Here is a 144,179-nt window from a genome sequence, read left to right on the forward strand (position 1 = left end):
GGTCTGAATGACAACATTCCACGGGGTCTGTCCTAAAAAATAGAGACTGCACTACACCATTCTGAGATACCGTATCTCAGTGGCACCTATCACCAACTAGGTCATTGCCACGATATCGGGAGCCCTCTGTAATCTCATCAAACACCACATTTTTCTACACCTCTATAACATGGGCGTTCCATTACTTTCTATGACCAGGCTCAACGGCTTAATGGCAATCCTGCAGCTGTGGTGACACTACATCATCTGTGGAGAAGTGTGGCTCAATGATTAGAGCGGCAGACCCTGATGCAGAGGTCTAGCCCGGGACCAGGGTTCAATTCCCCGCCTCGGCGGGTCTTGGGCTCAAAAAATTCCACGGACCTGATAATTCTCGCCTCGGTGCCTATTCCAATCATGGAGTCCCACTCTGCAACTCTGGGCAATAGCTTGCTTAATCTCCACAGCCGCTCCCACAACGCTAAGGATGCCTGGCCTACACCTTGGGCGTGCCCAGGAGTGGACGCCTTACAGGGAAAGCCAGGATGGGTTCCACAGCGGTATTCGTACAAGCGCCTTGAGACCCTTGCGGGTGAGTAGTGCGCTATACAAGTATCAATTTACATCATAAGACCGGGGCCACCTCTCTTTATTAACACTCTGCTGCAGAACTAACTCTTTGTTTTGGAATTTAGAACCAGCTTCACACTACATGTATATCACTAATGAGGCATACAAGTGGCAGCATGTCTGTGCCTGTACATTTTGTCCTCTTTTTTAACCAAATATGACTGTGTCACAAAACAAACTGTGCCACATTTTGCACTTTAGGATGCACTCTATGTATCTTAATCTGTGCTTTCCCATAAAGAGTTTGTTAAAATACCCCATACACATTTACCACTGTACGTGGAATGAGAAATACAGGTGGAAGCATGTCTGTACCCTTCTGTCGCATACAAAACTGTGCCGCTTTTAGTCACACCCTCTGTATCTCATTCAGCGCCTGTCCATAAAGTTTTTGTTCAAAGAATGACAGGAAACACAAGGGTTAGCATTTTACTCTTGCTATGAACAACAATCCAATGACTGACCAGACGCGTACACACGTACGCGATGACGTCACTGCCCTGCAACCGAGAGGATTTGCGGGCCGATCCAGCACTCTCCGGCTGTGGCTCACTTTGTATAACCCCTTCGACGCTTATGACAAGCTCAGCTCGTCATGAAGCACACTGGAGCTGTGCTAATGACAAGGTGAGCTCGTCATGCATGATGGGGATTTCGAATTTCCAGCACAGGACGGAAAAAGCCTTAGCAGCCAAGGTGTTAAACACGCCGTCCTGGACTCCTTTATCCTCGGGGTCCTGGATTACGGGAATCACCAGGTGCCAAACGGGTGCCTGGCTTTGGTGTAGTAAGTAATGGGGAGAATCTCTGCTAATATAAGGTAACGAATTTTCGTTAACACTATTGTAATTGTTGTATTCAATCTCCTAGTGTGTGACTGCAAGCCACCGCCCCGCTAGGATCCATGGTGTAAGAACTTTCTAGATCTCATGTAAGCCTAAAATCCTCTCCCTGCCGGATGCCTCCAGCTTTGGGATTTTGTATCACTCTTTTACTAGTTATGTTCATCTCTTTTAATTTGTTAATGTATATTACACATACCTGGCATTCCGAAATGGCGTACAGATATTAGTGCATAATTGCACCTTGATCTGGCATACTATGACCGACAACAGGAGCAATACTTAGTCCACCTGATATACCATCACGTGATTGAGTGCTAAAAACCCACGCACTTTACCACTATCACCATAGGTTCATGAATTAAACTTATCGACACAACCTGAGGAGCACGCATGGCATCATGATCTATGTCACACACACCGTGCTATCGCGCTTCTGTGCAAAACCTACAAAAATGGCATGTTTGTCTTTATTTATGTTTTGTCTTTCAGAATTGTTTCACTTTCAGACACTGCTGAAGGCCCACTGTAACCATAAGTTTTGCATTATTTATGTGTCACAGGTGAGGATGCACCATAGCGTGTGCATACCCCGTGGCATTCTGGTCCTGAAGAAAGCCTCGCTACTCGCAAACCGTAGGCTGATACATGTAGACCGATAATTGCACTTCCACATTAGGAAATGACTAGCCAATATAACCAGTTTTTTACATCCATTTTCGCCACGTTTTAATCTTGCCTTACTTCTCCACCAATAAAAATAGTTGGGATAAGTAAAGGCAATTTTAACTTTTCACTTTCACTGACTGCACTTTCCAAAAAACCCGCTCCGCTGTATCCAGGCATCGTAGCACACCCGAGAGGCATTCGGCCCCTTGGGTGGGATCCCAATGATGAAGCATGTCACCAACTCAATCAATCAATACATTTATAGAGCGCGCTACTCACCCGTGAGGGTCTCAAGGCGCTGAAGGGAGGGGGGGTGCTGCTACTGCTCGAATAGCCAGGTCTTGAGGTGTTTCCTGAAGGTGAGATGGTCCTGGGTCAGTCGTAGGTGTGCGAGGAGGGAATTCCATGTCTTGGTGGCCAGGTAGGAGAACGATCTTCCACCGGTGTTGGTTCTGCGAATCCGTGGGACGGTGGCGAGGGCGAGGCTGGCGGAGCGGAGCTGGCGTGTAGGAGTGTAGAACGAGAGGTGGTTGTTGAGGTATTCCGGGCCCATGTCGTGGAGCGCTTTGTGTGCGTGGGTGAGTAGCCTGAACGTGATCCTCTTGCTGACGGGGAGCCAGTGCAGGTTTCTCAGGTGGGCAGATATGTGGCTGTGGCGAGGGATGTCGAGGATGAGTCAAGAGTGTTCAAGTGTTTCGCCACAGTTGGCGCAGATAGTGCTGATCTCTAGACACGTTTTTCTGGTTCTTTAACCATCATCAGTAGAGATTACAGTCTTTGAAATTTTGGGTTTGCTGAGTAGGCTGCCAACATATTTCTCGGGTCAGGTACGTCTAGTTATAGTTAGGACCTATTTTCCATAGGAAATCCGCAACATTCTATAAGGAAACTTTTCTGCTGAAAACCACACAATGGATTCCTTTTCAGGGTCAGTGCTGGGCTAAAAGATGCAGCACCGGGTTCTCTCCTGATAACAGGTGAGAAAATCAGATTTCATAGTTGGCCTTATTTTAGAGGAATATTTGTACGTTCCAAATATCGACACTTAGAAGCTTTTCTGCTGAAAACCACACAATGGATTCCAATGGAAGGAAATACAAGTTACTGGTAAGTACGCTTAGAATTACTTTTCAGGGTCAGTGCTGGGCTAAAAGAAGCAGTACTGGGTTCTCTCCTGATAACAGGTGAGTAAATCGGAATTCGTAGTTCGGCTGATTTTAGAGGAATATTTGTACGTTCCAAAACTCCACACTTAGAAACTTTTGCACAATGGTGAAGGAAGGGGGAGGGGCCTGAGGTGACATGTGTGCAAACTAGCCCTGTGACGCGTTTTAAGTTGGGAAATGAATTCCTCTTCAATCCTGAGGTCCGCTGGGGGCCAACTAGTCCACCAGGTACCTCCAGTATGGGTTAGTAGGCTGCGTTGCAGAGAGGTGTTCAGAGGCCACGCCCCTTTTTACAAAACTCTGCAACACAGCTCTGTGACACTTACAGGAGGTACCTGGTGGGCTTGTTGGCCCCCAGGGACACTAAGAAGTGACAAGGAATTAATTCCCCAACTTAAACCGCGCCGCAGGGTGTTTATGCACACACGTGAACTCAAGCCCGCCCCCTCCCTTCACCACTGTGCAAACGCGCCCATGGTACATTTTAAGGTGGGGGATTAACTCCCCTTGAATACTGAGGGTCCCTGGAGTCCAACTAGCCCACCAGGTACCTCCACTAAGCGCCACGGAGCTGCATTGCAGAGGTGTAAAAAGGGGCGTGGCCTCATGACACCTCTCTGCAACGCAGCCCCCTGGTGCATACTGGAGGTTCCTGGTGGGCCAGTTGGCCCCCAGTATTCAAGGGGACTTAGTTCCACCTCTGCAAACGCACGTTTGCAGAGTGGTGCAATGAGGGGGCGTGGCCTCCTCCCGATACCGTATATAAAATGTGTAGCCCCCCTTTTTCTTATTTTTTGGCCCTGGGGACCCCATCCCCCAGGGCCTGTCCCCTAATTTTTTTAAACCTATCAATTAGGATGGGGGCCACGTGGCCCCATCCCCCGGGGCATGGCCAAACTTTTAAAAACATTTTATGGAGGGGGGCTGTGTAGCCCCTCTCCTCAGGCCAGTTAAGGCCCCGGGAACCCCATCCCACGGGGCCGGCCATTAATGTTGGAAATTACATTTTTAATTGGGGAGGGGGGCCGCGTGGACCCCTCCCGGGCCTCTTATGGCCCCGGGTACCCCATCCCCCGGGGCCTGGCCTGTAGTTGGGGACCGTGGGGGGGGTCCCCAATCCCCTGACGGTCCCACCGGGTCCCCGCCTCCTGTGGGAGACGGCATTGCTTTTCCATATGGGGAGCAGCTAACATGCTGCTCCCCATATGGAAAAGCAATCTGCTTTGCTTCATTGAAGCAAAGCAGTTTGCAATGGCAGGGTGGGAGCCGCGAGGCTCCCGCCCTGCCATTGCAAACAGCAGTATCACCGGGACACTGCAGGAGCCGGCCCCACCCAATTTATATAAGCCCCAGGGGTGGCGGTCCCCGGGGCGGGGGGGCACTGAAAGACCCGTGCATAAATTAAAAAAACGTGGGGGGCCCCTCTGGGCCCCCCTTTACATAAAGACCATTGCCCCCTGGATTTGGCAGCGCATCCTCCCATTTTTTAAAAAAAAACAATTGGGCCTTGGGGGTCCTTGTGGGACACCCTGAACAGGCCTAGGGGTTCAGGGTGTGTCTACCCTGCCACCATTGCGTGTTTTGCACATTTGTTTTCTGCTTTCTTGTGCCTCGATTCTACCGACGCACAAAATGGCTGCCAACACTTCCTGGTTTGTAGTGTTGACAGCCAATTAGCATAAACCTTGTGCAAGGGAGGATCCATGTCCCTAAATATATATATGTACTTTTAAATGTCATTTTCTCAGGAACTACTGAACAGATTTACACCATTTAAACAAAAGACACCAGTCTGAACTAAGGACTACCTCTTTGCCAAATTTGGTGTAATTCCGGAAAGCAGTTCGGGCTGTAGCTTCGACTAAAGTTTTTTCTCGGCCCCTGTTTGACGAATCACCGTGAAACGTTTAGGATAGGAGCGGACCGGAGCTGGACAAAAGTTTTGGAAATTTCGCGAAGATTCGTCAACCGGCACCAAAGTTATTCCCAATAGATTGTTGCAGATTTCCTATGAAAAATAGGTCCTAACTATATATATATATATATATATACACACACACCAGATTCCCGTATTGTAGCCAGTACCCGCTCACAAAAGGGTCGTTGTCAGGGTCTCGGAAACCCAATATTTCAAACCAAAGAGTTCCTCGGTAGAAGAAAACGTGCAACGACACACCAGGAATTGCTGTGCTGTAAAGGTTTATTCGGCAGCAAAAAACAACAAACAACGCGTTTCACCTCTCGGCTTGTTCACGTTTGCCGTGGACCCAAAACAATAGTCCTTTTACGTTCTCAGTGATTTGGTCTAAACATAGACAAAGGACTTTTTTGTGCACACCCTTAAGTGTCATAAGTGTAGCGGACATATTGGAGTGGAGATTTCAGCATATATCACGTACTTCATTAGTTAAATTCATGTCTGATCATGCACTTAGGTTATGGCAACAAATATCAAGGGTATTTGCGGTTTTTGTCTGAAGGATAGCTTTTTCAAAGCCAATCATTGTTTACACATAAATTGTATATAAATGTGCACACCCCTCAACGACATCAGTATAACAAACTTGTTGGAAAAGAAATTTCAATGTATATCATATAGTCCATAAATTAAATCCATGTCTGATCAGACACTAAAATGTGGCAATAGGTTTCTGGAGTATTTACACAGTCTATATTATGATTGGCTTATTCATAGTAAGTCACTATTTGCGTGTATTTACATTAATTGTGTGAAAAATGCATAAGACAACCAAACTTCAAAATAAATTGATATTACTCGATGCTACATTGATGTAATAGCTCTATTAATTCCATAGAGCGTCTTTTAGCTTATGCCCCAGTGGGCAGAGTATCAATAGGCACAAAGAGACTAAGCAGGTCGGTGAAGTATCAAAGTCCAAAGTGGACACATTTCTATCACATAATTAGAGCCCAAGTGGGCATATAAACAATAGGAGATATACATGCCGATATATAGTCATCTACATTTAGTTGTGTCTCTGAAATATTGGTTTAGCCTCATTACGTCCCAAAGTCCATTAAGACTGTAGCATATCCATATTTGTTGGTTGCGTTTAAGTCTATAAAAACCATATCAAACGACAAGTTTCTTCTGTGCCACTCCAAATTAATTTTCTAATGAATTTTCTTGATCTCGTTCTCCAGTGTCCAAAAATTACAAAATCAGTTTCTGTGAATTAAAACATAAATGTACATTTTGTTTAAAAAAGACGACTTCAAGTTATGACAGCTGACAATTTACATACAGATTCTCAATAGTCCCATTCTCAATATCATATGTTATTTGTTAAGATGAACTGACAATTCTTCATGGTTATTCAAGCCCTGAGGGAACGTACAATATGTCCGCTACACTTATGACACTTAAGGGTGTGCACAAAAAAGTCCTTTGTCTATGTTTAGACCAAATCACTGAGAACGTAAAAGGACTATTGTTTTGGGTCCACGGCAAACGTGAACAAGCCGAGAGGTGAAACGCGTTGTTTGTTGTTTTTTGCTGCCGAATAAACCTTTACAGCACAGCAATTCCTGGTGTGTCGTTGCACGTTTTCTTCTACCGAGGAACTCTTTGGTTTGAAATATTGGGTTTCCGAGACCCTGACAACGACCCTTTTGTGAGCGGGTACTGGCTACAATACGGGAATCTGGTGTGTGTTTACTTATGATTGCCGGTCCGCTCTCCTGCTCTCAAGAAGCCTTGTGTGTCGTCCTTTATTGGCGGTGACGAAGAATTTGAAAACCGCAGACCGTCACTTGACAACAGAAACGGAAAATTGTGGCCATCGACGGGACGACGCAAGGTAGGAAGGATTGTGGTCCATGAGGTTCCAAGCCGCTTTGCAAGTTTTTTCGCGGAAGAGCGGGCTGCGGCAGCTGCCTACCTACCGCGAGCTTGTCCAGAACGTGCGAGTGAGAAGGACTGCGGCCCTTTAATCTTACACTGCCTGTGACATCCCGAGCGGGTGGAGGGGCTGCGGCTGCGGCTCGCAAAGTACGTGAAACTCTTGTTTAAGCGAGCGAGTGAGTAACCCATGGCATTGAGAGCAGCGATAGAATCCGACTATTAAAAAGAGGAGGCGTCCTCTGAAGTCGGCAGGAACTGCTTTACAGTGAAAAGTGTAATACATCTACAATGGCAGCAATGGATACAAGACGCAAAGCGACAGCTGACAAATTATTTTTTATGCAAGATATAACTTCAACTGATCCTAAGACCCAAGCAGTCAGTATCAACAAGGAAGTACATGTTCACACTTTACTTTCTAAATTAGAAAAATTGTACAAAAAAGAACTTGGAAAATGGTGGGAAGCAGAATCCCTTCAACGTTACATTGACGTTGGAAGAGTACCGCGAGGTCTTAGAGTATTTACCATCCCCACTTTTGAGGACCCGGATCCTGACATGCTGGATGAGTGGTCAAAAAACAGCGCTGCGTGTTCAGAAATAATGATGCGCATTCTGGTGAAATATGCGCTGAAAGACCGGAAAAAACTTTTGGATCAGATTGAACTATTAATTGCTGAAATAGTCCCAATAATGGGGAAAGATGCCTTTGACGAATATGCAAAAAATCTGGAGGTCAAGATTCTAAAACTGGAAGAGGAGATAACCGCGAAAAAACAGCGTAAATTCTTGCGGGATTACAAAGATTATCAGGCTGGCCGTACCCTAACATTCCACCGCAAATATGATCATCTCTTTGATAAATCAGCTCCAAAACCAACAAAAAACGCAACAAAGCCCGTGCTTTTGGAAATTGAAGAAAGCGATGTTTCTGATGGAAGTCTGCAGGATCTGTCTTCTACTGATCTTAATCAAATTGCGGTAGATGACCAAGAAGAAATAAGGAAGCGTTTTTTGTTACAGTTCCAGGTATTAAATCAGGGAAGGACAGAACAACAACAAGACCAGGGAGGTCAAAGAGGCCGCGGCAGAGGAAATCGGGGAAGACCGAAAGGAACAAGAAAGCCAAAATCAGGCAACAACGCCGCAAAACAACCCGTGGGAATGATGACAAGGGGCAGCAAGACACAACTATGACGGTAATAAATCTATCCACTAGATCTTTAACTGTTCATGAACATGATGTACTCTCCTTGGGTTTATCATTTTGCCCCTCTTATGACCTAAATTACGCCCAAACAAGGATTGACTTGTTTTACTTTTCACGAAAACTTAAACTAAAAAAATGGTTTGAAACCCATCCCCCGAAACCTCCACCTACACGGGGAACCATTCAAGAAAGTAATCTGGATTTGAATGATATTGAACTAATGGAAATTATTTCCTCTGGTACTATTGATGGTAATGAGTATTTAATGGATGATGAGGTTGATACTCACTTGAACCCAGGAAGTAAGTTTAAAGAAAAATCGAGATTTATTCCTCAGGTTGTGTGTGAGGCAGTGGAAGTTTTTGAGAAGGGGGTATTACAGGATCTTAGGAAATTAAGATCAACCCGTATGCCTAACAATAAGAAAAACTTGTCATTTGAACAACATAAAGCTATTAAAAATCTGAAAGAATATAATGACATTGTGATCCGCCATGCGGACAAAGGTGGAAATGTTGTGGTCTTAGACAAAGAGAGATATTTGGCAGAAGGGCGTAGGCAGTTGGGAGATTGCAACTGTTATGAACCAAGCTCCTTTTCCGATCTAAGACTAACTAAAAACACATTTGACACCAAGTTACAGGATTATAGAGACAAAGGCTTACTCACATGGGAGGAATATTTGTTCCTTAAATGTGATCATCCAAAAATCCCTATTTTATACCTTCTCCCCAAAATACACAAGAACGCCACTGATCCACCAGGGAGACCTATAGTGTCCTCTATAGGTGCACTTTTGGAGAAAACTTCACAGTATATCGATTACTATCTGAGACCATTTGTGGTATCTCTGCCTACATATCTAAAAGATACAACACATTTTTTGAAAAGCATAGAGGGTATAGTCTGGGAGCCAACCTACATCTTGGTTACGTTGGACGTCAGCAGCCTCTACACGTGCATTAAACATAACTTGGGTCTACAGGCAGTAAGACACTTCCTCAAATCTAGGTCTATCATGCACCTTGAACACTCTGAGATGTTGTTAGAACTAATCAACTTCTGTCTCGAACACAACTTTTTCATCTTTGATGAATTGGTATACCGACAGTCACAGGGCACGGCGATGGGCACCTGCTTCGCTCCCAGCTATGCCAACCTTTTCATGGGTTGGTGGGAGGAGCAGGTGTCCAACGAGATCGCCGAATTTAACAACCAGGTTGTCCTGTGGCTTAGGTATATCGATGATATCTTCCTAATCTGGGATGGTGATGAGGAATCTGCGAAGCAATTCGTAGATAAGTTGAATGACAACTCACTCAATCTTGGTTTTACTGAACACATACAAAGGTCCAGGATTGAATTTCTAGATGTTGTAATTGAAATAAAAGGGACAGAGATGGTCACCAGCTTACATAGAAAAGCCACAGCTGGCAATAGCCTCCTTAATGCAAGAAGTGCACACCCAAGAAACCTGATAGACAGCATCCCCTATGGGGAACTGCTACGGGCCAAACGCAACTGTAGTACACCTGAGGCGTTTGAAAGTGAGAAAGAAACAATGGTCAAAAGATTTAAACAACGGGGCTATAACAACAAAACCATACAAGGGGCCATTGTGAGAGCTGACACCAAAGAGAGGAAGGATCTATTGAATACTAATTTGGAGAAAGATGCAGAATCCAAAATTAGATTCATTACAACCTTCTCAGGCCAAGCAAGTGATGTAAAGAAGATTTTAAACAAACATTGGCATGTACTGCTGACTGACCAACATTTGAAATCACATTTAAACCATACTCCACAAGTGACATTTAGGAAAAACAGGTCTCTTAGAGATGAACTGAGTCCTAATTCTGTAACAAGCTCTATCAAATCAAAGGATATACCTGGTTTTAGATGCTGTAGGTCTTGTAAGGCATGCCGCAACAGCAGCAACTGCAAAGAAGTAACTGTACCTAGTACAGGAAAAGTTTTCACAATAAATAAGACCTTAACATGTAATACCATGTACTGTGTCTATCTACTCATATGCCCCATATGCCCCTGTGATAAGTGGTATGTGGGGAGCACCACTCTGAAGCCAAGGATAGAGTGTTACAACATCTTCGAGCAATCAAAAACAATAACACTCAATACCCTGTGGCTAGACATTTCTTTGAACAGCATTTCCAAAATGAAAATTTGTTGAGAATGGTGGTGCTAGATAAAATAGACATGGGAATACGTGGAGGCGATAGAACATCATGCCTCCGCAAATTAGAATCTAGATTTATCATTGACTTTGAATGTACGTTCCCTCAGGGCTTTATAGACTTAAACGCAACCAACAAATATGGATATGCTACAGTCTTAATGGACTTTGGGACGTAATGAGGCTAAACCAATATTTCAGAGACACAACTAAATGTAGATGACTATATATCGGCATGTATATCTCCTATTGTTTATATGCCCACTTGGGCTCTAATTATGTGATAGAAATGTGTCCACTTTGGACTTTGATACTTCACCGACCTGCTTAGTCTCTTTGTGCCTATTGATACTCTGCCCACTGGGGCATAAGCTAAAAGACGCTCTATGGAATTAATAGAGCTATTACATCAATGTAGCATCGAGTAATATCAATTTATTTTGAAGTTTGGTTGTCTTATGCATTTTTCACACAATTAATGTAAATACACGCAAATAGTGACTTACTATGAATAAGCCAATCATAATATAGACTGTGTAAATACTCCAGAAACCTATTGCCACATTTTAGTGTCTGATCAGACATGGATTTAATTTATGGACTATATGATATACATTGAAATTTCTTTTCCAACAAGTTTGTTATACTGATGTCGTTGAGGGGTGTGCACATTTATATACAATTTATGTGTAAACAATGATTGGCTTTGAAAAAGCTATCCTTCAGACAAAAACCGCAAATACCCTTGATATTTGTTGCCATAACCTAAGTGCATGATCAGACATGAATTTAACTAATGAAGTACGTGATATATGCTGAAATCTCCACTCCAATATGTCCGCTACACTTATGACACTTAAGGGTGTGCACAAAAAAGTCCTTTGTCTATGTTTAGACCAAATCACTGAGAACGTAAAAGGACTATTGTTTTGGGTCCACGGCAAACGTGAACAAGCCGAGAGGTGAAACGCGTTGTTTGTTGTTTTTTGCTGCCGAATAAACCTTTACAGCACAGCAATTCCTGGTGTGTCGTTGCACGTTTTCTTCTACCGAGGAACTCTTTGGTTTGATATATATATATATATATATATTACCTACTGGCGGTCGCCAGTAGGTAGTTTTAGTTAGGACCTAGTTTCCATAGGAAATCCGCAACATTCTATTGAGAATAACTTTGGCGCCGGTGGACGAATCTTTGCGAATTTCTCAAAGAAGATGGCCTGCTCCGCTCCGCTCCTTCCCTGAAAGTTTGGGGGGATTCGTCAAGTGGGGGCTGAGATAAAAGGGGGGTCCCAAAACGTGTTTTCCCCATGTTATTTTCCATAGGACGTTTAGACACGGCTACAGCTCGAACGGCTGAATGGATTTATAGGAAATTTGGTAGAAAGGTAGAGTCCGGCTCGCAGATTACGCTTTTCTTTGAATGGTGTAAATCTGTTCTGTAGTTGCTTAGAAAATTAACTTTGAAAAAATATATATTGGGCTACATTGGGCTATATATATGTTAGAGCCCAAATGTAGCCCAATGTAGCCCAATGTAGCCCAATGTAGCCCAAAGATGGCCACCAGAGACAAAAAAAAACAAATGTAGCCCAAATATCAGCCAGATGTAGCCCAACTATAGCCCAATGACAGAATGTCCCAGAGTGTTCTAAAGAACAACTAGAGCACTAACAGTCTTACTTATGACAAAAGTATGGCACACCTGAAGTCATCTTGATTGGAATAAAGTGTTAACACTTAAAACATTTAGTTTGCAAAGGAACAAAATGAGGGGGTTCATTTTGCCATAGAAATTATGATTAGTGCTGAAGAAAGAAAAATTAGGGCACATTTTAGTGACTTCTCAAATCCTCTTATATTTCATTAAAAAAATTCTGATATGCAGTCTCCCAAGATGGCCACCAGAGAAAAAAGAGCCCAAATGTAGCCCAAATATCAGCCAGATGTAGCCCAACTATAGCCCAATGACAGTAGTTAGGACCTAGTTTCCATAGGAAATCCGCAACATTCTATTGAGAATAACTTTGGCGCCGGTGGACGAATATTTGCGACTTTCTCAAAGAAGATGGCCTGCTCCGCTCCGCTCCTTTCCTGACAGTTTGGGGGGGATTCGTCAAGTGGGGGCTGAGATAAAAGGGGGGTCCCAAAACGTGTTTTCCCCATGTTATTTTCCATAGGACGTTTAGACACGGCTCCAGCTCGAACGGCTGAATGGATTTATAAGAAATTTGGTAGAAAGGTAGAGTCCGGCTCGCAGATTACGCTTTTCTTTGAATGGTGTAAATCTGTTCAGTAGTTGCTGAGAAAATTAACTTTGAAAAAATATATATTGGGCCACATTGGGCTATATAGATGTTAGTGCCCAAATGTAGCCCAATGTAGCCCAATGTAGCCCAATGTAGCCCAAAGATGGCCACCAGAGACAAAAAAAAAACAAATGTAGTCCAAATATCAGCCAGATGTAGCCCAACTATAGCCCAATGACAGAATGTCCCAGAGTGTTCTAAAGAACAACTAGAGCGCTAACAGTCTTACTTATGACAAAAGTATGGCACACCTGAAGTCATCTTGATTGGAATAAAGTGTTAACACTTAAAACATTTAATTTGCAAAGGAACAAAATGAGGGGGTTCACTTTGCCATAGAAATTATGATTAGTGCTGAAGAAAAAAAAATTAGGGCACATTTTGAGTGACTTCTCAAATCCTCTTATATTTCATTGAAAAAATTCTGATATGCAGTCTCCCAAGATGGCCACCAGAGACAAAAGAGCCCAAATGTAGCCCAAATATCAGCCAGATGTAGCCCAACTATAGCCCAATGACAGAATGTCCCAGAGTGTTCTAAAGAACAACTAGAACGCTAACAGTCTTACTTATGACAAAAGTATGGCACACCTGAAGTCATCTTGATTGGAATAAAGTGGTAACACTTAATACATTTAATTTGAAAAGGAACAAAATGAGGGGTTTCATTTTGCCATAGAAATTTTATATATATATATATATATATCTTTACCCTTCCCCACAACACCAGCCTGGAGTGCATTGACATGTTGCATTCTGGGGGTTGTGGTGCGCATACATGAGTCGTACCGCAACAGGTGAGCGAAATCGCATGAGGGAGGAGCGGAATGGCGCCTTTAACAACGAGCGGTTGGCTGGCTGTTCGAGACTTTGTCAGGTGTTGGGCGCTGAGGAAGGCAAATGCGCCGAAATGCATTCGCCGCCACCAGACTGCTGTTTTCTTTTCCAATTAAGCCCCTCCTCACATTTCCCCTCGTGGTTGCTGCTTCTCTTTTGGGGAGAGACTTACCTGGATATATATATATATATATATATATATATATATATATATATATATATATATATATATATATATATATATATATATATATATATATATATATATATATATATATATATATATATATATTGTCCACAGCTCCCTCACAGGAAACAAATGGGTCGCACTCCACGGGTATTCTTTTTGCAGTTTTTTTATTTTATCGTTTTTAAGTTACATTTCCACAGGCAGATGTTCCGATCTACGCGTTTCGGTATTACAAATACCTTGCTCACGATCAACCGTTCTCTGGGCTACCCCTTCATGATATACCACAATACAATGTGTTTCATACATCACTTCCTGTTCGGGGTGTGTCAGAGCCTCTAAGCTTTATGGGACATGTAGTTTTTTTATCAAAGTGTCGATATTGCTTCATATCGCCCAATTTTTACATTTTATATTTCATTAGATGCGAATAAAGATATTGTGACATGATAGTGATATTAAGTTCCCTCTAGTGGGATTAGGAAACAGTATGGTAACAATTTTGACTCCGTTTGTTTCTGAGCAGCTGCATTATTTTGTTTCAAATATTTTCCCTCTGGTGGGATGACATTATATATGTAGGAATCATATAATTAAACTCAGCATTATCGGTATCACTGATTTATAAGTATAAATTGATTCTCACATAGTGTGAGGCTTTCTTAATATCACAGATTCCCCATAATGCTTAATTCCACCTTCATTATTCTAACAACCGCTTGGGTGATTTCACTATTATAGTATCACATTTTCGTCATTACTTATTTCTTTTGCACCTGTTAACATCAGTCAACATGGAATAAATATATATTGGGCATCACAAAAGTTAAGAAAAGAGAAGTTTTCATAAATGTATATACAGTTCTTCAGATTGATTCAGCCCATAGGGCGTTAAGGTTCGTAGGTTTAGGATATGGCGGGATTCCTTTTGTCTTAAGAGTCTTTCTCTGTCTCCTCCTCGATCTTTCTTGGGGACACTTTCCAGACCAAAGAATTTCAGTTGGCTCCAGTCACTCTGATGATACAGTTCCATGTGCTTGGCTATTGCGTTAGCCTTGTCTTTGTGGATAGTGGCACGCACATGTTCCAGTATGCGTTTTTTAAGTTCACATATTGTGCTGCCCACATACCTCATGGGGCATGGGCATTCCACGACATAGACCACATGGGTTGTTTTGCATGTGATCAGCTCCTTTATCTCCCAGGTCTTTTTGTTGGACATTTGTACCTGTTTAATGGGTTTGGCGATCTGACACACCTTGCAGGCGTAGCACTTCACGAACCCCGTTGTTTTTAGCCACTCATCCTTTTTTGTTTTTTTAAAATGGCTATGGATCAGATGATCCTTGAGGTTCTTTGCCCTTCTGTAGGTGATCGTTGGATGTGGTCCCACCATGTCTTTCACAGTTTCGTCCAGTTGAAGTATTTTCCAATTACGCTTAAGGATATCAGCAATTCTTTTGCTCTCGTTAGAGTAATCCATTATCATGCGTATGGGTTCCGCTTCCTCTGTTGATTTTTTAGGTTTTCTCTGGAGACATTCCTCTCTTGTTTTTTTATCTGTTCTTTCCCAGCATTTTTTCACAATGCCTTTGTTGTATTTGCGTTTTTCGAATCTCTTCGAGGTTGCAGTGCTATGTTTTTCCCACTCTTCATTTTCGCTGCAGATCCTCCGGATTCTCAAGAATTCCCCATATGGGATACTACTGATCAGGGAATGTTGGTGGAAGCTGGTTGCTTCTAGTGTGGAGTTGGTGGCAGTGACTTTACGATGCAATGTTGTTTGAATTTGGTTCCCTCGGATATAGATCTCAGTGTCCAGAAATACAATCCTCTCATTGCTTATAACATAGCTAAATTTGAGATTTGGTATGCTGTTATTCATGATGTTAAAGTATCTCTGGAAATCCTCTTTGCTGCCATCCCAGATGATGAGTAAATCATCTATATAGCGGGTCCAGCTTATTACTTTATTCAGTGCTGTTTTGTTGCTGTTGCTCCACGCTATTTCCTTCTCCCACCATCCCATCGCCAGACAGGCATAGCTGGGACTGAAGGAAAATCCCATCGCCGTCCCGCTGTTTTGGGAATATAGTTCGTCCCCAAACATGAATATGTTTCTGGTTAAACAGATCTGGATCATATCCAATATCATCTGGTTGTGGTGTGAAAATTCCATTTTTCGTTCTTTCAGGAAATAGTTGCACGCTGTAAGGCCCATGTCATTCCCTATGTTGGTATAAAGGGAGATGACATCCATGGATACCAATTGGTACGTGTCCTGCCATGGAGTATTTTCAAGTTTCCTGAGCAGATCACTCGTGTCTTGTACATAGGAGTCCAGGTCTAGTACAAACGGATTCAGAAAGTGATCGATGTAGTTGGCAATGGGTTCCAGGAGTGAACCTTTGGCAGAAAGGATCGGGCGTCCCGGGGGCATCTTTGCGTGCTTGTGCAGTTTAGGTAGAAAATATATGGTTGCGGTAACTGGGTGCGCTACCGTTAGATATTTCCTTTCTTCTTCGTCAATTAGACCTTTTTCTGACCACTCAAACAGTCTTGCATCCACCATTTCCTTTATTTCCATGGTGGGATTTTTTCTCAGTTTGTCATAATACTTTGTGTCTCTTAATTGACGGTGCGCTTCCTTGATATATGCCGTTTTTTCCAGTATTACCACATTTCCGCCTTTATCGGCCATTTTTATTTCAATTTGTTGGTCTGCCACAAGTTCCTCGAGCGCCTTTCTCTCCAATTCTGTTAGATTGTCTTTGTACTTGATGTTTTTCAGTTTATATAAGTCTTGGGTTACAGCCTCCTGAAAGAGATCAATTTTATTTCCAGGTGCCAATTGGGGATAAAACTTGGATTTAGGTTTCATCCCACTCAATCCTGCACCTGTTTGTTCGCAAGCTTCTTCCAGGGTGATGTCGCGATTCACATCATCATTTAAGTTTATCAGGGTCATCAGGGCTTCCGAGTCTTTGACTGATAAGGCTATGACCCCTTCCTGTATAGGGACTTTCTTGGTCCTTTCAGTTTTGTGCTTTTCCGCGAAGTATTTGGCTAGCTTGATTTTTCTGATATAGAGGTAAAAGTCTATCCGGACTTGGGCTAAGTTCATTTTTATCTTTGGACAGAAGTTAATTCCCTTCTTCAGAAGTTGTTCTTCTGTTGTCGATATTGCCCTTTTGGATAGGTTGACCACCTGTAGTTCGTCCTCTATGGGTTCATCTTCCTGCGCATACTGCGCGTTTCTGTTCCCACCTTTGTTCCTTCTTGGCTTTTTGCACCTTTTTCCTCTCCTTTTTGGTCTTTTTGGGGCCATCTGCGTCCTCTCCCTCTCCCTCTTTGTTGTTGACGGGGGGGTAGATTCTGCTCCCACTGTTTTTGGTGCAGTACCAGTCTCATGTCCCCTAAAAAAGGCTGCTGTACTGTGGCGGCCGACATTCCAGGTTCTCCTTCATTATTCTCTGATATCAGGGAAGATGCGCTGCTCGATAGACTTATAGAGCTGGTGCTCAATACTTGTTGTCTCATTTGATCAAACTTTTTTGAGAATGAGAATATTCGACCTTCTGCGTAATCTGTTGCATCCCTGATAAATTTCTGATGCTTGCGTTCTCTCACAGTGTCCTCATGCTTTTCAATTTGCAGTTCTAGTTCTTCCTTGAACTTTGTCATGTCGGCATTTAGCTTTAAAGTTGCTAGCTCTTTCTCCATTTCATACAATTGTTCTTTTACTTTTTGTAAGCCGATTTCAATGTGTTTGACTAGAATTGCTACTAGTCCCAAAGATGACTGTAAGATGAATTCTCCCCATTCTTGTAATAAATCATTAGAGCTGTCTTGGTGACTCGGCATGAGCATGATCCTTAATCCTCTAGGTACACGTTTCACCTCTAAGTATTCCTTTAGGGTAATTAATTCCCAAGACTTATTTATTTCCTTCCTGCTTAGTTTCTCCCAGTTTTTGAGTTTCGATTTGGTATCCGTTTTAGCTTGTATACTTGCTCCGCCAATTTCCTTTTCCACAGAACCTTTTTCGAACATTTGACGTAATAAATCGTTACGCTTCGCTTCTCTTTTTTCCATCTTACTGCCTGTCCAATTTTAATATGTGTTTCGTTATAGATATTTTATACTGCGCACCCGTGTACTCCCTTGGCAACAAACACAATGCGTTTAGCTTACGCCGCTTACTTCAACAATGAACCTCTATTGCGGCAATTAGACTTGCGTGTTGTTGGTAATGGGAGTCCGAAAAGCTGACTTTGGACTTTCAGGAGGCTGTAACCCAAGACTTATATAAACTGAAAAACATCAAGTACAAAGACAATCTAACAGAATTGGAGAGAAAGGCGCTCGAGGAACTTGTGGCAGACCAACAAATTGAAATAAAAATGGCCGATAAAGGCGGAAATGTGGTAATACTGGAAAAAACGGCATATATCACGGAAGCGCACCGTCAATTAAGAGACACAAAGTATTATGACAAACTGAGAAAAAATCCCACCATGGAAATAAAGGAAATGGTGGATGCAAGACTGTTTGAGTGGTCAGAAAAAGGTCTAATTGACGAAGAAGAAAGGAAATATCTAACGGTAGCGCACCCAGTTACCGCAACCATATATTTTCTACCTAAACTGCACAAGCACGCAAAGATGCCCCCGGGACGCCCGATCCTTTCTGCCAAAGGTTCACTCCTGGAACCCATTGCCAACTACATCGATCACTTTCTGAATCCGTTTGTACTAGACCTGGACTCCTATGTACAAGACACGAGTGATCTGCTCAGGAAACTTGAAAATACTCCATGGCAGGACACGTACCAATTGGTATCCATGGATGTCATCTCCCTTTATACCAACATAGGGAATGACATGGGCCTTACAGCGTGCAACTATTTCCTGAAAGAACGAAAAATGGAATTTTCACACCACAACCAGATGATATTGGATATGATCCAGATCTGTTTAACCAGAAACATATTCATGTTTGGGGACGAACTATATTCCCAAAACAGCGGGACGGCGATGGGATTTTCCTTCAGTCCCAGCTATGCCTGTCTGGCGATGGGATGGTGGGAGAAGGAAATAGCGTGGAGCAACAGCAACGAAACAGCACTGAATAAAGTAATAAGCTGGACCCGCTATATAGATGATTTACTCATCATCTGGGATGGCAGCAAAGAGGATTTCCAGAGATACTTTAACATCATGAATAACAGCATACCAAATCTCAAATTTAGCTATGTTATAAGCAATGAGAGGATTGTATTTCTGGACACTGAGATCTATATCCGAGGGAACCAAATTCAAACAACATTGCATCGTAAAGTCACTGCCACCAACTCCACACTAGAAGCAACCAGCTTCCACCAACATTCCCTGATCAGTAGTATCCCATATGGGGAATTCTTGAGAATCCGGAGGATCTGCAGCGAAAATGAAGAGTGGGAAAAACATAGCACTGCAACCTCGAAGAGATTCGAAAAACGCAAATACAACAAAGGCATTGTGAAAAAATGCTGGGAAAGAACAGATAAAAAAACAAGAGAGGAATGTCTCCAGAGAAAACCTAAAAAATCAACAGAGGAAGCGGAACCCATACGCATGATAATGGATTACTCTAACGAGAGCAAAAGAATTGCTGATATCCTTAAGCGTAATTGGAAAATACTTCAACTGGACGAAACTGTGAAAGACATGGTGGGACCACATCCAACGATCACCTACAGAAGGGCAAAGAACCTCAAGGATCATCTGATCCATAGCCATTTTAAAAAAACAAAAAAGGATGAGTGGCTAAAAACAACGGGGTTCGTGAAGTGCTACGCCTGCAAGGTGTGTCAGATCGCCAAACCCATTAAACAGGTACAAATGTCCAACAAAAAGACCTGGGAGATAAAGGAGCTGATCACATGCAAAACAACCCATGTGGTCTATGTCGTGGAATGCCCATGCCCCATGAGGTATGTGGGCAGCACAATATGTGAACTTAAAAAACGCATACTGGAACATGTGCGTGCCACTATCCACAAAGACAAGGCTAACGCAATAGCCAAGCACATGGAACTGTATCATCAGAGTGACTGGAGCCAACTGAAATTCTTTGGTCTGGAAAGTGTCCCCAAGAAAGATCGAGGAGGAGACAGAGAAAGACTCTTAAGACAAAAGGAATCCCGCCATATCCTAAACCTACGAACCTTAACGCCCTATGGGCTGAATCAATCTGAAGAACTGTATATACATTTATGAAAACTTCTCTTTTCTTAACTTTTGTGATGCCCAATATATATTTATTCCATGTTGACTGATGTTAACAGGTGCAAAAGAAATAAGTAATGACGAAAATGTGATACTATAATAGTGAAATCACCCAAGCGGTTGTTAGAATAATGAAGGTGGAATTAAGCATTATGGGGAATCTGTGATATTAAGAAAGCCTCACACTATGTGAGAATCAATTTATACTTATAAATCAGTGATACCGATAATGCTGAGTTTAATTATATGATTCCTACATATATAATGTCATCCCACCAGAGGAAAAATATTTGAAACAAAATAATGCAGCTGCTCAGAAACAAACGGAGTCAAAATTGTTACCATACTGTTTCCTAATCCCACTAGAGGGAACTTAATATCACTATCATGTCACAATATCTTTATTCGCATCTAATGAAATATAAAATGTAAAAATTGGGCGATATGAAGCAATATCGACACTTTGATAAAAAAACTACATGTCCCATAAAGCTTAGAGGCTCTGACACACCCCGAACAGGAAGTGATGTATGAAACACATTGTATTGTGGTATATCATGAAGGGGTAGCCCAGAGAACGGTTGATCGTGAGCAAGGTATTTGTAATACCGAAACGCGTAGATCGGAACATCTGCCTGTGGAAATGTAACTTAAAAACGATAAAATAAAAAAACTGCAAAAAGAATACCCGTGGAGTGCGACCCATTTGTTTCCTGTGAGGGAGCTGTGGACAAGATATCAGCAGCGTGGTTCAGCTGCAGGGCGCCGCACCCGTACTGAGCGCTGTTGGAGTGGCGAAAGGAACCAACCATGGAGAATATATATATATATATATATATTCACTGAAAAAACCATAGGTTTTAAACACGTTATAGTTAGGAAGTAGCATTTAAAAAACCTATGAAATTCACTGAAAAAACCATAGGTTTGACACCAGTTATAGTTAGCTGGAAATTTTACTTGCATAAAACCAATGAAATTCCCACGTTATAGTTAGTTGGACTCACTATAACTTGCGCGTGCAATGCACTGCTGATGACATCACATATTACATCACTCATGACATGGTCAGTGACATCAGTCATGACAACACTGATGACACCATCCTTGTGCCAGAGTGGCAGACCTCTTTTCACTGTAATGTAACCCTTGAAACACATATTCAAAAATAGAAACTAAAATTTCCAAAAAAATGGAGATACCCATACCAGTTACAACAACCAATTCAATAATTCCACCATCTGTATACACATCCACTCATTGATCAACAGTTCTATATAGTCACTCGTACATATACTCACTCATGATATGTACTGATACACCTATACATCCTGTTACACACCGACAGTCATCCAAAAGATACTCTCACACATATTCACACATGCAAATAAACTATTGAACATCCATTTATTTGCATATACAGCTATACACACACAACCACCTTACTTCTATGGAAACGTACACATACTTACTCTCTTAAACAATCACTTATAGAAACACATAGTTATCTAAACAGGAACTCTTACAATCTCTTTCTCTCTCATATACTCACTTAAATACATCTATATTCACATATATTAGATTAAAACATATGTAGTTACTGATAAAGACACTAGTGAGACAGTCATTCACTCACTAACACACACATATACACACTCTTCCACCCATACAGTCCTGCACATATGCTGTCTTCAAAACACATACAAAGAGAGAGTCAGTCATTCATGCATCTATGTGTTAAGTAATACCCCCACCAAACCATACAAACACTCATACTGATACTATCAAAAACATCTAATAACCCATATACATACACATGTAGCTACTCACCAACCCATGCAACCACTTATACACAAAGTGAAACACTAATACATATATTTAAATATTTAAACATTACTCTCTAATATATGTATTCACTAAGATACACTTAATAAACCAGTAAACCAATCAATTTGGTTTTTTTTAAACATCCAAGTAATCACTTATTTAAACATTTATACTTCCATCAACTTTTACAGATACATATATAACACATATTTATTTTTTAAAAAGACACACATTCACTGGATAGTGTCATCAGTGATGTCATGACTGATATCACTGACCATGTCATGAGTGATGTAATATGTGACGTCATCAGCAGTGCATTGCACGCGCAAGTTATAGTAAGTCCAACTAACTATAACGTGGGAATTTCATTGGTTTTATGCGAGTAAAATTTCCAGCTAACTATAACTGGTGTCAAACCTATGGTTTTTTCAGTGAATTTATATATATATGCATATATATAGATATATATATATATATATATATATATATATATATATATCTATATATATGTATATATATATATATTGTCCAAATCCCTTATCTTAAGGGAAAAAGTCCGCACTCACAAAAGCAATCCTTCACAGTTTTCTTTTATTCGTCAAAGATTCAGCATATTCAGATACAAAAACCAACGCGTTTCGCAACCAACCAGTCGCTTGTTCACGGTAAGTTTCAAACAATGTGCAGGTTCCTCCTATATTTTCGAAAGACCCGCCACACCCTTCCTAGTGCTGATCTCACTTCCTGTGAAACGCAGGAAGTGTGATGGGAATTGTAGTTTTTTGATTTTTTTTATATATGTTACGATCTAATTCATTTGCATCAGTTTATACAGTTCATTTTCGGCCATAAACACTTATATTACATTCAATTAATTCTTCAAAAATTGGTTCAATTAATTTACATTTGTGTTATACGTCTCGTATTTACAAAATTAATAATAAACAAGGAATCGGCAGTTTTCTTCCACCGTTCCACTGATGGGCTCATTCATTGATATCCATTGATCTTTATCCATGAGTGTGTTACCATACGTAGAATAGCACATATATATTTCCCTCATGCCCTCCGGTGGGCTTAACCATAAACATTGGCAAATTACTGGGGAAATCCTGTGTGTTCACATTCATATATGTATATCTCATGAGTCATGTGCCTATATATCGAGCACCAATGAAACAAACAAAAATGTGTGCCCTCCGGTGGGCTATTTGTGATCAATGTTATCTAAAGTTGAATGTCCATAGCCCAAATTATTTTTTTACAATGTCGATCGTATCCCAAATAAGGTTGGCTTGCATCCTAATTGTAACCATTAGTCATCATTAATTTGCATGTTAATTAAGTGTTCTATCATATCTACGTTCAAAGTAGGACCATTTGTACCATTCTGGGTATCTGTATTATTCCTCACATCATAGTAACCTTTTTTCATTTTTCTACAATTAACTCATTCCATTCTCTAAAATACTCAATGTTCTCTCATTTCTCATTCAAAGGACAATTTACATCATTATAGACCCCCCAAAACAGTAAACAAAACAGGAGAGATGGTCATAAATGTACATAGAGTTCTTCACTCTGATTTAAGCCCCATGGGGTCATTGTTCGGAAATTCAGGATTTGTCTCGATTCCCTGCATCTCAGTTGTTTTTCCTGATCTCCACCCCTCTCATGAGGTAAAATGCATTCCAGTGCATATGTCTTTAAGAGTTTCCAATCGCTATTGTGGGCCAACTCCATGTGTTTAGCGACTGCGTTGCTTCGATCCTTATTTGTGGTCGCTCTAATGTGCTCTAGGATGCGTTTCTTAAATTAATTTTTTGTGTTTCCAATGTATTTTAACGAGCACGGGCACTCTATCACATAAACCACATGTGTACTGACGCAGTCAATCAATTGTCTTATCTGCCACATTTTTTTGTTGGGTAACATTACTTCCTTTTTGTTTATTGCGATTTGACATACCTTGCAGTGTTGACATTTCATAAATCCTTTGGTATTAAGCCATTGGATTCCTTTATTCTTTTTCGTATGGTCTTGATAGTGACTCTGTATCAATCTGTCTTTTAGGTTTCTAGCTCTACGAAACGTGATAAGGGGATGGTTCCCCATTATTCTTCCAGTTGTTGGATCTAACTGTAACAATTTCCAGTTTTTTCTCAAGATATTTACAATTTGTTTGGATTCCCTGGTATAGTCCAGGGCCAGTCTCACTTTTCTTTCCTCCAATTTTTCACCTCCCATGTTTTTTCTTTTTGTTTCTCGCTTTGTGGTCAAGGCCTCTTTACGATTCTTCATATTGGCTCTTTGCCATCCTTTCCTTATGATGTGTTTATTATATCCTCTGTTCTTAAATCTTTGGGACATTATCTCACTTTTTGTCATCCATTCTTTCTCCTCAGAGCATATTCTCCTTAGTCTGAGGAATTCCCCATAAGGTATATTTTCCTTCACAGATGATTTATGAAAACTGTCAAAATGTAAGATGGAATTTGTTGCCGTTTCCTTCTTATGTAACGTTGTTTCTACCTTATTGTCTCGAATGTAAATTTCTGTGTCAAGGAAAAATGCTTTGTCTTTACTGATCTTATATGTAAACCTCAGGTTAGAAGTCGAAGAATAATGTGGTCTTCAGTGTAGGCAAAGGTGTCCTTCTCTGCTATAAGGTAAATGGAAAAATGCAAACAAAAATGAAAAGAAGATGTGTGAAAGAGATTTAAAAGGAGTGAGGGAAATGATACTAAGAAGTGAAAGGTGGAGTCTATTTCAACCGATCACCAGAGAAGACAAAAAACATAGTTTTTTTGTCACCCACAGAACCTTGTGGTCTATTCACATGAGGATTCGCGAGACCATTCCCGCTATTACAACTAATACCAAAAAAGAGCTGGCTCTAATCAGTAAGGCTGAGCACTTAGAACAATATAACAAGAGGGAGTGCCTAAACTTATGTAGCAATTTCAAAACATTAAATGGCTTCCAGAGAAGAAAAACTAATTTCAACCAGGGTTTGCTAAATAATAGCTATTTATTCCATCATAATGAAAAAATGCAGCACACGAATACATTTCAAAAAAGTTACATATGTGTAATAAAGATGAATTGGACACAACACAATACAATAACACACAAACTTGCACTAGTCAGACATGTCACAGTGACTCAACTAACATACATGCATTCGTACAAAACTCAACACAAATGTACCAATGTGAGAAAAAGGAAAAAGAGGGAGGGGAACTGCTTTCTTAATCAAACTAGGATTACAAAACGTTTCTAAGAAATAGTACACTCCCCAAATTTAGTCACAATGATAATTATCAAAGAACATTTCATCAAAGATGTGTACTCGGAGTAGAACTCAAATGTGGTATAAATCAACACATGAATTTACAACAGCAGACCATTAGACAGAGGCCTACGCGTTTCGAATCCCTATAGTTGAAAATGGGATTCTCCTCAGGGCCAAGGAAGTTCTGAAAAACAGAAAACATGATCTAGATGTAAACTTATTTCCACCAATTAAAAGAACTAGTGAGCGAACAACACCAGGATCACACACAGCTTACCCTCTTCAGTTATAGGATGAAACTAATGCAGTGTGGAAGACTCCTGCAGAGATAGAACAGAAAAAACAAAAAAATTGGAGCAAAGTAGTTTAGTGTTCCTGCACTAGTTCATGGTAACAAATGTTATAGAGTATGGGGGGCGAATTTAAAATTACCTATCAATGTCAGCAAGGGGTCCACGGCGGGGAAATATATATTGTAGAGTGCGGGCAACCTGCAAAATAGATATAAAAACTATTTTGACGCTCTACACTTACTTAGGCTCTTTTCAACTAGCAATTGTTTTTACAACAGCAAGTTCAGTGCCTTACCGATGTCTCTGTAAGTCGACTTTATAATGAGGACGATAGAGGTACTGGAAGATCAACAGCCGGCCTTTAATCAAGCTGAAAAAATGCAAAATCGAAGAGCTTTTAGTCAAAGTGAACCAAAAAGGAACCCCTTGAGTGGGACTAAAGGCAACCGTGTCGCTTACCGAGGGATTAGTACGCAAAAACTTAGGGCGTGAGCAAGTTGTGTCTGGAGGCTGTGGGTTTACGGGCAGGCGGAGGTTTCCAGACAACACGCTTGATCGACGAATTCCCGATCAAATCACTACACATCTATAAGAATAACAATAAATTTAGCAATGTAGCTACACATGTAGCAAAGAGGCTTCTTTCATAACAAAGTGGTGGTGTACCTGATCGGCGTAGTCCGATGCACTAATCCGACGGGCATGCGCAGTAGCAACGGTTTTAAAGCTCAAAGTATGACTGCACACGAACTCCTGAATTTACTGCTACAAGACATAAAAAGTCGCATTAGAAAGACGAAATGTCAAAAATTAAAAACAACACATTCGTTCTGGGGATCGGCGGTGGAGCGCGCATCTTACCAGGGGGGAAGTCGGTCCATCGAGCAGCGTTAGCAGAGCACTGGTCTCCCGAGCAGGCACCGCAAGTGAATGATAGTAGCCTATGGGGTCCCACGATTTTATGCAACATTGATTCGGTCAGGGCCCGCCCCAAGGCGGGAATAGTTAAAAAGAATACTTAAAGACACAGCGTGTCTTATTTGAAATGTCAAGTGGTGAACAAGGATACATATAACTGGAAGCCTTTACCAAGTAAAGGAAGTGACTAACAGAAATATTCTTTAAAGTTTATAGATTTCGGATAATTCATTAAGACCTATGACGGCCGTGTTAAACTTGACAATGAGGAGTGTCTCCCTTTTGGATAGTTTGGAATCCCAGTCTCTACCACGTGGGTCACGTTCCACTTTTGAGATAATGGTCCATTTTAACTCTCTGATCTGATGATTTAATCTATTCCAGTGGTTTACCAATGGTGCTGTCTCCACTCTATAAAGAATACACCACCAATTTGTTATGAAAGAAGCCTCTTTGCTACATGTGTAGCTACATTGCTAAATTTATTGTTATTCTTATAGATGTGTAGTGATTTGATCGGGAATTCGTCGATCAAGCGTGTTGTCTGGAAACCTTCGCCTGCCCGTAAACCCACAGCCTCCGGACACAACTTGCTCACGCCCTAAGTTTTTGCATACTAATCCCTCGGTAAGCGACACGGTTGCCTTTAGTCCCACTCAAGGGGTTCCTTTTTGGTTCACTTTGACTAAAAGCTCTTCAATTTTCCATTTTTTCAGCTTGATTAAAGGCCGGCTGTTGATCTTCCGGCACCTCTATCGTCCTCATTATAAAGTCGACTTACAGAGACATCGGTAAGGCACTGAACTTGCTGTTGTAAAAACAATTGCTAGTTGAAAAGAGCTTAAGTAAGTGTAGAGCGTCAAAATAGTTTTTATATCTATTTTGCAGGTTGCCCGCACTTTACAATATATATTTCCCCGCCGTGGACCCCTTGCTGACATTGATAGGTAATTTTAAATTCGCCCCCCATACTCTATAACATTTGTTACCATGAACTAGTGCAGGAACACTAAACTACTTTGCTCCAATTTTTTTTTTTTTCTGTTCTATCTCTGCAGGAGTCTTCCACACTGCATTAGTTTCATCCTATAACTGAAGAGGGTAAGCTGTGTGTGATCCTGGTGTTGTTCGCTCACTAGTTCTTTTAATTGGTGGAAATAAGTTTACATCTAGATCATGTTTTCTGTTTTTCAGAACTTCCTTGGCCCAGAGGAGAATCCCATTTTCAACTATAGGGATTCGAAACGCGTAGGCCTCTGTCTAATGGTCTGCTGTTGTAAATTCAAGTGTTGATTTATACCACATTTGAGTTCTACTCCGAGTACACATCTTTGATGAAATGTTCTTTGATAATTATCATTGTGACTAAATTTGTGGAGTGTACTATTTCTTAGAAAAGTTTTGTAATCCTAGTTTGATTAAGAAAGCAGTTCCCCTCCCTCTTTTTCCTTTTTCTCACATTGGTACATTTGTGTTGAGGTTTGTACGAATGCATGTATATTAGTTGAGTGACTGTGACATGTCTGACTAGTGCAAGTTTGTGTGTTATTGTATTATGTTGTGTCCAATTCATCTTTATTACACATATGTAACTTTTTTTAAATGTATTCATGTGCTGCATTTTTTCATTATGATGGAATAAATAGCTATTAATTAGCAAACCCTGGTTGAAATTAGTTTTTCTTCTCTGGAAGCCATTTAATGTTTTGAAATTGCTACATCAGTTTAGGCACTCCCTCTTGTTATATTGACAACACAGAGAGTCATTGTCCAATTGCTCAGGTTCCCTTTGAGTGGGGGGGTCTCTGGTACTCTTCAGGTAGCTGTGAGGCCCACCATGCCTGTTGACTGTTTGTTAGGAAATGATTTGGAGAGCTCCCCCTGGGAAAATATGGAGAAAGCAACTCACTTGAAGATGGTTGGACTGCCTGACTGGGCGTGCGTGACCACCCGGTCAATGTCAGCCAGTAGGGGTTCTCAAGAGGACCTGGAGCCTGAGAGGGAGGCCCAGGAACCTGCCGAAGAGAGAAGTGGTGAGGGGTGCGGGAAACTGGCCCCCGAAGTTCCCACGGCCCTGGAGGAGGTAGACCCTGATGGGGGTGCCCTGGAGCCTACCGGGAAACAGATAGCTGAACTGGGAGACCTGCCTGAGCTGACCCATTGGCAGCAAGAAGGAGGCCCCTCCAGGGGGGAAGTTTGCCAGGAGCAGAGAGAATGCCCTTCTCTTGAGGGCTTGCAGCAACAGGCTGTAAGCCAGGCAGCAGGTGATAAGTCAGGATCACATTGGATCTACTGTGAGAATGGTGTCCTGTATAGTGAGCTTAAGGTTGCTGAACCTGGGTCAGCCCGTGTGCTGGTGGTATCCCAGAAGTTCCGAGCCTTCCTACTGGGGCTGGCTCATGATGTGCTGTTAGCAGGACATTTGGGGCAGGACAAGACCTTTGAAAGGCTTGTCACCCACTTTCTTTGGCCCCAAATGCGCAAGAGTTCAGATACTCATTGCAGGACTTGTCAGACTTGCCAGGCAAGTGGAAAGAGTGGGAGGAAGCAGATGGCTCCTCTCCAGCCATTCCCTGTGGTCAGTACCCCCTTTGAGCGGGTAGGTATTGACATTGTGGGGCCACTAGACCCCAAGACAGCCATGGGCAACAGGTTCATCCTGGCCTTGGTGGACCATGCCACCCGGTACCTTGAAGCCATACCTCTGAGGACAGCGACGGCCCCCGTGGTGGGACGAGCATTGATAGCATTGACATTGTGGGGCCACTAGACCCCAAGATAGCCATGGGCAACAGGTTCATCCTGGTCTTGGTGGACCATGCCACCCGGTACCTGGAAGCCATACCTCTGAGGACAGCGACGGCCCCCGTGGTGGGACGAGCATTGATGGGAATTTTCTCTCGAGTCGGATTCCCTTGTGAGGTAGTGAGTGACCAGAGAATCAACTTCATTTCTAAGTATATGAAGTTCTGTGGCAGGAGTGTGGTGTGACCTACAAGTTCACCACTCCTTACCACCCCCAAGGAAATGGGCTGGTTGAAAGGTTCAACCGGACCCTAAAGGGCATGATAATGGGTCTTGAGGCATAAGTGGGACGTCCTCTTACCATGCCTACTCTTTGCATACCCTGCGGTGCCAAAGAAATCTCTAGGGTTCAGTCCCTTTGAGCTTCTCTATGGACACCCAGTCAGAGGACCTCTGAGTCCGGTCAAGGAAGGCTGGGAGCAATCCCCCAGGAAACCTCCCCAGGATGCATGTAGCTACATGCTGACCTTCAGTAACCAGACTAGGCGCTTCAGCGAACTCACTCAGGTGAATCTGGAGGCCAGCCAGGTGGAGATGAAGCGCTGGTATGACCAGAATGCCACTCTGGTAGAGCTTCAACCTGGACAGAAGGTGTGGGTCATGACCCCAGTGGCGCCCTGTGCACTCCAAGATAAGTGGACCGGACCTTTTGAGGTTGTATAGCGCAAGAGTCCAGTTACCTACTTGGTGGACTTGCGATCTCCTGGGAACCCCTTGAGGGTCCTACGTGTCAACCGCCTTAAGCCCCACTTAGAGAGGTCAGAAGTGGGCATGCTCTTTGCAACCAATGCTGGGATGGAGGAGGAGATTGAGCCTCTTCCTGACCTCCTGTCAGCCTCAGAGCAAGATGGGTCAATGGATGGTGTTAACCTCTCTTCCACCCTGACCCCTGAGCAACAGAATGACTGCCGCCAGTTGCTGGGACAGTTTTCTGATCTGTTCTCCCTGGTTCCTGGTGTCACAGATTGGTGCCTCCATGATGTGGATACAGGAGACAGCTTACCTGTGAAGCACAAGTCTTACCGGGTAACTGACAGGGTGAGGGCTTGCATCAAAGAAGAGGTCTCAAAGATGCTTGCCCTTGGGGTGATTGAGTCATCTAGCAGTCCTTGGGCCAGCCCAGTGGTCTTGGTCCCAAAGGCTGCAGTGCCGGGTGCCACTCCCGAACTCCGGTTCTGTGTGGACTACAGAGGACTCAATTCAGTCACCAAGACTGACACGCACCCCATCCCCAGAGCTGATGAGTTCATTGATCGGCTAGGGGCTGCACGGTACCTCAGCACGTTTGACTTGACGTCTGGGTACTGGCAGATCGCCTTGACTGATGGGGCCAAGCAGAGGTCAGCATTCTCCACACCAGATGGGCATTTCCAGTTCTGTGTTATGCCCTTTGGGATGAAGAATGTCCCTGCCACCTTTCAGAGGTTGGTCAACCAGGTGTTGGTTGGACTGGATGAGTTAAGCGCCGCCTACATGGATGACATCGCAATGTTCAGTGCCAGTTGGGAGAAACATCTGCGCCACCTCTGGGTAGTGTTGATGGCGCTGCGGAAGGCAGACCTCACGATCAAGGCGAGTAAGTGCAATTTCGGGCACGGTTCTGTGGTGTTCTTGGGACATCAAGTTGTGAGCGGCCAGGGGGCGTCCCTACAACCCAAGATTAAAACCATCCTGGCTTGGAAGCCACCCAAAACCAAGACAGAGGTGAGAGCCTTATTAGGTCTCACAGGGTACTACTGGAGGTTTGTCAAGGGATATGGCAACATTGTTGCACCCTTGACAAAGCTGACTTCCAAGAAGCAGCTCAAGAAAGTGATTTGGACTGACACCTGTCAGAAACCCTTTGAGGCCCTGAAAGCTGCCATGTGCACGGCGCCCGTGCTCCAGGCACCCAACTTCTCTAGAGAGGTCATTGTCCAGACAGACGCTTCAGAGCATGGTGTGGGGGCTGTTTTGTCACAGATGAATGAGGAGGGCCTAGATCAACCTGTAGCCTTCATCAGTAGGAGGTTACTTTCACTGGAACAGAGGTGGAGTGCTATTGAGCGTGAGGCATTTGCTGTGGTGTGGGCACTGAAGAAGCTCAGACCATACCTGTTTGGGACTCACTTCCGGGTTCAGACAGACCACAGGCCCGTCAGATGGTTGATGCAAATGAGGGGTGAGAATCCAAAGCTATTGAGGTGGTCCATTTCCCTACAGGGTATGGACTTTACAGAGGAACAGCGCCCTGGTACAGAACACGCCAACGCTGATGGTCTGTCCAGATTTTTCCGCCTTAGTGAAGAGAATTCCCAGGAGTTAGGGTATTTCTCCCCACTTATCAGCTGGAGGGGACACGTGTTAGACTTGGCACCATTGGCGTGGGTCTCCCTTCCATTTTCCGCTGATGCCTCATGTATTTTTGCTGTGTTAGATGCTTTGGGCACTGTGACACTGCTATCCAGTGCCACAGTGCAAGTGCCCCCTACTGTAAATTGATGTATTAATCAGTGGTTCCATGTTTGGCTATTTGGTTTACTTGTCAGACCCTAGTACAGTGCACTGAATGTGCCCAGGGCGTGTAAATCCAAATGCCGCTGGTGGGCCTGCAGCACTGGTTGTGCCACCCACAGAAGCAGGCTTGTAAAATGTGTCTAAGGTCTGCCATTGCAGAACCTGTGTGCAGTCTGGTACTGTCATGCTGAATGGGCAAGTGCACCCACTTGCCAGTCCCTAAACCTTCCCTTTTCTTCATATTAGTCACTCCTATGGTAGGCCCAAGGGCAGGGTGCATTGTAAGTATACGGTAGGACCAGCCCTGGTGTGAGTGGCATGTCCTAATAGTGAATTACAGCCATTTTCGTTTTTCAATATTGCAAGGTTACCTGTTTTCCATAGGCCAGAATGGGCTGTTAGAATTGTTACATTTTATAATCCTAACAGGCTCAGAGAACATGCTAGACATTCGAGTTTAGTATCCCTGGACTCAGAATAATAAAATACATCTGTTAGTGAAGTTGGTTTTAACATTCTGTGTTTGAAAATACCACTTTTAGAAAGTAGGTATTTTCTTGCCTAACCTTTTTAAGCCTGCCTCTGCTAGGTTGTGTATTCCTTTGTCTGGGATTTGTGAGTGACAGGGCTGGGGATTCCAAGAGACAGGATGAGTCAGCCCAGTGGTGAATAGAGAGATCTGTATCTAGATGAGAGGGAGGAGTTGCACCTGAGCCTTGGGTAGGGCTGTGCCTGCCTTCCACAATGCTGGCTCCACCTCCTGGAGTGCAGCTGATGTCTCTGCCCTGCACAGTGAAAGAAGAGACGGAATCCTGTCAACAAAGTGCTCCAAGGCTGTGCTTGCCTTCCACAATGCTGGCTCCACCTCCAGTGGGCCGTCTGATGTTTCTGCCCTGCACTGTGAAAGGTAAGAAGGAGACTTGTAAGCAGAGTGCTCTTGAAATGGTTTGTACTAGGCAAAAACCCCTCTCCCCTCAGAGAACAAATGATTTTGGGGTATAAATATTGGGTCCCTGATCCCAAGAAATTAGATCACTTTTGGACTACAAGAAGAAACCTCTGCTGAGGAGAGGAACCTGAAGAAACTGAGGAGAGACTATTCCTAAGCTGGAGTGCTGCATAGGGGATTGGCCTGCAGTGGTTGCCTGACTGCCAAAGAGAGGAGAAAGAACTTTGTGTACTTTGCTTTCAACTTGTGAAGGATCTCCAAGGGATTGGAAAAGAGCTTGCCTCCTACTGAAGTCTCAGGGACAACAGACTTCACCCCCGAGCTCCCCAGAGTTCTTGTGGAAGTGCCTGCTGCTGATTTGGGCCTTCTGAGGAACTGCGTGTCGCAAGGAGCTGGAAGCGCGACTCAACGAGAGGAAGCGTGTCACCGTCGCTGTGCCAGCCGTCGCAACTCCGGAGAGAGGAGGGTGTCGCTGCTGGAACTGTTGCACTGCACCGCATCGGAGAGAAGCGTGCCACAACGAAGAGGAAGCGTGTCGCCGTTGCTGCTGCTGTCGTCCCAACTCCGAAGAAGGAGGATGTCACCGATGTGGTTGTCGCACTGCACCGCATCAGGAGAAGAATCTCGCAACGAGGTCGGAGCGTGTCGCCGTCGCTGTGCCTGCCGTCGCAACTCCGGAGAAAGAAGAGTGTCACCACTGGAACTGTCGCATTGCACCGCCTCGACCAAGAGCACCTCGCATCCCCCAAGAAACGCGCCACCGTCGGAGCTGCTGCAGTCGCATCTTGGATGTCGCCGCTGTAGTTGTCGCATCGTGTGGAATCTTCACGCATCGTGGGAGAAGAGCGTCACCGCTGGAGCTGCTGCCGTCGCATCTTGGATGTCGCCGCTGTAGTCCACGCATCGAACCGAGAACTTCTCGCATCCCCGAGAAGCGTGCCGCATCTGGAAGATCTTCACGTCTTTATTTCATTGCACCTGGACTTTGCCGCATTCCCATCGCTGCAACATTGCTTGTCATGGAAGCTCAATGCAAAGTGTCGCATCTAAGAAATAAACTGAACTAAGCTTAAATCTACCATCTTAAAGTAATCATAGTGTGTATTTTTGTCGTTTATGATCTTGTGGTAACTATATATAAAGTATACTTATTTTTGATGTATAACCTGTGTGGTGTCCATTTGTAGTGTTGTCACTGGGTTACTGTATGTGGTCACAACTGCTTAACTTACAACGCCTCTGAAATAAGCCTTGACTGTTCGCGCCACGCAACCTAGAGGGTGAGCAGGGGTTATTTTAGGAGTGTAATCCCCCTTGTCCTGACTAGAGGAGAGGGTCCCTGCTTGTCACAAGTACCTACCTGTGCCAACCAGAGACCCCCAAATCTAACAACGGGGCAAACAGATAAATATGAGCTATTGTTTCTGTGTCGGGCAAAATGGACATTCCGTGCAGGAACCTGTACCCCATTTACCAGTGAATGATTTAATAGGAAGGGTACCTATCCTAAATTGGTGGTACCATTTCCTATCACTGGATACCGTAATAAGGTCCCAGCACCCTTCATAGTCAGATACATGTTTGGTCTCTAGAAAGTCTCTTGACAGTGAGGGACTCATCAGAGACATAAATAGTTTCATAGTGACCATGTTCCAGTATAGCCCCCTCAAATCCTTTCGAGATGGAAATGCAATATTTGTGGGATTTTGCTACAGCCAATTAAGGCCCATGTCAGTATAAGTGGCCTTTACCTGCCTCAACCATGAAATGTTGCCCACACTATCGGCGTCCCTGATCTCAAGTAGGGCTTGTGCATACTGGGCGAGCTTGGGGGTAACCCAGAGCCTCCTCCAGTAGGCCACTGGTCTGAAGCGTGCCACATACCCTAAAAACTGGCTTCCCAAATCCTAATAGAGTGGTATTAGTGGCGTAGATTGAGGCAAACCTGTTATACCCCTCATAAATTTATTTTGTGCGAGGTCGTAAGTGCCGCTAGGTTGCTAAAACCCCATAATTCAGCCCCGTATAAAACCGAAGATGCGTTATAGATTTTTAGCACAGGGGCAATCGGCTCCGTAAAGGATAAACAGTGTTCTTTCAGCAGAGCACAGAGTTGTGCGTGTAAGCAACAGCTGATCCAAGTGTGGATTCCAATTGAGCCTAGTGTGATGCCAAGATACTTAAAAACATGGGTCTGCTCAAGTGTAACATCGTTCATGCTGACTCTCCCTCTTACAGTTTTTTGTTTGTGTAGCACCATGAACTTGGTCTTGTCTATGTTAATTTCGAGACCATAATCCTGACAGAACATCTCAAATCTCCCTATCGCCTTCAGCAGGCCTTGTTGGGTTTTTTAAATTAACAGGGTGTCGTCGGCACACATTAAAAGGGGTATCTTCCTGCCATGTATAGTTGGAGCATCAGTAGTATGGTCCATGAAGTACTGGGTCACCCTGTTAATATAAAGAGAAAATTGGTGCCAGTACACACCCCTGTCGAACCCCTCTAGCGATCGGGAATCTATCTGTCACTTGACCTTGCTGACCCCAGCGAACTTGAGCAAAGTTTGCGTCGTGAAGTTTGATTAAAAAAGCCAGCAGGTCCAAGGGCATTCCCTTTTCTGCAAGGACACTCCACAACTTGCCTCGTGGGACTAGATCACAAGCCGACTTTTAGTCTACTAAAGCGGCATATATTCTAACTCCATTAAGAATCACCACACGCCAATAAATTAAAACAAGTCTAAAAACCTGGTCTATTGTGCTCTGATGTGAGCGAAACCCGGCCTGTAAAGGTGAAAGGATGTCAAACTCGTCAATTCAACCCTGGATTCTACTTAACACAAGCCTGGCTGTCACCTTCTGGATGCAGTCGATTAAACTAATAGGCCTGTAGTTACCAGGATCCGATCTGTCCCCCTTTTTAAAAATTGGTATAATCTCCGCACCCATCCATGACTCAGGGATTGGAGAACCCTTTGAAATGGCATTCACTAAGATCTGTATGTATGTTACCCACAGAGCCTTATTATACAAGAACAGGTCAGCAGGAACACAATCGAGCCTGGGCACTCTGCCACTTGGTACAGTATTAACTTCCTGCTTGGTAAAGTGCAGGCAGGATTACCAGCTTGGGTAATCAAAGGACCCTGGGATAATTCACATTCTCGGGCATCATTGGCAAACTGTGTCTTAAAGTGCGAAACCCAGAGTTCGGGAGCGACCTGGTTGTTCGGCGGTTGGCTTGGCTTTCCCTTACCCCACTTAACCAAGTGCCAAAATCCAACCATGTTCCTGTCTTGGCTAGTACAATACAGCTCTTTCCAATGTCCCTCGTCCCATTCCTTTTTCGCTTGGTGTTGCGCTAACTTATACTCCACCCGTGCATCGTGGATCCTGTCCCTGTTCTTGGATCTTATCGCCATAGCTAATACTTTAAATGCCACCCTACATGTTTTCCCATACCATGAGTGAGCCGATGCCTTATGCAGAGTTTTTTGTTTTTCCTATGTTAGATGTAAAAAAGCCCTTGAGCTTATTAAAAAGTTCAATATGAGCAGAAGTAACACTGGACTCATTTTCCTGTTACTCAAGACAATTTTGGAGGTCTGTGGTCGCCTTTGTCACCAAATTATTGATGGCCTCCAACTGATCCTCTTTCTTTAGTAGGTTCGACCATTTTACTCTTCTGGTGTCGTTACTTAGATGTAATTCTACACCCGCAGCAATACCAACTTCTATGCGATTGCCTACTGGTACAAGTGCTAACACCAGGGGATTATGATCACTTTCCACCCTCTCCTGGACAATCATATCTAATAGACTAGGTCAATATCGAATAGTTTATTACCTGTCGGTGTAGTTTTGCAGCTTGAAGATCTTTCTGGATTCACTATGCTGTGCATTATTCCGCGGTCTAGTGGTTGGGTCCGGAATCGTAGTCTTTTTTTTTTTCTTCGTAGCCCAGGTGGGCTTCGACGTCCCACCTTTTGGTGTCCTTCCGTGACGTTGGCATGCTTCCTGCGGAAGCTCCCACCCTTGGGTGCCATCTTCAGATTCTTTTTTTCTCGTTTTGTGTGTTTGAAAATCCTTGGCAATGTTCAAGTAAGTTATTTTTTTTTTTTAACCGCTTTGTCATTAAGGGTATCTTGTTTCAGTATTTTCCTTGTTTTTTCACCACCTTATTCTCCAGCCTCATCTTTCTGGCGGAGGTAGGCGGGTTAGCTAGTGAATCCAGAAAGATGTTCAAGCTGCAAAACTACACCGAGAGGTAAGAAACTATTCGTTTTGCAGCGTGAATCTTTCTGGATTCACTATGCTGTGCATAGACTTTGTAGCGGTTTGTTACTTTTGCGGCGGCTGTGTTGAAGATGAGCGTTGACTGTTGAATATATGTTGAAGCACTTTCTGTCCTACTTGTGCTTCCTTGTTCATTTGTATATCCACACAGTAGTGCTTTGTGAACATGTGCACTGAAGCCCATGTTGCCGCCAGGCATATGTCCTGAATGGGTGTGTTAGCCAGGAAGGCTATTGTGGCTCCCTTTTTCCTAGTTGAGTGGGCCTGTACCCCTTCCGCTAGTTCTTGATCTGCCTGTTTGTGGCAGAACTGAATAGTTTGTGCGATCCATCTTGCGATGGTCCCCTTCGTTACTGGTCTACCCAGGGAACTGTTTGCGAAGGATACAAAGAACTGTTTTGTTTTCCTGTGCTCCTTCGTTCTTTCTATGTAGTGCATTACTGCCCTTCTAGCATCCAGAGTGTGGAGTGCCCTCTCTGCGCTTGTGGTTGGTTTTTGAAAGAAGCTTGGTATTTGAACTGTTTAGTTGATGTGAAACCTAGACACCACCTTTGGCATGAAGTGTGGGTCTGTTCTCATCACCACCCTATCATTGTGAATTTGTAGGTAGGGTTCTTGTAGCGTTAACGCTTGTAGTTCGCCCACCAAGAAGGCTGTTTTAATTGTTAACATTTGTAGTGAAGCCTTATGAATTGGTTCAAAGGGCGTCTTCATGAGTTGCGTTAGGACTAGGTTAAGGTTCCATGCTGGCGGTGGCATCCTCTTAGGAGGTGCGATCCTTTTTGCCCCTTCCATGAATCTCTTTACTATCTGTGACGTAAAGAAGCTTGTCCCAGTCTCTCCTCTTGTGTAGGCCACAATCGCTGCTAGGTGTACTCTCAGCGAGGATGAGCTTAGCTTTGCCTTCAGCAGGTGCGTGAGGTACCTCAGTACTGTTGACTCTTTTGTCATTTACCTGTGCAGTGTTTTCTTGCTGCACCATTGCGTGAACCTCTTCCATTTAGCCAAATAGCACTTTCGTGTGCTAGGCCTCTTTGCCTCTCGCAGTACCCGCAGGGTGCTGTCTGGTAACTTAAGGGGTGCAAACTCTATGTCTTCAGGAGCCATGCTGCTAGGCTGAGGCTCTCTGGTTCTGGGTGAAGTACCTCTCTGTTTTGCATGGACAGTAGGTCTTTTCTTTTCCCGAACTTGTGGGGTGCACCCTGTGCCATCTCCATTATCTGAGAGTACCACGTCTGCCTGGCCCATTGCGGTGCCACCAGGATCAGAGTCATGTTGCTGGTCTTGCACTTGTTGCGTACTCTGTGTATCAAAGGTATCGGGGGAAAAGCGTAAGCTAATGTCCTCGATCAGTCTATCCATAGGGCATTCCCCAGAGACCCCTCCCCTGGTCGTCTGGATGCGAAGCTTTGGCATTTTGCATTCTGGTGTGTTGCAAATAGGTCTATTGTTGGTGTCCCCCACCTTCTGAATAGCTTTAGTGTTTCCTGTGCATTCAGCTCCCACTCGTGGGATGCCGATGTCTGTCTGCTGAGCTAGTCTGCTTCCACATTGTCTTTCCCTGGTAGGTGTATGGCTAGCAGGTCTATATTTAGTGGGATGGCCCATTTCCATATCTCCTGCGTGGGTTCGACAGTGGCGGAGATTGTGTTTCTCCCTGTTTGTTGATGTAGAACATCATCGTTGTATTGTCCGTCTGGATCAACACTCTCCGGTTGTACAGTTTCGTCTGGAAGGCTTTCCGGGTGAGGAACACGGTCTTTAGTTCTAGGTAGTTGATGTGTTTGACCGCATCCGCTGGAGTCCAAAGACCCCTCACTCTGAGCTTGCTCATGTGTGCCCCCATCCTTTCTGGGATGCGTCTGCGGTGATGGTCACTGTTGGGGTCGGTGGTGTTAGAGGCTTCCCTTTTGTTATGTTCTCCAAGTTCCACCACGACATTTCTTCCTGCACCGTTTGTGTTACAACCATTAGATCTTCCCAACTCCCTGTAGCTTGTGACCATTGTTCTTGCAGCCATTCTTGGAATGGTCTCATGTGGAGGCGTACGTTTGGTACCAAATGTATGCATGAGGCCATCATGCCCATGACTTTGCTCGCTGTCCTCACTGTCAGAGCTCGCCCCTTCTGATAGAGGTGCGTCTCCATGATTAGCGCCTGCGTCCTTTTGTCGCTGGGGAACACCTTGCACTGTATGGTGTTGATCTGTGCTCCCAGGAAGATTTTTACTTGCTCTGGTTCCATAGAGGATTTCCTCCAGTGAATGGAGAATCCCAAGTCCGTCAGAGTGTTTGTCACACACTGGGCATGTTCCTTGCATGTCTTGTGAGAACTTGCTTTTATTAGCCAGTCGTCTAGGTAAGGGTATACATGGATCCCTTTCCTTCTTAGGTGCGCTGCCACTGCTGCGAGGCACTTTGTGAACACCCTTGGTGCAGATTTTAGGCCGAACGCTAGGGCTGTGAATTGGTAGTGATGCTTGTTGATGGTAAATCTGAGCAGGTGTTTGTGTCTCCTGTTCATTGGTATGTGCAGGTAGGCGGTCTATGGTGGCTATGAAGTCTCTGAATCCTATTTGTGGAATGACCTCCTGTCGAGATGTCATTTTGAACTTTTGTGTCTTTATGTATTTGTTTAGAAATCTGAGGTCCAAGATGGGTCTTCGTGTTTCGTCCACTTTTGATACTAGGAAGTAAGTGGAGTACACCCCCTTGTTCCTTTCCTGGTATGGTACCGGTTCGATGGCCTCCTTTTGGAGCAGTTCCTGCGCTTCCTTTTGAAGCAGTTCGATTTCTTTTCCTGACTGCGTCCTCTTTTTTGGTCTTCGGTTTGGTGGAGTCCTTTCTAGTTCTATACAGTATCCGAACTGTATGATGTTCAGGATCCACTTGTCTGTTGTTATCTTCTTCCACTCTCTGAAGAAGAGACTTAGCCTACCTCCTACTGGTGTTACATGTTCTGTGATCTTTTGTCTGTGTAACCCATCTTTTGTTTTCTTGTGCTCCACCCCGGGAGGTCTCGTGCGGGTGGGCACCTGCTGTGTGATGGCGTCACTTAGAGGTGGCTTGGTGGCCCCCTCTTTGGTTCTGACCACGTCCGTTTCCTCTTCCGCGAAAGGAGTGGCCTCTTTGCTGGTTGTGGCAGTTTTGTTTTTGGTGTCCCTGCTGCGTCTGGTTGTCACCCTGGCCGGACTGCTGGAAGGTCAGGTGCGACGTTCCCGGCTGGTTTCCCCCTCTGCCGTTCGGTCTCCGTGACGGGGTACCTCTATTCATCCCTCTGAATTGCAGGGCTCCCATGGACCTTGCAGTGTCGTTCTCTTTTTTAAGCTGGGTGAGCTCGTCATCTACCGGTGCTCCAAAAAGTGTCTCTCCATTAAAAGGGGTGCTAAGGATGTTGTGCTGAACTTCCGGCTTGAATACTGAGATTCTGAGCCACGCTTTTCTTCTTTCAGTGATTCCCATCATCATCAGCCTGCTGGATGTGTCTGCTCCATCGAAGGCAGTCTTAAGGCATGCGTTCGCCACATTCTTCCCCTCTTCCACGAGGTGCGTTGCCCTCTGCTGGCACTCCTCTGGAAGGTTCTTCACCAGCTGCCCAATTTGGTGCAGAATTTGGTACTGGTGCCTATTTAGTAGGGCGTTTGAATTTGCCATTCACCAATGCATTGCTGCGGTCTTTTCAATTTCCCCCCCCCCCCGTCAGGTCCATCCTCCTGCTTTCCTTGTCTGGTGGTGGCCCTGATGTTGTCGGCACATTTGCCCTTTCCCTTGCAGTCACAGTGATAATGGAGTCTGCTAGGACAGTCCCCTTGATGTAGGGGGGTTCTTTTGTGGAGTGTTTGGATTTTTTCTCTGTTCTTGGCGTAACGGACCTGCATGTTGCTGGGTGTAGGAAGGTGAATACCCGACTATGGTTACCCCCAACGTTTTGCCTAATGTTTAGCTGGTTTTTGACTTAGTTGGCCTGGGATCCTGCTATTCAGGACCCCAGGCTATCTACTCTCTCTGTAAAATGGACTCCATGTACTGTAGGTACAAACCGAATTGGATATTGGGTCACCCTTGTGAGTCCCTGTATAGTGTACCATAGGTACCCAGGGCATACCAGGGGCTGCAGCATATATTATGCCACCCCTGGCTGGCCACCTAAATTGACACAACTGGCTGATCACTCAGCTGGGGCAAGGTCGTGTAATCACCCCTTGCTTAGGTATAGTATCCCTATACCTACCTTATATAAATGTAAATTGATACTTGTATAGCGCACTACTCACCCGCAAGGGTCTCAAGGCGCTTGTACGAATACCGCTGTGGAACCCATCCTGGCTTTCCCTGTGAGGTGTCCACTCCTGGGCACCCCCAAGGTGAAGGCCAGGCATCCTTAGCGTTGTGGGGGCCGTTGTGGAGATTAAGCAAGCTATTGCACAGAGTTGCAGAGTGGGACTCCATGATTGGAATGGGCACCGAGGCGAGAATTATCAGGTCTGTGGAATTTTGAGCCCAAGACCCGCCGAGGCGGGGAATTGAACCCTGGTCCCGGGCCAGACCTCTGCATCCGGGTCTGCCGCTCTAACCATTGAGCCACACATAGTAACCTATAAGTCACTCCTATGGCAGGCCTTAACAATCCTAGAGGCAGAGTGCTTCGTTACGTGTGAGATGGTGCTCTAGCATGAGCTGAGCCTGCTGCAGCTTTCGGAACCATGTCCTTATAGCTGTTCTATGATATTGCCATACCATATACTTTTAAGTGCATTATAATCCTCGCGGTTAATGCTAACTTTGGTTTGGCTTTATCCAAACATGTCGTGTAAGGTGTCATACGCTTTGGAATACTACCCCCTCACCAATTCTGGTGACGGGGGTAGCATCCCACCCTTCTAGAGGGAGAAGACATGTTGTTGCTGACTATCCCGATTAAAGTTAACCATAGCCCCAGCGTCACAAAATGAATGCTGCTGCCACAGACACAAGTCTGACCTCCTGCTGCTGGGAGTCCCTCCAGTCAGGGAGGCTTGGACAATAGGTTTCCTGCCTGGGGAGGTGCGAGCACCACCCCAGACAGGACTTTGTGTATTAGGACAGGGAGGGCTGAATAGGTTGAGACACTGCCTGAGGCACACTAGGTGCTTCATGCATACCCCAGTTCAAACCGGTTTCTGGGGCACTCCAGCCCCAGCTCTGGCGTGAAACTGGACAAAGGAGAGGGGGTGTAACCACCCCACTTCCTGGTCCCACCCATAGGAGGGACCTAGAAAGTAATCCAGCCCCTTTTAGTTGTATGAAATTAGGAGCTGAGTCCTTAGACTTTAGATTAATCCTGAACTGAAACTTGAAAAGAAACTCTGGACCTTCGACATTCTGCTGAAGCTGAAGACTGAAGAATCTCCCTTGTGTCGTAATATAAACGGAGAGAGTAGGGTCCAAGGGAAATATTTAAAGACCTAAACATAGTTATAGCCCCTTACTAGACACATCATACAAAAATAATAACTGTGGGTCTCAGGAAACTTAAGGCTCTCTGTTCACATTATGTCTTGTCCACTACATGAAACGTTAGGACCCATCACAACGTGGTATGGATACCCATCAGTTACTTTTCCTAGACCACCCTGTTGGTCATCATTTGGGCCAATCTCACCAAGTGGTACGTCCACAACGTGCCATCAGTGCACACAAAAGTAAGTAACTGAAAAGCAGTGCATGAAGAATAATACGTGATAGTGAATGATTAAAAATGGATAGTGGATACAAAAATTACTTCAATCAGACGTAATCCACTTCCAAGATTAAAAAAAATGTGCAAAATATCAGTAGTTTAAACAAATATCTACTGGGTGTATATAGAGGTCGACATGTTTCTGCAGTTACTGACACTACTTGTATCACCTGCTTCCTCAGGACCACAATTGTATTTTGCTACTGCTTACAAAACGTGCATGTGTGCATAATAAAAATAATAAGATATCACCTGAAACGGTATTCTCAATGCTTCTGTTTAGTAGAAGCTGATGAATTCAGGCAGGAAGAATCATGTATAGACGACACATATATAAAGAGAACAGAGAACATGGGAACACATTAATGGGGTTACCCATCATTAGTTTCAACTATTAGTATATGATTATATTTACATTTTCATAATTTTACACTTTTAGAGCCCAACCCTTCTACATTTGAATATATCTCTCACTCACCTAGAGTGTGAGAAACCGGCGCCACACCTCGCCTGGCCACAGCTCAGGAATTAGGGGCACCGCTCTATTCGAAAAAATAATAAATAAATAAATAAACCACAACAGTCAAAAGGGTAAACCTCAAATAGACAGCCAAATCTCAAGCAGTCGACCAACCAGATTGCATAAGGGTCAACACAGACTCACATAGCACAGTAATTTTTCCATAGTGCTTGGTGAGTGTTATTCCGTCATGCGAAAGGAAGAAGGTTTGACCAGGAAGATTAACCAATCATTTTGGGAGGATGTGCCCTGATGATGTCAGCCCAGGCGTCACAAATCACACAGGCGCCCAAGTACACCTCAGCGCGCTATGCCTCAGTGATATCAGCCCAAGCGTCAAAGGTCACACAAATGCCCAAGTACACTAAAGCGCGGTGGCCATGCTTCAGATAAAGGCGAGCCAAATCACTTACATAAACAACCGGCAATCAGTAATAAATCATATCGCCTGCCGTAATGAATACATTACACATTGTGCATCCAGGTTGTTTGAGGACCTACCTATCCGTCGATGCCCCAGTCAGGCATCTGCGCTGTACGGGGAGGCACCGCAACCTTTCTGTTTACTCTATTTCAGAAGGCGGAAGTGCCGGCCCTCCGTTCGCCGTGTCATTGCGCATGCGCCATCTCGCTACTCCCTCGAACTACCAGGTTCATGGGAAATGTAGTATTAGCGCTCGCAAGCGTTAAAAGCAAATTGAGCTCTATTTAATGTGTGCTGCAATTACCTCGGCAATCGCAATTATTTATCCGGGAGTAATTTGCATGAACCTGTCTGCGTTAAAGAAGTTTTAAACGCAGACGGGGACACAGCATTACCTGTATATAGTAGGTTATCTGCCTCAGATTAAATGAGGGGTAACCCACAGTCACTTATCCTAGGATGTTGTATGTACAAGTAACATATCTTTTCATTTCTTACATCATTTTTACATTTTTTGTATATAAAAGTGTAGCCAATTCTTGTAGTAAAGCTCACAATTTGATCAGAAGCGTGCTCGAGTACTAGTGTGGTATAAGCTATGACAAAGATCTTCCTTAGTAATGCTCTTTACCACATAATAATCATATGTTATCACAGGCGTGTGATGATCTAGAGATGAGGCACTTGTGTGGTATTTGCCATCCTGATGTACAGTGTGTGTATGCTCTTTGTTAATACAGTTAGTAATAATTACAGCTCATGATGTGTATTTGATAATACAGGGGGGAACATAGATAGATCCAGAAACACTATATGGCTAGTGATTGTCGGGCAATGGGATGGCATCAAAAAGACCGGTATAACTCAATGTCAAAGTATATTGTCTCATTGCTCTCACCAGTCGTGTATGAGTTCTTAAACAATCTAAAACCACATAGATACTCACACACTATCAGTTTACAATGGAGATATGATACTGGGGGCCAACCTCCCCAGACCATTGTTTGCATACAAGAGAGGACCAAGTTTGAAAGACCGTCTAGTGCATACAAGACCAGGACCTAAGAAAACTCACCAAGTGGGTACCTTATGGGATTTGCCACCAGTTGAAGATCACCACCCGTGTGGAAATTGCGCTGCTTGTACCCAAACAACCCACTCTACCAGCAATGACATAGGAACTTCAAGACGTTGGGAACAGAAACACTTTACTAATTGTAATAGTTCCAATCTCATCTACCTCATTAGATGTCCATGTTCCTTACAATATGTTGGAATGACAACTAGAAAAATAAAAGTTAGGATATCGGAGCATAAAAGCACGATCCGGTGCAAAAAATAATCCACCCGCCTCACGAACCATTTCTTAGAGGTAGGACATGCACCCTCAGATTTTTCTTGGACTGTGTTGGAACAACCTTGGATTCCCCCGCATATCACTGATATCGCGAAACACCTTTTTAAACTAGAGCAAAAATGGGTGTATCGTCTGAACACAGACAAAAATGGTCTCAATGAGGATATTCCTTGGACTACATTATAGGATGTATTTATCACATCATCATCTTTGTCATAGCTTATACCACACTAGTACTCGAGCACGCTTCTGATCAAATTGTGAGCTTTACTACAAGAATTGGCTACACTTTTATATACAAAAAATGTAAAAATGATGTAAGAAATGAAAAGATATGTTACTTGTACATACAACATCCTAGGATAAGTGACTGTGGGTTGCCCCTCATTTAATCTGAGGCAGATAACCTACTATATACAGGTAATGCTGTGTCTCCGTCTGCGTTTAAAACTTCTTTAACGCAGACAGGTTCATGCAAATTACTCCCGGATAAATAATTGCGATTGCCGAGGTAATTGCAGCACACATTAAATAGAGCTCAATTTGCTGTTAACGCTCGCGAGCGCTAATACTACATTTCCCATGAACCTGGTAGTTCGAGGGAGTAGCGAGATGGCGCATGCGCAATGACACGGCGAACGGAGGGCCGGCACTTCCGCCTTCTGAAATAGAGTAAACAGAAAGGTTGCGGTGCCTCCCCGTACAGCGCAGATGCCTGACTGGGGCATCGACGGATAGGTAGGTCCTCAAACAACCTGGATGCACAATGTGTAATGTATTCATTACGGCAGGCGATATGATTTATTACTGATTGCCGGTTGTTTATGTAATTGATTTGGCTCGCCTTTATCCGAAGCATGGCCACCGCGCTTTAGTGTACTTGGGCATTTGTGTGACCTTTGACGCTTGGGCTGATATCACTGAGGCATAGCGCGCTGAGGTGGACTTGGGCGCCTGTGTGATTTGTGACGCCTGGGCTGACATCATCAGGGCACATCCTCCCAAAATGATTGGTTAATCTTCCTGGTCAAACCTTCTTCCTTTCGCATGACGGAATAACACTCACCAAGCACTATGGAAAAATTACTGTGCTATGTGAGTCTGTTTTGACCCTTATGCAATCTGGTTGGTCGACTGCTTGAGATTTGGCTGTCTATTTGAGGTTTACCCTTTTGACTGTTGTGGTTTATTTATTTATTTATTATTTTTTCGAATAGAGCGGTGCCCCTAATTCCTGAGCTGTGGCCAGGCGAGGTGTGGCGCCGGTTTCTCACACTCTAGGTGAGTGAGAGATATATTCAAATGTAGAAGGGTTGGGCTCTAAAAGTGTAAAATTATGAAAATGTAAATATAATCATATACTAATAGTTGAAACTAATGATGGGTAACCCCATTAATGTGTTCCCATGTTCTCTGTTCTCTTTATATATGTGTCGTCTATACATGATTCTTCCTGCCTGAATTCATCAGCTTCTACTAAACAGAAGCATTGAGAATACCGTTTCAGGTGATATCTTATTATTTTTATTATGCACACATGCACGTTTTGTAAGCAGTAGCAAAATACAATTGTGGTCCTGAGGAAGCAGGTGATACAAGTAGTGTCAGTAACTGCAGAAACATGTCGACCTCTATATACACCCAGTAGATATTTGTTTAAACTACTGATATTTTGCAAATTTTTTTTAATCTTGGAAGTGGATTACGTCTGATTAAAGTAATTTTTGTATCCACTATCCATTTTTAATCATTCACTATCACGTATTATTCTTTATGCACTGCTTTTCAGTTACTTACTTTTGTGTGCACTGATGGCACGTTGTGGACGTACCACTTGGTGAGATTGGCCCAAATGATGACCAACAGGGTGGTCTAGGAAAAGTAACTGATGGGTATCCATACCACGTTGTGATGGGTCCTAACGTTTCATGTAGTGGACAAGACATAATGTGAACAGAGAGCCTTAAGTTTCCTGAGATTCACAGTTATTATTTTTGTATGAAGAATCTCCCTTGTGGCCAAGGAGTGACCACCTTGGGCAACCAGGCACCATCCAGCAAATTAACAGCTTGCTTTGTCGACGTTCCCGCCGGAACCCGAGCACAGAGCCTGACAGGACCCAGACTTCCAGACCTCTCTGAGACCTCTCTTCAAGACTGCAGCATAGCTGAGCTCCGTGGAGGCGACAAGACACGTGGGACCGGACATCTTGAAAAGCCTGCAACTTGCTAAAAGCGCAGCTCCTGAGGCATCCTAGAAGCTGTGCACTGGGGATTGAGAAACCCCAAAACCGAGCTCCACCTGCACCAAAGACCAGCCCTCCACACTCCACGAGTTCTGCGTGGGCCCCTTCTGCTTGTGTTCTGCTCGACGCGTTGTCGGTTGCTGGCCCGTTGGCTAGTGACCTCTGTGACGACAATCCTTTTTATCTACATCGCTGGTCTGGTTGCCTCAGACTGGCCCTTGCTTCCCTGCAAAGGTGAAGTACCTCAGACCTTGCTGGTCTGCACCAGAAGCCTTTTGTGTATCCTGGGTGGGTTGCCTTTGCCAAGGCTTGTTGACTCCAATCCGGCAGTCGACACCTCCATCTGCGAGAACCTTCGTGGGACAGCTCCTCTCCAGCACCTGGTCATCCTCGACGCCTCCTGGTCCGCGTGGCTGCAAAGACAAGCTCCAAGACAGCACCTGATTGCTCCTCAACATCGTCTGGTTCCTTTCTGGTTCCACCCGGTCACTGGCTAGTGACCTAGACTCTGTCCCCTCTGCTTTCAGGTCTTCTACATCTTCGATTCACCCTTTGGATCCACCCGGACATCTTCCACCTGGTCGCCTGCAGCATCTTTCTTCAAGGCCCCATAGGAATCAACGACGAAACCCGACACATCTTCACACCTATGCACCCGCCGTCCGTGGGTGAGGTAACGTGAGTACTTCGGTGCTCCCAAGGTTATTGACTATCCAAGTGTCTAGATTTATAGTTGTTTCCTCCTAGCCAGACCGGAAGTGTCCTACATCCTTTTAAATCGAACTTCAAGATTCCCATTGACTTTGTATTGACGCGTGTGTGTAAAGACACTGCACGCGCCATCTGTGGGCCTCCTACTTCTAAACTAAGGTTCAGATAGTGTAGCCCCAGCGATTCCCTAGGCCTTTCCTTTTCTCATGACGTGGTACTTATACCACTTTCTTAATATATGGTTTCATGTGCCCCTAGGGCCTAGCTGTAAATTGTGCTATTTAAAGTATTTCTTCTAAGTAACTTGTTATGTGCTTTGACCTCTGAAGAGTTCAGAGGAGTGTGATAGTAAATAAACACATATATATTTTATATATATCCTGTGTGTTGTCCTTTCATTTGGTATTCAAGGGGTTACATATGGTAAAACAGCTGGCTTTTCATGCCCTCAAGAGTCTTTTAGCCTTAGACTGTTCTGTCCACGCTACCACTAGGATAGCTTGTCTATAAGGTTGACTTACAACCATCACCATAAGGGTTGTTTGGACTGGTGCAAGGTGATCACTAGAATAGTGAACAACATATACCAGGCCAACTTCTCACATTGGCTCCTTGAACGCCTCCTTCCCCTGAGCCATGACACTCTCTAGCATTGGGAGATACTGACACCTGGTCTGTGTGGGGAGTAGGGTCTCTAATAAAAAGTCAGATTTCTGCTTTTCCTCGTCCAGCTTGACCCCAAATGTCGTTGCCGCGTTCTTCACGACTATATTGTATGCCCCAATGTCGTCTGGCGGTGAAGGCCTCGAAGGGTACGTGTCTACGACCTCTTCTGGACTTTCGGTGTCGAGGTCCTGCCATTCCAGGTCCTGTGTCCCCGAAGATGCCGACCCAATGATTGTCGTCGTCACCCTCCTCCTCGTAGTAGAACTCCTCATCCTCCTGGTGTTCTTGAGCTTCGGGGCTTTTCGGCGGCTCTTAGGCCTCGAAATCCTCCTCCTCTTCTCCCTCTTCGACGATTACTGGTGTTTTCGACGGAATCGTGAATTGTTTGAGCCTTTCGTCGAACTCCCTTTTCCTTTGTAGTATGTTTTCCATTTCGGCCTCGAGCCTTCTCTTCTTTCTTTCCAGTTCGGCAGCCTGTTCGGCGTCGGACTGTTCGGCTGTTTTTTTCGTTGAAAATGTTGCCGTCGACGTCGAAATGGGCTTCGGGTCCTGTGTCGACCCCGAGGCGGTCTTCGGGGCCCTTTCTTTCGAAGTCGACGTTTCTTCTCGGGGACGTGCTTCGACGACCTTGGCTTTTCGCTGGTCTTCGCCAACTGGGAGTCCTTCTCGAAGGATCGGCTGGGCTCTTTGTCCTTGGATGCAGCTGCGGCCGTGGAGGTTTAAGGCGCCAGTGCTCCCTTCGAGGATTTTGACTCATTTTTTCGAGAGTCTGATTCAGCCCTTTGATGGTCTGTCGGGGTTTAGGGGTCGACAACTCTCCTACCTCTTTAGAAGTTTTCTTATCGGTCTTTATGACCGTGTAGTCGTCGTCTTCTACGGCAACGTTATCTTCTTCGTCGGTCGATAGTCCCAGGTCTCGAAGGGACGGAGGTTGGCCCTTCCCCTGCATTGTGTAGTTGGCCCTTCTCGGTTGTTCTCTAATGCGGAGGGTATTCGGTGAGAAGGCAGAGCAAGCGTTGCAATCCTTGCTCTCGTGGTCAACCGGTAGGCAGAGGTTGCAAACCGGGTGCTGGTCCTTCTGCGCGTACTTGTGGTGGCAGTTACGGCAGAATTTAAAAGGTGTGTTGTCCATTTCTTGCGTTCAGGGGGCCCCCTGAGTGCACATTCTCCGTTGGACATCGAAGTTTTCGAAGTTCTCCTTCTTCGTCGTCCCGGCTTAAGTTTGTTCTTTCCTTGTCGTCTTCTCAGTCTTTTCCTGCAAGTTCGACTCTTCTCTCGTCTTTTCCCGTCCAAAACTCTGGAGCCTCTCGGGAACGATCCAGACCCAACGGCGGAAAAAAGAATCTGAAGATGGCGCCCAAGGGTGGGAGCTTCCGCAGGAAGCATGCCGACGTCATGGAAGGACACCAAAAGGTGGGACGTCGACGCCCACCTGGGCTACGAAAAAAGAAAAAAACAAAGAAAAGACAACGATTCCGGACCCAACCACTAGACCGCGGAATAATGCACAGCATAGTGAATCCAGAAAGATTCACGCTGCAAAATCCTTGTTAATGAGTATGTAGTCTATGGGACTACACCTCAACCCGCTTCTATAAGTGGGGGAGCCATGCTCGTCAGATTTCACCCTCCCATGGACTGCCCTTAATCCACGCTCCAAGCAGAGCACGGATTCGGACCGAGTAAGGAAGGCATCCAAAGTCCCTGCCACTCCCACCCTCTCTTTGCGTGTGATCTTACTCATTTCCAAACTAAATATGTAGTGCCAATTATATTAAAACAGTCTGCTTGTTTGCAAATATTGATGTTCTTTGACGAGTTATCACTCCCACTTAAGTGCAAACAATCCTTAATAAATGCTTACTTAAAGTCCCGGAGTTTGTTGGAGGGGTGGCCCAGCCCAGCCTCATCCGGTCACGGATGGGCCCACCCTTGGCCCGGGCTTCGCCCGGCCAGCGCCCAGGCACACCCACACGCGTCCCACGCTGCAGGAGGCACGAAGGTCTTTTAAACGCCTCCTGGCACTTTGTAGTGACGCTGGTGGCGTGCGCCACTAAGGGATGCTGGGAGATGTAGTTCTCGGCCGTCTGCGTCTGGGCCAGCGGTACGGCCATCAGGTCCAGGTGATACAGGCAGCAGTACGGGATCATGGGGGGAGTACCAAGTAAGTCAAGACCCAACAGTAATATGGCCAACAAGTGAAAAACACGCCCGCGCTGCGGGAGGCAGGAAGGTCTTTTAAACGCCTCCTGGCGCTTTGTAGTGACGCTGGTGGCGTGCGCCACTGAGGGATGCTGGGAGATGTAGTTCTCGGCCGTCCGCGTCTGGGCCAGCAGGGCCAGCGGTACGGCCATCAGGTCTGGGTGATACAGGCAGCAGTACAGGATCCAGGGGTGAGTACCAAGTAAGTCAAGACCCAAAAGTAATATGGCCAACAAGTAAAAAAACACACCCGCGCTGCGGGAGGCAGGAAGGTCTTTTAAACGCCTCCTGGCACTTTGTAGTGACGCTGGTGGCGTGCGCCACTGAGGGATGCTGGGAGATGTAGTTCTCGGCCGTCCGCGTCTGGGCCAACAGGGCCAGCGGTACGGCCGTCAGGTCTGGGTGATACAGGCAGCAGTACAGGATTCAGGGGTGAGTGCCAAGTAAGTCAAAACCCAACAGTAATATGGCCAACAAGTGAAAAACACGTCCCCATATTTGTATACATACAATATCATATATGTCTGATTTATTATTCCTATTACAGCGCCTTCTACCTTGAGAAGGCCCATCCTAGACCAGTGTGTGGACAAAACCCATGCCGACAAATCAAGGACAAAGGGATTGGAACATGGTCTAGGGACACAAACAACAAATCCTACATCAAACCTCACATTTAACTGATGGAAAGCTATGAGCGACCTGAAGTGTAATACGGAGAAAAAGTAACCTGTAGAATTGCTGCAAATTAAAGTAAATAAAAAAAAAACTAATAAAGAACTACATATCCACCGCTGTGTGACATGGAAGGCCATTATTTCTCAATACAGCCCTTGTTTGTGATTACCTTACAGTGCTCACATTATCATCAGCGCTGGAAGAGATGGGAGCCTGGGATGTCTGGTCACAGAAGTTCATTTACATACAAAGGGGGGTGACAGCCTGTTCACAACGCACAGCACAAGTTGTTTACGTAAAGTGCTTGTACACAGAACAGGGTAAAGTCTTATGTCTCTTTTTTCATTGTCTTTAATATATCCTGCACCTCGCTCTCTTCTTCTCTTTCTCTCATTTCAATTCATCATAAATTAGTCAAATTCACTATTGCTTTATCAGCACGGCACAAGTCGGGGGGTAGCCACAGTTTGAAGGGGTCCCTCCACTGTTATCTAGAAACAGGACTTAGTTCCACCTAGCTCCTTAGCCTGCGACTGATAATTGTTACTTTGTGCCACAGCACTGCAGACACAGGCATCTGAGTGTTTGTTTGTGTGAGTGGTGCAAGAGAGGGACAGAGAACATGACAAAATTAGCCCTTCTATTGCTTAATACATTGTAAATGTGAAACACTTTGGGGCTTAGGGGCTGGATAAAGAATAATGCCAAGAAACAAACGCAAATTAAAAGCATATTTTATTTATTCGCTGAAAACTGTTTAAAAATTAAATTTATAAGTTCCACATATCTATTTAAAAATATTTATACTTTGTCATTTCCGAGTTTGGTTACAAACTAATAGTGGGAAAACACATGATGTATAAAAACTGAAACCAAAAACTTATTTTTACATTATTTTATGTTTCTTGTTTTTAAAACAGGCCCTCAACCTTTCACGTGAAAATTATTATAAGGGCCTGACATCACTTCTTGTGATGTCACTACATGTGACATCACTGTGATTTGCATATGATAATGGGCTCCTTCACTATTTTCCTTACTTGTGCCCTGTTTATTGGCATGACATGGGTCTATAGGTATTAAAAATAAACATATAAATTCATGGGTGTTCAGCCCATTTCTCTGGTGATGTCACACATTGACATGTATTCGGCTGCTTCTTCTATTTTTAGGTGAGTACAAAGAACGTGCCGTTCCCCCTCCTTCCATTTCTCTCTTTTTCTTCCCCTTTCTTTGTCTATCTCGCTCTCTTTATCTCTCCCCCTCTCTATCTCCCACACACTCCTGTTAGCTTTAGCTTCATGAATGTCACTGCCACTTCTGGCATTCATACGACAAATCCTTCAGAAAATTTGAGAACAAGGGACAATCAGTGTGGAAGACGAGTTGCTAGGAGTGCAACTGATTGTCCTGGCACATATATGCTTTTGATGTGGGATTTCACTATTTCACCACATTCTTCAAACAGAGTCTACTGCTTACAATGGCTAAATTCTGGTAAAAAGTAGAGTTTGGCAAGTCACAAAATGAATAGGGATAGCCAAGTCGGGGAGGAGCCACGGGTTACACTTAACTATAAGGCCCGAGGCACGAGCTGATCCAACAACTGATAACAGTGTGTAAAAGATGCAGCAAACGTTACTTAAAAACAAGGTATATGCTCTTTTATATCTAAAAATAGGTTATTTCTTGAACACTTGTGCTTCACTTTAGTTCATTATATATGCTGCTGTGGCATTTGTTAATAGTAATACATGCATTTTACCAATGAAGCTTCCCATCGCCAGAGCCCTGACGACATGTCCACTCTGGGTGTGTTGCGTTTATAGGTTTTATCACTAATCCGACAGGTAGCTGAAAATACCGTTGTTAGTCCCAGTATTGTTCAGTGTTGCTTTTACAGGTAGTGTGGTCAGGTGCGATTGAATGTTTTTCTTTGTATCTCTTCTTTACCACATAAAAATCAACAATGTTTCTTTTCTTTTAATCCACATTGTGCTTGTCTCCCACTGTGTATCCTGGTACATATTGTCACTTTGCTATGTGTACGGAAGTGAACAATCACTGGAAACAAACACTTTTATAACTCTGCAAATACTGTTATCTGTTTTTCTTCTTTACTGCTATTACGGTCTTCTATTCTCTGGCATTTCAATGTCCCACATAGTTTGAATTGTATATTTTTTCCGTAATTCATTCCTCTCACAATAACTGCACTGTTTAGCTCTTGTCTATGTCCTCAGATGGGTCAATATTATTTTTGATGTTCTTAAGTTCTTTCCGGAATCTCTGCATCTCTAGGATTATTTCCATGTGAGTTAAATGAAGGAGTGTATTCACTGAGGGCTGTGTGGGATCGAAAATTGACAAAAGCCTTTCTCACTTTCAGTGCCCTTCTATGTTTTCCCTGTGTGTTCGCTGATGACTTTGTAGCTCTAATCGTCGACTAAAGCTCTTTCCACATTCATTGCACTTGAGTGACTTTCCCTCTGTGTGCGTGTTTGTTGATGTTTTCGTAAGGTTGATAACTGACTAAAGCTCTTCAAACATTCACAGCAATCATATGGTTTTTCCCGTGTGTATTCGCTGATGTCTTTGTAGGTCTGTTAATTGACTAAAGCACTTCCCAGGTTTATTGCACTTGAATGGGTTTTCTCCTGTGTGAGTTTGCTACGATACCTTATTAATGAAGTGAAGCAAAAACTACTGTCACATTCACTACAATGATAGGGGTTTTCCCCCGTGTGTGTTCGCTATGTGTTTGGAGGTTTGATAATCGACTAAAGCTCTTCCCACATTCACTGCACTTGAATGGGTTTTCTCCTGTGTGTGTTCCCTGATGTCTTTGTAGGTCTGATAATTGACTAATGCTCTTCCCACATTCATTGCACTTGAATGGTTTTTCTCCTGTGTGTGTTCCCTGATGTCTTTGTAGGTCTGATAATTGACTAATGCTCTTCCCACATTCACTGCACTTGAATGGTTTTTCTCCTGTGTGAGTTCGCGGATGATAACTTAATGCTGAAGAGCTGCAAAAACTACTGTCACGTTCACTACAATGATAGGGTTTTTCCCCCGTGTGTGTTTGCTGATGACTTTTTAGGTCTGATAAAGATCTGTGGGGCCCCTGCCATTGGCCCCCAGAAATGGGTACAGTTCCCCAGCCTGTTCAATCTGCCCGTAATTTGGGGATAATGATTTATGACCAACTTTCCATGAGGCAACAAGCTACAAAAACCGCTTCCACATGTTTTACCATCCTGAGGTGGATTAGGAAGCTATTATGGATGCTGCCAAGTTCGACTCAGAGGACAGTAATCCAAGCACTGATAGTCTCTATATTGGACTATGGCAACATCCTATATCTGGGAGCCAATAAAGAGGTAATCCGGAGATTACAGATGGTACAGAACGCTGCTGCGAGGTTGCTGTGTCATGTTCCGAAAACACCTTCCATCTCAGGCAAGCTTCGGGACCTTCACTGGCTGAGAATTGAAAACCGAACCAAATTTAAAGCCATGTGCTTTATGCATAAAATTAAACTCGGTACAGATCCTCACTACCTAGGTTCCTTAGTCCAGCCATACCTCCCTGCACGCCCGCTTAGATCATCTTTCCAGTCCAAATACTCAGTTCCAAGATTTAAATCTGTCCGCATGGGGGGCCACTCTTTCTCTTATCTGGCACCCGTACTGTGGAACTCCCTCCCTATCTCTCTTCGTCATGAAACTAATCATGTTAGCGTCCGTAAAAGCCTTAAGACCTCGCTACTTAATCGGTAATTCGGACTGTTGACGCATCTGTCCTTGGCGCCGGGAAACCTCCGGGTAGCTGTGCGCCTTACAAATCTATTTTAATAATAATAATAATAACTGCACTTGAATGGTTTTTCCCCTGTGTGTGTTTGTTGATGTTTTTGGAGATTTGATAAGTGACTGAAGCACTTTGCACATTCACTGCACTTGAATGGCTTTTCTCCTGTGTGTGTTCGCTGCTGTCTTTGTAGTTCTGATAACCTACTAAAACTCTTGACACATTCAGTGCACTTGAATGTTTTTTCTCCTGTGCGAGTTTGCTGATGACTTTTTAGTTCTGATAACCTACTAAAGCTCTTGACACATTCACTGCACTTGAATGGTTTTTCCCCTGTGTGTGTTCGCTGATGTCTTTGAAGGTGTGATAACCGACTAAAGCCTTTTGCACATTCACTGCACTTGAATGGTTTTCCTCCTGTGTGTGTTCCCTGATGATAACTTAATGCTGAAGAGTCGCGAAAACTACTGTCACATTCACTACAATGATAAGGTTTTTCCCCCGTGTGTGTTCGCTGATGACTTCTTAGGTTTGATAACCGACTATAGCTCTTCCCACATTCATTGCACTTGAATGGCTTTTCCCCAGTGTGTGTTCGCTGATGACCTCTTAGGTTTGATACCTGACTAAAGCTCTTTTCACATTCACTGCACTTGAATGGTTTTTCCCCCGTGTGTGTTCGCTGATGACCTCTTAGGTTTGATAAGTCACTAAAGCTCTTTTCACATTCACTGCATTTTAATGGTTTTTCTCCTGTGTGTGTTCGCTGATGACTTTTTAGGTGTGATAACTGACTAAAGCTCTTTACACATTCACTGCACTTGAATGGTTTTTCTCCTGTGTGTGTTCGCTGATGTCTTCGAAGGCTTGATAACTCACTAAAGCACTTTGCACATTCAGTGCACTTGAATGGTTTTTCCCCTGAGTGTATTCGCTTATGTTTTTGGAGGTTTGAAAAGTGACTAAAGCACTTTGCACATTCAATGCAATGATACAGCTTTTCCCCTGTGTGTGTTCGCTGATGGCTTTGAAGGCTTGATAAGTGACTAAAGCTCTTTACACATTCACTGCACTTGAATGGTTTTTGTCCTGTGTACGTGTGCTGATGAAGCTTGAGTAGTGATGACAAACTAAAGCTCTCGCTGCATGTGTATGATTCTTCTTTCTTGGTTAGTGTCTGTGGGTCGGGTATATATTTGCCTACATCCCATGACTGTATTTCCTGATGGGCCAACATGGCTGATAAAGCGCTTGTGTTTTTTCTCACACACTTTATATGTGTGCAGTATTTTGCACGTTTGATTTCTGTTTTAACAACAAAATGTGATAGCCACCAAATATTTGCCACACTCCTAATATGTAGAAGGTGTCTTTGTAGGCGATTGTGCCTTTAGATTGGATTATGGCAATGCACACTTGTGGGTAAAGATGTATCTTCCTTCTGGCCGGTGCAAATAGGGACAGTCTGTTGTATTTTAGATAGAAGAACTCCTCTTTCGTTTACCTGTCTATTGTCTGGCTCAACTCTGTTGTGCTTTTCTCTGGTTGCTGTGGTTTGGCCAGAAAGAGTTTAAAATTCACCTAGAGCACTGAATGATGGCTTGTCATCATTTTATAAAATAGAGCACTGTGGTAATCACATCATACCGATCCGATGATCAAAGCTGGTGTTGGACACTTGTTTATACAGGAGGCGGTTTGTTATTGTTGTTTCCTTAATTTTCCTAAGGTCATTTCTTCGTCTTGTGGCGTGAAGGTGCACAGCTCAGCCTCTTACAATTACTGAACTGCCCTTGATGCTTCATCCGAGATCTGTCAGTTTGTGTGCAGGTTCCTCTGTCGCCGACTGCGCTGATGTTTTCATGGATATTGTAGCTCAATATTTCTGCTATTATTGAAGATTTACAGCATTAGCTTCGTTATTGATGGTCATTTCATACATATAAGGCTTGTGTTCTGTTGGATGTAAAGATATTGAAAATTACTAAATTGAAACATAATGGAATGAAAATTCACAATGTTTAACTGGTTGTAAAAGACATTTCTGGGGAGATTTACCAAATCTCCACACAATACAGCGTAGCCCTCCCCCCGCGAGGCTGCACTGCGCAACAAAGAGGGAACAGGAGAGCACCATATTTTCAAAGATATGGCTCTCTCCTTCCCTTTCCCTTGCGCCGGCACTGATTACAGCGGCCCTGTGCCATGCACACACCTTAACACCAGAGCGCTAGGGTGTGTGTGTGAGTCCAGCATAGGTTTTGTACAGGAAGGAGACCCTTCCTGTACAAATTACTATGCCTAGACACGAGGGAAAGCTTTTACCATATTGTATACGTGTTGCACAGTGCAGCACGCATGCAAAGTCAGAAAGGGAAGGAGAAATGAAAGCATTTCTCCTTCCTTGCACCTAGTTTTGTGGTTGCACGAAAGCACCCTTGCACCACCCTTGGCAGGCCCCCATGGCACAAAGTAATGCGAAACAATGCTATGCGCAGTGTCACATTACTTTAACGTTATTTCCTGCGCTAAACAAGTTTAGCGCTGGAAATAAAAATAAAAAAATTTAAAAAAAGAAAGTAAATTAGGAAAAAAAGATTTTGCGCCATTTTGTGCCACTTTTGTGCCGCAAATACAGCGCTAATTCTTAGTAAATATCCCCCTTCTTCTTTATCGCTTTTGAAACTTAGCAAGGAATATTTCATCATACACAGATATTTAACTAAAAGTTCGGTTGATCAGGTGACATCTTATTACATTTACAGAATAAGGGCGCTCACGGAGCACCCAAGTGCTTGAGGTATAGCTTAAGATAGTGAAGATTTCATTTAAACAACAATAGAGTTTAGAAAAAGAGATGGATCAGGCTGGGATGCAAAATTTCCAGTAACTCTTCACGAAGTATACAACAAAAGTAACTCCATTCACACACTTCTTCTCGTTCTTCCCTATTCACTTAAGATCATCTCAAATACCAACTCCTGTCTTTACCTCGCTGTTCATAAGTCACCTTTAACACTTTCAACAGCTCCCTTGGTTCAAGCATTTCTGGTTTCTTTTAACCTGGAAGATTGGAACATTATTGTGGGTTGAGGGGGGTTTCCTATTGCCATAACATCTGTCCATCGTCCTGAAACTAGTGTAGCTTACAGCACCCGGTTCTGGCCCTGAAAGATAACTTTAAAAAGCAAGTCTTTAGTTCTTCCTAAGGTGGATAAAGTTCTGTAAGATGCAGCTCCTTCCAGAGCTTTTGTGTAAAACAGAGCGAGGGGTTCACTGTAAGGCCCGTCTTTTACATTATAAGCGCAGATACAAACAAATATTGATTCATATAATTTAATATTCAACGATATCAGTCATTTAGTACTTACAGAGAATCCATCAGAACCAATAATTTACCTGACATAACACCCGCAGAAGATGTGTGCATATTACTCTTTTTTTCCCCCTTTTCCAACATTACATGGCATATGGCATGACGTTGTCCTTTTGGGGCCCAGGATGCCATTTGTGACCGGATGGGCATTTGGCAGAGCGGGAGGAGGTGTCAGTTATCCAAAGGTGATGCGGCATTTCTACCTTTCCATATTTCTCATATTCAAGTTTACCTAATTTCATGGCCTTCGACCCCCCCTACTGCCCTCTGGCTGCACATTCACTCTGTGGGGTTCATCAGAAGTCAGATAACTGCCCAATGCTCACAAGGCCAAGGATCTCACTTCTTCTACAACACTTATTGCAGACATAGGGCCTAGTTAGGAGTTTGTCCCTAGTTAGGAGTTTGTCCAACAGATTTTTGCCTCAAAACTAGGGGTGGGTGAAGAATTCCACTCTGCCGGCGGAGCTCGTGAAGTTTTGCCCACTCTGGCCCAAAAAACCCCATGCAGAACTGAGTTTTTTTCTCCAGCGGTTTGCCAACGGTAAAGTGGCGAGCACTTGTGAGAAAATATAACGCGCTAGACCTCCTCCTGGTGAGATTTCTCATTGCAGGAGGTCACAGCAGGTCGAGACCACTCGAGTGTTAAAATCTGCCATTCTCGTTGATAAAGCTACCATTCGATTAGAATATCAATTAGAGCGGCAGAAAGCAGCATCGCCCTCTGACACTTCGTGCTGATTTTACAGTGGGGGTTAAACTCCTGGCACTAAAAATCAGGGAGTGCAGTGCAACTTAACAAACTTTGCCACTTGTGGAAGTCAGCAGAGTGCGGTGGAGTTTCCCTGGCGCTTTGTGGAGTTCAGCGGAGTATAACTCTGCAAAACTGTACCAAGGCATTATCAAAACGTGACAGATATCCTGTATGCCTTATTATAAATGCTATAGGATGCAATGCATCTTTAATGGGGCGGGCAGGATACCTGTCACATTTGTGATGGAATAAACCATCTGCTGAAATCTAAATCAGGCCTTTGGTGTACATTGTGTCCAGTGTGGCTAGCTGGGCTTGAAGGATCTTGTGGTTTGTGGGTCTCTGACTTCTTTGAGGTCACCGCCAGGCAGACCTTCTGTCAGCAGCGCCCTGTGCAGATCTTCCTTCCAGGCAGGACTTTTGTCAGCTGCGCCTTGTGCAGATCTTCCTTCCAGGCAGGGGCATTCAGTTAGCTGCACCTTGTGCAGATCTTCCTTTCAGGCTGCGGCTTCTGCCTGCCGTGCCTTGATCTTACTTCCAGGCAGGGGCTTCTTTCAGCTGCGCCTTGTGCAGATCTTCCTGCCCAGCTGGACTTCTGTCCGCTGCTCCTCGTGCAGATCTTCCTTCCAGGCAGGACTTCTGTCAGCTGCGCCTTGTGTAGATCTGCTTTCCTCAATGATCAGTTCAAAGGTCAGGAGAGGTAGAACTGGTCTAGGTCATCTTCTTTATTGCAGTTCTACTGGTCAAGCCACAGACCTCGTGCTCTGAGAGGACGGAGATTCTGAGCTCCTTGGAACATGAATACAGTTCTACAACATCCAGCACATACTACAAGAGTCAACGCTACAAGTGCTGCTCCAAGTTTTAATTCAACCACTGTATCTGAACATGCCCTGGCAAATGCCAACTAGAGAATAAACATCCTGCCTGCACCAGCAGAGTGCAGAAAGCTTTTCAAGAATATCGAGGTACCATGACTTTCTCGGTCTGTCGTAACCGAAGATGTTAATCATTGGTAACATCAATCCCCTTTGGACAAGGTCCTCCATTTTGCTATCAGAATGTAACTCATCCTGCGCAGTCACAAAAGTTCGTATTGCATGAAGCTGGGAGGTTCTCACTCAAAAGAGGGCCCTCCACAAATTGCTGACATTTCTTACACCCCCTGGCAACACACAGACTAACTACACCCCTTCAGGGATCACCCGTCCATCTGCCAGGATCAAGACTCAGATCTTTAAACCTTCTCTGTTACCGTCTTTGGAACGGCCTGTCTCTGGGATTCATGGAAGCTCCACACTCAGTGAGCTCAGAGTTGCCTTTAAAACCATCTCATGAGAGTGGAAGAAAAGAACATTAAGTGACACGCACCGCACAGAAGTGTAAACAAATCTACTATTATCGTTCCATGTACCATTGTCCTACTGCTGATGTTTCGACATGGATGTTTTGCCATCTATCGCAGCAGCTTCTTTGATTAAAATCTTACTCAATACTTTTGCATCATACCCATTTACCCATGTACTGTTTCTGACCCTACGACATCTCTGGCAGACATGCTGGGCTGACTGTTGCTACATAAATAGAAAGTAGATTGCTACTGCAGGGAGAGTGCAGTGTCCTTGCAGTCAGATGAACTTGATTGGGATAAAAGGTACCTTGTTTGTTAGAAAAGCTGCAACTATTAGAACAATAACATACCAAAAGCAGTGCACATGGTGGGGCGTGGCTACGAGGGCGGCAATGGCGGACGTGGCTTGCTAGAGCTCCCACCAGCCCAACACATATCCGCATATTTATCCTGATCCCCGGACCTGTAATTCCCCACACACCGGCAGCGGAGGTAGCGGAGGACGAGGGGCACCCCCCGGAATAAGCTCTGGGTTCCCGGTCCTGGGCCGGCGGAGATTGCGGCAGCGACGACCTCGGGCCTGCACACCTCGTGGTAGACCGGGGCCTCGATTTCGGCGGATCCGGTCCGGGGGCTCTGGGAGTTGGCCGGCTGGCCCGCCGGTGGAGGCCGCGCAGCTGGTGTAACAGCGGAGGGGAGTGTGGCGGAGCCCCGCAACGGAAGCGAAGGCGCCGGCGCCGGAGGACGCTGGAGAGGGTCTGTGGCCAACAGTGAGCTCCGCCGGCCAGAGACTTGAGTGGGATCCCCCACGCCGCCGGAAGAGAGGACACACCGGGACTGCGACCGGACGACGGCTGGGCTGACGGGGTCGAGGGCACTGCCGGAGTGATCATCGACGCACGCACTGGCTCGAGTGCCTGGGTGAGTGCCCCCCCCGTGGTGCAGCCCCCGGTGAAAGGCGACTTGTGCCCTGGTGCGTGGGAGTGAAGCCGCTGATACTCCGAGTGGAGCTCCGGGGCGGTCTGGGCCGGCGGGGCGGCTGGTGGATCCGGAGGCCTACCCCGACCATACTAAGCCGGGACTAAAAAAATTTTTTAAAAATTGTAAAACCATCTCATGAGAGTGGAAGAAAAGAACATTAAGTGATACGCTCTGCACAGACGTGTAAATAAATCTACCATTATCATTCCATGTACCGTTGTCCTACTGCTGTTGTTTTGACATGGATGGTTTGCCGCCTATCACAGCAGCTTCTTCGTTTAACTCCTTCTATGCTAATGACAAGGTCAGCTCGTCATGCAGTACCACTGGAGCTGTGCTTATGACGAGCTGACCTGGTCATGAACAATGGTAAATCTGGGAATGCAGCACAGGAGAAAAATACCCTGTAGCATTGAAGGTGTTAAAATCTTAATCAGTTTGTTTTGCTTCATACCTACTTACCTATGTACTGTTTCTGACCCTACGACATCTCTGGCTGACATGCTGTGCTGTCTGTTGCTACATAAATAGGAAGTAGATTGCTACTGCAGGGAGAGTGCGGTGTCCTTTCAGTCAGATGCACTTGATTGGGATAAAAGGTACCATGTTTGTTAGAAAAGCTGCAACTATTAGAATAATACCATACCAAAAGCAGTACATATAATGCAATAACAGACCAGGTACTAGAAACACGTGACGCAAACAAGGCAATAACACAGGCTAGGCACTAGGAAAACATGACGCAAACAATGCAATAACACAGGCCGGCATTAGGAGAATCTGGTGCAAACAATGCAATAACACAGGTCAGGCACGAGGAGAATCTGATGTAAACACTGCAATAACACAGGCCAGGCACGAGGAGAATCTGATGTAAACAATGCAATAACACAGGCCAGGCGTTGGGAGAATCTGACGCAAACAATGCAATAACACGGGCAAGACACTCGGAGAATCTGATGTAAACAATGCAATAATACAGGCCAGGCACGAGGAGAATCTGACGCAAACAATGCAATAACACAGGCCTGGCACGAGGAGAACCTGATGTAAACAATGCAATTACAAAGGCCAGGCGGGGTGGAACTAGCTCGAAACCAAGATGGCTGCTTGAGCCGTGAGCTCCCCCGTCTCGTGTAACTATCCTACATCAATCCTGTGTGCTATTCCACTATCAACTTGTGGAAAAGTAAATGTTGCCATGTTGTATGTGCCTACGTGTTCCTCATCCTATGTTATATGTGCATGATCAATATGCATATGTATCCCCTATGTTCGATTAAAGACGCAATTATAGTCGTGTCCAACTCCAGTATGCCAGTTTCCAGTTCTCGTGAAAGCTACGAGTATTAGACCTATGTTGCCACATTTCGCAGTGTGCACGTTAATGCAGTAAAATGTCCCCGTTTCTAGGCCTCAAAAGGGCCCGGACACCAGATTCAAGCTCCTGTCTCCTGAACCCTCTCCGAGGAGCGATACAGCCCCCACCTGCATCCCTGACCCTTCACTTACTTCCTGCCTCACAGTGCCCGGCCCGGCCTGGCTCTGCCTGCCTGTCTGCCAAGAGTATGTTATGCTTCTAGTTATCAGTCCAGCCCTCCTTCTCTGCATTCCTAAGCTACTGAATCACATCAATAGTTTCAGCTATGGTCTAGCCTTTCTGTCTCCATGTAAGAGAAATACTGTATTATATTCATAGAATATTCCTCACACACGCAATACATGTAGAATAAATGCATGCACCAGCCTTAGTGTCAAGTAGCCTTTACCCTGATAACTTTTGGATTCTATCAACATGTTCTCCAAACACCAGATACCAGATATGCCTTAGGTACATGTCGCCCTGACTCCGCAGACTTTAGTCTCCTCTTCTAGCGCAGAAGTCATAGCCCCCAGTTCTCCCTAGTAACACGTCATTGCCCGTTTGCGCGCACCACTAGGTTAGAGGTCCCGGCTCCTCAGGTAGCCCCCTCCATGTTTCCGCCCCATTCATGACACTTCTGTTACGTTCATATCACATGTCTATGTATACGCCCTGTACACGCCTCTTGTTACACCTACTTTATGCCTTATCTTTCGCGACTGCTACGAGTAACGCCTACTGTATTGAATGTAATGCAATTGCTTTGATATATATACCATGTACTGTTAATGTGATGGGAGCGCGCTCAGCCCATTCCTGCCCCCGGCAGCTGCCATCCGTTTATTCCCATGCAGGCTGTCCTGTTCCTGTCCTTTATGCCTTATTAAAGCCTGTAAGACTCAAGATACCTCGAATCCTGACTCTTATTTATTGAGCTATCTGTTTATTCCATGTATTCAAAAATAGAACCGGTAATTAATTATTTATTTACCACATAATGGCGCCCGAATAGGTACTTGCCCTTTCCCCACGCGCCGGCGAAGCCACGCAAGCCCCCTGACCCTCTGCAGCCGTGACGGAACCATACCATGCACGTGCAGATATTTCTGCTTCAAGTATCCCTCAGGCCCACGGAGGAGACGGAGGTTGCGGTCCAGCATCCAGACGAGGCGGTGTGGAACGCGGCGAGTCCCGACCAGAGCCCAAGCCGAGAGTACAAGGTCCGAGGTATCCGGAGGCCCACCTGTAACTGAAGTCCGAAGTTCGTAGTCCGTCGTCGTAGCAGTCCAGTCCAGTCCGAGGCCTTCCGTTCTTGCTGCCCGGTGAGTACCGTTGCTGGGGTAGTATCTAGACAGAGTCAATTAAATTGTCTCTGGTCCGTGGGTTTGGGTACACAGATCCAACACGAAGTGTCCACCTAGGTGGATGCGGGTCCTGACGTGTCTCTTTATGGGACCGGTATGTTTCGTACTGTTTCAGCAGTGCATCTAGTAACTCTAGTAAAGTTTCGTTCTCGAGAAATTCATGTGTTTCTGTTCTCAGTATATCAGGTAATACTCTGTCCGAACTGTTATTCTAATGTTATTTAATGTGTTTTCAATGTCGTGGTATGAGTGATTTGTTTTTCCAGTCATTATCGTGTATTGTATTGTGTTCAGATTCAAGTACAGAATGCCTTTATTCTCCAAATTACGTCAGTTAAAGACCAGAAAAGGGCTGCTCGAGGAAGCAGTCCCTGTCCCTCCTAGGGACAGTCCAGGACATTTTATGTATCACAAGCATGGCTTAAGTGCCATAATATATCTAGACTTATGGTCTGATTATACCAGACATCTCGAAGAGAAATATAGATGGCCTGTATCAGGCACATGGGATGCCGAGTGCATCATGCGAGTAGAAGAAGCATTATGGAAAAAGAAAGCCAGACAGTCCCAGAAAGATGCCATCGAGTTATGGCGCAAAGAATCTCATAAAAGAACCGAAAAAGAAATCAGAAATTAAGTAGAGAATCCTCAGAAAGAGCCCAAGAAAGGGAATTAATCGAAATAGGTGAACGAGTTAAATCAGAACAGTCAGACAGACAGAGAAAAGCCCTCATTAAGGGTATGTACCCTCTTCTTGCCGAGGGCTTGCCAAAAGCAACCCCGGAAGCATCCTGTAATTTTCCGCCGCCATTGGTCCCGACTAAGTTACGTCATAAACCGACCGCAGCTGATATTTTTCTTTCGTCCTATTTGGACGATACAGTCCCAGAATATGCAAATCCTGTTCCGCCTGCTCCTGTAAATAATGTAATTTCTGTTCCTCCAGTCACTGGTCCCGTGGGTCCAGTTAATGTTACAGCATCTGTTACAGTACCCCCGGCCCAGTCCACAGTACATGTACCCGTTCTACCAGTCACTCTACCAGCACGTACAGTACACACCGACGACTCTAGTTTAGGAGCCGCGGGGGGAGATTCTCCTCGTACCCCGCCTCAACACCGACGTCTGACGCTACATGAACTAGCGTTACAGCGTACCCCAAAAGTTCATACATACGTAGATATCAAACGAGCACTTACTGAATGTCGTTATGATCCAGTTCCAGGCGATGGCCACATGGTCATATATTCATTACGTTTAAGACGGGTGACCGATTATTTGGACACCCTGCCCAATATGAAAGAACATCTAGACAGAATATATCGTTTTATCCGTACAGGAGTGAATCCAGAAAGTGTTCACGAAGCCATGACTCAAAGAAAAGTCGAGACTCAGCTCATGCTTCTAAAGTTTTTAATTAACTGTTTAATAAGAGAACAAGATTGTCCGGAAAAAGATCTAGAAGAAATGAAAGTCCTGACCAGGTGGAGTGACAATATAGCCGAGGGAAAACACAAGACACAGAACTGTATAGAGAGTATGTATAAGAAAATACGAAAAGAAATTGTAAGGATACACGAGAAAGAAAGAGTAAGCAGAGCAACCGAGAAAGAGAATGACTCTTCTACTGAAGAGGTAGACAGCGAGAATCCCGACAGAATAGCGTATGTAGGTAGAACTAGATTTTCCGACAGACATTCACGTCTAGATTACAAGAAAGTTTTTCCCTCTCCAGCACCAGAACAGTATTCTCTGGAACAAGTATTCCAGACTACAGATAAAATCCTGAAATCACGAATAGGTTATAGTGAGCTTAACACCATGCATGAACAAGAACTAGCCCGATCAGCAGTCACATGGACTACTGACTCCGCAACGTTTCCTGACGAAATAGTGGCTCAAACGTTTCTGAAACTGCCCCCAGCCGAGCAGCGACTGGTGGGTATGTATATGATCCAGCACCTCATCACTCTGTATGAGGATCAGCATTCCGATCCAGGTCCACTACATGATATATTAAACGAGTTACTCCAGTACAGATGGAAAGGTCTAGGTACCGATTTAATTAGCGTCATTCTAGAACAGCGCCACAAATACCGAACGTTTCTGAACCCACATTTTGTTCACGCCCCACCCCCAGAAAGTAAATCATTCTACATAGACAGACAGAATCCGTTACGAGAAGTACATCCAGTCAAGAAAGAGGGTGGTGGTCTAGAACGAGTATTTGTTTACACCCCTATTACAAAGATGGAACTCTTAGAAATGAAAAAGTTAATACCCTGTCATGACAAAGATCCAGCAGGGTTCCACCGTGAATTAAAAGACATGCTCCGTATGGGAGAATACACGTATCCAGATATCATTAAAATGTTAAAGGTCCTATTGCCTGCGGGCATATATGAGAAACTCAAAGAAAAAGAATGGGAGGTGGGAGAGAAAAAGATAGATTGGACAGCTCTAGAAGCTGAAGATAATACACGAGTACCAGGTACCGGTCTTGGAGATAAAGCTAAAGAATTGCCCGAGTTATTGATACAAGTTTTGCCAAGATTACTAGCCACGAAAAAGGAAGACTGGGATGCCATCTCAGCCTGTAAACAGAAACAAGACGAAGATACTAGTGATTTTTATTCTAGATTTGAGAAATGTTTTATTATTAATAGTGGTCTGAAAACAAGTAGTGAATCATACCCTCATCTTTTTGTTACCAAACTAGTCGAGAATTCAAGTCCCCAAGTTAAAAATCGAGTCCTGAAAGTCGAAAGTACCTGGCAAGCTAATACTCCGTCACAGATGTTACAAATGCTCCAGTATCACCAGAACAGAATCAGGGAAGAGCAAGAACACGAAAGGAGACGTATGAAAGACACGAAAATGAAAGTATTAGTTGCACAATCTGTTCCACAAGACAGTCAGAAGAGGGGTCCGAATCAAGCCAGTCATCCTGCAGTTCCTGTTAAAGGGACCTGCAATTATTGTAAACAGCCAGGTCATTTTATAAACGAGTGTGCAGTTCTGAAACACAACATAGCTACTGGTAAGACTAAAGAAAGACCACGTCCGCCTAGACAAGAACAAGTTTCACCGATTTCTCAGCCACCACAGAATGCACAACAGACAGTTACAGTACCGCAGCCTATAGCTGCAACACAGCATGTTACACAACAGATGTACCAGTATGCACAGTCCGAGTATCCAGACTATCAGCAGTATTCATGAAACAGCCTAGAGAGGGAGGTAGGCTTGCCTCTCATCGAGATACCTGTAGATCAAGAGGGTCCCTATGTACACAGTCAAGTATTAGGGAAAGACAGAAAGTTTCTGATTGATACAGGGGCAAGTAGGACTACCATCAGTCATGACGAGGTTCCAGGGGCTCCGCTCTCAGGCTCAAGAAATGTTTCCCTTGGATTTTCAGGAAAGCCGATTGTTAATGAAATTTCGAAACCAGTTTCCCTAGAAGTAGGTCCATTGTCCCGAACTACAGATTTGTTACTTACAAAGTCATGTCCAGAAAACCTGTTAGGTATTAAAACACTGAAAGAATTAGGTGCAATTATATGCTGCTCCCCAGAAGGAGTACGTTTGTTCCTTAGAGATTTTAAAGGTCAATATGTATTACGTGATTTTGATCCAAGATTATTGAATGTACCACAGCATTTATGGGCGCAAGGTCCAACTGATGTAGGGTGTATGCATATCACACCCCATCGTGTGACTCTGAAACAAGGCGTAGTATTACCACGAATCCGACAGTACAAATTGCCGCATGAGGCTGTAGCAGCCTTATCCAAAATTATTGATGAACTTATTGCTCAAGGAGTGGTTGTAGAAACGGACTCCAATGTATGTAATTCTCCTATCATTCCAATTCTGAAACGTACTGATCCAAATGCACCTCCAGTATATCGATTAGTGATTGACCTTCGAGATCTTAATAAATGTATCATTCCCCAGTACCCAGTGGTTCCCGATATTTCTTCTCTATTGACAGCCATTGATTCTGAAGCCACATTCTTTACAGTTATTGATCTCAAGAACGCATTTTTCAGTGTTCCCATTCATCCAGACAGCCAGTTCCTTTTCGGATTCTGTTTAAATGGAAGGAGCTATAAATTTACACGAGCTCCTCAAGGTTTCACAGAAAGTCCTAGCATTTACAGTCAAGCACTCAAAAGACAACTAGATAATATTCGTATGCCAACTGACACTGCCCTGCTCCAGTATGTCGATGATCTACTGATCACAGCCCGTTCTGAACGTGACTGCGAGCGTGAGTCACTTAAAGTACTGTATTTTCTGGCCGAGATGGGGCACAAGGTGTCCCCTTCCAAATTACAATTCTGTGTCCAGCAAGTGGTCTACTTAGGACACTTACTGTCCAAGAGGGGTAGGCAGTTGACACCTGACCGTATCCAGTTAATAGCACATCTTCCACAGCCCAAGACTCAGAAGGAGGTACGAGCTTTTATCGGCCTCACTTCTTACTGCAGACAATGGATTCCTCAGTATGCATTTCTAGCCAAGCCACTGATACAGTTAACGACACAGGAGGCAGCCGTATCGACTGTCCTCCCGTGGACCCAGGAACACACACTTGTTTTTAATGAGTTAAAGAAAGCCTTATGTAATGCACCTGTTCTAGCAACACCGAACTACAGTAAGCCTTTTACACTTTTTGTTACAGAACGTGAAGGTACAGCATTATCTGTTCTCACACAAGATCAAGCAGGACAATACAAGCCCTGTGCTTATTTTTCTAGCACATTAGAACCAGTAGCCCAGGCTCTGCCTGCGTGCCTCAAGTCAGTTGCAGCCACAGCACTAGCTATCAGACAGAGTGATTCCATAGTGTTAGGACACTCCCTGACAGTACAAGTTCCACACTCCGTAGAAGTTCTTTTAAACCGAACCCAGACTCAACACTTGACAATTGCACGTTTAACAGGTTATGAATTGACATTGTTCCAGCCACACATAGAAATCAGACGCTGCAACATTCTAAATCCAGCTACACTGTTACCGTCAGTTACTTTAAATCCTGCCACACATGACTGTGTGGAAGTTGTTAATACCATGACAAAGCCAAGACAAGACTTGACAGATATTGCATTATCTGATCCCGACCTGACACTTTATGTGGATGGTTCATGTATAAGAACAAGTACAGGAGAACTAGTAGCCGCGTATGCAGTGACTACTGAAACCGAAGTTATAGAGACGCATCGTATTGACACCCTGTCCGCTCAAGCAGCAGAGCTAGTCGCTCTGACCCAAGCCTGCATACGTGCCAAGAACTTGAAAGTTAACATATACACAGACTCACGTTATGCATTCGGAGTCGTACACGACTTTGGAGTGCTCTGGCAAGAAAGAGGTTTTATGACTTCTCATGGAACCAAGATTCAGCATGGTCTCCTCATTCAAGCTCTGTTAGAAGCAATACATTTACCGACAGCTATCGCTATTATGAAGTGCAAGGCACATACGAAAGTCACTGACATCATTTCCCAAGGTAACGATCTAGCAGATCGAACAGCCAAGCTTACAGCTCAGACTCCAGACATTCCAGTTAACACCACACTGACACACATTCCAGAACAGACTACTTGTATGACAGTTAAGGACCCTACACAAGATGTCATAGATATCCAGTCACATGCTACTCCCGATGAAATCAAGAAATGGTCCGAACAAGGAGGGGTCCAGACAGATCAAGGATGGTTGACGAAGGGAAAAGCCACATGGTTTCTCCCCGACTCTATGGTTCAAGCCATTATTAATACCGCACATAGTCCTGCACATTTAGGAGAAAAAGCCATGTTAGACAGTATCCAGAACCTCTGGTTCAACAAGCATTTACGAGCTGCAGCCAAGCAGAAAGTCCGTACCTGTATGATATGTTGTCAGTTCAATCCAGGTAAAAGTGTCCCGGTGGAACAAGGTGGATTCCAACCTCCTGACCACCCTTTTGAAGTCCTCCAGATGGATTATATTCAGATGGAGTGATGTCGAGGTTTCAAGTATGTCCTCGTAGTTGTATGCGCTTTGTCCAGGTGGACAGAGGCATATCCAGTCCCAGATTACACTGCTGCGACCACTGCCAGGCAGTTGGTTCGTGAGTATTTTCCCCGTTATGGATTACCTAGGGTCGTGTATTCAGATAACGGCCAGCCATTCTCATCCGAGCTTATGAAACAGGTTTCCCTTCTGTTAGGGTACCAGTGGAAGTTCCATTGTGTACGCCATCCTGAAGCAGCCGGTCTCGTAGAGAGACATAATCAGACATTGAAAATCCGCCTTGCTAAAGTATGCGCAGACAAAGGTGTAGATTGGTTAGTAGCCCTGCCAATTGCTCTGTTTTATATGAGGATGGTCGCACATTCCAGATCAGGTCTGTCCCCGTATGAGGTCGTATTCGGCCGCCCTCCAAATATGTGGGGTACACCTAGACCCCGAAAGATTACCGATGTTTCCAGTAATATGCTGACAGATTACCTAGCTTCCTTGATGTCTGCCCTACACTCTTGTCGTTCACAGGTTGCCGCTGCATTTCCAGACAACACTGAGGTGAAACCGCATGAGATCGTTCCAGGTGACATGGTCTTGGTGCGCAACTTCGATCGTTCAAGTCCGCTGGAGCCCCGTTGGAAGGAGCCCTGTCTGGTTTTATTGACAACAAGGACTGCGTCAAGCTTGAGGGCCGCAAGGGGTGGATCCATACCAGTCACATCAAAAAGTTTCACGGACTTAAGCTAAAGACATTCATTAAGGATTGCCCTATTTTCAAGGACTGCCCAGATACAGACTCTGAATCAAAATTTCCCCTGTTAGAGAAAACTCCGCAGCAGGAGTATAAATCGAAACTGAGGTCTAGCAAGTCAGACAGTTTAATTGTTTAAGTCCCTCTCGGGTGAAGCGGTTAGACAGGTTCCTGACATGTATGAGATAGACCCACATAGAGAGAGAGTGAGTCAAAACTCTAAGAGAATCCGTTATCGAAAAAATGTTTGCAGTAGATGCATCGTCACTCTGTTATTTCTTATGTTTTTGAGTCTTATGGTTACCTGCACAAGTTATGCTTTACATTTATGTTTTCCAATTTCACATGTACATATGTTTTCTAATGCTACAGTAGAGCACACATTTAGTGATCTGCCTCCTCACGAGTTATCCTATCGTCTTGCTATGCGAAACAATACCTTTATCCGAATGTTGCATTATTCACATCAGACCAGCAATGCCATAATTGTTGGGTGTGTGGTCGACTCCCCCCTTTCCAGACACCGAAGGGAGTTCTGCCACTCTTTCCTTATCCGTTTTCACATAATGGTTCGTGTGGAGCATGGTCCACGTTAACGTCATCCTCAACTGATATGTCCCTTCTGAATAGAACATGTTTCCCAGACAAGCAAGGTCTTTCCCATAGAACAGGGTTAGATCTAGAAAACGAAGTATATGATTTAGGTAATTATTCCTCGAATTTCATGGTCCTGAATGTCCAGTCCGATACTACTCCAGATCTGCCTGCTATTTCAGTACTACCAGTCAAAGGCGAATTATGTGTCAGAAAGAATGGTTCCGCACATGTAGGACATAGTGATTGTACTACTATTGTCGAGTATAGTGACAGTGGGAAATCTATTTTCAAAGCCTCACGTCATTCTTATTTTGTTTGTGGTCAGACCGCATATGTTTGTCTGCCCCTCGATTGGGATGGAACATGTTACATTGCCTTCCTACTGCAACCAGTTTTTCTAGCCCCATCCGATTATCATAGAAACACACATCTAGTACACATTAGACATAGGAGGGAGATCGAGTCCCCAATTATCGATCAAACTGAAACTACTCTAGAACAGTATCAAGATTTCAATAAAGGTTTCTTCTTCTTTCTAGGCCCTGTCCAGAATAGTAAGTTAATACGTAGATTAACCAGAACCCTTGAAGCAGTAGTGAATGAGACTACTTCTGCTCTAGGTAATTTAACTGAAGAACAATCTGCTATGAGATTTGTCGTGCTCCAAAATCGTCTCGTTCTTGACGTCATACTGGCCGATAGAGGAGGAGCTTGTAGAGTCATCGGATCTAGTTGCTGCATTTTCATTCCTAATAACGCGCCGTCTGTTTATTCAGCTATAACCAGACTTCAGAAAATTGCCCATCAGTTACACCAGAATCCAGGCACCTGGACATGGTCCGGTTGGCTCTGGAGTATAGTTTCTGCCTGGGGATGGAAAGTATTGTCATTCCTAGGTATAGCAGTAATGATCATATTCAGTTGCTGCCTCTTTACAATGTGGCCCTGCGATTTGCGGCATTTGTGCTACATCCTGTATTCCTAGTCCTAAATCCCGTTCCAAGACAATTCGAGACGAGCAAATGATGCTATATGAAATGATAGATGGTATCATGAATATTGATGTTTCCTGATGGAAACGTAGGGCACAAGGAGGGAATGTGGAAAAGTAAATTTTGCCATGTTGTATGTGCCTACGTGTTCCTCATCCTATGTTATATGTGCATGATCAATATGCATATGTATCCCCTATGTTCGATTAAAGACGCAATTATAGTCGTGTCCAACTCCAGTATGCCAGTTTCCAGTTCTCGTGAAAGCTACGAGTATTAGACCTATGTTGCCACATTTCGCAGTGTGCACGTTAATTCAGTAAAATGTCCCCGTTTCTAGGCCTCAAAAGGGCCCGGACACCAGATTCAAGCTCCTGTCTCCTGAACCCTCTCCGAGGAGCGATACAGCCCCCACCTGCATCCCTGACCCTTCACTTACTTCCTGCCTCACAGTGCCCGGCCCGGCCTGGCTCTGCCTGCCTGTCTGCCAAGAGTATGTTATGCTTCTAGTTATCAGTCCAGCCCTCCTTCTCTGCATTCCTAAGCTACTGAATCACATCAATAGTTTCAGCTATGGTCTAGCCTTTCTGTCTCCATGTAAGAGAAATACTGTATTATATTCATAGAATATTCCTCGCACACGCAATACATGTAGAATAAATGCATGCACCAGCCTTAGTGTCAAGTAGCCTTTACCCTGATAACTTTTGGATTCTATCAACATGTTCTCCAAACACCAGATACCAGATATGCCTTAGGTACATGTCGCCCTGACTCCGCAGACTTTAGTCTCCTCTTCTAGCGCAGAAGTCATAGCCCCCAGTTCTCCCTAGTAACACGTCATTGCCCGTTTGCGCGCACCACTAGGTTAGAGGTCCCGGCTCCTCAGGTAGCCCCCTCCATGTTTCCGCCCCATTCATGACACTTCTGTTACGTTCATATCACATGTCTATGTATACGCCCTGTACACGCCTCTTGTTACACCTACTTTATGCCTTATCTTTCGCGACTGCTACGAGTAACGCCTACTGTATTGAATGTAATGCAATTGCTTTGATATATATACCATGTACTGTTAATGTGATGGGAGCGCGCTCAGCCCATTCCTGCCCCCGGCAGCTGCCATCCGTTTATTCCCATGCAGGCTGTCCTGTTCCTGTCCTTTATGCCTTATTAAAGCCTGTAAGACTCAAGATACCTCGAATCCTGACTCTTATTTATTGAGCTATCTGTTTATTCCATGTATTCAAAAATAGAACTGGTAATTAATTATTTATTTACCACAACTGCCCTGACTAGACGGACCGAGCCCCAGGACTTCTGTGGTCCACGAACGGCGTGGGTCCGGATCCCGACCCCCGCTTCATGCTGAGCGAGCTGCGTGGGCCTGGCTCGCCGGCTGCGGCAGGAGCTGCAGGGCGGAATTAACTGCAAGAGGCGGATGCTCTGACTAGGCCGCTGTCCTGGCGGCTGTACAGCGGCGGCGGTCGATCCCGCGTTTGGCGGGAAACGAATAGTTTCTTACCTGTCGGTGTAGTTTTGCAGCTTGAAGATCTTTCTGGATTCACTATGCTGTGCATATTCCGCAATCTGGTGGTTGGGTCCGGAATCGTAGTCTTTTTTCTCTCTTTTTTTTTTTTTGTCGTAGCCCAGGTGGGCGTCGACGTCCCACCATTTGGTGTACCTTCGGTGACGTCGGCGTGCTTCCGGCGGAAGCTACCACCCTTGGGCGCCATCTACGGATTCTTTTTTCTGTCACTTTTTCCTTTTTTGTCTTTGTAGTGAATCCATGGCTATGTTTGTTAATCGTTTTTTCAACATTAGTCTTTCCACGTATCTTGTAATTGTTCCAACTTGCTTTCTTTTCCATCTGTTTCCACCCTCTTTTCCAGCCTCATCTTTCTGGCGGAGGCGGGTGGGTTCGCTAGTGAATCCAGAAAGATCTTCAAGCTGCAAAACTACACCGACAGGTAAGAAACTATTCGTTTTGCAGCTTGAATCTTTCTGGATTCACTATGCTGTGCATAGATTTTGTAGCGGTTTTCGTTACTTTTGTGGCGGTTGGGTGGAAGATGAGCGTTGGTTGTTGAAAATATGTTGAAGCACTTTTTGCCCTACTTGTGCTTCTTTGTTCATCTGTACATCCACGCAATAGTGCTTAGTGAAAGTGTGCACTGAAGCCCATGTTGCCACCAGGCATATGTCCTGAATTGGTGTGTTGGCCAGAAAGGCAATTGTTGCTCCATTCTTCCTGGTGGAGTGGGCCTGTGCCCCTCCTGTTAGCTCCTGGCCAGCTTGTTTGTGGCAGAATTGAATGGTCTGTGCGATCCATCGAGCTATGGTGTTTTTAGTTACTGGTTTGCCCATGTAACTGTTTGCGAAGGACACGAAGAACTGTTTTGTCTTCCTGTGCTCCTTCGTTCTTTCAATGTAGTACATCACAGCCCTTCTTGCGTCTAGGGTGTGGAGCGACCTCTCAGCGCTTGTGGTGGGGTTTTGGAAGAAGCTAGGGATCTGAATACTCTGATTCATGTGGAACCTTGACACCACCTTTGGCATGAAGTGAGGGTCAGTTCTCATCACGACCATGTCACTGTGTATCTGGATGTAGGGTTCCTGTAGTGTGAGTGCCTGCAGCTCGCTCACCCTTCGTAGCGAGGTGATTGCTACCAGAAAGGCCGTTTTCATTGTCAACATTTGCAGTGATGCTTTATGGATGGGTTCGAAAGGTGCTTTCATGAGCTCCGTCAGTACCACATTTAAGTTCCAGGCCGGTGGCGGCATTCTTTTTGGCGGCGCTATTCTTTTAGCTCCTTCCAGGAATCTTTTTACGACTTGGGATGTGAATAAGCTTCTCCCTGTTTCTCCTCTTGTGTATGCCACAATCGCTGCCAGGTGCACCCTCAGCGAGGATGAGCTTAGCTTAGCCTTAATTAGGTGCGTGAGGTACCTTAGCACCGTGGATTCCTTGGTCAGTTTCCTTTGGAGCTGTTTCTTGCAACACCATTGAGTGAATCTTTTCCATTTTTCCCCATAGCACTTGCGTGTGCTGGGCCTTCTTGCCTCTCACAGCACCCGCAGGGTGCTCTCTGGTAGTTTTAGGTGTGCAAATTCTAAGTCCTCAGGAGCCAGGCTGAGAGGTTGAGGCTCTCTGGCTCTGGGTGTAGGATTTCTCCGTTTTCCATGGAGAGTAGGTCTCTTCTTCTTGAGAACTTGTGGGGGGGGCCCCTGCGCCATCTCCGTTATCTGAGGTTTGCCACAAGGATGAGCGTCATGTTGCTCTTCATGCATTTGTTGAGAACCCTGGGGATCAGAGGTATCGGGGGAAAAGCGTAGGCAAATGTTTTTGACCAGCTTATCCATAGGGCATTCCCCTGGGACAGTGCCTCTGGTTGCCTGGATGCAAAGTATTGGCATTTTGCATTCCGGTGTGTTGCAAATAGGTCTATTGTTGGGGTGCCCCATTTCCTGAATAGACTCTCTGTTTCCTGACTGTTGAGTTCCCACTCGTGGGACGCTGAAGTTTGCCTGCTGAGCCAATCCGCTTCTACATTGTCCTTCCCTGGCAGGTGTATGGCTAGCAAGTCTATTTTTAGTGGTATAGCCCATTTCCATATCTCCTGTGCCAAGTTTGACAGAGGGAACGATTGAGTTCCCCCCTGTTTGTTTATATAAAACATCGTTGTGGTGTTGTCTGTTTGTATTAGCACCTTCAATCAATCAATCAGAGCATTTATATAGCGCACTACTCACCCAGGGGGTCTCAAGGCGCTAGGGGGGGGGGGTCCGCTACTGCTCGAACAGCCAGGTCTTGAGCTGCTTCATGAAGGCAAGGTGGTCCTGGGTCAGGCGGAGGTAAGTCGGGAGGGAGTTCCAGGTCTTGGCGGCGAGGTAAGAGAAGGACCTTCCCCCTGTGGTGGCTCTTCGGATGCGGGGGACGGTGGCGAGGGCGTGGCCGGTCGATCGGAGCTGGCGTTTGGGAGCGTAGAAGTTGAGGCGGTTGTTGAGGTATCCTGGGCCTTCGTTGTGTAGGGCTTTGTGTGCGTGGGTGAGGAGACGGAAGGTGATTCTCTTGTTGACCGGGAGCCAGTGCAGGTATTTCAGGTGTCTGGAGAAGTGGCTGTGTCGGGGGATGTCCAGGATGAGTCGTGCTGAGGCGTTCTGGATCCGCTGGAGTCTCTTCTGGAGTTTGGCGGTGGTTCCGGCGTAGAGGGCGTTGCCGTAGTCCAGACAGCTGGTGACGAGGGCCTGGGTGACCGTCTTCCTTGTCTCGGTGGGGATCCACCGGAAGATCTTACGTAGCATGCGCAGGATGTTGAAGCACGACGAGGAGACGGCGTTGACTTGTCAGGTCATGGAGAGGGAGGAGTCCAGGATGAAGCCCAGGTTGCGTGCGTGGTCTGTTGGTTTGGGTGCGTTGCCTAGGGCGGAGGGCCACCAGGAGTCGTCCCAGGCGGAGGGTGAAGATCCCAGGATGAGGACTTCCGTCTTGTCCGAGTTCAGTTTCAGGCGGCTGTTCATCCATTCGGCTACCTCTTTCATCCCTTCGTGAAGGTTAGCTCTGGCGGTGGCGGGGTTGTTGGTGAGGGAGAGGATCAGCTGGGTGTCGTCGGCGTAGCATATGATATTGAGGTTGTGCTGGCGTGCGATGGCTGCGAGGAGGCTTCTGTAGACGTTGAAGAGGGTTGGGCTGAGCGAGGAGCCTTGAGGGATGCCGCAGATGACTTCGGTGGCTTCTGATCTGAACGGGGGGAGGCGGACTCTCTGTGTGCTTCCGGCGAGGAAGGAGATGATCCACTCCAATGCCTTCTCCTGGATTCCGACGTTGCTGAGGCTCTGCACTAGGGTGCGGTGGCAGACAGTGTCAAAGGCCGCGGAGAGGTCTAGGAGGATGAGGGCCGCTGTTTCTCCGTTGCCGAGCAGGGCTCGGATGTCATCGGTCACTGCGATCAGGGCGGTCTCGGTGCTGTGGTTGGCCCGGAAGCCAGACTGCGAGGGGTCGAGGGATCCATTCGTCTCGAGGCCAGCTGCTTGTTGACGGTCTTCTCGATGACTTTTGCAGGAAACGGGAGCAGCGAGATGGGGCGGTAATTCTTGAGGTCGGTGGGGTCGGCTGATGGTTTCTTTAGTAGAGCGCTGAGTTCGGCGTGCTTCCAGCTCTCCGGGAAGGTGGCGGTGTCGAAGGAGGTGTTGATGATGTCCCGTAGGTGGGGTGCGATGACAGCGTCGGCCTTGTTGAAGACGTGGTGAGGGCAGGGGTCGGTCGGAGATCCGGAGTGGATGGAGTTCATCGTGCGGACGGTCTCTTCGGTGCTGACTGGGGTCCAGGCGTGGAGGGCGGTGGTGGGGGGGCGGTGGTTCGATCATGGCGTGCGTCGGTTGAGTGCAGAAGCTGTTGTGTATGTCCGCGATCTTGTTGTGGAAGTAGGAGGCGCGGGAGTTGCAGAGGTCTTGCGAAGGGGTGATGTCGTTGTTTCCGGCGTTGGGGTTGGAGAGCTCTTTAACGATGTTGAAGAGCTCCTTGCTATTGTGTGCGTTGTTGTCCAGTCGTTCCTTGAATGCAGTTTTCTTGGTGGCGTGGATCAGTTGGTGGTGTTTTCGGGTGGCGAGCTTGAGGGCAGTCATGTTGTCCGGTGTAGGGTCTCTGCGCCAGGTTTTCTCGAGTGCTCTGCAGTTCTTCTTGGAGCTCTTGAGTTCGTCGTTGAACCATGGGACTTTCTTGCTGCCGGGTCTGCTCGGCGGGGTCTTCAGAGGGGCGAGGTCGTCTGCGCAGTCGCTGATCCAGTTCGTGAGGTTGGTGGCCGCTTGGCTGGGGTTCGTTGTGCTGGTGGGAGGGTTCTTGCTCAGGGAAGTAGCGAGCTGGTCGGCAGAGATCTTGTTCCAGCTTCTGCGTGCAGCCTGATGCTGGTGATGGTGGATCGTGGTCCTTCTGAAGCTGAAGTGGATGCAGCTGTGGTCCGTCCAGTGGAGTCCGGTGGCGTGGCTGAAGGCGATGTCCTTGCTGGATGAGAAGACCGGGTCGAGTGTGTGTCCGGCGTAGTGGGTGGGGGTGGTCACCAGTTGCTTGAGTCCGAGGTTGGCGAGGTTGTCCAGCAAGATGGTGGTGTTGCGGTCATTGTTGTTCTCCAGGTGGAAGTTGAGTTCCCAGAGGAGGATGTAGTCAGCGGAGGCGAGGGCATGTGGGCTGATGAAGTCGGCGATGTCTTCGCTGAATTGTGTGCGTGGTCCCGGGGGTCTGTAGATGAGGGTGCCTCTGAGGGTGGTCTTGGGGTTGATGTGGATCTGGAAGTGCAGGTGATCGGCGGGTTTGAGGGTGTCGTCGGTGTTGGTCGTGATGCGGATGGTGTTCCTGTGGTTTCCGTGAGGAAGGCGACGTCTGGGGCTGTGGTGTCGAGCAGGTTCTAGAGCTCGACGGCGTGTATGTGGACGGAGCGGGTGTTGAGCAGGATGCACTTAAGGTGGTTGCTGCTGGAGTTCGGCTTGGTCGGTGCTGGTGTGGTGCAGGTCCGGATGCAGGTGAACTTGCAGGAGTGGCAGCTGAAGGGTCCGTGGGTGCGTCTCGGGGTGACTCTGTAGCATCCAGGGATCCGGCCGGTGTTGAGTGCGTTGAGGGCAGCGGCGTCGTAGGTCTGTTGGGGCGTTTTGCAACAGCGGGGACCAGGGGTCCTGGCACTGGGCGCGGTCCAGGCGCGGACGGGCGCAGACGGGCTTACCTTTGGCGCACCTTCGGTGCTCAATCGGTGCTCCCGCTGCGCGCATCCGCTGCGCGGTTGCTCTGGGGGCGACATAAGAAGGGAGCCGGTAGGGAGGGTCTGCGGGGAGGCGGGAGCGGGTTAGCCAATCGGCTGGCGGGGGGGTGGGGCCGCGGGCTGGCAGCGGCGGGAAAATTGAGTGCGGGCTTGGCGGGCGGCCCTGCGGCGGCTGGGGCGCTGGAGGAGGGAGCAGGCGGCGTCGGCGGCGGCAGGCACAGGCAGCAGGTAAGGCAAGGAGCGGGAGACAGGTGGAGCGTGGGGGCGACCAGGCCCCCACGCCAGGCCAACCTTCTGGTTGTGTAGGTGTTTCTGAAAGGCCTTGAGGGCTAGCAACACAGTTTTCAGTTCCAGGTAGTTGATGTGCCTGACTGCGTCTGTAGGGCTCCACAGACCCCTCACTCTGAGCCTGTTCATGTGTGCGCCCCACCCCTTCTGGGATGCGTCTGTGGTGATGGTCACTGTTGGGTCCAGTGGTGTCAGAGGTTTCCCTTCTGTTATTCTCTCCTTGGTCCACCGCCTTATCTCTTCCTGCACCCTGTGCGTTACAACCACTAGATCCTCCCAACTTCCTGTAGCTTGTGACCATTGTTGTTGCAGCCACTCTTGGAGTGGTCTCATTTGTAGGCGTACATTGGGGACCAGGTGTATGCATGATGCCATCACCCCCAAGATCTTGCTCACAGTCCTCACTGTCAGAGCTCGCCCCTTCTGGTAGTGACGTTTCTCCCTCAGTAGGCTCAGCGTTCTCTTTTCGCTTGGTTAGACTCTGCATTGGACGGTGTCGATCTGGGCTCCCAGGAAGATCTTCACTTGCTCTGGTTCCAACGAGCATTTGCCACAGTGTATGGAGAACCCCAGGTTTGCTAGCGTTCCTGTCACTTGTTCTGCATGCTCTTTGCATGTCCTGTAACAGCTTGCCTTTACCAGCCAGTCGTCGAGGTAGGGGTACACGTGTATACCCTTTCTTCTTAGGTGTGCGGCCACTGCCGCGATGCATTTGGTGAACACCCTTGTGCGGACTTTAGGCCGAAAGCTAGGGTCGTGAACTGGTAGTGATCCTTGTTTACTGTGAACCTCAGCATGTGCTTGTGCTGCCTGTTCATGGGGATATGCAGGTACGCATCTTTGAGGTCTATGGTCGACAGGAAATCCCCTGCTTTTATCTGTGGGATGACCTCTTGTAGGGACGTCATTTTGAATTTTTGAGTTTTGACGTATTTGTTTAAGAACCGTAGGTCCAGGATGGGTCTTAGGCTTTCGTCCACTTTTGGCACTAGGAAGTAGTTTGAGTACACTCTGAGGTTCCGTAAAAATTATTACGACGTTTTTAGACATTACCGAATATGGACGAGTTTGGTATCTACGAACCGTAACTGTTGAGTTCTGTAAGTGTACGCATTTTCGCTACACTACCTGATAGGGTTCGCCTAATATTACGTGTTCTTCATCTGAACCCTCGGGTTCCATTTTAGATACGGCACCCATTTTGTTTCTTGCCCTCACGTAGTCAGTGAACAGGCAAGTGTCCGCGGCCTGAACTTTTAGTTCCCAAGACATACGGAAGACGCATTTTCCTTTCATGCTCCTTTATGACCGGAGGAACGACACTGCAGAGGCAAATGGCTCAGCTTGAGGGTAATCATGCCGTACCGGCCTATTGTTTCAGCCGTGCATGCGTTGGGATTCAACTCTTTTGATCCTACGATCATGTTTCCGATACTACCCTCACACTCTTTCCTCTACACATGCCTGACTTCCTTGCAGCTGCTCTTGTCTCTTCTTCTTGGTCATTTACAACTCTAATGGGTGTGCCTAACGGTGGAAAGATGTGCTTTCACAGTTGGGAACCGGCATTTCTACTGTAATTATGTTCCGGGATTCTGAAAACATGAAAAGCGACCCTTTTGAAGTTTATTGTGGGAACTGGGTTGTAACCTTTTTGTTCACATGTTGTGCAATGGCAAAATCCTGTATAAAAGAGAGCGACCTACATATGCAATTTGAAGCAGACTCGCAGAACCTACATGCCGATGTACTTCTAATGACTCTTGTTTCCCTGCAGTAAATAAACGCTGATCTTTGACGCCGAAGGAAGTGTCCCGTGTCTCTGTCACTTGTGCGCCGAAACAGGTATCCCATGAAGGTTATAGGTGTTGTTCCCTGGCACCGCTGGTTCTGTTAAAAGTCCAGTCCTTCAGTTGGCGCCCAACGTGGGGCGACATCAGCGGTACCGGTCCAAAGCCTGACGATCGTGAGGAACTTCGTGTGAAATCTCCGAGGGAAGGTGCACCCCGCTTCATCGATCTTGTTGTCGAAATAAGTGGCCCGAAGATTTTCCCTGCGAAGATTCCCGCCTCCTGACGGCTGCGACGGACCGATGCCCTGACTGTCGACCTGTCTTCGACGCCCGGCGCAGACCTTACGTACAAGCGAGACGATAGACGGGCCTTCCTGGTGACGCCATTGAAGTTCTGAGTTAAGTATTTGTGGGTCGCTCCCAGTCCTTAGTGGTTGTTCTAGCTTCTTGAAGCTTTGTTGTAGCTTATTAAAGCTTTGTTGTTGTAGCTCATTGAAGCTTTGTTGTAGCCTTTTAAGGCTTTGTTGTATTGCATGGTTCCATTGCATTGGTGGTTCTTAGTTGTGGTTCTTAGTATTTATTTGACAGTTGCAATTGCCAAAAACCGAGGGTTTTGTTTTTCACGAAGAAGTAGCACTTCGGTAACCCTTGAAGTTTGATACTAGGGTAGTGTGCACGATGCCTAGTCATAGTGGTTTGTTTGGTATCTTCAAATGTTGCGCAATGGATTCCCGGTTGGAGGATTCGTGTCCGATACCTCCAGTTGGAACTCCGATATACGAGCTCTACAGTCGACATGGTGTGGGCCCTATTATATATAATGAATATTGGGTCCGTTACACGAGAAAAGACGGTGTTCTTAGTTGGCCACCACATGGAAGTTTTGAACTTACGATTTTAGATAATCTTGAAGCTAAATTATTTCAAAAGAAAGCCAGACCAGCTATGTTTGATTCTTTTCGGCTATGGCGTAAAGAGGCCAAGCAGAAAGAAATCAAACAACTTAAAAAGGATCGAAGAGAGGGGTTTGTTCCGATAATGCAAGTTGTACAACAAAGTAGACGAGAAAAAGAAGAAAAAGAAATGGAAGTTTCCACTAGACTACATCATATGAGTTTAGATAAATGTTATCCGGTTATACCGACTGGTCTAGATAAGAAAGAAGAAGATTCGAAGGAGGATTCCTTGTTAGCGTATTTGATGAAATCGCCACCTCCTTATGCACAGGGTGCTACGGCTCCTGTAGCTCCTCTTGTAGCTCCTCCTGTAGTTCCTCCTGTTGTTACGGCGGCTGCTGGTCAGCCCGTTGTTAATCCTACGTTTGTCCCACCACCTGTCCTTGTTCCTACTGCTCCTGTACCTGTACCTCCTCAATCTGTTATTCCTGGTACTCCGACTATCCCGTCTGTTTCTACTATGCCTTGCTTCGCTTCTAATGTTGTTGCTCCTGCTCTTTTTCCTTCTTCTCCTTCTGTTCGTAATCGTATCCCTAACACTGTTGCTACTCTTTATTCACCGCTTTCTGGTCAGTTATTCCCGTCTGAACTTTCCGAAACTCCTCAGAGACGGAGTCAGATCCCTAGTGGAAGGGAGAAAGAGACGTTAGTGACTATGGCACATAGATGGATAAGACACCCTGCTAACTACACTCCACGTGTGGTCTTCGACACGTTTTCTCAGTTTAATGAGCCTACGCAGAGATTCGTGTTCGAAGAAATGTGTAACTTCTTGAGGGAAGAATGGTATAATGATGATCTAGATAACGTACCGCCCGATATAACTGAACTCCAGAGTCACTTTTCGAACGGTATGGTTGTAGGGGGTGATGTACGACGTGCCTTGGAACGTTTGTTAGCGTTCAGATCCGCAGTACACTCTCGAGTGTCATTTGATGATGCCACTGAGAATTGGAAAGCGGCTCCTGGTCAGTATCCTATGAGAGAGGTTCCGCCACTTTGGGTGCCTGGTGATCCGCAAGCTAACCCTGCGGTTTTACCGCATTTTCGAAGAGTGTGGATACACCTCCCATGGAAACGATCGGAAGTTTTGCAAGTGAAGCAATCCTTGCCTGATCCTCGTAAGAATCCGGCTGGTTATTATAAGGAGCTATCCCAACTGGTGGAAGCTTCTGTTATGAACCTTGCCGACATCGACATGTTGTTTGGTAATGTTGTACCACAACCAGTTTGGGCGAAAATTCGCCAAGCAAACCACGCAAATGAGTTAGGTGGTGATTGGGCTGCACTGATAGCGGCTGATGCATTACAAGTTGGTGGGGCTAAGCCTGAGCAGTTGATCTTGGATTTACCACAGAGAATAATTACGCTCATGAAAACTCTCATGCCGGCGATGAGAGTAAACTGGGATAAATTATCAGCTTGTAAGCAAAAGAAAGACGAGAGTGTCTCCGATTTCTTCACTAGGTTCGAAGAGGCATTTGTCGATCATAGCGGTCAGGATATGGGCACTGAGGGAGGCCAACGATTATTTGTCGATAAATTCGTATTAAATTTGTTACCAGAACTATGCAACAAATTGAAAAAAAGTGCATGGGCTGTCTCGACCACTGCACAAATATTAGCAACGGCTCAATATTATGAGAATAGGGAGAAAGAAGAAAGTGATCGCGTGGATAAGAAAACGAAAGAGCTCAAAACGAAGGTTTTGTTGCAACAAGCGAATCCTCCACGTTCAAATCAAAATGAGTCGCAACAACAATATAGACCACAATCACAGTCCTCCAGAACACAGCCTCGTTCTGACTCCTTTGACTATAGATCTACACTTGGGTATAATCAGTGTGCGTATTGTAGAAGGGAAGGTCACATAAAATATGACTGTCCCGCTTTGCGTGACCGTCTTAATGGTGTATCGCCACGAGGAAGCCGTGGTGGTCCTCAGTAGGCATCTCGAGGTAGAGGCCGCGGTACTATTCACAACCAGAATGGTCACCACCTGAATTCACCAGATACGAATAATTGTTTTGACCAGCGAAATGCGGGGCCAGTTAGATCTACACAATATCATGTGGACGATTACTACGTTGAACATGAGACTGTTGCAAACGACCATTATTAGGACAGCCACCGACAAAGAGAGGGAGTAGTATCAGTTCCGGTTGATCAGAGTGGACCTTACGTTGCAGTGGCTACATCGGGCGTAGTTGAGCCTTTTCTGTTAGACACTGGTGCGATGAAAAGTTCCATCATGCATTCGAAACTCCCTGGCGCACCTTTGTCTGGCTTAACGAACGTTTCCGTTGGATTCTCTGGCGCCCCTGTTAGCAATCCCGTCTCTAGCCCTTTGTCCCTTACCATTGGCCCTCGTGAGCTGCAGGCTCCACTGATTCTATCTACCGGCTGTGGTGAGAAACTTTTGGGTCTGGATTTGTTGAAACGACTATATGCGACTTTGTATTGTTCTCCTGAAGGAGTGGAGCTGACATTAGGTCGGAGAGTGATCTCTCCTATGTACTTGTGTATCGATAAATTCCCACCAGAACTGAGTTCCCTTCCTGCGTCTCTATGGGCCACAGGTCCCAATGATGTGGGTCTGTTAGACATTCCACCTTATGTGATTCAATTGAAACCAAATGTGCGATTACCACGTTTACCTCAGTATCGTATCTCTCTTGATGGTGAGCGAGCGCTGTTAGCAATCGTTCACGATCTAATTAAGAAAGGTGTTGTTGAAGAAACTCGTGGAAACGTGTGTAATAGCCCTGTATTGCCTATTTTGAAACGAACTGACCCATCCAAACCCCCGGTGTATCGTTTCGTAATTGATTTGAGAGAAGTAAATAAAATAGTGATTCCACAATTTCCCGTGGTCCCTGATATCACGCCCTTGCTAACAATGATTCCGGCCTCTGCCTCCTGGTTCACGGTGATCGATCTAAAGAATGCTTTCTTTAGTATCCCGATTGCTGAGGAAAGCAGAGACCTATTCGGATTCGCATTAGGTGGTCGCAGTTTTAGGCTAAAACGCGCTCCACAGGGCTACTGTGAGAGTCCGTCAATCTACAGTCAAGCACTCAAAAGCCAACTGGATGCATTCGTGTTACCGATGGGTGCGGCTTTGATTCAATACGTTGACGACCTGCTAGTAGCAGCTGATACAGAAGCTATTTGCAAAACGGCTACAGTATCATTATTGCATTATCTACATGACTTACATCACAAGGTATCACCTTCTAAACTACAATATTGTTGTCAAGAAGTTACCTATTTGGGTCACTTATTGTCAAAAGAAGGGAGAAGGTTGACCCCAGAGAGAATCGCAGCAATTTCCCGGATGACTGTGCCAAAAACCCAGAAAGATGTACGTGCCTTTTTAGGTATTACGTCCTACTGCAGACAATGGATTCCAAATTTTTCATTGTTGGCGAAACCATTGATAGCCCTTACGTGCAAGGATGTTTCATTTCCTTTGCCTTGGACTGAAGAGTGTCAGAAAGGTTTTTCTGAATTGCGTGATGCGTTGTGTGCGGCTCCTGTGTTGGGTACTCCTGATTACAGTAAGCCGTTTACATTATACGTCCACGAGAGAGATGGCTGTGCGTTGAGTGTTCTGACACAACCTTTTGGCGGGAAAAACAACGTCCATGCGCATATTTTTCCTCGACTTTAGATCCAGTAGCTAGAGCCTTGCCGAGTTGTTTAAGAGCAACAGCGGCAGCTGCGGCGTCCATTCGACAGTCCGCAGGCCTGGTCATGGATAATATGCTCACGGTGATGGTTCCGCATGCAGTCGACACTCTTTTGAATCGAACGAAAACTCAACATTTGACGAGCGCAAGATTGTCTGGATATGAGTTAACGTTACTGGCCAGTCATATACGGATAAAACGATGTAATGTGTTGAATCCGGCAACATTGCTGCCGATCGACACGGAGTCAAGTGGTGAAGCACTACATGACTGTTATCTAAAAACTGAAGAGGAAACAAAGGGTCGTATTGACCTAAAAGATACTCCATTGGCAGATCCCGATGGTACTTTGTATGTGGATGGTTCCTGTTTTAAGTTGCCGAATGGTGATGTGACAACTGCGTATGCTGTAGTGACATTGAGGACGGTTGTAGAAACTGCAAGATTGAGTCAGAATTCGGCTCAGGCTGCTGAGCTGATCGCATTGACAAGAGCGTGTGTGTTGTCTAAAGATAAACGGGTGAATGTGTTTACAGATAGCCAGTATGCGTTTGGTGTGGCCAATAGTTTTGGGCGATTGTAGAGAGAAAGAGGGTTCCTTACGTCGCATGGCACGAAGATTCAGCATGGACAGCTTGTGAATGACCTTCTAGATGCACTCACACTGCCTAAACAGGTGGCCGTAATCAAATGTAGTGCACATCAGAAAGTGACGGATGACGTAGGTCGTGGTAATGCGTTTGCGGATGAGACGGCTAAGGAGACAGCTAAAGATTTGACGAATCGAATGTATGTTACAAGTTCAGTGAGATGGCCAACGGAGACTAGTATGTGTGAAGACACGATTGAGAGTGTGAAGGGAATACAGAATGAAGCCACTGAGACGGAAAAGACTAAATGGAAAGAGAGCACGGGGAAGTTGGATGAAAATGGATGTTGGGTTGATTTGTCAGAAAAACAGAGATGGATGTTACCGGATGCATATGTGCTCGCTGTTGTTACAATGGCCCATGGTCCAGCACACATAAGCGCAAGAGGCATATGCAAGTTGTTGTCTCCTGTATGGAAGAATGATGGTATCACTAAATGTGCAGAGAGAGTGGTTAAGAATTGTATGGTGTGTTTGATGCACAATCCTGGTAAGGGCACTCCCACTCCAACTGGCCATTTTGCCCCTCCTACTTACCCTTTCGAAGTCATCCAGTTGGACTTCATCCATATGGAGAGATGCAACAATTTGAAATATGTTTTGGTTGTAGTATGTGCTTTCTCCAGATGGATTGAGGCTTACCCCCTTAAGGATAATACTGCCCTATCCACAGCAAAAATTCTGCTCAAAGAGTATTTCCCCAGATACGGCATGTCTCGGATTGTATGGTCGGACAACGGAAGTGAGTTTGTGGGAAGTGTGATGAAGAGTGTGTGTCGTGGCCTCGGTATAAATCAAAAATTTCATAGTGCCAATCATCCACAATCAGCGGGCTTGGTGGAAGGATACAATGGCACCCTAAAACTAAAATTGGCTAAAATTCAGGCAACAACTGGTTTATCATGGCCAGATGCTTTGCCTCTAGCTCTCCTATCGACCAGGGCAACTGTACACTCACGAGTAGAGTTTAGCCCATACGAGATTGTGTTTGGCCGCCCTGCTAACATATGGGGAGTCCCAAGGCCTAAAGAGTTTGATAGAATCGAATATCCCATGTTGATTGATTATCTTTATGATCTGACTGCTAAATTGAGTTTGATTCATCAACAGGTCTTTGAGGCTCTGCCGTCACGAACAGAGGGTCCTGGTCATCGGCTCCAACCCGGGGACTGGCTCCTTGTCCGAAATTTCGGACGAAAGCGGAACCTTGAGCCGAGATTTGTGGGACCATACCAGGTGCAACTAGCAACGAGGACGGCAGTTCGGCTGGAGGGACGGAAGCACTGGGTACACGCTACCCACACCAAAAGAGTCCCGCTTCCTTTGCCGTCGGACACCTGGATGAAAAGAGGTCTTTCTTCATCTGAAACCGACACTCCACAACGTTTTGTCCCATTCAGCGAAGCTCAGCTTGTATCTGACGCCCTTGTTGATCCCCCTCAAACAATTCCCTCTCCGTCAACACTGGAAAATTCGAGTGCTGAACAATCATTTGAACAATCGAACACTCGTTTGCCATCCAATCCACTATTTGAAGATCAGACTCGCCCTGGGAGCAGCCGATACTCCCTTCGTCCACGCACGAGACACTAATAAAAAGATTTTTGTTTTTTAGGTTTCACACTTGCCCTGAACTTAGTGGACATTGTATATTGTATATTTTTTTTTTCCTTTTCGTACAGCCAAGGACATTATAATAAATTGAATGTTCAATCTAGTTAAAACCTATCATCCAGGTTGACCGTAAGGCCGTGCGGGTACTTCCTTCTGTTTAGCAGCTATCGACACTAGGTCGGTTTCTTTTGTCGATTTCTGGGAACTCCCGGGAATTGATAATCGCTACTCAGAACGAAGTGCGTCAAGAACGTCGCGGACGGTCGTTAGGAGATGGAATCATCATTGTCTGAGCTGTCGAAAAGAGAGAAAATGTCGGTGCAAAGATCTGCATTAGAGAAAATGTTTCGTACAAAATGGTTTTTGCTACAGGTTTTCATATTGTTCCTGACTATATCTATGTTACTGGTAGGGGGAGTATATTTTGGGTCCCAATTCTTACTGCTTTCTACTATACCTACTCTTCCATCCCATGATCTAAATTTCGTCTCTACTGTTTCCCCGCATTCCTTTCATCTTCTGCCTCAACACGAACAAGCCAGACGTGCAGAATTTAGAAACAACTCCTTTATTCAACTCTTGCATCAGCATCAGTTAGTGGTAAACACTACCAATTGTTGGGTGTGTGGGTTAATGCCGCATACCATGGATAAGGGTATTCCGTACTTGGTGCTGCCTTATAGTTCCCAAGGGTCAGCTCGAGCATTACAAACTATGTTCCGTAGCGCACTAGATTCCTACCCCCATCGAGAACCACGCTCAGCAAACTTTGGTCCTGGCCCGTACCACAAGACTCTGGCGAGAGCTATCGCTGATTTAGATAAAGATATTTTTGACGCATCGCTTATCCCAGAGGAGGAGGTGCGAGCATATAAGGAACTAAGTGAGGCTGAGTATAGTGTATCAGTGGGTGATAGGCAGTTTAAAAGCTCGTCACCGATATGGATTGTACCTCACCTTGGTAACTTCTGCCTGAAAGGCCTCGGTCGAAATCCGAGAGCTCAGTTCGGGGAGAGTGCGTGTACTGAGACATATGTCTTACCAACGCTCTCATCCCCGTCTTCCTAACTGCCAGGGGTACCTATTTTGTATGTTATGATCGAGCCTATACGTGGTTACCTCATGACTTCTCGGGTACCTGCTACATTGCAAATCTTCTGCCTCCGACTTTCACTGTGGCCTCAGATTATCACAGAACTAGAGTTGTGAGAGGTGTTGTTAGCAAAGAAGACACTGCCGGTCAAGAAGCAGGAGACTTCTTTAAGGGTTTCCTACCGTTTTGGGGCCCTTTGGTCAATAGCAGGAACCTGAGGCAGTTAACTCGTGTAGTAGAATCAACTGCCGACATAACTGCAAGTGCCCTTGGTAATTTGACAGCCGAGCTTCAGGCGGATAGACTTATGACGTTACAGAACCGTATGGTTCTCGACGTTGTTCTAGCAGATAGAGGTGGTGTGTGTAAGGTCATCCATTCGAGCTGTTGCATATTCATACCTGACAACGCTCCAACGGTTTATCAAGCCATCTCTAAGTTGCACAAAATTTCAGAGTCCATACACGTGGACGAAGGAAATTGGACGCTTCTGGGATGGTTTTGGGGCCTGATATCGACCTGGGGTTGGAAGATTCTGATGATCATAGGAATTGTTGTGACGTTTCTATTCACATGCTGTCTTTGTGTGCAATGTGGTTCTGCCTTATGTGGCCTTTGTGCTGCAACGTGTGTAAGACAGCCAGTTGTCACCAAAGAGGCATTGATGGATAGAATAATGTATCAGCAGTACATAAATGATCTGATGAATATCGAAATCGATTATTCCGACTAGTGCTTGCCTACATGAGGGCAAAAGGAGCGTCTGAGGTTCCGTAAAAATTATTACGACGTTTTTAGACATTACCGAATATGGACGAGTTTGGTATCTACGAACCGTAACTGTTGAGTTCGGTAAGTGTACGCATTTTCGCTACACTACCTGATAGGGTTCGCCTAATATTACGTGTTCCTCATCTGAACCCTCGGGTTCCATTTTAGATACGGCACCCATTTTGTTTCTTGCCCTCACGTAGTCAGTGAACAGGCAAGTGTCCGCGGCCTGAACTTTTAGTTCCCAAGACATACGGAAGACGCATTTTCCTTTCATGCTCCTTTATGACCGGAGGAACGACACTGCAGAGGCAAATGGCTCAGCTTGAGGGTAATCATGCCGTACCGGCCTATTGTTTCAGCCGTGCATGCGTTGGGATTCAACTCTTTTGATCCTACGATCATGTTTCCGATACTACCCTCACACTCTTTCCTCTACACATGCCTGACTTCCTTGCAGCTGCTCTTGTCTCTTCTTCTTGGTCATTTACAACTCTAATGGGTGTGCCTAACGGTGGAAAGATGTGCTTTCACAGTTGGGAACCGGCATTTCTACTGTAATTATGTTCCGGGATTCTGAAAACATGAAAAGCGACCCTTTTGAAGTTTATTGTGGGAACTGGGTTGTAACCTTTTTGTTCACATGTTGTGCAATGGCAAAATCCTGTATAAAAGAGAGCGACCTACATATGCAATTTGAAGCAGACTCGCAGAACCTACATGCCGATGTACTTCTAATGACTCTTGTTTCCCTGCAGTAAATAAACGCTGATCTTTGACGCCGAAGGAAGTGTCCCGTGTCTCTGTCACTTGTGCGCCGAAACAGGTATCCCATGAAGGTTATAGGTGTTGTTCCCTGGCACCGCTGGTTCTGTTAAAAGTCCAGTCCTTCAACTCCCCTGTTCCGTTCTTTGAAAGGAACTCGTTCGATGGCCGCTTTGAGGAGGAGTTTTTGGGCTTCCTCTTGCAGTAGTTGCAGCTCTCTTCCCGAGTGCTGTCTTTTCTTTGGTTTTCTGTTTGGTGGTCTCTTTTCCAACTCTATGCAGTACCCGAACTGCATGATATTGAGTATCCACTTGTCTGTTGTTATTTTTTTCTACTCCTGGAGAAAAAATCTCAATCTTCCTCCTACCGGCGTTGCATGTTCCTTTGTGTCTAGTCCGTGTAGCCCTCTCCTCTTTGTTTTTCCGTGCTCCTCCCCCGGAGGGTTTGGGTGGTGGAGCACCTTCTCTCGTGTGAAGTCACTTAGAGGGGGGTTGTTCACCGCCTCTCCTTCTCTGGCCCCGTCCATTTCCTCTTGACCGAAAGGACTGGCCCCTACTTTGGTAGTTCCAGCCTTGCCTCTGCTGGCCCTGGTGGCCTTGGTTGTCACTTTGTTGCCCCTGGTGGAAACTCTGGTGAGAATCTCCTCGCTGACTTCCACCTCTGCCATTCGGCCTCCGTGTAGGAGTGCCCCTTCTCATCCCTCTGAACTGCAGGGCTCCCATGGACCTTGCTGTCTCGTTGTCCTTCTTCAGTTGGGTGAGCTTATCAACTGGGGCTCCGAACAGTGTTTCACCGTTGAAGGGTGTGTTCAGGATGTTGTTCTGGACCTCAGCCTTGAATCCTGAGATCCTGAGCCAGGCTTGCCTTCTTTCTGTGATGCCTATAGCCATAAGTCTGCTGGATGTTTCTGCCCCATCCAAGGCTGTTTTCAGGCACGAATTGGCGATGCCCTTCCCCTCTTCCACAAGGTGTGATGCCCTCTCACGGTATTGTTCCGGGAGGTGCTTGAGCAACTGTCCCATCTCATCCCAGTGCTGGTATTGATGCCTATTCAGGAGGGCGTTGGAATTCGCCATCCGCCAGTGCGTTGCAGCGTTCCTCTCAATCTTCCTGCCCGTTAGATCCATCCTCCTGCTTTCTTTGTCAGGTGGAGGTCCAGACGTTGTTGGGACGTTTGCCCTTTTCCTGGCCGTTGCAGCGATGATAGAATCTGCTGTGACGGATCCCTTGATGTAAGCTGGGTCTTGGGAGGAGAATTTGTATTTCTTCTATGTCCTCGGCGTTACAGATCTGCATGTAGCCGGGTCCTTGAAGGCCTCCTTCCCCTGGTCTGTGATACTCTTGAGCATGGGCAGGAACTGGCTTCTTGTCTGTATGGGGAGCAATGTCTCGAGCAGGAAGTCTGCTTTTGGCTTCTCCTCTTCCAGCTTAATTCCATAAGCTGTTGCCGCCTTTCTTACCACCTCATTGTATGCCCCAATGTCATCCAGTGGCAAAGGCCTCGAGGGGTATGTTTCCACGGCCTCCTCTGGGTTTTCGGCCTCGATGTCCTGCCATTCCTGGTCTTGGGCCGTCGAGGAACCTGAGCCGTAGCTTGACTGCTGTTCCCCGTAATCACCTTCTGTGTAGTAGAGGTCTTCCTCCTCTTCGTGCTCCGAAGGTTCCGGGGTTTTCGGCGGCTCATCGGCGTCGAACTCCTCTATCTCCTGAACCTCAGCGACGGTCGGTGCCGGCTTCGAGGGGATCTTGTAACTTTTCATCTTTTCATCGAAATCCTTCTTTCTCTGAATGATGTTCTCCATTTCGGCCTCGAGCCTTCTTCTTTTTCTCTGCATTTCTGTGGCCTGTTCGTCGTCAAGCGTTTCGGCCGCTCTTTTCGTCGTCGTCGTCGACGTCGAGGCTTTCTTCGGCTCTTTTTCTTTCGACGTCGAAGTCGAAGTCGAAGGTCCCTTTTCGGGAGCTTGCTTCGATGACCTTTGCTTTTCGCTGGTCTTCTGCCTCCGGGAGTCCTTCTCGGAGGATCCGCTAGGCTCTTTTTCGGAGGATGCAGCTTCGGTCGTCGATTTGCTCGGTGCCGGTCCTCCTTTCGAGGCTCTGTGCTCTGACTTTCGAGAGTCTGCCTCAGGTTTGCGAGGCCCTGTGGGAGTTTTCGGGGTCGTAGACTCTCCTACCTTATCAGGCGTTTTCTTATCGGTCTCAGCAACCGTGAAGTCATCTGGGCCTTCGGCGATGTTGTCCTCGTCGTTGGTGGAGAGGCCAAGTTCGTAAAGCGTCGGAGCTTGGCCCTTGTCCTGCATCGTGTGGTGAGCTGTCCTCTGTCTTTCTCGAATTCGGAGTGTCTTCAGCTTGAAGACGGAGCAGGCGTTGCAGTCTCTGCTCTCGTGGTCTATTGGCAGGCAGAGGTTGCAGACTGGGTGCTGGTCCTTCTGTGCGAACTTGTGGTGGCAGTTCTTGCAGAATTTAAAGGGCGTCTTGTACATCCCTGCGCTCAGGGGGGCCCCTGTGTGCGCATTCCTCCAAGGACGTCGAAGATTTCGAAGTTCTCTCCGAAGTTCTCTCCTTTCTTCGTCGTCTCTTTCCTAAAGGTCCTCTTCTCCGATGTTCTCAGGTCTTCACCGTTGAAGATTTGCTGTATTTCCTCCTTTTTTCCCCCAAAACTTCTGGAGCTTCACGCGACGATCCAGACCCAACGGCGGAAAAAAGAATCTGAAGATGGCGCCCAAGGGTGGTAGCTTCCGCCAGAAGCACGCCGACGTCACCGAAGGTACACCAAATGGTGGGAGGTCGACGCCCAACTGGGCTACGACAAAAAAAAAAAGAGAGAAAAAAGACTACGAATCAGGACCCAACCACCAGATTGCGGAATATGCACAGCATAGTGAATCCAGAAAGATTCACGCTGCAAAACGTGAGGAGCGATATTCCCCCCACCTCGAGATCATGAGTCAGCCCGGGTGGTGTGTGGACTGAGGAGCGGCACTACCAGGCGGGGAGGTGAGCACGCACAGTGAGGCCTTCAGAGCGCCCGCTGGTGCGGAGGCTGAGCCCGGGGCTACGAGCGCCAACACCGTGACTGCGGGGGGCAGAGTGTGCTGTGTAGCGGCGATGTCGATTCCGCGGTCGGCAGGAAAAGTGAGGAGCGAGTGCCCCCCTTGCTGCTGGAGACCGCAAGTCTGCCCGGGTAGAGCCTGGTCCTGAGGAGCGGCGCGGGAGACGGCGGAACCAGGCGGGGAGGTGAGCGTGGCCCATTGGGACCTAAAGAGCGGCCTGTAGGGACTGGGCCCGGGCCATGAGATCCAACACAGAAACGGAGAGGGGCGGTGCGTGCGGCCGGGAGAGGCCCCCACGGTGTGCTGTGCCCTGGTGACGGGCTGGACTGGGATCCCCCTTGTGGGGGCTCCTCGGCCCCCTTCCCCCAACGGCAAATAGGAGAGAGGTGCCCGCTGCAGGAGAGGAGGTGCGGCGGGGGAGGTGGCTATAGAGCACTATGGCGGAGGACACAGCAGCTACGTGTGGAGGCAGGGCTACTTTGGGACGCGGAGGCCCCTCTAGACCCTAATCGACTCCCCCAGCCTCCAGAGTGAACGGTTGGAAGTGCTGCCAGCAGGGTTGAAGTGCGTGGGGGTGCGACAGCTGCGGCTACACAGTGCAGGAAGCTGGTCGCCTCTCCTCACGTGCACAGAGGCGCATCAGGGGCCCTGCACTGCTGTCTTTGAGAGTATCCTAGCAGAGACTGAAGAGGGTCTAGAGCGAGGCGAATGACGGGCCAGATTAAAAAGTTGCGGTGGCTCTGACTGTAACCCAGGTGATCCGCAAAGTTACAAGCTCCCCTGAGGGACAAGCACGCTGTATCTGTGTGGTCGCCTGCGGTGCTCGCCACATTTCTGCGGAAAGGCTTACCACGGGGTGGGAGCTGCGGTGACCCTGGCACTTGGACACTAAGGCCCTGACTATAACCCCTGCGATAGGGGGACACACAGTGTCAACAAGATGGGACGGACGGACCGGAACCAGCCTAAGCTGACGTTTGACCCGAAGAGGCCCAAGACTGGTGAGACCACACCGGAGAGTTGGAACCTATCGAAGAGCCCCCGCAGCAGGATATCCGCAGCCTTTTGCTCGCCATGGAGAAGAGCCTGCAGGGGGGGATTGCATCGTTGGGATCCAAGATGGACGCGCTCGCCGTTCGAATGGACCGCATGGCGGAGAGGCTCGATAAACAGGCGGAACGAATAGACATGTCCAAACATCGCCTGTAGAAGAGGCACAAACGACCCTTGATTGAGAACACAAACAGCTGGGCAGAGTGATCCAGATTTTACAGGACAAGACAGAGGATTTAGAGGCGCACTCTCGGAGATGTCTCCCGGAAACCACACAAACCGGGAATATGGAGGTGTTTGTGGAAAGCCTACTGAAGAAGCTACTAGGGGACACAGCCTTCTCTGGAATGTTTGTGGTTGAGAGGGCCCACCGATCTCTGGGCTCGAGGCCGAAACCTGGGGTGCCTCATAGACCTATACTTGCGAAGTTGCTAAATTACAGGGACCGTGACATGGCGCTGAAGCTCGTCAGAGAGAAACAGCCGCTACATTACGAGGGGTCGGTGATCTCAATATTCCCGTATTTTATGGCAAAATCAGGAAGCAAGGAGGCAGTTTGTACCCATGAAACGACAGCTGCGTGAGTTGGGAACTGACTCTGCGATGCTGTACCCCGGAAGCTGCGGGTCAACAGACAGGGGAAGTCTATGATTTTCACTTATCCTAAGGCGCTCCAGAATGCCCTCAGACAACGGCGCAAGGACACGCGGTCCTCCCTGAACAGAGAGCTACCGGACAAAGCAGCGGGAGCCTCCCTGGATGAACAGGACTAACTAAGATGCACAGCTGCGGGTGGCTGAGTATGTGTTCTGACTGTTGGGCGTCCCGGGGCGGTGGTGCCAAAGAGTAGTAGGAATGATCTGGCCCATGTGTGCCCTTTTACTGAGGTTGCCCTTAAATGGCTTTGTGTTGCGGGATGTAATGTAATGTAATGTAATGTATGTATACTTGTAAAGCGCACTGTTACCTCGTTACGTGGCGTCCTGGCGCTGTATACCGCTGGGGAACCCGTCCTGGCTTTCCCTGTGAGAGGGCACCCCAAGGTGAAGCCAGGCATCCCCGGCGTTGCTGGGGCCGTTGTGGAGATTAAGCAAGCTATTGCCCAGAGTTGCAGAGTGGGACCCATGGTTAGCGTAGGCACCTAAGCGAGAATTATCGAGTCCGCGGACATTGACCCAAGACCCTGCCACGTCGGGAATTGAACCCTGGTCCCAGGCCGACCTCTGCTTCAGGGTCTGCCGCTTCTAACCAGTGAGCCACACTTCTCCACGGGGGGAGTTGAGGGATGGGAGGGGTGAAGTTCAGCCTGATCTGATTCTCAATGGGTTACGGTCCTGAAGTACATTGTGTCACAAAGTTATGATAAACAGTCGCACAATGAGGTGGGGCTATGTGCAAGTATATTAATTATGAGTCAATGGAGGAGGAGGGGCCCTGCGGATGGAGGAGTTAGAGCTACCGCAGAATGTATGGTCCCGTAGGAGTGTGCATGGCGCAGACTTGGTTCAGGGGTACACATATGCAAGATGCTGTTACACGCGAACTATACTTGATATGAGACGGGGGATGGGTGATCACTAGGCATAGTACTGTACTGTGATTTTTCTGCTGGCTACCTACGTCCCCGCGTGAATTACAATTTTCTACAGTTTTTGTTTGCTGTTATTGGGGGATGTGATGGGGAGAGTGTGTGGTTTTGCAGGGGTGGGGGATTTCAGCGGGCTAATTGGGGTAGGGTAGGCGTGGGAGGGCGATGGATGGGGGAGTTGCGGCACTTTCGAGTGCCACTTGAACAGGAGTGAGACACTGTGCTGTTTTTTGGTGTTTTTTGGCACAGATGTGGCAAGGCATGGCGGGATCGTATACGTCCAGGACGCATTGCTGGGGCCCATACACCGGCCGCTTACGTACAGATGACACCAATCGGGGAGCCCCCAGATACACTGACACTGATGACCTGGAATATCAGAGGGCTCAAAGACTATCGTAAGGTCAGGAAGGTCCTACAATATCTCTCCAGACAGAGTTGACGTTGCGCTCTTACAGGAGACGCACCTCCACCGAGACAGTCCTACATTGTGATCCAGGGCTTTAATGGGTAATGTACACACGGCGGGATTCATGTCACATGCTAGGGAGGTTCTGACATGGAGTAAACCTAAAGCACCACTAATGTTGACACCACTGGAGACGGACAGGGAGGGACGGTACACTATCTCGAAATGCTGTGGGAAAGGCATGGGGATCTGTATAGTTAATACCTACTGCCCTAACTACGACCACCCTGCCTTTTATTCAGATCTGACAGATAAGGTTCTGGAGCGCTCGGGGGGCTACGTCCTTTGTGGGGCGATTTTAATATGACAAGACAACCCAATATAGACAGATCGGACGGCCCTGATAGACGCCGCTCGGCTTCTGCTAGGGCGCTAGAGGCATCAATGACACGACTGGACCTGAGAGACGTGTGGAGATACTGACACCCAACTCAGGGAGGCTATACTCACTACTCAGCACCACATAATATACACACTAGGATTGACTATTGGCTAGCCACTACTCACTTAACTCACAATGTGCAGGGTTGCACGATATTGCCACGCATATATTTGGACCATTCACCTCTGTTGTTGACAATTTCCACACCTAAGAAGCGCCTCACACCATTGGCTTGGCGCTTCCCTCCTTATTCCCTGCAGGACGACTCCTTTAAGGAGGAGCTGGCCGCGTCCATCGAGCTGTTTTTTGACACCAACGTGGGTACAGTCGACTCATTCCAGACAGTCTGGGAGGCCTTTAAGGCATATATCAGGGGGATCGCCATTTCCAAACATGCGGGGGTGCTCAAATCGATCCGGGGTCGGCTGGAGACCCTGGAGAAAAAGCTTAAAGAGCTGGCGGCTCGGTGCCTAATAGACTGTAGTGATGCCCTCACGCAGGAACTTGCCCGAACACTGCGCGAATATCACAAAGAGGTGGAACACCTGGGAAAGTACGCCATTGCGAGAACCTACGGTGGGGGGAGCGCCCCGGATCGGTTCCGGCGCAGTTAGCCAAACAACGCAGGAACAGAGTAGTGATACCAGACATGCGGTCCTCACCGACAGACGACCCGCTCTCTGAGGATCAGGTAGCAGAAAAGCTCCGTGAGTATTACGCAGCTCTGTATGCCTCCCGAGAGCCCGCCCCGGAGGAATGCATACTAGATTATCTTTCCCACATTGAACTGCCTTGGCTGTCTAACCTACACTGGGAATTTTTGGTGCGACCGATCGAGAGGGAGGAAGTCGTATGGGCTCTGTCTCCTTCTATAAGGCATTTGCGGATCTTTTGATACCTCGGTTGATCACGCTGTTTGAGGACATAGCGGACTCCGGAGCAATGCCGCCCACTATGAGCGAGGCAATACTAGTTGCCATTCTTAAACCGGGGAAACCCCCGGGAGATTGCGCCTCGTACCGACCACTGTCGTTACGGAACGTCGATTTGAAAATATTCGCCAAGTTGATAGCAAACCGTCTCAGTCCCATGGTTAACTTGGTGGTTGCCTCTGAACAGGCAGGCTTCGTGCCCAGTAGCAACCTCACTTATAATCTCAGGACGGTGTTCGCAGCTCTCCAACATATGCGCCCGGTAGCAGTATTATCAGATAGGGAAAAGGCCTTCGACTCTGTCGAGTGGCCTTTCATGAGACAGGTCTTAAGTCGAATGGGTGGGTGCGCTGTTCCTTCAGCTTTTAGCGACGCTGTACACTTCACCCACGGCCCGCATCCGGATTGGAACGTTGACTACAGACCCTATACAAATCAGCCGGGGCACGAGACAAAGATGCCCCATATCCCCTATACTTTATGCACTCATGGCCGAGCCTCTTGCATGCGCCCTACGGGAATACCACAGGCACAGGGGCATACGATTCCCCACATACAATCTGATTGTGTCCACGTATGCGGACGATACCTTCTTATATGTTCGGTACCCGGAGACGCACCTTTCTGCGTTGCTACGCGAAGTGGTCTTGTTCAGATCTCTTTCGGATATCCATATGAATTGGAACAAATCTATTATGTTCCCACTAACACCGGCTACGAGGAGGGTGGTTCCGGAATACCCACTTCAGTGGACTACTGAAGCAGTGCGATACATAGGGATTTGTCTGCATACGGACTCGGAGGTAGTACTGAGGGAGAACTACGGCGTGGTCATCTCGAAACTGGAGGATGATATTGAAAAGTGGATCGCTCTGCCATTGTCACTGATGGGACGGGTCTCTCATGAAAATGATGGTATTACCTCGCTTTCTGTTCCTGTTCAGCAATATTCCTATGGTGCTGTCCAATTCATTTTTCCAGCAACTACACTCGTTAATGATTCGTCTGGCTTGGGCCGGGACACAGCCAAGGGTGGCATGAAAAATTCTCACTTGGCCGTATGCGGAGGGCGGCCTGAATGCCCCGGACCTGGAACTTTATTATCGGACTCCACAAAGAGCGCACACCTACCACTGGATCCATGGCCCAGCGGACATCGCGCAAATACGCATAGAATCTATTGTTGCAGCCCCTGTCCCCCTCCCTGCGTTGCGGTCCTGACCTCGGGATCGCCGTACTGGTATTCTAGACTCGATGAATACGGTAACACACGCTTGGCACCATATGATGGACGTACAGGCTTGCAGCCTGTTGTATGCCCCGAAGGCTCCCCTCGCCTAGTGCTCTTGGCTGGGCCCATGTAGGGACAAGGGGGTGCTGGCTGCGATGGGTTTATCGAATATACACAATATGGGGGATCTTTTCTCGTAAGGCACCGCACACTCATGGGAAGAGTTCAAGACGGGGGACGTTCCCATCCGCTGTTGCTGTGTTTTCAGTTCCACAGGGTGAGGCATGCGCTTAAGGACCTTCTAGGGGAGTATATGACGGAGCACCGGGTGGTTACGGCATTAGCTTACATTATTAACGCTAAGTCCCCCACTAAATTGGTTACCAATCTGTATTGCATTGCCCTCTCAGAAAGGACGGCTGAATATGCTAAACCTCGCTTGGCATGGCAGAGTGACTTGGCTATATACCTGACAGACGAGAAATGGCAATATTGCTGCTCAAGCACAAAGAGAATATCACTCAACGGCCGTCACAGGTTGATACATTTTAAATTCCTAAACAGGGTTTACTATACCCCGGAAAGATTTCACAGATACGGTCTACGTGTGGTAAATAAATAATTAATTACCGGATCTATTTTTGACTGGATACAATATAAACAGATAGCTCAATAAATAAGAGTCAAGATTCGAGGTAGCTAGAGTTTACAGGCTTTAATCAGGCATAAAGGACAGGAACAGGACAGCCTGCATGGGAATAGGATGGCAGCTGCCGGGGGCAGGGGAATAATGGTGAAAACATAACAGTGCACAATATATATATACTAAAACAATTGCATTGCATTTCAATACAGTAGGCGTAGCAGTGGGCGTGGTTCGTAGCAGTCGCGAAAGATAAGGCAGAAAGTGGGTGTAACAAGAGGCGTATACATAGACATGTGGTATGAACGTAACAGAAGTGTCATAAATGGGGCGGAAACATGGAGGGGGCTACCTAAGGAGCTGGGACCTCTGACCTAGTGGTGCGCGCAAACGGGCAATGACGTGTTACCAGGGAGAACTGGGGGCTATGACTTCTGCGCTAGAAGAGGAGACTAAAGTCTGCAGGGTCAGAACGACATGTACCTAAGCATATCTGGTATCTGATGTTTGGAGAACATGTTGATAGAATCCAAAAGTTATCAGGGCAAAGGCTACTTGACTCTAAGGCTGGTGCATACATTATTCTACATGTATTGTGTGTGCGAGGAATATTCTATGAATATAATACAGTATTTCTCTTACATGGAGACAGAAAGGCTAGACCATGACTCAAACTATTGATGCGATTCAGTAGCTTAGGAATGCAGAGAAGGAGAGCTGGACTGATAACTAGAAGCATAACATACTCTTGGCAGACTGGGAGGCAGAGCCAGGCCGGGCCGGGCACTGTGAGGCAGGAAGTAAGTGAAGGGTCAGGGATACAGGTGGGGGCTGCATCGCTCCTCGGAGAGGGTTCAGGAGACAGGAGCTGAATCTGGTGTCCGGGCCCTTTTGAGGCCTAGAAACGGGGACTTTTACTGAATTAACTTGCATACTGTAAAACGTGGCAACATAGGTTTACATAGGCCTAATATTCGTTGTTTTCACGGGAACTGGAAACTGGCATACTAGAGTTGGACACAACTAGGATTGCGTCTTTAATCGATCATAAGGAGTACATATGCAAATTAATCATGCACGTATAACATAAGATGGGGAACACGTAGGGACACAGAACATGGCAAAATTTACTTTTCCACATTCCCTCCTTGTCACTATGTTTCCATCAGGAAACATCAATATTCATGATACCATCTATCATTTCATACAGCATCATTTGCTCGTCTCGAATTGTCTTAGAACGGGACTTAGGACTAGGGATACAGGATGTAGCACAAATGCCGCAAATCGCAGGGCCACATTGTATACAGAGGCAGCAACTGAATATGATCATTACTGCTATACCTAGGAATGACAATACTTTCCATCCCCAGGCAGAAATTATACTCCAGAGCCAACCGGACCATGTCCAGGTGCCTGGATTCTGGTGTAACTGATGGGCAATTTTATGAAGTCTGGTTATAGCTGAATAAACAGACGGCGCGTTATTAGGAATGAAAATGCAGCAACTAGATCCGATGACTCTACAAGCTCCTCCTCTATCGGCCAGTATGATGTCAAGAACGAGACGATTTTGGAGCACGACAAATCTCATAGCAGATTGCTCTTCGGTTAAGTTACCTAGAGCAGAAGTAGTCTCATTCACTACTGCTTCAAGGGTTCTGGTTAACCTACGTATTAGCTTACTATTCTGGACAGGGCCTATAAAGAAGAAGAAACCTTTATTGAAGTCTTGATACTGTTCTAGAGTAGTTTCAGTTTGATCGACAATTGGGGACTCGATCTCTCTTCTATGTCTAATGTGTACTAGATGTGTGTTTCTATGATAATCAGATGGGGCTAGAAAAACTGGTGGCAGCAGGAAGGCAATATAACATGTACCATCCCAATCGAGGGGCAGACGAACATATGCGGTCTGACCACAAACAAAATAAGAATGACGTGAGGCTTTGAAAGTAGATTTCCCACTGTCACTATACTCGACAATAATAGTACAATCACTATGTCCCACATGTGCGGAACCATTCTTTCTGACACATAATTCGCCTTTGGCTGGTAGTACTGAAATAGCAGGCAAATCTGGAGTAGTATCGGACTGAACATTCAGGACCATGAAATTCGAAGAATAATTACCTAAATTATATACTTCATTTTCTAGATCTAAACCTGTTCTATGGGAAAGACCTTGCTTGTCTGGGAAACATGTACTGTTCAGAAGGGACATATCAGTTGAGGATGACGTTAACGTGGACCATGCTCCACACGAACCATTATGTGAAAACGGATAAGGAAAGAGTGGTAGAACTCCCTTCGGTGTCTGGAAAGGGGGGAGTCGACCACACACCCAACAATTAGTGGCATTGCTGGTCTGGTGTGAATAATGTAACATGCGGATGAAGGAATTATTACGCATAGCAAGACGATAAGATAGTTCATGAGGAGGCAGATCACTAAACGTGTGCTCTACTGTAACATTAGCAGACTTATTTACATGAGAAACTGGAAAACACAAATAAAATGCATAACTTGTGCAAGTAAACATAAGGCTGAAAACCAATATGAAACTTAGAAAAACGATACATCGGATTGAGTTTTGACTAACTCTCTCACTATGGGGGTCTATTTTATACATGTCAGAAACCGGTCTAACCGTTTCACCCGAGAGGGACTTAGACAATTAAACTGGCTGACTTATTTTACTAGACCGGAGTTTTACTTTATACTCCTGTTGCGGAGTTTTCTCGAACAGGGGAACTTTTGACTCAGAGTCTGTTTTTAGGCAGTCTTTAGAAATTGGACAGTCCTTAGCAAATGTCTTTTGTCGGAGTCCATGAAACTTCTTGATGTGCGACAGGTGGATCCATCCTTTTCTTCCCTCCAGTTTGGCCGCCGTCCTAGTTGTAAGTAAGACCATCCGGGGCTCCTTCCAACGGGGCTCCAGCGGACTTGAACGATCAAAATTCCGGACAAGTACAAGGTTTCCTGGAACGATTTCATGCGGTTTCACCTCGGTATTGTCTGGAAATGCGGCGGCAACCTGTGAACGACAAGAGTGTAGGGCAGACATCAAGGAAGCTAGGTAATCTGTCAGCATATTACTGGAAACATCTGTAATACTTCGGGGTCTAGGTGTACCCCACATGTTTGGGGGCGGCCGAATACGACCTCATACGGGGACAGACCTGATCTGGAATGTGCAACCATGCGCATATAAAATAGGGCAACTGGCAGAGCTACGAGCCAGTCTACACCTTTCTCTTTACAAACTTTGGCAATGCGGATTTTTAATGTCTGGTTATGTCTCTCTACGAGACCGGCTGCTTCAGGATGGCGCACACAATGGAACTTCCACTGGTACCCTAACAGAAGGGAAACATGTTTCATTAACTCGGATGAGAATGGCTGGCCGTTATCTGAATACACGACCCTAGGGAGTCCATAGCGGGGAAAGAACTCACGAACCAACTGCCTGGCAGTGGTCGCAGCTGTGTAATCTGGGACTGGATATGCTTCTGTCCATCTGGACAAAGCGCATACAACTACGAGGACATACTTGAAACCTCGACATCGCTCCATCTGAATATAATCCATCTGGAGGACTTCAAAAGGGTGGTCAGGAGGTTGGAATCCCCCTTGTTCCACCGGGACACTTTTACCTGGATTGAACTGACAACATATCATACAGGTACGGACTTTCTGCTTGGCTGCAGCTCGTAAATGTTTGTTGAACCAGAGGTTCTGGATACTGTCTAACATAGCTTTTTCTCCTAAATGTGCAGGACTATGTGCGGTATTAATAATGACTTGAACCATTGAGTCGGGGAGAAACCATGTGGCTTTTCCCTTCGTCAACCATCCTTGATCTGTCTGGACCCCTCCTTGTTCGGACCATTTCTTGATTTCTTCGGGAGTAGCATGTGACTGTATATCTATGACATCTTGTGTAGGGTCCTTAACTGTCATACAAGTAGTCTGTTCTGGAGTGTGTGTCAGTATCGTGTTAACTGGAATGTCTGGAGTCTGAGCTGTAAGCTTGGCTGTTCGATCTGCTAGATCATTACCTTGGGAAATAATGTCAGTGACTTTCGTATGTGCTTTGCACTTCATGATAGCGATAGCTGTCGGTAAATGTATTGCATCTAACAGAGCTTGAATAAGAAGACCATGCTGAATCTTGGTTCCATGAGAAGTCATAAAACCTCTTTCTTGCCAGAGTACTCCAAAGTCGTGTACGACTCCGAATGCATAACGTGAATCTGTGTATATGTTAACTTTCAGGTTCTTGGCACGTATGCAGGCTTGGGTCAGAGCGACTAGCTCTGCGGCTTGAGCGGACAGGGTGTCAATACGATGTGTCTCTATAACTTCAGTGTCAGTAGTCACTGCATACGCGGCTACTAGTTCTCCTGTACTTGTTCTCATACATGAACCATCCACATAAAGTGTCAGGTCGGGGTCAGGTAATGCAATATCTGTCAGGTCTTGTCTTGGCTTTGTCATGGTGTTAACTACTTCCACACAGTCATGTGTGGCCGGATTGGAAGTAACTGACGGTAACAGTGTAGCGGGATTTAAAACGTTGCAGCGTCTGATTTCTATGTGTGGCTGGAACAGTGTCAGTTCATAACCTGTTAAACGTGCAATTGTCAAGTGCTGAGTCTGGGTTCGGTTTAATAGAACTTCCACAGAGTGTGGAACTTGTACTGTCAGGGAGTGTCCTAACACTATGGAATCACTTTGTCTGATAGCTAGAGCTGTGGCTGCAACTGACTTGAGGCACGCAGGCAGCCTGGGCCACTGGATCTAATGTGCTAGAAAAATAAGCACAGGGCTTGTATTGTCCTGCTTGATCTTGTGTGAGAACAGATAATGCAGTACCATCACGTTCTGTGACAAAAAGTGTAAAAGGCTTACTGTAGTTCGGTGTTGCTAGAACAGGTGCTTGGCATAAGGCTTTCTTTAACTCATTAAAAGCAAGTGTATGTTCAGATGTCCAAGGGAGGACAGTCGATACGGCTGCCTCCTGTGTCGTTAACTGTATCAGTGGCTTGGCTAGAAATGCATACTGAGGAATCCATTGTCTACAGTAAGAAGTGAGGCCGATAAAAGCTCGTACCTCCTTCTGAGTCTTGGGCTGTGGAAGACACGCTATTAACTGGATACGGTCAGGTGTCAACTGCCTACCCCTCTTGGACAGTAAGTGTCCTAAGTAGACCACTTGCTGGACACAGAATTGAAGCTTCGAAGGGGACACCTTGTGCCCCATCTCGGCTAGGAAATACAGAACTGTAAGTGATGCTCGCTCGCAATCACGCTCAGAACGGGCTGTGATCAGTAGATCATCGACATACTGGAGCAGGGCAGTGTCAGTTGGCATGTGAATATTGTCTAGTTGTCTCTTAAGTGCTTGACTGTAAATGCTAGGACTTTCTGTGAACCCTTGAGGAGCTCGTGTGAATTTATAACTCCTTCCATTTAAACAGAAACCGAAAAGGAACTGGCTGTCTGGATGAATGGGAACACTGAAAAATGCATTCTTGAGATCGATAACTGTGAAGAACGTAGCTTCAGAATCAATGGCTGTCAATAGGGAAGAAATATCTGGGACTACTGGGTACTGAGGTATGATACATTTATTAAGTTCTCGAAGGTCAATCACTAATCGATATACTGGAGGTGCATTTGGATCAGTACGTTTCATGACTGGAATGATAGGAGAATTACATATGTTGGAGTCAGTTTCTACAACTACTCCTTGAACAATAAGTTCGTTAATAATTTTGGATAAGGCTGCTACAGCCTCAGGGGGCAATCTGTACTGTCTGATTCGTGGCAAAACTATACCTTGTTTGAGAGTCACACGATGGGGTGTGATTTGCATGCATCCTACATCAGTTGGACCTTGTGCCCATAGATGCTGTGGGACATTCAGTAATCTTGGATCAAAATCACGTAATACATAGTGACCTTTAAAGTCACGTAAAAACAGTCGAACCCCATCTGGGGAACAACAGATAATTGCACCTAATTCTTTTAATGTCTTGATGCCTAATACATTTTCTGGACATGACTTTGTAAGTAACAAATCAGTAGTTCGGGACAATGGACCTACTTCTAGAGTAACTGGTTTCGAAATCTCATTTACAATCGGTTTTCCTGAAAATCCAAGGGAAACATTTCTTGAGCCTGGAAGTGGAGCCCCTGGAACCTCGTCGTGACTGATTGTAGTCCTACTTGCCCCTGTATCAATCAGAAACTTTCTGTCTTTCCCTAATACTTGACTGTGTACATAGGGACCCTCTTGATCTACAGGTATCTCGATGAGAGGCAAGCCGACCTCCCTCTCTAGGCTGTTTCATGAATACTGCTGGTACTCTGGATACTCGGACTGTGCGTACTGGTACATCTGCTGTGTAACATGCTGTGTTGCAGCTATAGGCTGCGGTACTGTAACTGTCTGTTGTGCATTCTGTGGTAACTGGGAAGTCTGTGAAACTTGTTCTTGTCTAGGCGGACGTGGTCTTTCTTTAGTCTTACCAGTAGCTATGTTGTGTTTCAGAACTGCACACTCGTTTACAAAATGACCTGGCTGTTTACAATAATTGCAGGTCCCTTTAACGGGAGCTGCAGGATGACTGGCTTGATTCGTACCCCTCTTCTGACTGTCTTGGGGAACAGATTGTGCAACTAATACTTTCATTTTCATGTCTTTCATACGTCTTCTTTCGTGTTCTTGCTCTTCCCTGATTCTATTCTGGTGGTACTGGAGCATCTGCAACATTTGTGACGGAGTATTAGCTTGCCATGTACTTTCGACTTTCAGGACTCGATTTTTAACTTGTGGACTTGAATTCTCGACTAGTTTAGTAACAAAAACATGAGGGTATGACTCGCCACTCGTTTTCAAACCACTGTTAATAATAAAACATTTTTCAAACCTAGAATAAAAATCACTAGTATCTTCGTCTTGTTTCTGTTTACAGGCTGAGATTGCATCCCAGTCTTCCTTTTTCGTGGCTAGTAATCTTGGCAAAACTTGTATTAACAGTTCGGGCAATTCTTTACATTTATCCCCAAGACCGGTACCTGGTACTCGTGTACTATCTTCAGCTTCTAGAGCTGTCCAATCTATCTTTTTCTCTCCCACCTCCCATTCTTTTTCTTTGAGTTTCTCGTATATGCCCGCAGGCAACAGAACCTTTAACATTTTAATGATATCAGGATACGTGTATTCTCCCATACGGAGCATGTCTTTTAATTCTCGGTGGAACCCTGCTGGATCTTTGTCGTGACAGGGAATTAACTTTTTCATTTCTAAGAGTTCCATCTTGGTGATAGGGGTGTAAACAAAGACTCGTTCTAGTTCACCACCCGCTGTCCTAACTGGGTGTACTTCTCGTAACGGATGCTGTCTGTCTATGTAGAATGATTTACTTTCTGGGGGTGAAACATGAACAAAATGCGGGTTCAGAAACGTTCGGTATTTGTGGCGCTGTTCTAGAATGACACTAATTAAATCGGTACCTAGACCTTTCCATCTGTACTGTAGTAACTCGTTTAGAACATCATGTAACGGACCTGGATCAGAATGTTATCCCTCATACAGTGTAATGAGGTGCTGGATCATAAACATACCCACCAGTCGCTGCTCGGCTGGGGGCAGTTTCAGAAACGATTGTGCCACGATTTCGTCTGGAAAAGTGGTAGAATCAGTAGTCCACCGGACTGCTGATCGGGCTAGTTCTTGTTCATGCATTGTACTAAGTTCACTATAACCTATTCGCGATTTCAGAATGTGATCGGTAGCTTGAAATACTTGTTCGAGGGAACACTGTTCTGGTACTGGAGTGGGAAAAACTTTCTTGTAGTCTGGACGTGTATGTCTGTCGGGAAGTCTAGTTCTACCTACATACGCTATTCTGGAAGGATTCTCTTCGTCTACCTCTTCACTGGAAGAGTCATTTTCTTTCTCGGTTGCTTGTGTTGCTTCTCGTTTCTCGTGTAACTTTATTATTTCTTTACGGATTTTCTTGTACATACTCTCTATACTGTTCTGTGTCTTGTGTCTACCCTCGGCTATATGGTCACTCCACTTAGTCAGGACTTTCATTTCTTCCGGATCTTTATTTGGATAATCTTGTTCTCTTATTAAACAATTAATCAGAAACTTTAAAAGCATAAGCTGAATCTCGACTTTTCTTTGGACCATGGCATCGCCAATACTTTCTGGATCTCTTCCTGTACGGATAAAACGATATATTCTGTCTAAATATTCCTTCATATTGGGCAGGGTGTCCAAATACTCGGTCACCCGTCTTACACGTAATGAATACAGGACCATATCATCATCGCCTGGGACTGAATCGTAACGGCATTCGGTAAGTGCTCGCTTGATATCTGCAACTGACTGATGTTTGGGCGAACGCTGTAACGCTCGGGCATGTAGCTCGATTAATGTCACACGTTTATGTTGAGGCGGGGTTCCAGGAGGACTTCCCCCCGAGGCCCCTTGACTAGAATCGTCGACGGGTACTGTACGTGCTGGCAGAGTGACTGGTAAAACTGGTATATGTACTGTGGACTGGACCGGGGGTACCGTAACAGGTGCTGCAACGGGTGCCCCGGTAGCTGGAGGTACAGGTATTACATTATTTACGGGAGCAGGCGGGACAGGATTTGCATATTCTGGGACTGTGTCGTCCAAGTAGGACGAGAGAAAAATATCAGCTGCAGTCGGTTTATGACGTAGCTTAGTCGGAACTAGTGATGGCGGAAAATTACTGGATGCCTCCGGGGTTGCTTTTGGCAAGCCCTCGGCAAGAAGAGGGTACATACCCTTAACAAGGGCATTCCTCTGTCTGTCTGACTGTTCTGCTTTAACTCGTTCACCTATTTCGATTAATTCCCTTTCTTGGGCTTTCTCTGAGGATTCTCTACTTAATTCTATTTTTCTGAATTCTTTTTCGGTTCTTTTATGAGATTCTTTGCGCCATAACTCGATGGCATCTTTCTGGGACTGTCTGGCTTTCTTTTTCCATAACGCTTCTTCTACTCGCATGATGCACTCGGCATCCCATGTGCCTGATACAGGCCATCTATATTTCTCTTCGAGATGTCTGGTATAATCAGACCATAAGTCTAGATATATTATGGCACTTAAGCCATGCTTGTGATACATAAAATGACCTGGACTGTCCCTAGGCGGGACAGGGACTGCTTCCTCGAGCAGCCCTTTTCTGGTTTTTAACTGATGTAACTTGGAGAACAGAGGCATGACAGGAATACTCTTCGAATACAATATACAATAATCACAGTAATAACATCGCAGACAAAACTCTCATACCACGACATAAAGATACATGAATGACATTAGAATGATAGTTCGGACAGAAATATTACCTGGTACATATACACGTGAATTTCTCGAGAACAGAACTTACTAGAGTTACTAGATGCACTGCTGAAACAGTACGAAACATACCGGTCCCATAAAGAGACACGTCAGGACCCGCATCCACCTAGGTGGACACTTCGTGTTGGATTTGCGTACCCAAACCCACGGACCAGAGACAAATTAATTGACCCTGTCTAGATACTACCCCAGCAACGGTACTCACCGGGCAGCAAGAACGGAAGGCCTCGGACTGGACTGGACTGCTACGACGACGGACTACGAACTTCGGACTTCAGTTACAGGTGGGCCTCCGGATACCTCGGACCTTGTACTCTCGGCTTGGGCTCTGGTCGGGACTCGCCGCGTTCCTCCACCGCCTCGTCTGGATGCTGGACCGCAGCCTCCGTCTCCTCCGTGGACCTGAGGGATACTTGAAGCAGAAATATCTGCACGTGCACGGTATGGTTCCGTCACGGCTGCAGAGGATCAGGGGGCCTGCGTGGCTTCTCCGGCGCGTGGGGAAAGGGCAAGTTCCTGTTCGGGCGCCATTATGTGGTAAATAAATAATTAATTACCTGATCTATTTTTGACTGGATACAATATAAACAGATAGCTCAATAAATAAGAGTCAAGATTCGAGGTAGCTAGAGTTTACAGGCTTTAATCAGGCATAAAGGACAGGAACAGGACAGCCTGCATGGGAATAGGATGGCAGCTGCCGGGGGCAGGGGAATAATGGTGAAAACATAACAGTGCACAATATATATATACTAAAACAATTGCATTGCATTTCAATACAGTAGGCGTAGCAGTGGGCGTGGTTCGTAGCAGTCGCGAAAGATAAGGCAGAAAGTGGGTGTAACAAGAGGCGTATACATAGACATGTGGTATGAACGTAACAGAAGTGTCATAAATGGGGCGGAAACATGGAGGGGGCTACCTAAGGAGCTGGGACCTCTGACCTAGTGGTGCGCGCAAACGGGCAATGACATGTTACCAGGGAGAACTGGGGGCTATGACTTCTGCGCTAGAAGAGGAGACTAAAGTCTGCAGGGTCAGAACGACATGTACCTAAGCATATCTGGTATCTGATGTTTGGAGAACATGTTGATAGAATCCAAAAGTTATCAGGGCAAAGGCTACTTGACTCTAAGGCTGGTGCATACATTATTCTACATGTATTGTGTGTGCGAGGAATATTCTATGAATATAATACAGTATTTCTCTTACATGGAGACAGAAAGGCTAGACCATGACTCAAACTATTGATGCGATTCAGTAGCTTAGGAATGCAGAGAAGGAGAGCTGGACTGATAACTAGAAGCATAACATACTCTTGGCAGACTGGGAGGCAGAGCCAGGCCGGGCCGGGCACTGTGAGGCAGGAAGTAAGTGAAGGGTCAGGGATACAGGTGGGGGCTGCATCGCTCCTCGGAGAGGGTTCAGGAGACAGGAGCTGAATCTGGTGTCCGGGCCCTTTTGAGGCCTAGAAACGGGGACTTTTACTGAATTAACTTGCATACTGTAAAACGTGGCAACATTGGTTTACATAGGCCTAATATTCGTTGTTTTCACGGGAACTGGAAACTGGCATACTAGAGTTGGACACAACTAGGATTGCGTCTTTAATCGATCATAAGGAGTACATATGCAAATTAATCATGCACGTATAACATAAGATGGGGAACACGTAGGGACACAGAACATGGCAAAATTTACTTTTCCACATACGAGATAGCCCTCACTGTGATAGATGTAGAGCGCGGGTGGCGGATTCCCTACATGTGGCATGGTCTTGCCCGGGGATCTCATCCTTTTGGTGCAAGGTATATGACGAAGTGAATAGGGTCACTGATTTAACTCTGTCTCCGGATCCCCGGTTGGCTATTTTGGGTTACTCTAAACCTCTCCAGAAGGATCATAGAAGGCTGGTTGATATGGCCTTCCTCCTAGCCAGAACGTGTGTAGCGCTCTCTTGGATGCGAGGCCCTGTACTGACACTGTCGCAATGGACTAACGAAATGATATATTGCAGCACGCAAACCGAACTATACAGCGAACTGTTGCCCCAACGCAAAAGACATAAGAACTTTTGGTCACTGTTTCTAGACAAGAGGCCCACACAGGACACTTCAGATGAGGAGGGTTCAGACACATATACACGGGTGGAGGTTTTAGCTGGGGACACATAATTCCTTTCGAGGAGGAACTACACCAAGCGCTCCATACGCCATGTGGACAGGCTGCATACTTGAGGATTGACTGTGCAGGCCCCGGGTAGGGTCCAACGACGAGATGCTCTGACCTCTGTGGGTCTTTCATTACCATGCTATGATGGTCTACACTCTTACTGCGTTTATGCAATGGGTGTTATCTGTTGAAGGTTTGCTTTGATACTCAAACGATGTATGCATTATCCAATGTCACTATTTGATGCCAATGTCTTCTGTTTTGTTTATTTCGGAAATGCCAATAAATAAATTTACAAAAAAAAAAACAAAGCCAGGCGTTGGGTGAATCTGACGGAAACAATGCTAATAGCACAGGCCAGGCACGAGGAGAATCTGACGCAAACAATGCAATAACACAGGCCAGGCACTAGGAGAATATTACACAAACAATACAGTAACACAGGCCAGGCACAAGGAGAATCTGATGTGCCCCTACAGCCCCCGATCGTGATCACTGAAAAAACCCTGGGGGGTGAGATCCCTCCCCGCAGCAGGGGTGCCTTCGCGACTGGAGCCCTCGGCTGACTGCGGACTCCGAGACCGGGGAGTGTGCACGGGAACGTGCTCTCCACGGGGCCCCACCCCTTCGGGAGTAGCTGTGCACAAAAGCGTAGATTCCACATTCAGCGCTCACATCGGAGCTAGTGATTCAAAGAATGATACACGCAGCGCCAAGGTTCTGAACCAGCACTTCCCTCTACTTCCCTCTACTTCCAATGGGTCACACGATGTAACCTGCAACTTTGTCTTTATTTATTTCAACCGAACTCCAGAGACGGCATAGCGCTCTGCACAAAGGTACCTTTGGATTTGTTTATTTACTACCTCTCTTGAATGTCTCCCTTTCATTTAACTAAGCATTTTCCACGTTGGCAGTGGCACAAAATGGCTGGGGTCATAAACTACAACTGCAATTTGCCTCCCCAACCACTGATCGGTACTAAGCAGGGTAATAGCTTTGTTTTTGACCTGTGCTCACCAAAACGGAAATAGGACTTGACTCTTCTTCTTCTTGACCTTATCATCCAAACTGAAATAGGACGTATCTCCTCACCCCCATGATAGAAAGCGAAACAGGACAACACTCTATCTCATATCTCATGGAAACAAACAGAGGACTACATAGCCATTCCGTAGCTCTCCTAAGGAGTCGGCCATCTTAAACTAGTCCCTAAATCATAGTTTCTTCAGCCTCTTCAGCTACCGACCTCACCTCCTGTACATATTAGATCATAACCTCAGTGCATTCACCCCCCTATTTTGGCTCAACCTGTCCCTGCTGGTATTCAGGAATGCCCATACTTTAGATTGACTCAACCACTTCCATATCGGTATTACATTAGCCCCTATTCAACACTGACCCCAGATCCCCCCCACGTTTGGCTCGACCTATCCCTGCTGGAATTCAAGAATGCCCATATTATAGACTGACTCAACCACTTCCACATCCCTATTACATTTGCCCCGACTCAACACTTACCCTAGCCAGCCTTGACTCTCTAGCCTACACCACAACACACTCCCCTCACCTACACCACAGCTCTCAGCATGGAACTCACAGTCACTCACACCTACAAAATCATTTACCCCCCCCAAACTCACTAACAAATCTGTCAAACGCTTCAAGCACAGCTTTTTTAAATCTCACCCAGAAACGCCATTTGCTGACCCATATTTCTCACTACACAATGGGATCACGACCACCGATATCATTTTCTACACTAAACGTAGAGCTCAATGGAGGAAAGCCTTCTTAGTCTTATTCTCGATTTCCTCTACTAGGAAATCTGCACACAGTCTAATGATCTACACTGCTACATCACAACTCTTCCATGCGACTGCAACCATCACCATTTACAACAATGGAACTATTCTCATTCAGTCCACGGTCCGTAGTCTATAGCCATTTGATAATATCTTCCCGATTATTAAAGAGCATGTATCTAACCCACCTACTTCCACCCAACTGACCCTCACACCTAGCACCCCAGACACCACAATTCCTACCCCCTATTCCACCCTCCCACCCCTTACCCTCCTGCCACAAAAGAGCTCTGAGCCTTACACCTCACCCAACCAGTCTACCCTACCCTGCAACACACGTCTCCGCTCTTCACCTAACCCTCTCATACTTCCAACTTGCACGACCGTAACAACAAACTCACCCCTTACCCAATCTGTTAGATCCCCCTCAATGACCATAGCCCCCCCACCTCTAATCCCTCCTCCATCCCCATCCTTCCCCCTACCTCCGCCCTGCCTCACAACAACACCTTCTTCCTCCCCCAACCCAGTACTGAACCCACTCATTCACCAACTATACAAGTTTTTTTCCCCACCGGTTCCAATCAGAGATCTCTTCCCCTCTAACAGTGTAGTGTAGTTCCTATATTCCCAATAGGCTCTGCGCAATAATATAAACAGCAGTTTAGACGTAGGACTGAGGTAATCTAGGTCTCTACTGACTATATTAGACTTAACGTTTGCCAGCTTTCTCAGAGGTCACTAGAAACTTTCTCGAATAAACAAGGAGTTTAACTTCCCTGGATAGACAAGAAGGGATTAGCTTCTGACAACCATAAAACATGACAACTTTGCTCCCTCAGAATAAGAGTGTATCTCTAGAGTCGTGTGAAAACAATAGACAGCTATTTCGCTCAGTCAATCGTGCATACTTAGTTTCACCAGAGTGCAGAGAATAGAGAGACGGGCGTTTTTCAATAAAAGGTGTTATTTATTGAGCAGTCTTCTTACTCATGCAAGAGAAATGAATTGCCACAATTGCAATACTCATAGTGAAGTAAAGTGCGTACAGTAAAAGGAGTATTATGAAATAATACTGTAAAAGCATTGATATGGTTTCTTAGCCATATGATACTTTAAAATAGATAAAATATATACATACATATATACATTGACTAACGTACTCAACTGGTGCTTCTAAATACGCCTACCCCGGTGTACCTGACCTAAGCCTAATACGTGGGAAGGAGTAAGTAAGTAGCAGTTTAAGTTAAGTTGGTTTTGCCAAGAATCTGAATCAAGAATTCTCTTTAAGGGTTTAGTCAGCTCCGTACCTGGGTAATAGAAAGCAGGAGGTCTGGTATCTCTTTCTCAGGACTCGATATCCCAGTAACCCGCGAGGGTATCTGGAAACACCGGAGCTGGATTTCTCGGCAGGAGAAAAGACAGCGTCTCTCTCAGTGCGTCAAAAGGGAGGGGCGGCTTCCGTGGGCTCTCGCATCAGCTGGGCTATCGGGCAAGTAGATAGCAGCTCTGCTCCAAACCACCGTGTGTTTGCTTAAGGCAACGTTGGTATATTTATACCTGAAAGGGGCCGGGTTTGACGTAAGGTTGGACATAAGACGTCAATAAAGATGTCACTAAGAGCTGGCCGTTCTTACAGTGCTCACAGGAGTTCTAGGACAAATCAAAACAAAAGCCATGGGGATTTCCCAGGTTGCTGGAGGTTTGGTTTGTTTAGAGAACTCATTGTACTTTCTAGGAGTCCGGGGAAGTAGCCTTGCTTAATGTGGACTGCATGGGCTACGACTAAATATGGATATGATTCTTATGCCTTTATAAGGATACTAGCAGCCCGCCCCAGCGTTGCCCGGGGGCAATGAGGCTGCAGGGCCAACCGCCCGCCCAGGCCCCAGTTCTCTCTTTATAATAGTAGTATAGATTATGATAGTATTGAATGCCAGCCCAGGTTTAGTAATCTACCGCTCGGCTCACTCCGCTTCCAAAGTATCAAAACACATTCGAGTGAGAGTGGGAGGGGGTGGTCTTTGTGCGTGGCTGGTAGGTATTACTCTTCAAACACTTGCGAAAAGTGCGAAAAATTACCGCTCGTCGTTTATAGAAGAGACACCAGAAAGAGGATTATGTAAATAATTCCTGGCAGGCAACAATTAAAAGGCAGGCACGCATTTGAGCAGCAATCGTGTGTGGTTCCCAAATGGTTTTTCGCTCCGGTGTGGGCCCTCGTCCCTCTTTGGCATGGATGGACTGGGCCGTCCACGCACATCAGCACCGGGTCAGTGGTGAATATATTGCCTTCAGTAGTTTTGGTTTGAAAGAGAGCGCTCGTTCCTCTCTAAACAAACATCTCTGCTCCAAATATAAGCACAGAGGAGCAGCTGCAAGACAACATTTTCACTTTGCCAAACGGAGAAAAGCAGCCCCAAAGCACGTGCTGGCTATGCCAGTGTGTTTTTGTTTAATGGCAGCACAATGCTCTTATGTGATAACGCTTGTCCTTGCATCTTAGAATGCGCTACGCGCTGTTTAACGGACAGCCAGCGGTTTGGCAGCATCTCACGGGGCTTTTGCAAGTGTGTGTTTAATTATACTCCTGCTATGATAGGGCTGCAGCGTATTTAAGTAACCAGACCTGAGGGACTGGGCTCTCTGTCTATTTATTCAAAAAGTCTCGGGCCCGCCACCTGACGTGCACCGGAGCCGGAGACGCGCTCTAACCACATAATGGAGCAAGTGTACGGCACAAACAAACTCAAGTATGTGTGCCTCAGGGGCAGGCATATTTTGCTGGAGGCTGAGGTGGGAGGTGTACGGGTACACAGTAAGCCGCAAATTACCGAGGACAGAGACGTTTACTGATCAAAGTAGACAACGCTCCGCCAGCATGTAACACCACACCGACCAAGAAGTTTCTAGCACCTTCGCAAGAATTCCTACTGCAGGGCAATGCACCAATGACATGCAGGATTGTACAGAAGAATGGATGACATTGTTGCCTTTTCCTGCCATGCCTCAGACTCTCCTATTGTATGTTATTTCCACGCCAACCTGCCCCGAGAGTTAAAATAGCCCTCAGCCGGTCAGCTCTGCTCCGCTCCTCTACGCTAGAAGTGCTGCAGCTGACGGGACTCCTCCTTCTCTGGAAATGCTGTCAGAACACGGACACGTTCACTGACATGGACCACCTCCCGCCCCGACATTTTCCGTGTTTGTAAATGCCTTACCTGATCGGCTGCTCCTCCCCGCGCTCCTCACATCACCGCCGCTCCATGTCCCGTCATCACGCACGTCGCGGCCGGCGCTTCTTTCAGGGGACTACTTTGTTTTTAAAGTAAATTTTTTTAATTTACGTTTTTTTAAATTTTATGTAGCCTATGTCCATCTACACACCCTGACATTTTCAAGGATGTATCGGGTGTGTAGATTGGCGCTGTGGTTCCCGAGTTTACCTGGCTCAAAGGTGAGAGTTCTCTCTTTATAATAGTTGTAGGAAGGGGGAGTCTCTGGTTGGCGCAGTGCAACACTGGCGACAAGCAGGGCCTCTCTCTTCCTCGTCAGGGCTGAGGGTTACCTTCAAGACAACCTCTGCTTACCCTCTAGGTAGTGTGGCTTAAGCAGTCTTAGGCTAATCTCTGGGGCATGTAGGGTTAAACATTTGCAATATTACACCATCACCACCAACCCACCACACAATGACACCAAACTGTATTTGTAAAAAAATATAGGTTCTTTATATAAATCTCAAGCAGGCTTGTAAATACAGTCTTGGTTACTTCTTCAATGCAGGTTCCAGTATTCTTTATCACAAAGTCACAGTTCGTTAAATAAATGCACTCTTTTGGGCCTTCTGCCCAGCTTTAGAAAGGTTCCAGTGTCTTATAGCGCTTCAAGGCGCTTCCCGCTGTCTCCGCTCTCGAAATGAGTCACCCTACGGGGCTCGACTCGGGGAGAGGGGGCCGCGGGCCTCAGAGAGCGTCAGGCGGGGCCTCGGGGGCCAAGAGCAGAGCGAGCCTCTGACTCTGGGGCGGCTCGCGCTGCCAAGCAAACAGCAGCTGCGAGGCTCCCGGGGTGCCTGAGATCAGACCGCGCGGTGCGAGCTCAGATTGCAGGACGCTCGCGCCGCGGAGGGGGGCAAAGACAGTACCTTTCACTTCTTGTGGTGATCTTCGGAGAGGACGGCTGAAGGGGGAGCGGTCCCATGTCGCGTTGCTTCCTTGACGGGCGAGGCGAGCTGCGGCTCGAGGCAGCAGGTCACGGGTCACCCGGGGGCGGCGGGGCTCGATGGGGCACAGGTCCTTTTCACTCAGTCTTCTCTTCCGTCCTGACGGCGGCGGCTGGGTGTGGTGCAGTGGCAGTACGGTCCCCAAGTGCGGGACGTACCCAGCCAAAGTGCCGGTCGCGGTGATGTCCCTTCAGCGGGGCAGCAGGCCAGACGCTGATAGCGAGGGAGATGACAAGGGCGGCAGTCCGTCTTTGCGGGGGAATCTACGGCGCTTGTGCCCAGTAGACTTCGGTGCTTGGACCGGACGGGTCCTCCGTTACTTTGCTCTCGTGGGGCCAGGTGCAGATGCCGTCACGGTGTTCAGGCCAGCGGCGGCTGGGCTTCACGTTGTTATGGCGATCTGCTCACCCACGGTCACGGTGTGCAGGGGGGCTTGATGCTCTCGTCTTCCTCAGACAGCGCTGCAGCGATAAGCAGCACACACAGCAGATGCTTTGGTCAGGGGTTAGCGCTCACTGTTCCTGGAGCGCTGGTCAGGGGGCAAGTTCAACAGCAAGCCCTTGGAGATCTTTTCAGCAGAGTTTGGCACAAAGTTCAAAATAAAGCAAAAGTCTCTTGTAGTCTTTTCTCTTCCTCTCCTTTGGCAGCAAGGCACCAGACACAGGCCAGAGTCAGCACTCCTCCTTGTAGTCCTTCCAGGTCCTTCTCTTCGGGCAGAGTTTCTCTTGTAGCACAAACAGGATCTAATTTACAAGGAGCAGGGCTCCTACTTTTATACCCAGTTTCTTTTGTTCTAGCAAGCCAGGGGGGCCTCTGCATAACTGCTCCAGTCTCTGAGTACTTGTTGTGGGTACTTATGACTTCTGCATTCAGTGTGAGGGCAGGCACATCAGCCGCTCCCCAGGGGGGCGGAGCCGGCATTGAGAGGGCAGGAGTGGCCTGAGTACTTTGTTGACAAGCTTCGGTCCTTCCTGGGCCAGGTGCAGGCTGAGTCATCAGTCGCTCCCCAGGAGGGCGGAGCCAGCATTGTGGGGGCAGGGGCACAGCCTGATGCATCATTCAGGGGAAACTCCCACCACCCATTAAGGGGTCCTCCTGCTAATCACTACCTGTCAACTCCCAGCCCTGTCACTCACACACACCAGACAGTCAGATCCACATCCAAGCAGAGGCGGGCTGAAATGGTTAGGCAAGCAAATGCTAATTTTCTAAAAGTAGCATTTGCAAACACAGGATATTAAAATAAACTTTACTAAAAGAAGTATTTTATTATTCTGAGTCCAGGCATACTAAACACGAATTTCTACCATGTTCCCTGAGCCTGCTGGGATTATAGAGTGTAATAATTCCAGCAGCCCATCTGGCCTAGAAGGAAACAGGTAGCCTTACAATAGTGAAAAACGAATTTGGCAGTAATTCACTATTAGAACATGCCACACACATCAGGGCATGTTCTACCTTATACTTACAATGCACCCTGCCCTCAGGCCTACCATAGGGGTGACTAATATGAAGTTTAAGGGAAGGTTTAGGGGCTGGCAAGTGTGTGCACTTGCCCAGCCAGGGTGACAGTACCAGACTGCACGCAGGTTCTGCAATGGCAGACCCTAGACACATTTTAAGGCTGCTTCTGTGGGTGGCGCAACCAGCGCTGCAGGCCCACTAGCAGTATTGGCATTCACAAGCCCTGGCACTCCTAGTGCACTTTACTAGGGACTAACAGTAAATCCAATGAACCAATCAGGGACATCAATCACATGTACACTTTACAGTAGGGAGCACTTGCACTGCGGCACGGGTTGGCCGTGGCGCAGTGCCCTGAGTCGCAGACACCAGCAAAACATTTGAGGCACAACAGCAAAAAGTGGAAGGGAAACCCACGCCAAGGTGCCAGGTCTAACACGTGTCCCCTCCAGCTGAAATGTGGGGAGAACTACCCTTCCCCAGGGAGTTCCTCATCACTAAGGCGGAAAAATCTGGACAGACCATCAGCGTTGGCGTGATCTGTGCCAGGGCGGTGTTCCACCGTGAAGTCCATACCCTGTAGGGAGATGGACCACCTCAACAGTTTTGGGTTCTCACCCCTCATTTGCATCAACCATCTGAGGGGCCTGTGGTCCGTCTGCACCCGGAAGTGAGACCCAAACAAGTAGGGTCTTAGCTTCTTCAGCGCCCAGACCACAGCAAATGCTTCTCGCTCTATTGCACTCCACCTACTTTCCCGTGGAAGTAACCTCCTACTGATGAAGGCTACGGGTTGGTCCCAGCCCTCCTCAGTCATCTGTGAGAGAACAGCCCCTACACCATGCTCTGAAGCGTCTGTTTGCACTATGAATTCCTTGGAGAAATCAGGAGCCAGGAGCACGGGCGCCATGCACATGGCAGTCTTCAGGGTGTCAAAAGCCTTCTGACAGGTGTCAGTCCAAATCACATTCCTGGGCTGCTTCTTAGAAGTCAGCTCTGTCAAGGGGGTCACAATAGTGCCATAGCCCTTGACAAACCTCCTGTAATACCCAGTGAGCCCCAGGAAGGCTCTCACTGCAGTCTGGGTCTTGGGGGGTTCCCAAGCCAGGATGGTCTCAATTTTGGGTTGCAAGGGTGCCACCTTGCCACTCCCCACTTGGTGTCCCAAGTACACCACTGAGCCCTGCCCAATCTGGCACTTGCTTGCCTTGATTGTGAGGCCTGCCTTGCGCAGCGCCATCAACACTTCCCAGAGGTGCTGCAGGTGTTCTGGCCAGGTGCCACTGAACACTGCGATGTCATCCAGGTAGGCAGCACTGAACTCATCCAGCCCGACCAACACCTGGTTGACCAACCTCTGAAAGGTGGCAGGGGCATTCTTCATCCCAAATGGCATCACCCGGAACTGGAAATGCCCATCTGGTGTGGAGAATGCTGACCTCTCCTTTGCCCCATCGGTCAAGGCGATCTGCCAGTACCCAGACGTTAAATCAAACGTGCTGAGGAACCGGGCAGCCCCTAGCCGATCAATGAGCTCATCAGCTCTGGGGATAGGGTGCGCGTCAGTCTTGGTGACTGAATTGAGTCCTCTGTAGTCCACACAGAACCGGAGTTCAGGTGTGGCTCCCGGCGCAGCAGCCTTTGGGACCAAGACCACGGGGCTGGACCAAGGACTGCTGGAAGACTCAACCACCCTAAGAGCAAGCATCTTGGAGACCTCCTCCTTGATGCAGGCCCTGACCCTGTCAGTTACCCTGTAAGCCTTATGCTTCACAGGTAAGCTGTCTCCTGTGTCCACATCATGGACGCACCAATCTGTGACACTAGGAACCAGGGAGAACAGGTCTGGAAACTGCCCCAGCAACTGGCGGCAGTCTTCCTGTTGCTCAGGGGTCAGGGTGGGTGAGAGGTTAACTCCATCCACTGACCCATCCTTCTCACAGGCCACTAAGAGGTCAGGAAGAGGCTCAGACTCCTCTTCCATTCCATCATCAGTGGCCAACAGCATGCCCACTTCGGACCTTTTCAAGTGGGGCTTGAGGCGGTTGACATGTAAGACCCTTAAAGGATTCCTGGGCGTCTTCATGTCCACCAAGTATGTCACTGAGCTCTTGCGCTCCACAACCTCAAATGGGCCTGTCCACTTATCCTGAAGTGCACAGGGTTCCACTGGGGCCAAGACATACACCTCTTGTCCAGGCTGAAGCTCTACCAGAGTGGCATTCTGGTCGTACCACCGCTTCATCTCCTCCTGGCTAGCTTCCAGATTTGCCTCAGCAAGTTGTCTGAAGCGCCTGGTTTGGTTTCTGAAGGCCAGCATGTAGCTATATACATTCTGGGGAGGTTTCCTGGGAGATTGCTCCCAGCCTTCCTTTACCAAACTCAGTGGTCCTCTCACGGGGTGACCATACAGCAGCTCAAAGGGGCTGAACCCTAGAGACTTCTGTGGCACCTCGCGGTATGCAAAGAGCAGGCATGGTAAGAGGACGTCCCACTTACACCTCATTGGACCTTCCAGGCCCATGATCATGCCCTTCAGGGTTCGGTTGAATCTTTCAACCAACCCATTTCCTTGGGGATGGTAAGGTGTGGTGAACTTGTAGGTTACACCACACTCTTGCCAAAGGGACTTCATATACTTGGATATGAAGTTGGTCCCCCTGTCGCTCACCACCTCTAGAGGGAACCCCACTCTGGAGAAAATTCCCATTAGTGCACGCCCCACCACGGGGGCCGTCACTGTCCTCAGAGGGATGGCTTCAGGGTACCGGGTGGCATGATCCACCAAGACCAGGATGAACCTGTTGCCCATGGCTGTCTTGGGGTCCAGAGGCCCAACAATGTCAATACCCACTCGTTGGAATGGAGTACTGACCACAGGGAAGGGTTGGAGGGGAGCCTTGTTCTTCCCTCCGCTCTTCCCACTTGCCTGGCAAGTTGGACAGGTCCTACAATGAGCATCTGAGCTCTTGTGCATTTGGGGCCAGTAGAAGTGGGTGACAAGCCTGTCATAGGTCTTGTCCATCCCCAAATGTCCTGCTAAAGGCACATCATGAGCCAGTCCCAGTAGGAAGGCTCTGAACTTCTGGGGTACCACCAGCACACGGGCTGACCCAGGTTCAGCAGCCTTGGGCTCTGAGTACAGGAGGTCATTCTCCCAGTACACATAATGTGTTTTGGCCTGAACACCATTGGCCTGGTCTGCAGCCTGCTGCCGCATACCCACGAGAGAAGGGCATTCTTTCTGCTCCCTGCAGAATTCCTCCCTGGAGGGGCCTCCTTCTTGCTGCCAATGGGTCAGCTCAGGCAGGTCCCCCAGTTCGGCAATCTGTTCCCCAGTAGGCTCCAGGGCATCCCCCTCAAGGTCTGCTTCCTCCTGGACCGTGGGAACTTCAGGGGCCGGTTTCCCGCGCACCCTGCGCCTTCTCCCTAAGGCCGGTTCCTGGGCCTCTCCGTCAGGCCCCAGGACCTCTTGATCACCCCTACTGGCTGCCATTGACCGGGTGGTCACGCACGCCCAGTCAGGTAGACCCACCATCTTCAGGTGAGTCGTTTTCTCCACCTTTTCCCAAGAGGAGTCCTCCAAGTCATTCCCTAGCAAACAGTCAACAGGCATGGCTTTCCTCACACAGACCTGCAGAGTACCAGAGACCCCCCCCACTCGAAGGGAACTTGAGCCATCGGACACTGACTCTCTGAATTGTCAGCGTTGACAACCCTACAGTAGGCATGGGGTACAACCTGCTCTTGAGACACCAGGTGATGCCTCACCGCAGTCACACTGGCTCCTGTGTCTCTAAGAGCCTCAGCTTTCTTACCATTGATGGTAACCACCTGCCCATATTTTTTAGTGTTAGAGGGCAGGTAGCTTGTAGGGACCATCTCACTGTCTCCTAGTGAGACTAGGGTCATCTGAACAGGATCTCCACCCCCCGGGACCATCACTTCTTCTCCTAAGTGAACACTGGTCACTTGTCGGGGCGGAGCACCAGTGGGTGCTGGTTTTCCAAACAGGCGACACTTGGGGTCACTGGCTATGTGCCCCGGGTCACCACATTTGTAACAATTGAAGGGCCCCTTTGGAACAGGTCGACCTGTCGGGGCCCCATTCTGCTTAGGGGGTGGGGGAGGCTGAGAACCTTTCTGCTGGTCCCCTTGGGGATTACTTTGGGGGCCTTTTTGGAACCCTTTCTGTTTTCCCTTGTCCCCCCCACTCTTCTGCTGGGGACCCTGCCCACCCTTGGCGGAGTCTCCCACTGGACCCTTGTGGACCCTGGTGCTGAGCCAGCGGTCCGCCTCCTCAGCAAGTTTCCTCGGGTTGGACAACTTGCTATCTATCAGGTGCTGGCGTAACTCAGGAAAACATTGATCAGACAAGTGCTCCCATGCAATTAAATCAAAGAGACCTTGAAAATCATTCACTTTGTTACCCTTCACCCAACCATCCAGTGCTCTGCAAAAAAAAGTCACAAACTCCACATACGGATTCCCCGGCCGCTTATTACACCCCCTAAACTTCTGTCTATACATTTCAGGGGTAAGCCCATACCTGGTCATTAAAGCTTCTTTCATAGGGGGATAGGATCTCTGGTCTTCAGTGGGCAAATCTAGCAGGGTGTCCCGCCCTTCGCTAAGGAACCTTCCCCATAACCCCGCTCCCCAATCCCTCTCAGGGACCCGGTGGGAAAGCATGGCTACCTCATATGCCCTAAACCACTGTCCTATGTCATCCCCCTTAAAGAACTCTTTAACTACATCTTTGGGGATGTGCACTCTTGACTCTACCTGCACCGGCATTGCGCTGCCACCAGAGGGAGGATGATCCAAGGTTTTCTCTTTTAGACTCATCTCCCTCATTTTCACATCATACTCCAACTGGAGTTTTCGCTCTTCCAGGGCCATTCTTTTGCTTTCAAGCTCCATTTGGCCCTTTAAATTCAATTCTGCCATCTTTATCTCATGATCCCTGGTTGCCTGTCTGTCTGCCAGCTCCTCTGGCGACAGGCCTCTGCCAAAGCTAAGAACGCTGTCTGGTTTTTCCAGACTCACAGGATCCACAGGTGCATTCTGATCCTCAGGTGCCTTCCTAGATTCAAGCCAGGCTCTCATGGCCTTGTAGAACTCAGGTTTGTTTCTGCATCCTGCGTGTGGAACCTTGAGTTTCCTGCAAAAATAACTCAACTGCTTCTTTGTGTAGTCATCCAGCTTTGATGCATCCCATTCTAGCCCCTGCGCACTAGAGGCTATGGACTCTCCTCCATCAATGCTGTTTGTGCCAGGCATGTTTGCAACCCTAGCGATCTTCTTCTTTAGCAAAATTAAAAAAATCAAAAAGTCTGTGGCTAAGTTACTGGACTGTAATCACTATGCAATGGTCAGTAGCTAAGGTAAAACACTGCAAATGTAAATTCGCAAATCCTCACCGCTGCGTCCAATGTAGGAAGGGGGAGTCTCTGGTTGGCGCAGTGCAACACTGGCGACAAGCAGGGCCTCTCTCTTCCTCGTCAGGGCTGAGGGTTACCTTCAAGACAACCTCTGCTTACCCTCTAGGTAGTGTGGCTTAAGCAGTCTTAGGCTAATCTCTGGGGCATGTAGGGTTAAACATTTGCAATATTACACCATCACCACCAACCCACCACACAATGACACCAAACTGTATTTGTAAAAAAATATAGGTTCTTTATATAAATCTCAAGCAGGCTTGTAAATACAGTCTTGGTTACTTCTTCAATGCAGGTTCCAGTATTCTTTATCACAAAGTCACAGTTCGTTAAATAAATGCACTCTTTTGGGCCTTCTGCCCAGCTTTAGAAAGGTTCCAGTGTCTTATAGCGCTTCAAGGCGCTTCCCGCTGTCTCCGCTCTCGAAATGAGTCACCCTACGGGGCTCGACTCGGGGAGAGGGGGCCGCGGGCCTCAGAGAGCGTCAGGCGGGGCCTCGGGGGCCAAGAGCAGAGCGAGCCTCTGACTCTGGGGCGGCTCGCGCTGCCAAGCAAACAGCAGCTGCGAGGCTCCCGGGGTGCCTGAGATCAGACCGCGCGGTGCGAGCTCAGATTGCAGGACGCTCGCGCCGCGGAGGGGGGCAAAGACAGTACCTTTCACTTCTTGTGGTGATCTTCGGAGAGGACGGCTGAAGGGGGAGCGGTCCCACGTCGCGTTGCTTCCTTGACGGGCGAGGCGAGCTGCGGCTCGAGGCAGCAGGTCACGGGTCACCCGGGGGCGGCGGGGCTCGATGGGGCACAGGTCCTTTTCACTCAGCCTTCTCTTCCGTCCTGACGGCGGCGGCTGGGTGTGGCGCAGTGGCAGTACGGTCCCCAAGTGCGGGACGTACCCAGCCAAAGTGCCGGTCGCGGTGATGTCCCTTCAGCGGGGCAGCAGGCCAGACGCTGATAGCGAGGGAGATGACAAGGGCGGCAGTCCGTCTTTGCGGGGGAATCTACGGCGCTTGTGCCCAGTAGACTTCGGTGCTTGGACCGGACGGGTCCTCCGTTACTTTGCTCTCGTGGGGCCAGGTGCAGATGCCGTCACGGTGTTCAGGCCAGCGGCGGCTGGGCTTCACGTTGTTATGGCGATCTGCTCACCCACGGTCACGGTGTGCAGGGGGGCTTGATGCTCTCGTCTTCCTCAGACAGCGCTGCAGCGATAAGCAGCACACACAGCAGATGCTTTGGTCAGGGGTTAGCGCTCACTGTTCCTGGAGCGCTGGTCAGGGGGCAAGTTCAACAGCAAGCCCTTGGAGATCTTTTCAGCAGAGTTTGGCACAAAGTTCAAAATAAAGCAAAAGTCTCTTGTAGTCTTTTCTCTTCCTCTCCTTTGGCAGCAAGGCACCAGACACAGGCCAGAGTCAGCACTCCTCCTTGTAGTCCTTCCAGGTCCTTCTCTTCGGGCAGAGTTTCTCTTGTAGCACAAACAGGATCTAATTTACAAGGAGCAGGGCTCCTACTTTTATACCCAGTTTCTTTTGTTCTAGCAAGCCAGGGGGGCCTCTGCATAACTGCTCCAGTCTCTGAGTACTTGTTGTGGGTACTTATGACTTCTGCATTCAGTGTGAGGGCAGGCACATCAGCCGCTCCCCAGGGGGGCGGAGCCGGCATTGAGAGGGCAGGAGTGGCCTGAGTACTTTGTTGACAAGCTTCGGTCCTTCCTGGGCCAGGTGCAGGCTGAGTCATCAGTCGCTCCCCAGGAGGGCGGAGCCAGCATTGTGGGGGCAGGGGCACAGCCTGATGCATCATTCAGGGGAAACTCCCACCACCCATTAAGGGGTCCTCCTGCTAATCACTACCTGTCAACTCCTAGCCCTGTCACTCACACACACCAGACAGTCAGATCCACATCCAAGCAGAGGCGGGCTGAAATGGTTAGGCAAGCAAATGCTAACTTTCTAAAAGTAGCATTTGCAAACACAGGATATTAAAATAAACTTTACTAAAAGAAGTATTTTATTATTCTGAGTCCAGGCATACTAAACACGAATTTCTACCATGTTCCCTGAGCCTGCTGGGATTATAGAGTGTAATAATTCCAGCAGCCCATCTGGCCTAGAAGGGAACAGGTAGCCTTACAATAGTGAAAAACGAATTTGGCAGTAATTCACTATTAGAACATGCCACACACATCAGGGCATGTTCTACCTTATACTTACAATGCACCCTGCCCTCAGGCCTACCATAGGGGTGACTAATATGAAGTTTAAGGGAAGGTTTAGGGGCTGGCAAGTGTGTGCACTTGCCCAGCCAGGGTGACAGTACCAGACTGCATGCAGGTTCTGCAATGGCAGACCCTAGACACATTTTAAGGCTGCTTCTGTGGGTGGCGCAACCAGCGCTGCAGGCCCACTAGCAGTATTGGCATTCACAAGCCCTGGCACTCCTAGTGCACTTTACTAGGGACTAACAGTAAATCCAATGAACCAATCAGGGACATCAATCACATGTACACTTTACAGTAGGGAGCACTTGCACTGCGGCACGGGTTGGCCGTGGCGCAGTGCCCTGAGTCGCAGACACCAGCAAAACATTTGAGGCACAACAGCAAAAAGTGGAAGGGAAACCCACGCCAAGGTGCCAGGTCTAACAATAGTAGTATGGATTATTTATTATAACCATATAAGGGCATACATTAGGAATGTCGAATTAGGGTCCTAGATAGAAATACAACAACAGCTCTCCCACCTTAACTCTCTCTTCCTCTACTCCTTCCTTTTTCCACTTGGTCACCTCGAACTCTGAACCCTCCCATCCCAATCAACACCCTTGTGTTCACCAGGTGGTGTATGAAAACTCTCCCCACCACGACCACTCAATGATCGTCCCACCACCCTCTAACCCTCCTCTAGAACATATCCCACCCCTATTACTCCTCCCCACCCCCCTACCAAACGCAACCACTACCCAGTTAGCTGCAACTACAACTCTCTTAATCACACACGCTACACCCTTTCATATGTTTCCACCAACTCATACACCAGAGCATACTACACTCCTGGACACTTCCACCACACCCCTTCTCCCACCTCTAATCACTCCAACTACCCATACATCCATGCCTACGATATGCCCATCCCTCTACTCATCACCCCCCCGTCTCCTCCCTCGCCTTCATCAGATCTCACACCGAACCGAGCCAAACCCCCTCAACTCACACCTTGGTCCAACTCCACTACAGTTCCAAACACCACTTTGGACAAGATTATGTCCACTCTTCTCCAAATTAAAGACGAACTGCATACCTTCAAAGAGTTTATCTCGAATCAACCCAGGCACCCCACACCCCCCAAAACCCTCTCACCCAACAAGCCCACCACCCTTCCTCTACTTCCACACAAACATAATCCTCTTTACGGGACCTCAATTCACTCACGTAATTCTGCCACTCGTTCTCTGCGAAGCATCAATCCACTCTCGGCGTACGACATACGCTCCCTCCTGCACTCTTACGATCCCACTCTCACGACCCACATAGCCCCCACACACCTTCCCACCCCTACTATCCACCCCAACCCTCACAGGTCCTCCACACATAACGACAGAGGTATCATTGCCAATAATCTTTAAAAAGTCACATTCACTCTAGACCCCTCCTCCTGCCTTGTCACTCCCTGGCTTAAATGCACACTCCTGAACTGTACATCGGTCCCCAAACACGCATCAGACATTGCCGACCTCATTATCGCACATGACCTAGACCGGACCATACTCACCGAAACCTGGTTAACATAATCTTCCTCGCCACTCAGTGACATTCTAGTACCCCCTAATTACCACATCATCAGATTGGATAGGAGTGGCAAGACAGGGGGTGGAATCGCATGTATTCACCGGAGCAACTTCTCAGTAATTAGAGCCATATCCCGTATATTCTCCTCCTGTGAACACTTCTGCCTCGACATAAACAGCGTTGGCAATCCTGTATGCTCCCTACATATTATCTACCACCCACCAGGGGACAACCTCACCTTTACTGAACACCTCATGGACCACCACATTATCTTCATCAATGAAAACGTAAAACCTAATACGGTCCAACCCACCAAACCAAAGATCTGGAAGGGAGACCTGAAGAAACTCAATCTCAACTCATTACCTTCTCCCAGCTACAATCTTCTCCTACCTGCGCCTCTGACGTACAGGTTCTCACAGACTACTACCTCAAGTCGACGACCTCCATTATCAACGAGGGTACCCCCTTCAATTAAAGAGAGTTTCCTCTAAAAACTGTAAACCATGGTACAACGGGCTGCTTAACGAAGACCGACGCGCTATGAGATTGGGGGAATGCAATTGGAGATCAGTCCCTTCGGCTATGCACCTCAAAACACTAAAGAAAAAAAGAAACGCTTACTTTAGAAAAATCAAATGCTCGAAAGCAGTTTGCTTTAGCCACCAGCTTGACCAAGCGAGAAATCAACCAAAAAAACTGTTTGAGCTTTTTTTTCTTTTTTGTCCTCATTATCGCCCTTGGTATATCGCATCAAACGCTAAGAGAGAGGAATATACCGTCTCAGATATACTGGTAGTGCCGTTAAGCCAAACGACGATATAGACACTCAGTATTATCACAACTCTCCATGAAGCACACAATATAACCTTTGCAGGGTGATGTTGCTGCAATTCGATACCCATAACCGTTGGGGGAAACCATTGGGGACATCGAAAAAGAAAGGAAGGGAATAGACCAAGCAGCTTAATCATTGGACAGTGGAAAAAAAAAAACCACGGTCAATATCAACTAATTCCAATTCAAAGAAAGCCAGAAGTTACGTTTTTCAGGATTGCCAGATCTTACAAGGTCAACTTTAGATGTTTGCAGCACCGAGATGCGCCAGTCTAATAGTGTAGGGGGTGTTGGTTCTTTCCATCTTCTGCAAATTTCCCTTCTGGCCAATAACATACAATAAAAAAGAAGATTTTTGGCAGGTCCTCGGACTCCTGGGGATATTCCAAAAATTGCAATCATTTCATTAATTGAGATATCTAAGCACAGCAGAGGGCATTCAAAAACATGTGTATGTCTGAAGCTGCTGACAGGCCAGATTTAGGGCAGGGAACCAGGGAGTCTGAGGAAAACTTGGATAGCCGCTGTGGTGAATAATATGCCCTATGTAGGGTAAAAAGATGGTTCCTTCGCAACCACGCTGGTTTCATAATGTCCCACAAGATCTTAAAAGAGGAGTGCCAAATGTTATCAAGGTCCTGATCTATAAAGGAAAAGCCCTACAATGTATCGGGTAAATTGAAGGCCCCGTCTGTTTCTTCCAAAAGTAAGGTGTACCAAACTGAAATCTCCTTTACGGGTGGTTTATCCAGCATCAGGGCCACTAGGCTGCTATCCCCTGCCAGCTGGTATCTCCCTCTAACTGTCCTCTGCGAGTGGGCCCAACTCGCCATCTGTAGGTATTTGAATCTGGAGAGACCCGGCCCAACTCTAGCTGGTAAAGTATCCCAAGGGAGGAGAGAGCCATTTGTAAACAAAACCCCCCAGACCTCCAAGCCGGCCTCCATCAACGGTGTTGCCAAACTGTCGAGAAGCCATCCCGGACTTCCCGGGGAATCCCACAGCGGGGACCTAGATGAAAAATAGCCCACTTTTATGGCTCCTCTTAGCTTAACCCATGTTTTTATGAATCCCAGTAAAATCTTCAGCTTCACCTTTTTAAAAAACTTAGGATCCCCAAACTTAAACAAAAACCCGTGTTGGCCGACTCCCTCACCTCTAAGTAGTGCGGAAAACATAGTACCTATTCCCAGGTTTGTAGGAGTTTTGAGCAGCATCCTTGCATGGGAGAATTGAAAAGCCCAAGCATATAGTTGTAGATCTGGAGCTGCAAGACCCCCCTTTTCTCTCCTACGCCTGATTTTTTTCCATGCTATACGGGCTATACGATCAACCCAAATAAAAGAACTAATATCGCTTTGTAGTTTTGCTATAATAGAAGGCTCAAAATAAAGCGGGAGAGTGCTAAACAGAAAGGAAATTTTAGGCAAAATAGACATTTTAACAAGGTTGACTCTACCTAGAATAGAAAGCGGGAGTGCAGACCAAGACCTCATAAGCTTTCTGCAATCTCTAGCTACCATAGAGAAATTCAGCGCTGCTTTTTTGTCAATATCTTTGACGATGGTGAGACCTAGGTATCGCATAGCGTGACTCAGCTGAGTCCCTGCCACTGGCTCAGGGCCATTCCACTGCATCACCTCGGTTTTAGATGCGTTGATTTGGTATCCAGCTATCTCTCCAAACTCATAGGCTAGAGGAATTACAGAGGGGAGGGCGGTACTGAGGTCTGATGAAAAGATGAGAATGTCATCCGCGTACAGGGCAACTTTCCTCTCCCATCCCCCATAAGAAAAAGATTTGATGTCACAATCGTCCCTTAGCCGCTGGGCAAAGGGTTCAATATATAAGTCGAATAGGAGAGGGGAGCGGGGGCAGCCCTGCCGGGTGCCCCGAGTGATGTTAAATGGGGCTGACAATTTACTGTTAACCAACAAAGAAGCGGTGGGCCTCTGGTAAAGTAACCTTATCGCTCTACAAAAACCCTCTCCAATGTTGAATTTGTCCAAGACCCCCGACAGGAATGTCCAATTGACCCTGTCGAAGGCCTTGGCAGCATCCAACGTGATGACGGCAAGAGGAAGAGAGTCCACAGTCGCCATATCTATGGCCCCCACAAGATCGTAGGTTAGTTCAAAGAGTTGGCGACCCCTCACAAAGCCCCGCTGGTCCTGATGTAAAATAGAAGGAGCCACAGCCCCCAATCTATTTGCTAGGACAGATGTAAAGAGCTTGTAATCTGCGTTTAAGATAGAAATCGGTCCATAGGATCCACAACTCGCAGCAGATTTGCCTGGCTTCAAAATCAATGTGATAGAGGCGTCATTCCATGAATTAGGGGGTGGCAACCCGCCCTGAAGAATCTGATTGAAGAGATGGGTTAAAGGCGAGACTATTATTGACAACAAGCTTCGATAGACCTCTGAGGGCAGGCCATCAGGGCCAGATGCCTTGCCCTTTTTGCTGTTTAAGATAGCACGGCTAACTTCTTCCTGTGTAATAAGTCTATCCAAGGTGGCCCTCTGTTCAGATGAAAGAGAGGGAAGAGGTACCTTGTTCAGCCAATCTTTGACTTGCTTAGCCTCGATATGTTTATCCTCGCTATAGATGTCCTTAAAAAAGTCGCGAAAGGCACTTCTAATTTCAGAGTCAGCTGAATAGGTAACCTGATTTACGACAATTTGAGCTATGTTGTTTCTAACTCGATCAGTTTTGGCTTTCCAGGCCAGAAGCTTCCCCGCCCCCTCTCCATATTGAAAACGTGCTAGCTTACTGGCCTCCCATCTTTGGAGAACTCGCGCGTTCAAAATTGAACCCAGTTCTCCTTTTAGGGTGGATAACTCATCTTGCCAACTTTTCAAGGTTTCTGGTAGGGCTGTCGGATGTAACAATATTTTCTTATGCACCTTAACCATATCAGCTTCTAATAGGGTGATGGTTTCTCTATAGATCTTATTTCTATATGAGACCTTGTTTGTGATTAGGCCTCGCAAGAAAGCTTTGAATGTATCCCATACACAGCCTGGGGAAGCGGACCCAATGTTGTTATCAAAAAAGATTTGTGTTTCAGCTTTTAGAACAGTGATATCGTCGGGAGCAGTAAGTAGTGAACGGGCAAACGACCAGATTCTGGGAGGGTTTTCCATCAGCCCACCTAGTTCTAAACATATAGCAGCATGATCCGATAGATGGAAAGGGAGATGAGAAATGTTTAGTACCTGTTTAACTAGTTGTTGACTAATCAAAATGTAGTCAATTCGCGACTTATGATGGTATTTATAATTATGGAATGAAACACCTTGTTAAAGTCCAGATCTTAATCTCCAAATGTTCACATAACCGAATTCCTTCAGTTTGTCAAGTAAAAGGGTCCTTGTTTTAGATGGGATTATTGATCTACTAGCTGGGGATTTATCTAATTTAGGGTCTAAGACTATATGAAAGTCTCCGGCCAGTATCGTTGGCTCCGGATAAGAAAGCAGGTGAGAGAATACGGTTTTCAAAACTGAAGGGTCATCATGATTAGGCCCATAGTAACCTACTATAGTAGCCGGAGCCCCGGCAATCACAACAGAGACAATAAGCCATCTCCCCCCTGGGTCTGCGACTTTATTAACTAGCCTTGCAAGTTTCAAGTTTTCAAGTTTTTATTTATTTATGTTTTGGAACTCTAAACAGAGGTCCACATAAAATCTTCCAACATTGACATTTAAATCATTATAAACAGGTTACAAAAAGACACATCTAATATAAATTCAGGAAGCTTTTAAAAAAGTTAAAAATTGTGCAACAAAACCTCTCATTTGGCGGATTATAAATGGCATCGAGAAAGGCAGAAGAGGAAAAAATATTTAGTTTTAGACAAGTAGGTTTCAACCATTTAAAAAGAAACATAAAGCGACGTACACCATGGGGGATATTCCATGAAGCATAAGGTTGAGGAATTCTAATTTGATAATGGTCAATAGGTGAAAACGGACCCCTTTTAGCGGTAAGGGCCTCTTTATCCAAGTCAAAGCTTAGATTCCAGGAGGCCAATTTTAGAGTCAGTTTTAGCTGATAAGTAGATAAAGAGAAGAGAGACAATTCATCTAATTTCAGGAGGTTAACTGCTGATCTAAAATTCTTTACAATAATAGAATGTTCTTTCAGGGGTCCGAGAAGTTCTTTTTGGATCAGATATCTTAAGGTATCCGGTTCACCCTTCGCCAAACTAAAAACCCAGCGTACTACCCCAGCCAAGCTCTGGACCCATGCACTGCGTATACCAAATTCCAGTCTAAAAGCTGCTATAGTGCACAAAGTATTGACCGTACACAATTTCCGTAGAATTTTTCCCTCTGTGGAGTTCAAAAAACCCCAACTCCCCACTTCGAGTAGTTCTATGCCATATAGTAAGGTAGCTGGGACTTTAGCTCTAAAGACCTCCAAAAGATAGGAAAAATGCCTCTGGCCAGTAGATCTATAGAGGATATTCATACCCCTCTCGTGGGACATGGCCTTCCGAATGTTATTAGTTATATGGGCTTTTTCGCTTAATGAACTGGAAACTATTTTCCCCAAAAAGGTATAGGATTGGACAACTTCCAATCGAAGGCCCCCTATATTCCAAAAGAAGTTCCCGTATTTTTGCTTTTTCCTTCCAGCGATGCACATGACTTTACTCTCCCAGTCTGGGACACCCCCGCGCCGCACGGCCACCAGCTGCTGCGTGTGCCTTCCTCCCCCGCCTGACTGCCTTGCTGCCCGGCTGCCGCCGCGGACCACGCCCCCTGCCTGTGAGCAGCGTGGTCCGTGCTCGCCTGTCCTACAGGCTCCTAGGCGCCGCTTTTGCCCTGTGCCCCTGGTTTGTACATTGTTGTTGTTGTTGTGGTCATTGTTTGGTAAAATCTTGTTAATCTGCTCTGTTTCCTGCTTGTAGTCGTCTTTCCCTCCCCGCTTCCCGCCACCACCGCTAACCCCGCCCCTTTTTTCCTTTTGTACCCTCCCCGCTCCCGCCTCCCAGCTGCTCCGCCCCCCCTCGCACTTGGCCATATATGGCGACCGTGCGACGCAGGTGAGTGTGACCCAGTCTGGGACACCCCCGCGCCGCACGGCCACCAGCTGCTGCGTGTGCCTTCCTCCCCCGCCTGACTGCCTCGCTGCCCGGCTGCCGCCGCGGACCACGCCCCCTGCCTGTGAGCAGCGTGGTCCGTGCTCGCCTGTCCTACAGGCTCCTAGGCGCCGCTTTTGCCCTGTGCCCCTGGTTTGTACATTGTTGTTGTTGTTGTGGTCATTGTTTGGTAAAATCTTGTTAATCTGCTCTGTTTCCTGCTTGTAGTCGTCTTTCCCTCCCCGCTTCCCGCCACCACCGCTAACCCCGCCCCTTTTTTCCTTCTGTACCCTCCCCGCTCCCGCCTCCCAGCTGCTCCGCCCCCCCTCGCACTTCGCCATATATGGCCACCGTGCGCACGCGCAGCGGGCGCGCCGATTGTGCGCCGAAGGCGCGCCAAAGGTAAGCCCGTCTGCGCCCGTCCGCGCCTGGACCGCGCCCAGTGCCAGGACCCCTGGTCCCCACCGACGGAAGCCGACCCGACGAACCTACAACACCGCCGAACTCATCGCACTCAACACCGGCGGCATCCCAGGATGTCACCGAGCCACACCGAAGCACACCCACGGACCCTTCAGCTGCCACGCCTGCAAGTTCTCCTGCATCCGGACCTACCCTGCACCAGCACCCGCCAAGCTGAACACCAGCAGCAACCACCTCAAGTGCATCCTGCTCAACACCCGCTCTGTCCACAGACACGCCGTCGAACTCTGGAACCTCCTCGACACCACAGCCCCCGACATCGCCTTCCTCACGGAGACCTGGATGAACGCCTCCTCAGCACCCGACATCGCCATCGCCATCCCAGAGGGCTACAAAATCACCCGGAGGGACCGCACCGACAACCAGATGGGAGGAGGCATCGCCATCATCCACAGGGACACCATCCGCATCACGACCAACACCGACGACACCCTAACCACCGCCGAACACCTGCACTTCCAGATCCACACCGACCCGAAGACCACCCTCAGAGGCACCCTGATCTACCGACCCCCGGGACCACGCACACGATTCAGCGAAGACATCGCCGACTTCATCAGCCCGCACGCCCTTCCCTCCGCCGACTACATCCTCCTCGGGGACCTCAACTTCCACCTGGAGAACAACAGCGACCGGAACACCATCACCCTGCTCGACAACCTCGCCAACCTCGGACTCAAGCAGCTGGTGTCCACACCCACCCACCTCGCCGGACATACACTCGACGCCGTCTTCTCATCCAGCAAAGACATCGCCTTCAGCCACGCAACAGGACTCCACTGGACGGACCACAGCTGCGTCCACTTCACCTTCAAAAGAACGACGATCCACCACCACCAGCAACAGGTTGCCCGAAGAAGCTGGAACAAGATCACAGCCGACCAACTCACCGCCTCCCTGAGCCAGCACCCTCCTGCCGGCGCAGTGAACCCCAGCCAGGCAGCCGACAACCTCACGAAGTGGATCAGCAACTGCGCGGACGAACTCGCCCCTCTGAGGACCCCGCCCAGCAGACCAGGCAGCAGAAAAGCCCCATGGTTCACCGACGAACTCAAGAGCTCCAAGAAGATCTGCCGAGCCCTCGAGAAAGTATGGAGAAGGGAACCAACAACGGACAACATGATCACCCTCAAGCTCGCCACCCGGAAACACCACCAACTGATCCGCGCCACCAAGAAAAATGCATACAAGGACCGGCTGGACAACAACGCACACAACAGCAAGGAACTCTTCAACATCGTGAAAGAGCTCTCCAACCCCAACGCCGGAAACAACGACATCACCCCATCGCAAGACCTCTGCAACTCCCTTGCCGCCTACTTCCACAACAAGATCGCGGACATACACAACAGCTTCAGCACCCAACCGACGCACGCCACAACCGCAGCAACGCCACCCACCACCACCCTCCGCGCCTGGACTCCGATCAGCACCGAAGACACCGTCCGCACAATGAACTCCGTCCACTCCGGATCCCCGACCGACCCCTGCCCTCACCACATCTTCAACAAGGCCGACGTGGTCATCGGACCCCACCTGCGGGACATTATCAACACCTCCTTCGACACCGCCACCTTCCCTGAGAGCTGGAAGCACGCCGAACTCAGCGCTCTACTCAAGAAACCTACAGCGGACCCCACCGAACTCAAGAATTACCGTCCCATCTCGCTCCTCCCGTTCCCGGCCAAAGTCATCGAAAAGACCATCAACAAACAGCTGGCCGCCTTCCTCGAGACAAATGGATCCCTCGACTCCTCACAGTCTGGCTTCCGAGCCAACCACAGCACCGAGACCGCCCTCATCGCTGCCACCGATGACATCCGAGCCCTGATGGACAACGGAGAAACAGCGGCCCTCATCCTCCTGGACCTCTCCGCGGCATTCGACACTGTCTGCCACCGCACCCTAGTGCAGCGCCTCGGCAACATCGGAATCCAGGAGAAGGCTCTGGAATGGATCACCTCCTTCCTCGACGGGAGAACACAGAGAGTCCGCCTACCACCGTACAAGTCAGAGGCCACCGAAGTCATCTGCGGCGTCCCTCAAGGTTCCTCGCTGAGTCCCACCCTCTTCAACATCTACATGAGCCCCCTCGCGGCCATCGCACGCCAACACAACCTCAACATAATCTCCTACGCCGACGACACCCAGCTGATCCTCTCCCTGACCAACGACCCCGCCGCCGCCAGAACCAACCTGCACGAAGGGATGAGAGATGTAGCCGAGTGGATGACGACCAGCCGCCTGAAACTGAACTCAGACAAGACGGAGGTCCTCATCCTGGGCTCCTCGCCCTCCGCCTGGGACGACTCCTGGTGGCCACCCGCCCTGGGCACCGCACCCAAACCGACGGACCACGCACGCAACCTGGGCTTCATCCTGGACTCCTCCCTCTCCATGACCAGACAAGTCAACGCCGTCTCCTCGTCATGCTTCAACATCCTGCGCATGCTACGGAAGATCTTCTGGTGGATCCCCACTGAGACCAGGAAGACTGTCACCCAGGCCCTCGTCACCAGCCGACTGGACTACGGCAACGCCCTCTACGCCGGAACCACCGCCAAGCTCCAGAAGAGACTCCAGCGGATCCAGAACACCCCAGCCAGACTCATCCTCGACATCCCACGAAACAGCCACATCTCCGGACATCTGAGAGACCTGCACTGGCTCCCCGTCAACAAGAGAATCACCTTCCGTCTCCTCACCCACGCACACAAAGCCCTACACGACCAAGGCCCGAGCTACCTCAACAACCGAATCAACTTCTACGCTCCCAAGCGCCACCTCAGATCAACCAGCCACGCCCTCGCCGCCGTCCCCCGCATCCGAAGAGTGACAACAGGAGGAAGGTCCTTCTCCTACCTGGCCGCCAAGACCTGGAATTCCCTCCCGACCGACCTGCGCCTGACCCAAGACCACCTCTCCTTCAGGAAGAAGCTCAAGACCTGGCTGTTCGAGCAGTAACGGCACCCCCCCTTCCCAGCGCCTTGAGACCCTACGGGTGAGTAGTGCGCTCTATAAATGTCTTGATTGATTGATTGATTGACTCTTGGTTACATTTATCCGTAAAAATGGTGGGATTCTGCAAATACATGGAGCGCTTGTAACCGATTATTCAATCCCGTGGGGGTCAAATCCGGGATTAGTATATCGTCCGCATATAACAGACATACTATCGGTTTTCCCCCCAAAGACGGGGCAATGCCATCACTTAAGGAAAGAGCTTGTGGGAGGTCAGATAGATATAACGAAAACAATAGTGGGGCCAACAGGCACCCTTGTTTTAACCCGTTGGCAGATGGGATAGCTTGAGAGAGACCCCTTTCCCCTCCCATGAGTATTCTGCACCATGTGTCGGAGTGAAGCTCCCGGACCAAGTTTAGAAGCATGGGAGGCATGCCTAGGGTCGCTAGCTTTCTCCACAGCAAAGGGCGATCCACCTTGTCAAAAGCTGTGGAGAAATCTATGAATGCTGCATATAATCTCCCTCCACGAAGTTTGATGTATTTCTCCGATAAAACGTGTAAAGCGGTCAATTTATCTAAGGTGCCATGCTTTTTTCGAAACCCCGTCTGCTCAAGGGGCAATATATTATTCTCATCTACCCAATCATTAATTAATTGCAGGAGGCATTTAGAAAAAATGTTGCCAACAGCATCAAGGAGGGCAATCTGTCGATAGTTTTGGGGTACATTTCTATCACCCTTCTTGTACAGGGGTATCAGTATACTACCTTTACAGGAGGGAAGGATTACGGAATGCAGAAAACAAAAACTAAACACTGGAAAAAGAATCTTACTCCAGATGTCACTATTCTGTTTTAATACAGAAATGGGGAGCTCATCAGGGCCCATTGCACCGGACGAACGCATACCTTTAATGGCAAGTTCGATAGTTTTTTCCGAGGGAGGAGCAAGGCTGGAGTTGTTCTCTTTTTTCCTATTGGGAACTATTACCTTTTCATTTCCAGCATACAAATTCAGGATGTATTCTACCCATTTTTGTTCTCCAATCGGGACGGGCAAGGATCTACATCTATGACCACAACCTTCCCCGATCAGGGACCAGAATCGTCTAGATTGGCCATTGACGACCGCCTCCCGCAATTTGATCCATACTGAGTCCTCATTTTCCTTTTTTAGCTTAATTTTTAGCCTTGTCCTCGTTCTTTTTAGTAACGCCAGTCTCTGATATCTTAAAGGGCAGTACCTCAGATATTGTTCTCTTATAAGTTTGTTTATTTCTACGTTAAGTAACTTCTGAGAAATAGGGAGTTTTTTAATATGGGCTTTCTTTGATGGTTTTTTAGCAACCAATAATATCCTATTCAGGAAGTTAGAGAAACAGATTAGTTCGGAACCCTTCCAGTTGGACACATCATCTACTGCCATGTCTAAAAGGTACTTAATGCCCTTGATAGCTTTAGAGTTCCAGAAACATCTTCCACTATGGGCTCCAAAATTGACCAGATTACTATCCAGGGACCAATGATCCATAAGAGGGGGATTTAAATCTAATGAGATAGTAATAATTTTATGGTCACTGAGAGGAGTATAGGTAACCGTAAGGTCCTTAAGAAGGATAAAGGTTAGCATATCTACCACCACATTATCTAAAATAGATTCACCAGTGATGGACTTATGCGTATAGTTTGCAGGCGTATCTGAGGGAAGCCTACCATTCACTATAACTCCATCTATTTCATAGAGCTCTTTAAGAAATAATTTCCCTCTCTTTGTTGTTTTTGTATTCCCGGGGAAAAGAGTTTGAGGTATCTGTAGGGAATTTTCTTTATGGTCATTACGAAAGATGTCCAAACTAGAATTGGATACTTTACAATTAAAATCACCTACTATCATTATATAGGGGGAGACATCCTTTATCAAAAGTGATTTAATATAGGTGAAAACCCTAACTAAGGTTTCATTATAACAGACATCAGGTGGAATATAGACATTTATTAGTATGATTGGATTGTTTTTGGAGTTAGGCGAGTCAAATAACGTGACTGCTTGAAATAAATTACTCGGGTCTAAAAAATTGGAAAAGTTCCAATGTATCTTGGAGGACAGAAGACATGCTATACCCCCTCTAGCATGGCCTCTCCTAGAAGGACTTGCTTTGCCCTCCAAAACAAAATAATCCCTCCCTATTGGGAAATTCTCTATACACCATGTTTCTTGAAGGCATATAACACTAAAGTCTAAGGAGAGTAAAAGTGATAATTTTTCGGGGCAATTTCGTATTCCTGCAGCGTTCCAGGATACAATCCTGAAATCGTTGTTAAAGATACGGTTGTGATTGAAATTTTTGGGAGGATTTACTAGCTAGGATTCCGGGCAGCCAATTCCATTGATGATCAGCCTCTACATGAGCGCTTTGAAAGTGGGAAAGGGGGGGGTTAAAATATTCTACCTGCCGCCCATTTTTTACTATACTAATTTTTAGATCTTCAAAGTCAGGGGGGATCACCCCACTTCCAATTCCAGCATGAGAAAACCAAGGCTTACCCATTAATCTATTAGTCTGAGGTTTTACCAGAAAAGGCATAACATCTATCCCTTTACACTGGAAACTTTCAGTTTTTTGGAGTATAAGGTTAACCACTAACTTGGAATAAAATCTTACGCTAGTTAAGGACCCAGCTTCAGTGTTCATGATTTTTACTAGATCTATATCGTTAGTCTGAAGCAATTTCAAACCATCTGTCTCATGAAAACATGGGAGTAGTGTAGATCTATTAAAGATGAAATCCGAATCAAATAGCGGAAAGAAATCTAAAATAAAAGTATCAATGTTTTCCACCTCAATTTTCTTGGTTGGCCTAATTAATTCTATCTCCCCTCCTGCGAAAACAGGGAATGGCCTCGCTGAGGGGTTAAGGCTTGCTGGCTCTTGAACAACATGATTTATGGGCTCCACAGAAGGAATTATATTAGCGGAACCCACAGGGGGCGGACCAGAAAAGCTTAGTATAGGCTGCATGGAGATGGAAGGAGACGGAATTTGAAAAGATTTATGGGGAAAAAAAGGAGCAGCATCCATGACTGGAAGGGCCGATGTCTCATGCAACGATTTTTCTACCCGAGTCACCTCAATCTGATCATTGTCTGTAATATTGAGGTTATTTTCGAAATTAATTTTCCTCCGCCTTTTTTTTGCAAATCTACGCAGCTGTTTCCTTCTTTTTCCACCATTCTTTTTTGGATGCATTAACTTTCCCTTGTTAGATAACGTCGAAACCTCCTCTATTCCATCTTTAGTGGGGGGACAGAAAATGGGAAATAGCTCTTGGGATATTCCTTTTTCCGGGACACAGATAGGTTCAATATCGGAAACACCCTCCAACACACAGTTATTCTTAATAACATATACCCTATTTTTTGGGGAAATCCACTGATCTGACGGTGCCTTTTCTATATCTAGTGTTGGAGGATTCTCCAGTAAATCAGTTTGTACCGATACATTAGTTACAATTTTTTCCAGTAGGGGATGAACAAACCCAGTTAGGCTAGTATCCTTCCCTCCCTTTCTCTCTAATAAAACCTTCAGTATTAAAGTAACAGTTTCCAAAACCCAGTCGGAACCCCCAACAAACTTTTCCAACAAAGACAGAATAGAAGCTAACAGATGTTCAAGGCAAACCAATGTTTCTGAAACTGGATTTTCCTGTCTAATAGGCCCATTTGGGTCATTATTTGTTGTATTAAATTGTGGACTAAAGGAAATGTTTAACTGGGGCATAGAAAGGAGAGAGTTATTGGAGGGAGTACTATTGAAAAGTTGGAGCCCAGATGGCGTGGATAACACCGGGGATTTCCTTGAATCTAATGACTTATCAATTACATCCTCTATATATCTATTGCATAAGTCCATATCTAGATCAGGGCCAGAGGCATCGATATTTTGTACCACCCCAGAGGGATTCTCTAGGGGAATTAGGGATTCACCCGGGATTAACATTTTATTATGCACTATAACATCAGATGAGTTTATTCTTGGGGCAGGTAGACTATGGGCAGGGGACAGGACAAATTTATTTAAAGGGACAACGGTTTGCTGACCTATCGTCAACATTTTTGATAGAGTTGAAGACTTCCCCAACTCCTCATGTGGGGCGTCTATACAGTCCCCCCTCTTGGGAGCAAGAGTAGGGAGAGATGGAACGATATCCCTATGTTCTACATAATGTACCGCCTCATCACCAGCCTGAGAACTATCTCTCTGCCTCTTTCCCATAAACTAAATAACTGGGATTTCCCTTTACCAAAGAAGCCTGGCCATCCTTATTTCGCAGAGGGTTAGACTTAGTTTTTGAGCAAGACCTACCTACCAAAAGTCTCCCAGACCTCAATTTCTTAGCGGTCATGACTTAATGTGTTCGGGGGGCTTTAACCACAGTGCTACCCACACGAAGGGATAAAACCCACAACAAATGGAGCAGAGATCCGCACCGCACCAGCCTTTTCAGCCTCAGAGGGCCCACCCTTTGCCCGGGCTTAGCCCGGCGCACGCCCGCGCGCATCCCGCGTGCGCGGATATGGGCTCTCCTATATACAAAAGGGGGAGGGGACGGGAAGAGTTGCAGGTGCGCCTGGTGGCTACGGCGCTCCGCCTGCTGGGACTCGCAGTCCCGCGCCCACTGGTGAGTCTGATTGCAAAGTCTCCGATTCCCCGAAGGCAACAGTAGTAGATCAAGATGAAGAGTTCACCTCCTCAGTAACGCCAAATAATGCTCTCCACAGACACAGACGGCTGCGAGCGGCTCCCGCGAAGCGGGGGCCGCGAGCCGTTTCCAGGTGCTATGGGGGGAGGGGGAGGGGGCGGGAAGAGTTGCAGGTGCGCCTGGTGGCTACGGCGCTCCGCCTGCTGGGACTCGCAGTCCCGCGCCCACTGGTGAGTCTGATTGCAAAGTCTCTGATTCCCCGAAGGCAACAGTAGTAGATCAAGATGAAGAGTTCACCTCCTCAGTAACGCCAAATAATGCTCTCCACAGAAACAGACACAGACGGCTGCGAGCGGCTCCCGCGAAGCGGGGTCCGCGAGCCGTTTTCAGGTGCTGAGGGGGGAGGGGGCGGGAAGAGTTGCAAGTGCGCCTGGTGGCTACGGCGCTCCGCCTGCTGGGACTCGCAGTCCCGCGCCCACTGTTGAGTCTGATTGCAAAGTCTCTGATTCCCCAAAGGCAACAGTAGTAGATCAAGATGAAGAGTTCACCTCCTCAGTAACGCCAAATAATGCTCTCCACAGACACAGACGGCTGCGAGCGGCTCCCGCGAAGCGGGGTCCGCGAGCCGTTTTCAGGTGCTGAGGGGGGAGGGGGCGGGAAGAGTTGCAGGTGCGCCTGGTGGCTACGGCGCTCCGCCTGCTGGGACTCGCAGTCCCGCGCCCACTGGTGAGTCTGATTGCAAAGTCTCTGATTCCCCGAAGGCAACAGTAGTAGATCAAGATGAAGAGTTCACCTCCTCAGTAACGCCAAATAATGCTCTCCACAGACACAGACGGCTGCGAGCGGCTCCGCGAAGCGGTGGCCACGAGCCATTTTCAGGTGCTGAGGGGGGAGGGGGCGGGAAGAGTTGCAGGTGCGCCTGGTGGCTACGGCGCTCCGCCTGCTGGGACTCGCAGTCTCGCGCCCACTGGTGAGTCTGATTGCAAAGTCTCTGATTCCCCGAAGGCAACAGTAGTAGATCAAGATGAAGAGTTCACCTCCTCAGTAACGCCAAATAATGCTCTCCACCGAAACAGACACAGACGGCTGCGAGCGGCTCCCGCGAAGCGGGGTCCGCGAGCCGTTTTCAGGTGCTGAGGGGGCGGGAAGAGTTGCAGGTGCGCCTGGTGGCT

This window comes from Lissotriton helveticus, chromosome 1_2, assembly GCF_964261635.1.
Source record: "Lissotriton helveticus chromosome 1_2, aLisHel1.1, whole genome shotgun sequence".
Lineage (NCBI taxonomy): Eukaryota > Metazoa > Chordata > Amphibia > Caudata > Salamandridae > Lissotriton > Lissotriton helveticus.